The sequence below is a fragment of the Taudactylus pleione genome, unplaced genomic scaffold (assembly GCF_031769625.1).
Source record: "Taudactylus pleione unplaced genomic scaffold, aTauple2 ptg000073l, whole genome shotgun sequence".
Lineage (NCBI taxonomy): Eukaryota > Metazoa > Chordata > Amphibia > Anura > Myobatrachidae > Taudactylus > Taudactylus pleione.
In genome coordinates this window covers 7,134,166-7,255,959 of record NW_028284475.1, presented here as the reverse complement: position 1 = coordinate 7,255,959, position 121,794 = coordinate 7,134,166, and the positions used below count along the sequence as shown (strand labels likewise).

Below are 121,794 nucleotides of genomic sequence, written 5' to 3'. Positions count from 1 at the left end.
ATAGCAGGGCTGCCTGGTTATTATAGTGTGTTATAGCAGGGCTGCCTGGTTATTATAGTGTGTTATAGCAGGGCTGCCTGGTTATTATAGTGTGTTATAGCAGGGCTGCCTGGTTATTATAGTGTGTTATAGCAGGGCTGCCTGGTTATTATAGTGTGTTATAGCAGGGCTGCCTGGTTATTATAGTGTGTTATAGCAGGGCTGCCTGGTTATTATAGTGTGTTATAGCAGGGCTGCTGGTGATTATAGCGTGTTATAGCAGGGCTGCCGGTGATTATAGCGTGTTATAGCAGGGCTGCTGGTTATTATAGTGTGTTATAGCAGGGCTGCTGGTGATTATAGCGTGTTATAGCAGGGCTGCTGGTTATTATAGTGTGTTATAGCAGGGCTGCTGGTGATTATAGCGTGTTATAGCAGGGCTGCTGGTGATTATAGCGTGTTATAGCAGGGCTGCTGGTGATTATAGCGTGTTATAGCAGGGCTGCTGGTGATTATAGTGTGTTATAGCAGGGCTGCCTGGTTATTATAGTGTGTTATAGCAGGGCTGCCTGGTTATTATAGTGTGTTATAGCAGGGCTGCTGGTGATTATAGCGTGTTATAGCAGGGCTGCTGGTGATTATAGTGTGTTATAGCAGGGCGGCTGGTGATTATAGTGTGTTATAGCAGGGCTGCTGGTGATTATAGCGTGTTATAGCAGGGCTGCTGGTGATTATAGCGTGTTATAGCAGGGCTGCCTGGTTATTATAGCGTGTTATAGCAGGACTGCTGGTGATTATAGCGTGTTATAGCAGGGCTGCTGGTTATTATAGTGTGTTATAGCAGGGCTGCTGGTGATTATAGCGTGTTATAGCAGGGCTGCTGGTGATTATAGCGTGTTATAGCAGGGCTGCTGGTGATTATAGTGTGTTATAGCAGGGCTGCTGGTGATTATAGCGTGTTATAGCAGGGCTGCTGGTGATTATAGCGTGTTATAGCAGGGCTGCTGGTGATTATAGCGTGTTATAGCAGGGCTGCCGGTGATTATAGTGTGTTATAGCAGGGCTGCCGGTGATTATAGTGTGTTATAGCAGGGCTGCCGGTGATTATAGCGTGTTATAGCAGGGCTGCTGGTGATTATAGCGTGTTATAGCAGGGCTGCTGGTGATTATAGCGTGTTATAGCAGGGCTGCTGGTGATTATAGTGTGTTATAGCAGGGCTGCTGGTGATTATAGCGTGTTATAGCAGGGCTGCTGGTGATTATAGTGTGTTATAGCAGGGCTGCTGGTGATTATAGTGTGTTATAGCAGGGCTGCCGGTGATTATAGTGTGTTATAGCAGGGCTGCTGGTGATTATAGCGTGTTATAGCAGGGCTGCTGGTGATTATAGCGTGTTATAGCAGGGCTGCTGGTGATTATAGTGTGTTATAGCAGGGCTGCTGGTGATTATAGCGTGTTATAGCAGGGCGGCTGGTGATTATAGTGTGTTATAGCAGGGCTGCCGGTGATTATAGTGTGTGGGCTGCTGGTGATTATAGTGTGTTATAGCAGGGCTGCTGGTGATTATAGCGTGTTATAGCAGGGCTGCCGGTGATTATAGTGTGTTATAGCAGGGCTGCCGGTGATTATAGCGTGTTATAGCAGGGCTGCCGGTGATTATAGCGTGTTATAGCAGGGCTGCTGGTGATTATAGCGTGTTATAGCAGGGCTGCTGGTGATTATAGCGTGTTATAGCAGGGCTGCTGGTGATTATAGCGTGTTATAGCAGGGCTGCTGGTGATTATAGCGTGTTATAGCAGGGCGGCTGGTGATTATAGTGTGTTATAGCAGGGCTGCCGGTGATTATAGTGTGTTATAGTAGGACTGCTGGTGATTATAGTGTGTAATAGCAGGACTGCTGGTGATTATAGTGTGTTATAGCAGGGCTGCTGGTGATTATAGCGTGTTATAGCAGGGCTGCTGGTGATTATAGCGTGTTATAGCAGGGCTGCTGGTGATTATAGCGTGTTATAGCAGGGCTGCTGGTGATTATAGTGTGTTATAGCAGGGCGGCTGGTGATTATAGTGTGTTATAGTAGGACTGCTGGTGATTATAGTGTGTTATAGCAGGGCTGCTGGTGATTATAGTGTGTTATAGCAGGGCTGCTGGTGATTATAGTGTGTTATAGCAGGGCGGCTGGTGATTATAGTGTGTTATAGTAGGACTGCTGGTGATTATAGTGTTATAGCAGGGCTGCTGGTGATTATAGCGTGTTATAGCAGGGCGGCTGGTGATTATAGTGTTATAGCAGGGCTGTTGGTGATTATAGCGTGTTATATGGCTGCTGGTGATTATAGCGTGTAATAGCAGGGCTGCTGTTGATTATAGTTGTTATAGCAGGGCTGCCGGTGATTATAGCGTGTTATAGCAGGGCTGCCGGTGATTATAGCGTGTTATAGCAGGGCTGCTGGTGATTATAGCATGTTATAGCAGGGCTGCTGGTGACTATAGCGTGTTATAGGCTGCTGGTTATAGTACATAGCCCATCAGCTGAAGCAGAATGTCTGTGTGTGACCTATTTGTTCACCTAAATCAGGCAGCTTTATCACTCACTGTCCATTATTTTGACACTACAAGTACAGTAGTGTCTAAATCCCCTTCACCGAGAGGACCCTGACATCATCAGACAGTGTCCAGCGTCATTCCCTGCCATCCAAGTGGGCATAGAGGGGGAATATAACCATGTAGCGAGCCACCGTGCCCGAAGCGTGGCGAGCGGACAACAAACTTGTGTAAGTGGGGACAAAGTACTTCTGTAGCTGGCTGTCATGGGCAGGAACTGCACTTCCGCCCTCACGTCACTTCCAGGTCCCTAGCGCGAAGGGGAAATACAGCCAACCCTACAAGTACCAGCAAGTAAAAGCAGAGGCCCATGCATCCGGTATTCATGAGCAGTTGAGCACAACCATCAGTGATAGCAAAACATTGATAGGTAATCCAGATAAGCAATGGCCGTGTTTCATTAATAGTTCAAGTGTCTGTATCATTATATGTGTGTGAGATGCTAGTCTATATCTGATTAGGGGAACTATTGATGTATGCGGATATAGCCGTTTCCACATGTTTAAGGTCAGAATTTAGTAGGAATGTAGTCAGACATTAGGGTTAGGCTGCAGGGGGGGAGGTTGGGGTCAGGCTCGGGGGAGGTTAAGGTGGCCATACACGGCACGATATACGTGCCGATCCGACTGATCGGCACGATATAGGTGCTATATCGTGCCGTGTATGGGCACGATATCGTACCTGATATCGTGCTGCGGGGTCGTGCTTCGCATCCCCAGGTCTTCCTGCAAAACCATCTGACTTGGGATGCGATGTACGATCCCATTCAAATGGTGGAGGGGGGAGCCGGTATATTGTGCGGTCTGCGGGGGCCGCACGAATGCCGGCAGTGACAGCGCGATCCGTCTGCTGACGGATCGGCAGTCGCACTACACGGTGCATCGCCAGCATTAGGGTGGTTCTAGGTACACACTTTAAATTATATTGTCCCGATTTCTAATTTTGTGCAAATCGTGCATGTCGTTTGTGCGTTCCCGTGGACGCATGCAGTATATTCTAGTTGGCTGTGCTGCATGTACAATGCCAGGCTGCCAGATGCAGCATGGCACCCTACTTTGCACTGTTTGCCCCCTGCATAGTGCAAGTGTGTATGCAGGGTCCTATTGCCTGGTCGGATCGGCCTGTGCACATCGTTCTGATGTGTAGCTGGCTTTAGGCTACAGAAGGGGAGATTAGGGATAGGCCAGGCTGTGGGGTGGAGGTTTAAGTCAGGCTGCCGGGGGGAGGTTTGGCTGCCAGGGAAGAGGTTAGGGGGCAGGTTAGGGTTAGGCTACAGGGGGAGGGGAGGAGGTTAGGCTGCAGGGGTGAGGTTAGGGTTAGGCTGCAGTCGCTCGGAGCAGGTAAGTCACCACTGGACCACTAGGAATGATATGTCGACATTCTAGCACAATGTTGGCTAACCTTGACACTCCAGCTGTTATGGAACTACATAACCCAGCATGAACTGCTACAGTTTTGCTATTAGGGCATGCTACTGTGGCAGGGCATGCTGGGATATATAGTTCCACAACAGCTGGAGTGTCAAGGTTAGCCAACACTGTTCTAGCATGTTGACATTTCATCACTGTCTACATGATGAATGCTGAGATGGACAATGTCAACATTATGACCATGTTGACATTGCGACTGCCAACATATACCCAACCCAATTTAAAATCCTTGAAATATATCAATGTAGAAAGCTACAGTATCTCCTGTTCTCGGCTGTCAGCCCTCTCAGCAGCCGTCCCCATAGTTTTCAATGCAGATGGTATTTAACATGTGGGTGTCAGCCCATTACATTCAGCGGGGCAGCCCTGTCGGAGAGAAATCCGGCAATACATTGAACCGCCTAGGGATGGCCATTGGAGGGGTTGTAAAATGATGATTGCCATCGATGGCACATAAACCATCGATGGTGAACGATTGATGGTTTGCACCCCTCGATGGCCACCGCTACTGTTGGAAATGAGGTCATGCGGGCCAATTAAAAAAGGGTCGGGGCATAGCGGGGGCAGGGCTAAGCTCTGTTCCGTCCAGAAAATAAAAAAATTAGTGGCTGCTACTCGTACATCGATGGCAAGGAACCATTGGCTCTCTGTCATCGATGTTAAAACTATTTGACATCGGCCATAAACCATCGATGATTTTGAATCAAAGATGGTCAATGGCCATCCCTAGCACCAATTTTTCCAAACTAATTTACCTGTACGCACATGATTAGAACATACCTAAGTGCAGCGTTTGTATTTTTTTTTTCATGCTGGATGATTTTCCTTACAGGACGACTGAGGAAATACCTGGTGAATAGTGTTACTTGCTTCAGGCCACCTATATATATAAAGTCACAGAGGAAGTAGATACGTTTTCTACATAACGCTCAGGAAAGGTGAACTTGGAAGGCCATTGTGAATTGATCACCAGATCATGAAATTCAGACAATAAAAAGGTACTGTAGTCAAACTTAGTACTTTCACTATCCATGCGCCATCATCCAGCTGTGTGAATTGCCCCAAGTTCTATTTATTAAGTGGAACAGCCCTATCCCAGGCAAAAACGACCTATTCAGCAAGGTCCCACACCAGTAGTAGCTCTGATGAGGGAAAATTCATAAGAAACACCGGGTCCCACCAGTGATAGCTTCCCCATGTGCTGTGCCTATTACTACTGATGGGTATGCTACTGGCCATTACTTCTGTATAACACTGGTATATTACAATTAATAGACTTACATTATTTATAACTATTGCTAGGAGTGCTATACATGTTACTGTCATATTACTACAAGTGGGGATATATTTCTGGGCATTGCTACCAACATTGTGCATATTTTATGATTTGTTGTTACTGATGGGAATATTGCTTGGCATTATCACTATGGCTTTACTACTGTTGGATATGTTGCAGGACATATTGCTAACTTAGGACTCATTCATGTCTCTACTATTATGATCATGCAGCAGAAAAACTAGTATTACAACAAGAAGTCCAAAGTTGGTGATCAGCATACAGTGTATTTCCACTGTGACGCGTTTCGCCAGAGTTTCCGGTTTCATCAGAGGGAACCCCAGAGAAAAATGTTGTTTATTGTGGAAATATTCTGTTGCAATATCCACATTATATACTCAGCACAACTTTGGATTTTGGCGAATACATATACTAAGCTAAGGAAACTGGATGTCCCACATGCAGTTATAGATATCTATTCTGACCCTGTCGAATGCATTTAAATGACTGTGGATGAATGCTTGTGTTTGATTGTGCACTGAAGAAAGCGGGATGGCACATGAGGTCCTGGGTCGAATTGTGAGCAATACCTGTCTCGGGAAGCCGACGGAGGGAATCCCGACAGCCGGCTTCCCGACTGTCTAATCCCGGCAAGGGTTAAATGACAGGCGTTGAAATCTCAGCGCCTGTCATTTTACCTACGCATCCCGATCGAAGGTAAGCCAGGTGCGGACAGCCGCGGGGGTGGGGGTGGGAGGGCTAGGTTCAGGGCTTCCGGGGGGGACTTAGGGTTAGGCACCCCACCGAGTGGTTATGGTTAGGCTAGGGGAATGGAGGGCTACGGTTAGGCACCCCCAGGGGGAGGTTAGGGTTAGGCACCCTAATGGAGGGTTAGGGGGGTGGAATTAGGTTAGTTATACTTACCTTTATAGACGATCGGGATTCCTCCTCTGTCGGGCTGCCGCTGTCGGGATACTGATTCAACCTCTCTCCGAGTGCTAGTGCGTGTTGCAGAGACTGCACAATTAGAGTGTTAGTATTAGAGTGTTTGGGGTCCTGTGGCGGGTGGTAGCAAACAAGTATGGTATAATGCGAAGAGAGGTAGAATATGACTTGTGAGTATTATATTAGGCTCTGTGAACAAGCTCCCCGAGCGAAACGTACGTCACTTCCGTTCCGATGCCTGTCTCGTGGATCTAAGAGACGTAAGCAGCGGAGGTTTTTCTCCTCACCCGCAGCTTCCACTCGTGCAGTTAATGGACCGCTGACACACCGCGCACTAAGCTCCACTATCATTGAAGCATGGTAAAAACTATCTTATCCTAATAAGTAATTTTATCGTATGCTGACGGTAATAAGGGGGTCTCTGGAGAGTTGCAATGATAAGTATATGTACGGCATTTGTTGTTTCATTTAGAAACTGACACTACTGCACACGAATTTGCTAACCTATGTGCATTTAAAATAAAGGGATGAGAATTAGAAGGTATAAGTGTTTCACGTGCTTCGCACACATGCACAGTATTTGAGTAAAGGTGCATACACACGTAACGATTTTTTGAACGATTTGTAGTTAACGACGTCGTTATCATTAAATCGTTCAAAAAAATCGTTCAGTCTATGAGTTATAACGATAATCGTTCAAGTGCGCTCCCGTTTGTAGCTATCGTTCATCGTCCATTTCAGACTGTCCAACATGACAATTTTCATTACGGAAAGGAACATTATTCGTTCATCGTTCATTACACTTCAAAAAATCGTTCACTTTTTCAAAGGAAAGTTTGACAGAAAATCTGACAGAAAATAGTTTGTTACAAAATCGTTACGTGTGTATGCACCTTTACATTGTGAAGGAGACACGTTAATATCCTCAGTATAATAAATGGTGAATGAAGTGGTAAATGCAATGCTAATGGTGCATACACACGGTCAGATTTTCCTTCAGGTCTGTACAATAACGATTTTAAAAATCGTTCAAATCTGAAGGAAAATCTGATGCTTGTCAGATGAACGATTCCCGCTTGTCAGATAACGATACTGACATCTGATGTGTTTGCAGTCAGATATATTGGGTGTAGAATCACACAAGAGTGATTCCAAAGCAAAGAGTTTCCCTTTCAGGTGCCCTCATTATTGACAGAAAATTGTCTAAAACATAACTTTTAATAAATATTTACAAAAATGAATACATTATATGGACTCCATAATACAGACAAAGAACATACAATAATACAAAACAAAAATATTTCCACAGTCAACTTCAGACAAATATATTGCTGCAGTATTCTTCTAAATAGAGACAATCTACCGTTATTGTCTCTTCTATAATAAATAAAAATCTCTGTTTTGTGTGTATACCTGTTGGCCTTTAAGCAGTTTATATAATCTTACTTTATTGCACAGGATATAATAAAGCAAAAAAGAGTGAAATATTAATAACCAATAACCCAAATATAGAACTCGTGATCTCCCTATTATCAGGACAGGAATACATTTTTTATAGAGTACACTATCTGTCTCAATGTCACATGTTCAGCTTGGGATAGGTTGATATGCTGCATTTCATCACAACTCAATTAATTAACCCATGTTGACCTGTAGTTTAAAACAGATTGGATAATTTTCCTCTTGGTATAATCTCCACCAATTCTATTTAGAGATTCAGTAATACATATCAGTACACAGGTATATATGAAAAAGATCACAATTTTGCCAATCATACATTGTGTAGGCAGTGGGACCCTCTCAAATGGAGTATCTCTATTGCAGGTTATTCTATATCTTTTGTAGTACACACAATTAACACATATGCAGATGTGTAAATATATTAAAAACGGAAAAAGTTTATCTACCAATAATGCAATATATGCATAGTAGAACTTAAACAGGTGAATAACCTGTGTAGTTTATATTGTGCTATTATACATACACTTATAATTACCTGGCAAGAGTATAGAGATAGTATCAATGTATAACAGATTACTCTGTCCTATTGGAGGAAGACCTCTCACCCCTATATCTGTTTACCCTTGGATATTGAACAGAAATGAGGGAAAGTGAGACCCCCTGGGTACGGAGTAGAAATATAGGTGGAGAAAATAGAAAGCCGGTTTCTACTTTCCCTGCAGACTCCGGCACCCCCCTGTTGTGAGAACACAGTGCAGGGCTGTAGTACCGGTGAGAGTGGGATGACAGCGCCGGCTGAAATACCTGTCTGAGGAGTTACATCATGGGGAGAGTGTTACGTGTGTATGCACCTTTACATTGTGAAGGAGACACGTTAATATCCTCAGTATAATAAATGGTGAATGAAGTGGTAAATGCAATGCTAATGGTGCATACACACGGTCAGATTTTCCTTCAGGTCTGTACAATAACGATATTAAAAATCGTTCAAATCTGAAGGAAAATCTGATGGAAAATCTGACATGTTTGTCAGATGAACGATGAACGATTCCCGCTTGTCAGATAACGATTATCTGACATCTGATGTGTTTGCAGTCAGATTTGGACGATTCCATTCATTTTAATGCAGTCAGAAATCGTTCAAATCGTTGGGAAAATCGTTCAAATCGTTCATCTGACACATCTGACCGTGTGTATACACCATAAGAAACATGCAGTAATTGGAATGCTATATGAACCTGTGTCTGATGAATTGGTAAAAGTCACCCTTTTTTGTTAGAATGTCACTTATGGTAACTATGTTTCAGGTATGATAGACCATAACTGCAGACTGGACCTCATTCAGAGCCGCTCGCTATTTGCGGTAGTTCGTTCAAAAAATAGGGGTGGCTATTCAAATGAACCGTTTGCTCTTTGCGGTCTGTTCACGCCTCTAAGTCTGAACGAGCGAACAAAACTTGCGGTCGAAATTTTGAAAAATAGGCCCCCTTGCCACTCGCACCATACGTCATGTCCGCTATTTATTAGATTAATCGAGTACATCGAACAGAGTATGAACTGCTCGCTATTCTTGTGGTTGGTTTTTCCTACCACTATATTGCGAGCAGTTCTGACTATAAAACAACCAGGTGACGTGGTCAATGACGCTGCTGTTTTAATTATGCACACCCATAAAACGCCCGTTTTGACCTTTAAGCACGCCTGCGTTCTGAATTCCACTCCCCGTTTTCAAGCACCTTCCCCTGTTACCACCCACATACGCCTCCTCCTGTCACTCAAAGTAGCAGGCATTCGCTATATAGCGAACAAACGATTTTCGGCCGCACTGACTGGTTCGCGCATGCGTATTACGATCCGTACGCATGCGCAGATGTGCGAACATCGGTCAGAACGAACGAGCGGCCGCTTACGAGCGGCTCTGAATCAGGCCCACTGATCTGTAACAATAAGGAATAACCGTTACATGAATTGGATACTTAACCCACAATAGGCTGATAGAACCTCTGAGAGACCTATAACTTTTTTTTTTTATAACAAGTGATCTCTATTCTGAGGCTGAATAGTGGACGCAGATGTGCAGTGAATTTAGGGTAATAAGAGGATTACAACCTGGGTTATTTATTTCTGATCCAACTGGTTTATGTAATGAAATGTAAATTAATTCCACAGCTATATGAAATAGAGAAATGAATACAACATAATAATTTAGCCGTACTGTAACTCCTGATCCTAGGAATACCAAATAATAGGTTAATTGAATATGATTTAAGGGACAGGTTATAATTTTGCCTGATCACTCACAAATATATTATTAATAGTTTTTTCATAACTATCCTTAATTGGATTATAATTGTCATCTTGTTTTTTAAGTGTATGATAATAAAAGTTATATTTTAATTAAATTAAGGACCTCATTCAGAGCCGCTCGCAAAATGCGAGCGCTCGCTCTGAATGAGGGCGGCCGCTTCCTTTTTAAAATCCAGCCTCCTGGCCGCTCGCTAAGCTGTGGATGACCACCCACAGCTTTAGCGAGCGGCCAGGTTGACGGTCAAGACCATCGCGACCATCGGGGCTTGCGACGAGACCCTTGTGGTAGGGTCTTGTCTGCGGCAAGCCCCAGTCAGCTTTCGGCTCCTTCGGGAACGCCTCCGTTTGGCCAGCCACCCCCCCACCCCGCCTACAAAACGGTGCAAGCTGTCGATAACACCATCGACAGCCGCCCCTTTTGTAGTGATCCCCGAAGCGAGAAAATTTCTCTCTCGCTCCGGGGCTTGCGCACGCGGGGCCTCAACATCGACCCACTTGCGAGTGCTCACCGCTTGCGAGCGGGTCTGAATGAGGCCCAGAGTGTGCCCCAGAAAAGACAAAGGGGCCTATGTATCAAAGCTGTGAGAGTGATAAAATTGTGAGCGATAAAGCTAACCAATCAGCTCCTAAAGGTGCCCATCCACTAGACGATTAAGTTGAGCGATTAAACGATGGCCCTGAATCAGGGCCATAGATCGTTTGCAAATCGTTTGCAAAAATGTCTAAAACGACCAGGGGTGCAGGCTATTTTTTTTTTTAAGCCTGCACCACTAAACCCCAATTCTGCACTTTTTTTCGCCACCTATTGTGTGAAGAAAAGTTATCCCCGTTTTTTTACAAAGACTTTTCGCACCAGCGAAAAGTCTTTGAAATTGAATACGGGGATAATTAAAACAGGCGAAAATGATGTCATCATCATGCCATGATAACGGGTTTCCGCCTCAAATTGAATACGACCCATAGAGTCTATATTTTTGCTTCTAAGCAAAAAATTGGTTTGATTTAGAGTTTCCTGACATTATATCTGGGAGCACCACCAACCCAGTGCAATAAGTATTTTGCTTAGATTGCCAATATGTTGGTTAGAAAATATTGACAATACATAGATCTAGTGCAGATTCACACCACTTACTAAATACCTATTGGGGTCCCTGACATGCACTAATACATTTAGATGATAATATCTGTTTGTAAAATAAAACACGACAAATAAAATTGAACACAACATACACGTGATTTCACATTTTATTTCTACAACCTTAAATTATGCAGTTACATTATATTGTGACACTACTGTGAAGTAAAACAGAAAACAACTAAAATCACTTCACAGTTAAGGCATAAAAATCACTGATAATCAGGGGAATACATGTCTTTAACTTGTTACAGATTCCTGTGCTTAGTATATCCCACAAACATAATGCATTATGGGTTATTTAGTATTGCCCACATGGAGCACCTGGTTACCCTAACCTGCTCATGCAGTCCTGTTTGTGTCCACAGACAAAGCTATCTTAGTGATGAGCCTACTGCTTCGTTCTGAGGTAGTTTGCAAAGGCAAATAAACGTATGAAACTAGTCTATATACCTCTTAGTCACTTACCTGGCATGGTCGCGTGGGATGCCACTCCGGCCAGCTGGGCCTTAGCTGACATGGTTGCATCCCATGCAGAACGGGTCACCTCCTTCTACTATGGCCCCCAAGGCAGTGATGTTGTGATCTGTGACCGCTGACATCACTGCCAAAATGGTACCCCAGAATGCTGTGCGAACGGTACTCTAGGGTGCATGCGCCTAAAACTAAAAGTGCAAAGAGGGGAATGTAGTCCCCCCCCTACAAGCACAGGCTCAACTGCAGCAGGGGGTGCTGATGATCAGTCCACCCTGCCACTCTGCTTTAGGAGGGAGGGGCAATGGCAGGGGGCGGGACATTGCCAGGTGGCAGAGGGTAAAGAAGTAAAGAAGGGTGCTATTTTGGCAGGAGGTTGGGGGGTGATAGTCCCCAAAACTGCTATTTACCCTGGGGGAGTCTATTTTTACAGGTATATAGGGACACATTGGGGGGGGGTTACTAATACAGGAGGGTATATGTATATAAACACTGGTGGGGAAGGGGTGGGGGGTGTGCCACTGGATCTATCACCACTAGGAGGGGGTAATGCTACTGGGATCTGTTGTTGCTGGGGAATTTATTAATTCTGGGGGGGGGGGCTAGAGGTAATTTTATAGTGGGGGCCTATGTACACGGTAGGGGGCGCTAAGTATTTTTTTACAATAAAATATTTAAATATATTTTGAAAATTTTTCTAAACTAATGTATTTTTTCTTTAAAAAAATGACAATTTCTAGGCAGTTTCTGAAAAAGAGTAACTTCCAATGAGCCAGTGCTTTTTCTATGGTACTACTTTTACCAAGTTGCAAAACAACCTAGCAAACATGATCATCTGCCATTGCGGATTTGCATTAGGTTTGTAGTAAGCTAGGCCAGGTTAATAGATGCCTGAAAATTGCAGGTACTAAGTTTGCATTACAAAAACAGGGGTGAATGCTTTATCAGCAGTCATTAAGAAAGTCTTCAAATTCATTTCCATTAGCACAGGTCTAAAGGATGTAATATCCCTTCTGACCACAGAAAATCTTGGTGTCCTGCTACATTTGTGGGCACTTGAAGCTAATTTCATATTAGCGGGTAGGAAGCATAACTGGCTACTCCACACATATCCCCCTTGTTCCTTGCAATGCGGACATAGCCTTGGTCTCCGTAACTCTCTCCCCAACTGAAAGACAAGGAGAAAAGCAAACATGAGAACTCACAGTTTAATCATAAATTAAATATAATCCATAACAAGTTACAGTATGTACTAACGTTAGAATTGTGTGCATATAAAACACTGTATAACCATATCACCGTGTAAATGCTACTATTTTTTTTTCTTACTTTCTCCATAATATGAATCTCATTTCATACTCATACAAATTATTATTGACATATCTTATGGGCAGACCACAAGGAGAATGAGGGTGTCTATTCGGTAGCTGATTCACCCAGCTCCTTCCACCAGAGTTTGGCAAGTTTTGCACATCCTAATATCTGGGCATTCAGATTGTTGCCCTTCCTTTAAATGGTGAGCAGGACTCAAAAAGGGGATAGATGTCCAAAAGCGGACGAGAAATTTTGGTAAACAATGGCAGTAAGATATGTAACATTGTTAAATATATTCTTGTTATTAAAAATTCAGGACTAGCCTGTGGTTATCCTGATAGGCGTTTCGTTGCTTTTATCACTGTAATTCTAACCCACATATGGTGGTATTCACTATACTGTATAGTATGACAAGCTTTATTTTCCTGCACAACAAAACAATAAAAAAAGACAAAAATAAAATCATACCTGTTTTTTATGAGCCAAAAATCTTTTCCCCCAAGGTTTCCGTACCCTACAGCAAGAACCCCGTGGTTGACATCGTGAGTACAGGAAGGATCATCATACACACCTAGAGAAGACACAATGTTTAGCACAGATTGCCATATGGTGCTAAAAGCTTTAGGTATCCCTTTGCAAGGGGAAAGCTATTTACTTATACCGCCGTGATACCTGTTCTGTAGTTACCATCTCAGGATGGCCATAACAGACCAAAAGAATATAACATGTCCAATTAAACATAGGCTTTAATTTCGCCTGAGCCTGCGCAACAGCTGTCAAACAGATGCGTACGACTGTGTCCGGCAAAGTGAAACATTCTTACAGTGCCAATCTGGGCCACTATCACTGGGGCGGGGGTGTGACTCCCCGGGAGATATTCTTTTGTTAAATTAGCGCAATATCTGATTTTTGGCGATAAACTATAATGTCAATGTCCGTGACTGGGGACATTATGATCAGTGTGACCTCTCACTCCTATCCCATCCAGCCATACCCACAATCCACCAAAGCTATGCCCGCTTGCACAGTGACTAGACATGCCACTGGAGAATGTACGCCAGCAACACATACAAACTCTTCAGCCAATATACAGTAAGGGGGAGACTTACCACTTTTATACAAATAGAAGGAGGGATGTCTTGCATCAATTGCCACAGATATTGGGCCAATATTGGCTACAGCAGCTTTCAGATCCTCTTCAGAGGCGGGAACCTCTGTGTACTTTGTACAAGTAGCAGCCTTGGAAGATGGGTTATAGATGCATTGCTCGTCCTAAAAAAAAAAATACATAATTAAATATCAACTATATTATTCATATATCAAAACTTCAGCACCAGTGTGGCTTCAAATGTATTTTAAAAATCCCTTCCTTTTTTTTTTTTCAATGGTTAAACACAGAATGTCCCTAGTTAACAATGAGTTTATTAATTCTTTAACCTTTTTGTTGATTAGCCTATTTTGGTACTTTTTGGGCTGGCCATATTCCAACATCAATATCAGTAATTATTTATGCAGTACCCAGGCTTTCAATCTCTGGGAAATAGCATTAATTTGCTTATTTCGCCTCACACGGCAACGATAATCTACTCAAAATAAAATTGTAAGAACATGAGCTCAAAGCTATATTTTTTTTTCTAGTCCCCACTAAGGGTCTGATTCAGAGCCGGACGCTATTTGCGCTCGCTCGTTCAGAAAAAGGGGTGGCTATTCAAATGAACCGTTCGCTCTTTGCGGTCTGTTGATGCCTATAAGTCTGAACGAGCGAACAAAACTTGCGGTCGTAATTTTGAAAAAGACGCCCCCTGGCCGCTCGCATCATACGTCATGTCCGCTATTTAATAGATTAATCGAGTACATCGAACAGCGTATGAACTGCTCGCTATTCTTGTGGCTGGTTTTTCCTACCGCTATATTGCGAGCAGTTCTGACTATAAAACAACCAGGTGACGTGGTCAATGACGCTGCTGTATTAATTATGCACACCCTTAAAACGCCCGTTTTGACCTTTAAGCACGCCTGCGTTCTGAATTCCACTCCCCATTTTCAAGCACCTTCCCCTGTTACCACCCACATACGCCTCATTCTGTCACTCAAAATAGCAGGCATTCGCTATATAGCTAACAAACGATTTTCGGCGCACTGACTGGTTTGCGCATGCGTATTACAAACCGTACGCATGCGCAGATGTGCGAACATCGCTCGGAATGAGCGAACGGCCGCTTACGAGCGGCTCTGAATGAGACCCTAATACCCCTTTCACAAATACATGTTATTTGTGAAAAGAAACACGGGACGAAGTCCCAGGTCCACGACCCTGCTCTTTACCAGGGTCGGGCTGAGATCTGGGAATTTGCTGGGTTGATAGATATGGCAATTTCCAAGATCTTTAAGTCTGAAGGCTTAAGAAATACTGTACTTTGAGGTCCTTGCACTGGCCTTGATACACGTTTCTCTGCATAAGTTTTAATTAAAAAGAAAATCAGCACTTCAAAATGAAAATGCATTTTTTTTACTTTTTATGTGTTTTGAATTAAATGAATAAATGTGGAGGAATAATATGGTAGCTCAAAAACATATACTTTAAAAAAAAAAATAGGCAACCTACTCCATTAAATAAGGAGTCCCCTATATCTATTAATGCCAGGATGGGGGAAATCTCTGCATTAGAACCCCTCATCTCTAGTCTTCTTAATGCTTTCTGTAGTATAGAGAGTTATTGTCTGATGATCACCAAATAGTAACTACTAAGGTGGCACATTCCACCAAAAGAGTGTGCCCCCCTGTTTCACTGCTGGGATCAGGGAGATTGTACACATATAGGGTCTGATTCAGACTCGCTCGCATCCAGCGTATGCAAATTTTCCAAATTGACGTCATGAGATGCGATCGCTCGCCAAGGCATAAGTACACCCACTTTGGCTGTGCGAGCGATCGCTATGCGTATACAGACGCCCATTAGAGTATGCAGAGACGCCCACTAGCGCACGTCATCTCCAGGAAGTGTCTTTAAACATTGGTACATTGTGCACCATCGGAATCTAACGCAGAACTTGCGGTAGCCTTACCCTACCGCAATCACTGCGAGGACTTCAGTGTAAAAAACAGGAAAGTGACATGGACTATAACGCCGCCTGTTAATTATGCACGCCTTAAAAACGGCATTGGAACACTCAGGCACGCCTGCGTTCGCACCTGCACTCCCCCGTTTTTAATGCACTTACCACCCACAAATGGCCTATCCTGTCACTCTCTCTGCTGGGCTGTCTTTGCTGGGCGAGCGGGCGGTATGCGATTGCAATGAGTAGTTCGCGCACTGCTATGCATGCGCGTACGCAGACCATCGGGCCGCTTGCGAGCGCACAGCGCTTGCAACCGGGTCTGAATCAGGCCCAAAGTTCCTTTCTACCCCCATCACCAGACAAAAAACACTAAAAGGACACATAATTTAAAGGGGTGGGCTCTATCAAATTAGGATGTCTCTTAGTTTTGTTGAAGCCAGGATGGAGAGGTATTCTCCTATTGCTGGGCTTCATAAGGATTTGTACAGTTCAGTGGGTCGCCGTGGAGCACACATGATTACCAGAGATAACTTCTCAGGGGGGGGTCACATCATTTAAAACAAATGACGGTACCCTGAGTTTGTGGGTGCCAAGGTGGTGGGGAAAGAGCACATTTAAAGCTTTCTCATTTCCTGACTTCTAACTGTTACTGCAGGGTTTCGCCTGGAAAAGGTGGGACTTAATGACGTCATTGCGTCCTTGTCAGGATGGTGACCTAACCCCACCTTCTCCCTGAGTGACAGCAACTATAAGGATGGAACTTTTAGGTTAGCCCCCCCAACCCCTAATTTGAACTACTGCAGTTCTTAGAACGAGTCCCACTTGTCCATAACAGTTAAAGCAGCCACCCCCCATATAAGGTTTACTTTGTTTCTTTTTAGTTGCATGATGTGCCACTTAAGAATGCATCTGATAGTCATGTTTCTTACCAGTACTTCTACAAATTATCTCCTTTTCAAAATGTCTCTGGAGGCTGCACAAAATATGGCTACCAGTAACACACAGGCTCACAGCTCTCTGCAAGCCATGTAATGGCGGAGGGGGAGGAGTACACCGTACATAGAGCAGACACAGAGCTCAGAGGGACTTTCCAGAAGCTAACAAGCCCTTAAGGAACCTGTTCTACCTTAGCATACACCTTCCCTTACCTGTTCCACCTGTCTAGTTGCAAGCAGACACAAGTGTAGACGCATGCAACTGTTCATTTGCACAAGCCTATGCAGCTTTTTTTGTGGGCCGTGCGCAGTACAAGTGAGCATTCACCTAACTCGGCATCAGGCCTAGAGAGAGCATTCCAGTGACCGAAATGCAATACAGAAAGTAGTGTAGTAACATATTTACAGTGCACAGAGAGCATTCTAATGGCAAGTATTTACAGTGCACATGGGAGATATGTATACAGTATAGAGAACCTCAAGCTGGGTACACACTAGACTCAGATGATATGCCGAATTGGGCCGACATATCATCTATTGTGTATGCACTATGCGCGTTCCCCAAGACAACATCAGGGTCGTTCCGTCGGCTGTGCATGCACATCGATGGAGCATTCCAGTTGCCAATAATAGGAAGGTGAGTGGTGCAGGTAAATGATATATTGGGCGATTGTGTACCGCCCGCCCGATATATTGTGCCGTCGTACCATCGAGCGTTGTATTGGCGGGTCGCCTAGTGTGTACCCTGTCTTAGTGACCAGTGTACATTACAGACAACTTAAAGATAAAATACAATGCAGTCAGCACTGCAGAGACTACTGTACCAAATGCAGTCCATGCTAGTCACCATTATACGAGAACTTATTATGGAAACCTATTTAAAATGCAGACCTCCCCACTGTAATTGTACTTTGACTTGTGAATACTCAGAGTGTGAATGACCAAATCTACAGTGATAATAACTGTAGGTTCATAATGTAAAGAACTTTATTCCAAATCCAAAGTAAGCCCACGTTAAAGTTGAGTTTAAAGTGGACCTGTCACCTACACACAGTAGACGCAACTATTTTGTCTACCAGGAACAAGTGACATCAATGAGGCTTCGCCTGACTAATCATGAGGGCCTGACTTATAGTCATGAGATACTTGTTCCTAGTGAATCGATAGACTACATTCTCGGCAATATTAGTTCAGCATTCACAAGCAGTGTCTAAACTATGTGTAGGTGACAGGTTCACTTCAAACATATTATTTATAATTTATATATTCATTTATATACTGTTGACAACGTGGTTTCTACTCACCCGGGCATGGTAGGGGTAGGAAGCATCAGAATCAATGCCGTTGTTCTCGATCACATATTGAAAGGCTTCGGTCATAAAGCCCCCGTTGCAGCCATGGTTTCCGTACTTGGTAGAACAATCTACAAGATTCTGAGGACTGAGGGAAACTAGATTTCCTGATTTCAATTTCAGCTGCCCCTCCAGAGCACCAACTGCGCTGAACGCCCAGCAAGATCCACATGCACCCTGCAAAAACATAGACCTTAAGTTACTTTATTATAGATGGTGGCGCAGATTTACATGTGTTCTTTTGGTCAGTGGCATTTTTGTACATGTGAATCTCTGCCTTCACACCCCATTGTAACTTACCTAAAAACATAATTGAAAAGGTCGATCACCAAAAAATGCAGTTAATTGTTAATATAAATACTACGCAGGATTAAAGTGGATCAGTCATTTATAAGTCTATAATTCTACTTTGTAAACATGAAATAGGTACTTATATGTTTGATTGTGGGCAATAGATGGAAAACCTATTTTATGTCAGTCACTTTTTTTATTCTTAACCCCCTTAAACTACAGAGTGAGGGTCCTTCTTTCCTATCAGTAGTAATAGTGGAAAGCATTGGTTTGCGGGGAGATGACTGCCTGGTGTCCATAGATACAAGGGTGGAGGTGAGGAGGCATATAACATTATTGGGTTTACAAGTTCTATAGTCACAGGGCTTTGTAAAATGATTCATGTTTCTGGAGTGGGCATGGTGGCAGCCTGGGCCAGAACTAGAAAGGGGCTATGTATCCATTTTACCATAGCAGACAGTATTTACTGTTCAGTTTTTCTATCCCTGTTTGGTATATAATTTTCTGGTATATAATTTTTTCATATATAATGCTACATATATTGTCTGTGCTGTAATGATTTACTATTGACACACTCAGTTTGGTACATCAGCATTTTGCAGAGTACCATATACTGCATTTTTGCTCTGTTGCTGTGCTGCTTTATTTGGGGTATCAGGCACTAATGTATACTATTGGTGGCATGCTTTGTGCACCTCACTACTTTACAGTATCACTATACATGCTGCAACTACAGCTCCTAGGATTGTGCATGCAGAAATGTATGAGGAGTAGAAAGCCAGCACATTTGAAGTGTCATAATGTCTTACGCTCAAAGAAATGTACACTGCTCACACAGGGCCTGACTGAGCCGCACGCAGAATGTGGTTAAAAAATAGCTGCACACTTCCCTCTGTAAACGGTCATACGGATCTATGCTGCCACACCATCCTTATGCATCTGGTTGTCAGAGCGTACACAATGATTATGAAAGCCTTCTCACCTGGTTTTTGACATTGGTGACACATCCTTTATCCCTCCAGTCCATGGAGTCTGGCACGTTAGAGTGCTGAGTAATGTTCCATGTGTCACTGAAAAAATTCTTCCCTCCTTGACGTGAAGGTGGTATTAAACCAGTAAGCTGGGCTAGCACCTCCTCGCTGGTCTAAAGAAAACCAAAAACAGTTACTAGTATCTTGTATCTTCTACGTTTTATTACAGAAGTGGATCCCAGATCTTCCCAGCACCCATGCCTGCCATTCTTCCTTAATAGATAGTACCACCTACACTACTTTTCACCACCTACACCACTTTTCATCATAACCTTGATATTTACTACTCTGCCCAATTTTACTATATTCAAACATTCACTAAAAACACATCTCTACTGCGAAGCTCATCAAAAGCCCCAACTCATTGACTATATAGCTTGGTACCTCTTCCACCTGTATCTGCTCTGTAGTGCACTCTACTTTTGTTACTGTGCTATAATTCAGTTGTTCCCAAACTGTGTGCCGTGGCACCCTGGGGTGCCACGGGACACTTGCAGGGGTGCCTCAGGTTGGTGGTCCACTACCAAATCAAATTATTTATAGTCATTGTAATGAAAATATATGGGCAAACAGAAGTGCAAACCTGTCCACAACCACATAACTGAACCGAAGGATGACAGGTCAGTACAATTTACTTCACTTTACTACTTTACTTTATTTTTTCCCGAATTTCTCAATAACAAACTTAAACTTAGGGGTGCAGTGAAAACTATGCTGATACTCTAGGGTGCCGTGATTCAAAAAAGCTTGGGAACCACTGCTATAACTAGTTGAGACGCAAGTCAATATGTTACAGGTTTGTATATTTTTATATTGTTACTTTAATTTGTAACATTTATATCCTTCAAGCGCTCCCATTGCCTACACACCATGAAGAGCCTGTTGGTTCAGGCTGAACCAATAGTGAATGAGAATACTGACTGTGAATTCACTCGGACCTAGCGACATTGCTGAGGTTTCGCATGCCTCAGTGATATCACAAGTTCCTAATGAACATTGGTTTAGGCAAGTCCCACAGACAGGCCACCATAGCTCTTAAAAGATTTGCCCTGGCAGGTCTGGTCATGTCCAGATAGCCGGTAACATGGTTGGACACCTGAGAAATCTTACATGAAGCAGCCAAGGAGAATTCCCCCTATACGTGATGTATTTAGAGGAAATGTGGAAAGACCATGCATTTTATTACATTTTGATGTAGTTTCCATGACCTTAGGAACAAATTAATTCGATTTCAATTCATTTTTATGGGAAATCAGTTTTCATTTAGTGCTTTTTCAGTTGGCACTCCAATTTTCAAGAAGGAATTTACAGCATAAGCAGGGGGACTAGTTTAGTTATTTCATACATATGTACAAATATTGATACTAATAACAGTATTAATTTCATGGGATGCTAAGGATCATTTATGGTCAAGAACAGATATACTAGCTTAAAAATGTTACAATACTTACCATATCTGCCAGATGGTTCATTCCCACAGTGTATGAATGAATCCCCAGTTCTTGTTCCAGGTTGTGTAGTGTAACAAACTTTAAGTTCTTCTCCCAGATGATTCGCCTTGTGAGGTCCTCTCTCTATAACATATACAATACGGAATTAACTTGCTGCAAACAAAATTAACTTATGTTTTGCATAGATGATTATCTGACTTCTTAATGTGTACATATAGTGCAGGCAGCCATTTTATTGTCAATATGCATGGGAAGGGCCGCAACTAGGGTGGTGCGACATGTGTCATGGCACAGGGCACCGCTCAGGCCTGTCAGTTTTCTATTTATAATAATTCTCACCTATAGTATCCTTTTCTGTTATCCCCCGCATCTCCTGGCCGCCCCTATCTCCTCCCTGGCCGACTCGCCCTCCATCGAGCCACCTACCCAAGCATCTTCAGTCACATCATCTTTTATTTAACACACACATTTCAAAATACCGTTATACCCGGGACTCAAACCTTTCACCTCTCACATGGCAGTCAGACACTTTACACATGGAGCTATCTGCCCCACAAGTTCTGATGGCAGCTCATGAGACCACACGCCCTTTTTCGGGTTGAAGGGGCGCCAATGCTCTTTCTGGCCCAGGGTACCAAAAAGTCTAGTTGCTGCTCTGTGCACGGGAATGCGGCCTTTCAGATTACTAGGAAGCAGTGATGGCATTACAGCATGCTGACTGCGCCCTGAGCTGCGTTCTGATGAATGCTCTTTCATCACACAATATGGCTCCTTGCACTGTGTGTAGGTGATGGCTATGCTTTAAATGCAGAGAACTGTTGGTAACAATTTGAACACAATTGATTTGTCATCAAGTAAATGTTGATTGGAGGCATTGCTAGTTATTTGTGCCCTAGCACGTGTCCCAAAGATTTTCTATAGTCCCCACTAAATCTCATAACAGGGGCAGATGAGCTTCCTGTCAACTGTAACAGGATGAGTGTAGTATAACACCGACATACCCAACAACAGCGTAACTACCTGGGCACAGACAAGGCATAGCAGGAATTGGTAGGGAGCAATGGCCAGACACAGGAGGAGGGGAGACTGGACCATAAACAAAACATGGAAAGGTTATAAACACAAGATGCAGAGGAAAGAGAAGGACAAGGATAAAGTGTATAAAGGGCGTATAGGAGAATCTTGGCAATAAACGACACAGGGGAAGTTATGGAGTTTCAGGGCCTATTTATCTGTAGTTACCAGAATTGGCTTTTCAGTAAAACTTTGCAAAAAAAAAAAAAAAAATACAAATCTTAAAAATAATTTTCAAAATAATAAAGAATATTGAAACATTAAAAAAAATTGCTTTATTCAAAGATTAAAGATTTTTTTTCAATGATACCCACCTGTCCTTTCCATCCTGTAATGGCAATTACTAAAATACAAAATAGGTATTGTGGTGGTACAACTATCGAGCAAATTTTACTGTCAGAAGGAGTTAACCCGCTATGAATGATGATTGCCCCCTCTATGTATAGGGCAAAGCGATAAAAATCCCTAACTCAAACATATTTTGGGTTTGCATTTTGATAAATCTGCCCTAATAGAACAGTATCATATCGGTCATCAAGAAATGAACAACAGATAAAAAAAACTTTGTATAAATTTGGCCAATTGTTTAGAGCAGTGTTTGTTTGTTTTTTTACTCCAACCCTCAAGTACCCCCAACGGGTTATGTTTTGAGGTTTTCTGTCTGTAGAAGCAGGTGGGATATTTACTGACCCAGCAACATAGATCCGTTCACCTGTGCATGATTAAAGAAATCCACAAAACATGGCCTGTTGGTGGTACATGAAGACTGAAGGTGAGAACCATATGTGTAAGGGCCCCATACATCTAACAACAGATTTCCCGATTCTCTGATCGGTTTCGAAACTCTGGTCAGGAAATTCCGACTGGTGGCCATCGATGTTCGCCTACAATGTTACATGTTAAAAGTCACCGATTTGCAAATCAAGATCATAATTTGATTGGCAAATCGGTGAAATCTAACATGTTGCCGTGAAAAGTCTTTGCGAGTTTGTGAAAGATGTGGCAGCAAATCAGTTATATACAGTTATATACACATATCTCAGCATGGCCCATACCTCGTGTTCATATTTCTTATTATAGGTAATTTTCCATAATGTCCAATGGTTGTCCAGTGCAGGGTCAATAAAGGCATCCACAGATGCCACTACAAGGGCCGCCAGTAAACCACACACCAAGGACTTCATCCTGTACAGAAGAAATACACTTCAAGTTCCTCTCAATATACACCATGCATGTTCACAGTAACAGATCTTTATACCTACATTAATGTTTGCTTTTTGTTAAATAGCTACGAAAACACAGAATAGTCATAAATTACAGTTTCAGTAATCTTGCCAGAAATAAAGATGTCTGAGGTAGTGCAGCCCACACATCGTGGTGATTCTAATGAACTTACCAACCACTGTGCCATGTGTGCACTCGCCATATCTGACCTGATTGGATCTGAATACTTCTCACTTCTCAGGTCTGGCTGAAAGTCACAATGCATAGTGACTGCCATTGTTGTTTGGGGTTCTAACCTCTTAATATGGCAGGAACCATTGCTTGCTTTGCAGCCCAACTGTTCGGCACAGGGCCGTTTTCAATGTGCGTGAAAGCCTTTGGCCTATTTTAGGTTATTGCAGATAGAAGCAAAAGTGCTTCTCTTTTTGCTGATGATAGTCTAGATTAAGGCAGAAATTGATGACATCAGGAGAGGAGGGAGAGATCAGAGCACCCAGTGGCTAAAGCGTAGCTAAAGCAATGCCTTCCATTATGGAACGCGCAGCTGCTACCTGCCTATAGAAGCCTGGGTGGATTGTGCTAGCGGGGAAAAGCAATGTGCAGCCTTCACATCTGCTGTGATCCCTCCATAGTACATCTGGGGGATCCTTAATATTTTAGGGTACCCCATCCTGAAAAATGCCTGTTTTTGTGGCATATCTATCAATATGATCAATAGGTCCCATAGTAAGGCTGTCCAGATACGACACATCCCACTCACTGAGAAACAAGGAACTGCAGAATACCTAACTGATGCGTCCTAAGGCTTTTTCTGGTATTTCTGTATTATGCAAGTTTGTGGCTGTATTCATGCAACCCTGCCAGGGATCAGTAATTTGACTCTACATTTAGACGAGAACACGCAAATGTGACAAACAGTCCCCGAAGGGTTGTTTTATATCTGATATCTTTCTACCTGTGTTGGATTGATTAAGACTGTGGCTTTCGGCTTAAAACTGGGGACTACGGTCCAGTTTTTTTTTTTGGTTTGTTTTACTCTTTTTACCTACATTGTTTTTAGAGTACAATCAACTCTACGTGAGGTCCTTTGACTCTGATGGGGTAGCTGTTGCATTTATAATTGTTTTTTAACTATGGGCCGTATTCAATTAGACGCGAAAAGCAGAGATCCGCAGAAAAGTATCGCCGATTGCGTCTTTTCGCGTGGCGGAAACTTATCTCCGTATTCAATTCCAAACGCTTTTCACGTCCGTGGAAAGTCAATGCAATGTAATAGTAAATAGGCGAAAAAGATTTGCCTCTGAATAGCAGGAGTAAAGAAGTGCAAAATTTTTATTTTGGGGTGCAAAGGTGGGGAAACGACTCAGAACCCTTGGGACATCTCCCCAAAGGACAACTGTGTCAAAAAATCCCGGAAAAAAAAGTTAAGCACACCCCAAAAAAGTACTTTAATTTTGGGGGCAAAAAAGTATAAAGTGGGGGGACAAGCATAAAAACTAGCGAAATAGACTTTTTTGGGGGTCTGCAAGGATGGGCCAGGTGTTTTTTTGATTACAGGTGCATGCAGCAGGTGCGCTTCTCACGTTTTTTTTTTTTTTTAACTTCACGTTAGAGACTTCAAAATATGCTAGCGCCCATTTTCATGTACCCCAAATTTGACAGGACTACTTATTTTCACCCCAAAATACTACTTAATGCCATTCTTTACCACTTGTGCAAAGACGCTAATAAGAAGCTATTAAAACAACTTAAGTACTCCAAATAGCTGTATTAGGGCTATTCGGGGACATCTACATTGATCCCCAATGTTAGTGCATCTTTTTGTGGGGTTCAGACTGATTTCCCCATTTCTGACAGCACTTTCCGCCTGTTCCGATTTTGCGGCTTGCCGTTTTCGCATGGTTTGGAATTGAATAGGCCGAATAGCGGGGGCACGCACGTTCTGCTCCAAAACACGTGATGTCGGCGTAAAGTCAGGCAGGCGAAACTTTATCGCCGATGCAAAACTAATTGAATACCGCCCTATATTGTAATTGCATGGGCTTTGCAGTCTAAGAATATAAGAAACACTCCCAACATAGCCCTATTTATTAAAACTAGAATCCACCAAAAATGAATTGCCCCATAATTAAAATAAAAAGGGTTGCTTATATATGTAATACTTATCTGACATCTTGTGTCCAGATTTTTTTGGCACCAATCATTGCCGGACTGGCCATCCGGCATGTGGCAATTCTGGCAAATGCCAAAAGGGCCAATGGTCTGATGGGCTGGCTAAGCAGCTTGGCTATCACAGTGTTTTAATGCCGCAATCAGTTGGAAGTGGTTAGATTAACATTTATTACATCACAGGATCGACAATGAGTTTTTTTGGGACCCATAATGGCAGAGGGAGACAGGGCTAACCCACTGGGCCGCTCTCACGTTTCCTAACACTGAAGACCTATCGGAAGCACTCACTTAGTGCTCTTGCCACATCTCCCGGGACAGAAAATCAACTCTTATCACCTTCTACCATTTGCTGAGAGCATTCAGGGCTTTTGTCCTCCATTGAACACCATTTGGAGTTCACAGGAAAAGGAAAAACTTTTTTTTCTATACAAAATAAGTAGGGGAACAGAGAGAGGAACTGACATGTAGGAGAACCGGTCAGGCAGAGAATAACTTCAAAGCACTTTTCTTGTGACTAGCTTTACTAAAGCTTCTAAAAATGAAAAGTGAATGTGTTGTCCATAGCAACCAATCGGAATGAAGCTGTCATTTCTCTTTTGCATTGTAGAAAATCATAGACAGTACCTGATTGATTGCTATGTGCAACACCACCACTTGTCTGTTTTAGAAGCTTTAGTAAATCTACCACCTGGTGTGGCTGCTGCCCTCTGGGCCTGATTCAGCAGAGGACGCAGTTGAATGGAACACGCAGATTCACGATATTCGGGAATCTGCGCCGGACCCGTACTGCACATGCGCAGAACAGGTCTGCGGTCTCGCACACTGGCCCTCATTCAGAGCCGGTCGCTATTTGCGCTCGCTCGTCCAGAAAATAGGGGTGGCTATTCAAATGAACCGTTCGCTGTTTGCGGTCTGTTCACGCCTCTAGGTCTGAACGAGCGAACAAAACTTGCGGTCGTTTTTTGGGAAACTACGCCCCCTGGCCGCTCGCATCCTACGTCATGTCCGCTATGTATTAGATTAATCGAGTACATCGAACAAGGTATGAACTGCTCGCTATTCTTGGGGTTGGTTTTTCCTACCACAATTTTGCGAGCAGTTCTGGCTAAAAAAAAACCCCAGTGACGTGGTCAATGACGCTGCTGTATTAATTATGCACACCCATAAAACGCCCGTTTTGACCTTTAAGCACGCCTGCGTTCTGATCTCCACTCCCCGTTTTCAAGCACCTTCCCCTGTTACCACCCACATACGCCTCATCCTGTCACTCAAATTATCAGGCATTCGCTATTTTGCGAGCACATGAATTTCGGCCGCACTGACTGGTTCGCGCATGCGTATAACGATCCGTACGCATGCGCAGTTGGGCAAACATCGCTCAGAGCCACTCGTAAGTGGCAGCTCGTTCGCTGCGAACGAGCTGCCGCTTACGAGTGGCTCTGAATCAGGCCCACAGTTCGGCAGCAGACTTTCAGTGTTTGACATCGGCCGACGGAGATTTCCTGGCCTCTTTTGTGCATCTGCAGCGACTGGCTCGCATGTCCCCGTGGGTCACTTAGGGTCATGTGGGCCACTTAGCCGGCCGATGGGATCGCAGATGATCTGATGTTGCATTCTAGAACGCAACTCGGATCAGTAATGCATGCCTCCTGCTGCAATACCACAAGTTACTTTTCAGCAACATTACATTTATTAGTGTGTTTGGTTAATCGGAAGTGGGGTTTATGCTATTTATGCCCGGCATAATGGGTTGTGGGTTTCCAGCTGAGCCCCTTCAAAATGTTTCTCTGTGGCTCATTCATTTCTAGATACACCTCATTTATTTGAGGAAATAAAGAAACATTTCTAGTTAGATATACTTATGTGACACTGGTTGGGTAACAGGCAGGAAATGCCTATGCTGCCCTCAGTATTTCCTGGTTATTTGTTTTGTTCAGTGAAAGCAGAAGTAATAAATGTGATGACACGGTGACTTGTAAATAAATGACTGATACTTTTGCATGTAAACATAATAAAAAGTGGATTTCTGAAAAACTGGTTTACCTCTGCTGTTGCAAAAACTTAAAATAAATGGTGACAGCTTTCATGTTGTTCTGACCGACACCACAATATGGGGACATTGACCCCCTGAGCCCATAGAACGGGCATTGCAAGCCCGTTCTATGGGCTCAGGGGGTCACAAGTAAACAAGGACATCTGGAATCCCTACTAATGTATATGGATGCCTGTCTTTTGTGGCTAATAGACAATACAGATCCCATACCGTGGTGTTTGGTGTGTGTGGTAATCGCAGTGTAGAGCGCTTATTGCCATGTGACTAGTACTCAGATCAGAGCCCAAGGCATGGAGGCTGATATTCTATAGAGACCACTGCAAGGTGGATCATGTACATTATAAAGCCCATTTCTTGGCAGCTGAGTACAGCTCTTTTGGCCAGGTCTATGGGCCTGATTCAGACCCACTCGCGAGCGGCTGTCCGCTCGCAAGTGGGTCGATGGTGTGCACTGCGTATGCGCACGACGGAGGGAGCTCCGTCATGCGCATACGCGAGACGCGACGAGCGAAGGACTTTCCTTCGCTTGTTGTGTCTGATCAAAGGGAGCGTGCTGTCGATTTTGTTTGACAGCACGCCCCCTTTGGTGGGCGCGCCGGGGGCGTGCCTGCCAGACGGAGGCGTTCCCAAGGGAACGCCTACCGTCAGAAGCCGGCCCCACTGACATCACTAATGATGTCAGTGGGGGTGATGTTGGCTCTGATAGAGCCAAAATCACTCCGGGCCTTGCGGCTGAGAAACTCAACCGCAGGCTTCGGCTCACAGCGGCGATGGTCGCGCTGGTCAAGACCATTGCGACCATCATCCTGCACGCTCGTATAGGCTGTGGGTGGTGACCCACAGCTATACGAGCGTCCAGGAGGACGCTCCATAATTATGGAAGTGGGCCCTGATTCAGAGCGTCCGGCTCTGAATCAGGGCCAATATGCAATACAGAGCTCATTCCCTGGTGGCCCAGCAAACAGTGTCAAAATAGAGGCCATTACCTAGTGTTCAAGTGTACAAGTAAGCTGATTCCCAGTAGCCCAGTGGACAATAAAGAGCACCCACCCTGGCACGGTTGCGGCACAAATGCTCAGGCGATGGAAGTACAGACTACCTGGGCACTGCTTTGATCACACAGTAGATGTCAGCCAATTGGCTCATAGCTGCTCAGTTTGCTCTCTAGTATTGAACTTTGACAGCCAATCAGTTTCTTGCCCTACACTAAACTCCGTCAGTCCGTTATGTGATGGGAAATGGGTTTCTTACATGGTGACTGGATTCCGCCAGAGTGGCGCTCAGGAGAATCCTGTTTTCCAGACCCGGAACCTGACAGGTGGTCAGTTCACAGAGAGTGGGTGAGGGTCATACAGGAGCGCAGGATACTCTTTTACAAAGGGCCAATATGTATACTCTAGCCATGTGTAAAGAAGACAGATTCCTGTCCCTGAATAGCTGGAACCGCCCTCCATGATCAATCACTGTGACTAAATTTATGGGTCATCTGCTATAGGACCCACAACTGAGGGGAGGGGGCAACCTTCCCTCTCAATGCTCCCTGTGTATTTGTGAGGTTCCCACCACTGGCCAATACAAGGGTCCCTTACCAACTTTGCTGTGGGATTTACAGATGTCTAGTTACTACCCAGGTTCTCAAGCTAATTAACACTCATTTACAAGTCTGAGTTTGCCACATGGAGACCCTTAGGTGCACCTGGACGCTGTATCACGGTCTCCGCCTGGACTCGTGTGGGTGGACAGCCTGAGACAGCCCCTTATGCATGGGGTGAAGCTGCGTCACATGCTTCTGTGTCGGCCACACCCCGAAACCCCTGCTATAGCATTAGAAAGACAGGGGCGCTGGATGTCCGTTTACTAATTTAGAAATATGAAGCAGGTTCTTGGTATGTCAATGTGACCCTGCAAATCATAAGTCCACTGGGCCGGGAACAATGCAGCATTTAAGGCTGTTTGTGTGTCAGAGTTATAGCAGGCGTCATTACAGTAAAATCTGTGATTGCACAGTATATATTTACCACCATGCGCTATATATGCCGCCATGCACAGCATATATTTACCACATTGCCAGCATACTGTATACATGAGTTACACAAATTTCTGTAAAATTTCCTATTTTTACCAGTATAACATTTTTAATTCTATAATATAATTTCCCTATAATTGATAATTAATTAAAAGATCACATTTAGTAGTCTATCATCATTTCTACTTCAATATGAATAGGCTGTAAGGAGATTTTCAAGTCCAGTCGATTTAGCTTCACGTGTCAGTGTCTGATCAAACATTAGGCTGAACAGGCTGCAGCCTAGGGCACAGGTGCTTGGGGGTGCCGGCTGGCAGGTGCTGTTTTGCACGAGCATTTCCTCTTACCAGTTATAACATATATGCGCTGCCACCAGTCTGCCCGGCGTTTAAATGGTATGCTCCTGACATGAGCGTACGCAAGTACTGGCAAATCAGAGTTGTACACAAGTCAATCGCATTTTCACTTGTAGCTTAATGGAGGTAACTGGGTGTAGGCATTAAGGCACAGTTACGTGAGTACGTTTCAACAGAATCACGTGCTATGTGTAGTTGTGTGTTTGCGTAAATACGCCGGCTTTCAGAATGATAATAGAAAAAAACATTATGCAGGCCCTATAGCCTACGTCCTCTACGACTTTGTCATCTAAACCTCTCACAGCTGACATGAGAGCATGGTCGCTTGTGACCTGTTCCAGTAGGACAGTTTAACTAAAATACTAAATGTACTTTTTTTTTTTATTATTCTTTCAGTACTGATCATTTATGCTTTTGATTTATGCAACTTAATTTTACCTTCTATGCTTGTGTTGTACATAAATAGAATAGTCTGCACTTTATATTAGTATTACCTTTACCAGATATGAAACTAGTACTATTTTATCCTTGCCAATTCATTCTGTGCTGTCCTACCGTTATCGCTAATAGAGATTTATACAACTTTTATTATCAATAATATAGGGTCCTATTTAACAAATTTCTCAGTAATGCCCCAACCACTATCATTCCTTGTCTCCTCATATCGCAGGGATTTGGAATCTCTGCTATCTCCCGGGTTTTTTTTTTTTTTTACTTTGTTAAATAGTGAAATTTAGTTATGTCCTCGGACCTGTGGAAACAGTTGTCTCTGCTTGTTTTAAAGTTAAAATATATTTATTTATTATTATTACCAGTTATATATATATATAGCGCACACATTCCGCAGCACTTTACAGAGAATATTCGGCCATTCACATCCGTCCCTGCCCCAGTGGAGCTTACAATCTATATTCCCTACCACATGCGCGTGCACACACATACACACTAGGGGTCATTTTTTGTGTTACGAGCCAATTAACCTACCAGTATATTTTTGGTGTGGGAGGAAACCAGAGCACCCGGAGGAACCCACGCAAGCACGGGGAGAATATACAAACTCCACACAGTTAGGGCCGTAGTGGGTATCGAACCAACGACCTCAGTGCTGTGAGGCAGTAATGCTAACCATTACACCATCCGTGCTGTACACCATACACCATCTATAGGCCCTATGGTCTTATATAGTGTATGTTTGTGCTGTGCTCTGGAATTGTCTGTGATATATATGCTGTATTTGCTTGCGTTTCATGATTTGCTTCCCTGCCTTTGATCAGTATGCCATTTTATCATCTCTCAGCTGAGGTGTTTGGCAAGAAACGCGTGACTTCTGTTCCTTAATACAGTTACCATGGTCAGAGAGAGCTATTACTTCATGTTATGTGGCTTCCTGGTAGCGACACACACACAGTGCCAGGATCCTTCTATCAGATGCAAACACTCCATACACACAGGGGAGACTGAACCCGCATCTACGAGAATGCAGGCAGTCACTTATAGGACTACTTATCCTACGATACAGGAGTTATTCTATAAATGTGCTGAAAATAACACATACACATAGTGTTTTCTAAACTTGGTCCTTAAGGCACAATAACAGTCCAGGTTTTAAGGATATCCATGGCTGAGCACAGATGGTTATATCAAAATGAAAGAGGTACAAATTAAGGGCCTGATTCAGACCCACTCGCGAGCGGCTGTCCGCTCGCAAGTGGGTCGATGTTATGGACTGAGCATGCGCACGACGGAGGGAGCTCCGTCGTGCGCATGCGCCAGACGCGACGAGCGAAGGAAAGTCCTTCGCTCGTTGTGTCCGATCAAAGGGGGCGTGCTGTCAATGTTGATTGACAGCACGCCCCCTTTGGTGGGCGTGCCGGGGGCGTGCCTCCCTGACGGGGGCGTTCCCACGGGAACGCCTCCCGTCAGAAGCCGGCCCACTGACATCACTAGTGATGTCAGTGGGAGTGATTTTGGCTCTGATAGAGCCAAAATCACTCCGGAGCTTGCGGTTGAAAACCTCAACCGCAGGCTCCGGCTCGCAAATTCGATGGTCGCGATGGTCTCGACCATCGCGACCATCACAATGCACGCTCGTATAGCCTGTGGGTGGTGAACCACAGCTATACGAGCGTCCAGGAGGACGCTCCATGAAAATGGAGCCCGGCCCTCATTCAGAGCGTGCGCTCTGCTCAGAGCGTACGGCTCTGAATGAGGGCCTAAGTCGCCTGTGCTCAAGCATGGGGTATCCGTAAACCCTGAACTGTTAGGGTGCTTGAGGACTGGGTTTTAGGAACCGCTGATATACACAAATACATTTAATTGGCTTAGCAGAACTTCAGATATGTGACAAAAACAGAGACATGTTTTTATAGAGGGATAAGATTTTTTTTATTCTCCTGTGCACCGCAGACAACCTGTCAGTAATTCCACTGATGGAAACTGCAGGTAGTTTCCTGTGGTATGAAATGGCTGATAAGTTCTGTGAAAGTATACTGTAATTGTACAGAGACCAGGGAAAGTTACACTGAAAGACTCCTCAGCAGAACTATGGCCCTGATTCAGAGCCGGACGCTCTGACAGCGCTCGCTCTGAATCAGGGCGTTTTTTTTTATTTTTGGAGCGGCCTCCATAGCTATGGGTGACCACCCACAGCTATAGCAAGTCCATCGCGACCATCGGGCTTGCGACGAGACCCTTGTGGTAGGGTCTCGTTCATCGCAAGCCCCAGAGAGCTTTCGGCTCTAACAGAGCCGGAAGCTCTCCACTGACATCACTCGTGATGTCAGTGGGGCCGCCCCCAAACGGCAAGCATTCCCTCGGGAACGCCTCCGTTTGGGCAGCCACCCCCCCCCGGCCCGCCCACCAAAGGGGGCGAGCTGTCACTCAACATCGACAGCTCGCCCTCTGTGGTGCGAGACCCGGAGCGACGGATTTCCCGTCGCTAGCCAGGTCTCGCGCATGAGCACAACGGAGCGCTTGTGACCGGGTCTGAATCAGGCCCTATGTGCACTGTGTTACATTTATACAAAAACCTTTTGAAGTTGTTCAATAGAGATACTACAGACTCTGTTTTCAAACTATAGCACCCATGACCCCCACCTATTGTGTGCTTTATACTTAATAAAGGAGACACCATATAGGTTGCAAACAAAACCGGAGTCCCGTCAAAATAGAAATTGGTCTGTTGAAACCTACCTTAGCTGCCCAGCGAGCATTGAGTCCAAATGCTAGGAGAATTTGTCCTTACCTGTACTTATGCCACAACAACCCGGACTGAGAGACGGAAGTGTCTGTGAGGCAGAGCTTGAGAGCAAGTCAGGTTTATACCACGGCTGGTTAGTGACAGAGAACAGGAAGGCAGCAGACAGACTTATTTTCACTTTCGATGTATCATAAGTTTCTTTGCCAATCATAGATATTGTCCTTTTTTTTAGTTTCAACACCCACACATGTGCTCAGCAAGAAGAGGCACAGGGTTGTATTGCAGCAAAGTTGTTGAAATATAAACTAAAGAAAGTTTGCAGCGAATTCATTTAAGAGCATTTTTTTTTCATTTTAACTTTGTGATGATCTACTGTCTTTTCTTTGCTATATAAAAGTGAAATGCATAATCAGAAATGAAAATCCAAAAACTATCCTGGTAAATTTAATTAATAGCCCTTGCCTTGTGTTGCTGTGATAGGCGGGAATATTAATAATTAAAAAAAAAATGTTACGAGTCCCACTCCTCCTAAGCACTGAAAGCCGTTCCAAGGTGGAAAAATATACTTACAGTCCGTCAATGGTAGTTACTACCTGTGGAAGCTGGGGGGGGGGGGGGTTGCCTGAATGAAGTTGTCATTCTGCAACTGCGTGATGGCGTCACTGAGGGGTGTAATATAGAGGATCCACAGTGTCTAGATCAGGGGTTCCCAACCGCGGTCCTCAAGGCACACTAACAGTCCAGGTTTTAAGGATAGTCATAGTTGAGCACAGGTGACTTAATTAGTACCTTAGTTTTTTTTTATTTAACCATCTGTGCCTAAGCATGGATATCACTAAAACCAGGACTGTTAGTGTGCCTTGAGGACCGAGGTTGGGAATCACTGGTCTAGATAGATACTCAATAGATCGATAACAAATGGTTGACAGGAACAAATGGTTGACAGGAACAAAAGGTTGACAGGGACACATGGTTGACACACATATGGTTGACGCAAAAATGGTCAACGCGTTTGTTTCTTGTCATTTAAAGGTGCATACACATGTGCCGATGCCGCCGACGAACGGCAGTCTGGGGATGCTGCATGGTATCGTTAACGATATGCCAGATTGAGCTGCATGTACAGGCGACTGGGGATATCGTTAACGACCCGTGTGAGTGCGCATCATTCGTCGTTAAGCTCATACACACTGGACGATTTAAACGATATATCGTTATCGTTCATAAAAATCATCCAGTGTGTACGGAAGCCTAATCTTCACCCTAACCCTTCTTCTAGTGCCTAATCCTAAACCTCCCTCTAGTGACTAATCCTAACCCTCCCTCTAGTGCCTAATCCTAACCCTCCCTCTAGTGCCTAATCCTAACCCTCCCTCTAGTGCCTAATCCTAACCCTCTCTCTAGTGCCTAATCCTAACCCTCTCTCTAGTGCCTAATCCTAACCCTCCCTCTAGTGCCTAACCTTAACTGTCCCCTTCCGCAGCCCAACCCTAACTCTCCGGCAAGTTCCTAACCCTAACTCTACAAATGCTGAATAAACATGTCGCCCATTTTTGTGTTAACAATTTGTTCCTGTCGACCTTTTGTACCTATCGACCTTTTGTCTCTGTCAACCATCTGGTGTCAATCTATTCAGTGTCTATTTTACACTGTCGATCTTTAATCCGGATACCATCATTAAAGCTGGGTACACACTGACAGATACATTGGCCGATCAATTGATCGGCCAATGTATATGCTGCCCGTCGGGCAGTGTGTACCTGCGATATGTCGTAAACGCGGTCGTTCACCGACATATCGCATTGGCTGTGCTGCACAGCCGATGGCTAGATATGACTGCAGACATATCTGTCCATCGGCAGGTGTGCCGACTGCCCGTACACACACAACGGCAGCCGCGAGGAGGGGGATGGGACACGCCCCCTGGTCGCCGGGACCTGCGGGCAGACACGAACAACCATCATCTGCAGATATATCTGTATAGTGTGTACCTACCATAAGAGTGACAAAGCTTAGCCCACAGCGCTACAGAAAATAGTGGAATCATTTATTATGACAGGTGGATTAAAGCAAGAACCAGAAATTTTTTCTTGCTGGTGGTTAGAAAAATAAAAATCACACATTTTGCTTTTAGTTCACTTACTTGCAATTTCAATAATAATAAAAAAACATCTTGCCCATTATTGGTTAGTCTATGCTGTGTGTGGAGTTAGAATCAAATGGTATTTTTTGGATTATGGTAGTCTCCTGATCTAATTCAGCACTGCGATATCTAGCTGTCCCGGCAATGTCTTCACTTTCAGGTTTATGACTCTGCTGAGATATTGTAGCCGATAGACTGTAATGGCTAACACCATCTAAAGACGACCTTTATCGGGGCCAAGCTACGCTTTCCGGAGCTTGGTTCATTCAGCCAGATTGCAGCCCTATAGAAACCTATGAGGGACTGCTGTTCCGAGAGACCTCTACGATATCTGCTGCAGACCCTGACCATACATTTGGGGGTACCTAAAGTGTTGCAGCAAACCTCCAAAAGTCTCCCGCAAAATTAGTGTGATACATCTCACCCCTTACATATTTTATTCTGCTGAAAATTTCTTTTTGCACGTGGGCATAATAGGAGAGGCATACATGTGCCTAGCTCACCTTGCATAAAGAACACCCTGATCTTCCCACCTTAGACCAGCACATTTCTCTACTGCTGCAGATTTTTCCCTGCTAAGCCAGATGCTCAACTGCAGCCTCAATTTTGCTGCTTCGTCAATTACTTTCATTTCAAACAGGATCACTTTGTTGCCTGTTCTCATATGAGATACAGGGCAACAATCTCAGTTGTGTTTGTAGTTAAATATTTCAATGATAAACAACTTGGCTTCCTTTACCTTGGCCTTGCTGTCTAACTGAGAACTGCATCAAGCACATAAGATATGGCGGGGATGTGCTGGAATGTACATGCACACAGCACCGTGGGCCTGATTCAGAGGCCCTCGCTATTTGCGAGCGCTCGCTCTGAATCAGGAAGGATTTAAAAAAAAAAAAAATCTGCCTCCAGGCCGCTCGCATAGCTGTGGGTGACCACCTACAGCTTGTGCGGGCGGCCTGGCGATGGTCGTGATTATTGCGCACTGCCCGACCATCGACCCGCGTGCGAGCACTATGCGCTCGCGAGCGGGTCTGATTCAGGCCCCTTGTCCCCACCAACATTGTGCACTTCAGATTTGCGCCCTTTTCGGGAATTCGTAAAGTCACGATATTAGGTATGGGTTTTTAGAAAAAAAAAAGGGGCTCCAGTTGGTTGTTATTCTCAATGAAGAATTTAAAAAGTTATTTTGTTGTCATTATCAGTTCCAATGTTTGATATTTCCGCACGTAACTTCATAGGCGGCAGTTCCCTCTTTGGACCGTGTTCCACGGGTAGTGGTGCTTACTCACGTTCAACTCTCACTTAGCTCCTCACCAAATTTGGCTCAATATGGATCAGGACACCAACAATTTCCACAGTCTGGGCGTCGCATAACCCTTTGTCACCAAAAGGCGGATATACATTTCAGCCATATAATGTAACTTAACCATTTGCAGACTTTACATACTGTACCAATGTAACGTGTGTTTTGTGGGCTAAAACTCACATACGTGTAAAGCAAGAAAGCTTTTTGAGAATGAGCATACTTTGCAGCAGGGCCCCTTAACCTCTGAGTCCGGTAATACCATGTATTGTCTCATCACTGTGTTTGCTCCCAATTATAAAGTGGTATGGAGTATGCCAGCGCTATATAATAAAACATTAATAAAATAATATATACTGTACTACAAGCACACCACACATAGCTACAGATACCCTTGCATTGCTGAGTTCTTGGGGACTTTGTAAAGACAAAAGAACATAAATCTACACTACAATTCATGCTTCTACTAAAAGACTAGAAACTACCTTAAATAAAAATACATCCTGGGAGAATTTTTGTATGCACATATGATATGTACATCGTCCGCTATCTGTGTTATGTCTGGACGCCATATTCCACTCTATATGGGACAAGGATATATTTTGTTTTTTCCTCTCTGTTCCCCTTTGTTTAGAATGATCTGGAAAGCGAGACTAGCATCGCTCACAATGTGCCGAAATAGGATATTAGAAAATGATGTAAACTTATCCAAAAACATTGTTCTTTTTGCCCTAGTTAGGGGTCATCCAAACTTTTTTTTTTCCCCGGAGTGCTATATTAAGAAAATGACTTTGAACGGAGGGCCACACAATTTTGTCTCACAGCTAGCCTGTTAGCAAGTAGGTAGGGTTCTTTGCTGAGAAAATCTTATTCTATGGAACACTAAAATTTAGATTGCAATATCACTCACTGCAATGAGATGCATAATATACTGTACGAGTGTTCCCAATTCATAATATGCCACACATCTGTACCCAAATTCATAATATGCCACATATCTGTACCCAAATTCATAATATGCCACACATCTGTACCCGAATTCATAATATGCCACATAGCAGTGCCCCAATTCATAATATGCCACACACCTGTACTCCAAATTCATAATATACCACACAGCAGTGCCCCACTTTTGCCAATTTACACATTTTTACATGTCTAATTTTATTTATATTATCTTTTTAACTATAAAGCAAGGACATATTAAGCAGTGCGGTACATTGAGGGAATAATGACTTGACACAAGAATGCAGATGCACACTGAGGGACCTATTTATCAAGCCTTTCTGCCCAGTTTATCATTTGAAACCAGCAGATAGATCCCTCAGCTTCCTCTGGATCCCGCAGTGTTCATGCATCACCTAAGCATTGCTTCCTAACTTTTTTCCACCGACCTCTGGGAGTTTCAAAGAGGTGTCCCACGCTGGGTCTCCAGGATCCAGCGTTGAGCTCCTCTTCATAGACTGTTCTGAAAATAGGGAAGGTTTTCTTCTGCTGAAAATGTATTGTTTGGAATAAACATTTTACCAGACTTTTGCATGTAGAATATACCTGGCGAGGATGATGTTATGAAGCAGGGGTAGGCAACTCCAAGCACTCCAGCTGCTCTGGAACTACACATCCCAGCATGCCATGCCACAGTTTTGCTATAAATGCATGCTAAAACTGTGGCAGGGCATACTGTGATTTGTAGTTCCCCAGCAGCTTCCACTGTTACGTGGTACAAAGAAAAAAAAACCCACTGAAGATATCCGTTATTAGTTATGGGCCTCCCAGTGGTGGTGTTTTAAGGGAAATGAAACGGCCAACGTGACAGTTTCTTGCAGGAACAAAAAGTTCATACTTTGACTGGCCTCACGTGAATGATCTGGTTGTGAAATGCTGTCACTGATTGGAAATAATTTCTGCTCAGACTGTAGATCATCAGCATGACCATGTACAGTCCCTCCCATGCAATCCTTCCAGATAATCATTACTGGCTACAACCGCAATAAATACCAATGTGGGATAAACATTCTGTCATGATGCACATTGCAATGGGCAATACCTGTTTCTTAAGCAGACCTGTTGGGGGAAACTGCAGATAAACAGATGGAAATTGGAGTATTGGAATGACAATCTGGCCTTATTTCAGATTAAATTGAATAATACCCTCAGATTGTTATGTTAGAGGAATATCCCACTCATTCTACTCTACCCTTCATTTAGCACATGTTTTCTGAATACTGCAGTTTGTCTCTCTCCATTAGTAGTTTAAGAGGGGGGGGAGCCCCTGTGCAGAAAATATCCATAATATTGTCTTCCTACACATTGGTTATCTTCTGCAACAACTAATTGTTGTTGCTTGTGCTCAGATTCAGCCAGACATGTTGGTCAAGGTTTATCAGGAATGGGAAAAGAGAATAGCCTTAACACTGCAACATGGTGGACAGCACTTCCAACATAACCTATGAATTTTGTTAAAACTCGAGAACAAATAAAGATACGCTAAAACGAAGATATGTCACACGAGTTGCATCCAAGATGGCCGACAAGATGGCCGCCATACTGGTGACAACCCCTAAAAAGTTTCCCCCCACTGCCTCATCATATGTGTAGATGCTGGATTACTATTTCCTTACTCATTTCCCTTTATTAAGAGTAATTCCACACTTACGGACCACCATGTACTTTAAACCTGTGGATGGCAGTTTTCAATACTTAATGACAAACCGGTCGTATTCATTCTGATTTGGGCAGCAAGTATAAGTGATGAGATCATTTATTGTGCATGGGAAGATGGGATATATTGTGTGTGTATGTGTCTCAGGGGTATAAGTTAATATGTTACAGCACATAACCGTTTTATTATATTTGCTTAGTAAAGTGTTTCTTGTTGTTTTTTTCTTTTTTTTGCTGCTTTGTTTTGTTTTCATTGCTTTGGATCTGGCCCAGAGACCCTGGTTAGACCTGATGGGAGGCATCTGGGATTGGCATGAGATAAAGTGGCTAGGTCTATGGGGCATGAATAGGGAGGTGCTGTGCGAACATGCAGCGGTTTTGCAGAGGCTGTCCTTCTGCCTGATATGCGCTAGTATATCACGCAAGGAGACGTGATTTGGGATTGGTGCTAATGAGGGAAATAATTGGTGATATGAATGATTATCTGGGTACTGTTGGTTTATGTGAGGCAATCCTTGGTCAGAAAGTTTGGTGATATGGAAAAAGGACCTAGAAGACCAGACCCAATGTGAAGATGGTGTTTTGAGTGTTTGATTTCTTGATTAGACCTCTAGTGGCTGGGGGAGGGGGGGGGGGGGGTTATGGCCACTGATGCCCACAAATAAATGAGGCAATTTGATTGTGATGGGCAAAGTATTTGAAATGGGTAAAGTACAGTACACAATGGCTATATATAGATTATTTAGACTGAAGCATGCATATTACCATATAAGTATGTCATCCTTAGTACTTTCTCACTTTATGTAATGAATGAATGATGTGTCTGATCTTCCTCCATCTTTAGTGTGAGTATTAGTTCTTGGTGAGTTAAAGGTACGTTCAATATGTGGGTGCGGGAGGAGAGCGGAATGGATGCTGCACAGTCATGTGTGGAAAGCCTCGCCTGTGATGCCGTGTACATGTACTGCTGGTTTGGCATTGCAGTAAAGGAACATTCCACTCCCCAATATACTTTTGCAGGTGGTATATTGCCGTTTCCGTGTGTCCATGGCAACTGACTGCACCAGTCCCAGCAACTATCCAGTCGGCTATCCTTTACAGCCTTGCACAGTATCCCTCACACACAAGGCTGGAAGTGAGATGGCTGGTTGTTGTGGCCCATGTGGTTTGTGAGCCTGGATAAGAGAGCTTTATGGTCCTACTAGTTGGCGTTAGGGGGCTCTCCTGTAAAACTATATGAGAGACTATACGTGAGGCCGGAGTTGTTCTTGGCACAGAACAGGGCAGTCATCTGATCACTCCTTACAGTGACTCAGCAGTGTGATTGTTCATGGGAGTGCAGCAGTTACACAATCCTGCTGAATAAGAAAGCATTCACTCTAATGCTTGCCAAATGATATAATAAGTTATAAACACATGGCAAAAAAAATCGGACTCTTCGTCTTACGGAACTGTCTTTCTTATACTTTTTTTATGGAAAATAGAACCATGTGATTGTGATATCTGCAGATATTATTTTGAAGGAACACTGCACTGTGACATAAACCAAAGATTGAAGTGACATAACCTATAGATTGAAGATCTATACAATTAACCATCAGTATACATGTTTAAAAAAAAAATAATAATAATAAAAGATTATTAAACTGAAAGGCCTTGTCCCTGGATGCAAGCGGGCAGTGATCTGTCAACTTTAGCAATATTCACTTGCCGGGACACAGGCTCCGATAGAGCGAAGAGCTGGAAGTTGAGTGATAGCTTATGCGACTGCAGCTAGTCTAATGCGCAGCGTAGCTGTCGGGCTGAGCATGCGTCAGTCGGGGCTGACGGGGGGGGGGGGAAATGCTTTAGAGTAGCACTTGGGCTACTATGGGCTAACGCCATCTGAAGCTGGTGATAGCTACCAGGACCAAGCTCCTTGGCTAATCTATATAGAGGTCCCCACTGAAACCCTTGGGGCAGCTATTGCAATTGGAAATGGGGGAACCATCTTCTGCTGTGGTGCCCCCGACATACATCCTGGGGATGCTCACATTTTGCAGGAATCTCTCAAAAACATTTTAATGTATTTGCTTTCCTGTATGGGCGCCTTCTCCTTTGTACCGTCATCGCTAACTATACACCTGACAAACAACCGCCAATCTACATACGAGGCAGCTTTCTGATGAAATAGAGGGTTCATAACACTTCTACAACAATTATCACCTAAAAAAGAAGTTTTTGTGGGACTAAGTACTTGGGTTGTGATTGTGTATATTAGCTATATACTGTGTATATTAGTTTTATACTGTTTTGTCACACTCCTTTTTGATTTGTTTATTTCTGAGCTGCTTTCTAAGCACATATTACTCTATATTTTAAGTTCTTTAATCATATATAATTTTTGTCAGCAGAGAAATGAAAGTGCAGGCGTGATATGGAAAGCTGGTTTTCAGGAACAGAAATGTTATAGCCTGACCTATATGTACTTTCAAACTTGAACTGAATCATTTAGCTGTTTAATTTTGCTAACATGGTCAACCGCTTCTTCTAGTGGCTCACCGTCTGATCCAATATTGGTTGTACACTCGCACAGTGTGGCACGCACATACATACCATGTCTTGTGTTAGAATGCTGGTAACATAACTTAGGTGTCGCTTGCTTGATACAGCCTTATGCAGAGTTGAGTAAGAGTCGGACATAATGGCTCCCACATCGCGTGCAAAGAACAAAATGTGCATTTCACCAGTGTGCAAAGTTGCGCTGTACCCACTCCCCATCAGTACATTTGGTTTAATAGTCATCATCACCAGTCTGCATATCAATTCTTGCATCCAACTCTGTCCCAATTCCCTCAAGACCCCATTACTGACCTCTACCCCTTCAGTTACAAGTAGAGATGTTGTCGAAATGCGTACGACTCAGCATCACCTGTATTTGCGTCTACTTTGTCCCGCAGCTGGCAAAATATACAGGAGTATATTTAATAAAGAAGAGGATGCTCCTCTGAATGAGCCCCATAGTGTACACAAGGAATGTGAATAACATATTGGCATGGCTATTCACTAGGTTTCAGTGTAACATGCTATGGTGCCTTTTATTACCTTTTACCTGGTATGGCCATGTGGCTCTGGTGTCATGACCAATTACAGTACGAATTTAAATGCAAGTTCAATTAAACTCTGGTGGTATCCATGGTTTCCATATTGTTAGAACAGTCCATAAACTTATATTTAAGTCTCTCATCCCCATGCATTACTTGCTCCCACTCACGGTTACAGGACTTTCTTCGGGCTGCACCCACTCTATGGAATTCCTTACCACACACAATACGACTTTCCTCTAGTCTCCAATCCTCCAAGCGATCCCTGAAAACTCAACTCTTCAGGCAAGCTTATCAGATCCCAGAACCGCCCATATAACCTTCATAGCCTCCATATCTAATTACATCCCCTTTCACAGTCCACACACAACCTCACACATTGTCTTTCTCTCACATCCTCCTGACATTTGGCCGACATTCCGGTGTGACTGGATCATGCAGCCCACCAAGAAACTGTGCATTCTGGCTGGACCAAAATGCAATATATAGCACCTATCCTTGTGTATCAATGCCTTTTTCCCTTTAGATTGTAAGCTTGCGAGCAGGGCCTTCCTACCTATATATCTGTCTGTTATTACCCAGTTTTGTTCTATTAATGTTGACAATTGTAAAGCGCAACGGAATATGCTGCGCTATATAAGAAACTGTTAATAAATAAATAAACTTTCAGCTTCCCTGTCTTCAGTTATTACCTGATGCTCCAGGAACCCAGCGCTGCTGAACGCCCAGTGAGAACCACACAAAGCCCTGCCTGTGTGCAGTAAAAGGTGTGAACTGTCTAGAGGAGGCAATGAAAAGTTGACAGCCTACATGATCCACAAGCACCCTGCAATAACAAGTATTTGGGACAGGGACAGTTTTAGCAGCCATTAAACAGTATGCCCATGCATTGGGGGGAGACAGTGGCTCAATTAAATGAACAGTAGATCTGTGACAGGCCCAGCACAGCTGCAGAATGTTCTGTGTAAAAGGTGTGGCTAGTAGGAGGGACAGGCAATGAGGCTCTTGGCAATATGTACCCTCTAATGATGTAAACTCGGAATTCACCTGTCAAACAAGTTGGACGTATGATCTTAACAGCAACACATTTTCTTTGCCTCCGGTATTTAGAGTGCAGTCTCATCCAAATAGAAAATCCTCGTGATCTCAGGTCTGAGACAGTGAAGGATAAATAGATAGAAAACAATACAGTTCAATTATTTCCTCACATATGAGTATGTCCCACTTGTTACGTTTACCCCAGAGACATTTATAAAAGTGAAGTTGTTTTAAAATGTCCATACTGTTTGTTCTTGTATCATATAAAACAGATGTATCATTTTAAAACATTTACAAAATAATGGCAACAGTTATATGACACAAGTTATGCTGGCCATACACGCTACAATTATCGGGACGATCCGCCCGATATCGGCGGATCGCCGCGATAATTGTAGCATGTGGGGGGGCGACCGAGGGTTAAATATTGCTCGGTCGGGCATGCTGGATTGTCCAGCATGCCCGTCCGATGCGATATTTCCCGGTAAACTGTCGGCCGCATCGGGCAGTGTATGCCCAGCGCAGCCGACAGACAGACATTTCCTGTGTTTCTTCCTACGGAAGGAACAGGGAAATGTCTCCTCCCCCGGGGGCGGAGCGCAGATGTCGGGCTGATACACTCTCACAGTGTATGCCGGCGACATCTGCGGCTGGCAGGCTGCCAGATAAAATGTCTGTTGGTCTGACAGACATTTTATCTGGCAGTGTATGCCCAGCATTAGACGTATAAACTGTTTCTGAAGCCTGGTACACACTAGACAATGTGTGTGTACCCAGCGACGGCACAATCTGTTGGGCGGCTCATACACACTGCACAATCTGGTGGACGACCACCTGATATATCGTTCCCCCGCTGCATCCAGAATGCGGTGTCGGCCACCGGATCTTATGATCTGCCCGCACTGGGTACGATAATTGCCAACTTAGCAACTATATAGCGTCAGCCTGCAATATGTAACGCGCAACGGAAGCTACTGTCGAAGCCAGATAATTAGCTAAGACAGAATCTGTTTACAATCGGAATCTGCACGACGCCATCTTGCGAATGGCAAACTAGACGCCATTTTACAACTAGTCGCAAAATGCAATTTTTAGCTATAACTAAAATGAAATCCTTACATTAAACATTCAGGGTTGACAAGACGGGTTTTGTGGATTTGTCTGTGACAAGTGATTGAAGAATAAACAAAGATACAGTGAGCATTTGCTCTGCACACAGAACAGTATGCCTATGGAAATTGAACCACAATACAGACATTGATATACCCAAAGTGAATTAGGAAACCATTGTTAGGCATTTAAGCTATGGATAGCCATTGTAGGCCGTTAGTATCTGATGTGGTTTAAGCTAAATAAACTAGTGTATTTATGTCTGAGGCTTAAACGAATTAGCCTTGCCTTTGTGATTTCATTAGACATCGTTTGATCATCTGTGTAAACCCCATTGCCTGTCATTTTTGTAAATCCAGACAAATAATGTCAAAACCAAGAAATTCATAGAGATAGATAGATATATATATACAGTTGCTATTTCATACACACGAACGCATACCCGCACAGCGCTAACTAGCGTCCTCTCCTCATATTCCTAATGCTCACATATTACACAATTACATAAAAAAAGGTTCCGCAGTAATAAAGGTTATTTGCCAAAGTGTTATTTATATTTGCAATGATGTGAAGTGCATGTTATATGATATTTATGGTTTAGTACATAATAAGTAGATCATGTTTGGTGCCATTCTGATCCGCTGTGTATTTGCAGATCTCCGGTACTATCGGTGGGGAAATCGCTACAAGCATCTGTAAGTTATGAACTATAGGGAATTAGTGATAGAATGTACAATGTATGAAGTTTTCATTGCTTAGTTATACGGCAGGAAAAAGTACACAAAGAGCTACTGGGAGGCTGAACTTCTCAAGTACAAACAGACCAATGAACTATGGGCATGATTCAGAGCTGAACGCTCTGACCAGAGCGCTCGCTCTGAATCAGGGCCCTCCTCCATGAAAATGGAGCGGCCTCCTGGACGCTCGTATAGCTGTGGGTGACCACCCACAGCTATAGCGAGCGTCCATGATGATGGTCGCGATGGTCTTGACCATCGCGACCATCGGACTTGCGACGGAGACCCTGCTGTAGGGTCTCCCTGCCACAAGCCCTGGAGTGATTTTGGCTCTATCACAGCCAAAATCACTTCCACTGACATCACTAGTGATGTCAGTGGGACCGGCTTCAGACGGTAGACGTTCCCATGGGAACGCCTCCGTCTGGCAGGCACGCCCACCAAAGGGGGCATGCTGTCAATCAACATCGACAGCACGCCCCCTTTGGTGCGAGACCCGGAGCGATGGAAAGCCCGTCGCTCCCCGGGTCTCGCGCATGCGCAGTGGGGAACATCGACCCGCTTGCGAGCGTACTGCCGCTCGCGAGCGGGTCTGAATGACCCCCTATGTTGTAACAGAAGACCAAAGAAGAAGAACCAATGAAACAATACCAGCTCATGTCCATTGTATTGCCAATTCCTGAAAGTATATATGTGCGCTCTCTGGGCCTGATTCAGAGCCGGACGCTCTGAACGAGCGCCCGCTCTGAATCAGGGCGTTTTTTTTTTCCATAGTGCGTCCTTTTGGACGCTCGCATAGCTGTGGGTTACCACCCACAGCTTATGCGAGCGTCCATGATGATGGTCGCAATGGTCAAGACCATCGTGACCATCGGGCTTGCGACGAGACCCTTGCGGTAGGGTCTCGTTGGCCGTAAGCCCTGGAGTGCCTTTGGCTCTATCAGAGCCAAAAGCACTCCCACTAACATCAGCGGGATGTCAGTGGGGCCGGACCCAGACGGTAGGCGTTCCCATGGGAATGCCTCCATCTGGGCAGCCACGCCTCCGGCACGCCCACCAAAGGGGGCGTGCTGTCACTCACCATCGACAGCACGCCCCCTTTAGTGCGAGACCCGGAGCGACGGCTTAGCCGTCGCTATCCGGGTCTCGCACATGCACACGACGGAGCAGCCTCCGTCGTGCGCATGCGCACTTGCCCAACATCGACCCGCTTGCGAGCGGGTCTGAATCAGGCCCTCTGACCCCAGTCTTGAGTCTTCTTGCTGTGCTGTTGACGGAGGTTTCTAATGCTGATGCCGGTATCTGGGCCCAGAGCGCGTGCGTATATAACAACTGTACCTTGGGTCTGTATGATTTATTTGTGCTTATTATATTAGATCACAGCGTGTAACTGTACTTTCCTTGAATAATAACATTTTGTGCTTTGGAAACACATTCAAAGTCTGAAGGCATTTATTTACTGTGCGACTCATTATGCTAAATTGCGACAATTCTAGAAGGTATAGGCAGGATTTAGAAGGTATAGGCAGGATTGTACCAAGGTTTAATCATGATATAACACTACATTGTACAGAGATTTCTCCATCGTACACAAATACCCCTACTTATCACAGAGATACCTATGCTTTGCATATAGATACATTGCACAGAATTACCCCCCCCCACCACCCCCCATACACAGAAATACAGAAACATTCACCCCCAGCACTGCCTAGATATACCACCCATTGCATAATGATAAAGCTCTCAAAAACCTGTACCAGCTAGGGCTGCCACTTGGCTGTATAATATGAGTCTTGGTGCCAATATTATTAATACAGCTTAAAAATTAACAATGTTTTTTTTATGTTTAGCTCTTTGCCCTTTTTTAATCAGAAAAGGTTGTAACCTTAGTACCAGGATTCCCCTAAAAGTGATATTAGCAAGTTTTCCTATGTCTACAAATTAATCACTCTACTTTTCAAGTGCTAAAGTCGCAAACCTGGCAGTGATGTAGAGTTGGCCGCTCAGCGTTTGCAATCCAGGGAAGTGTGGCTGCCAGATTCTTCAATTGATCTATTTACATGTGAGATTATGGCTGCCATTGACTGCCACAGCACTGGAGAGTATGGCCTGCCATTGACTGCCAGGTTCCAGTGTGATTCATAACCACGAAGGGACTTGCTGGGCTAGGGATCCTAAGGCAACTGACTCAGTCTCTTTACCTTTAAAAGGTTACTCTAAAGCACATACTGCCCTCCTTGGACTGAATGCTGCTCTCTTTATCATAATTAAGGTTGCTAATTATGGTAACTGATTTCTGCTACATTGATTGGCGTTACCTGTATTGTGTAATCTGCAGACATACCATAATTCCCTTAGTAAATGAGTTTCCTGGTGTGGTGTTCTGCAGTCACTGGGTATTAGTGTTGTCAGCATAGGATCACTTCTGCTTTTTGCAATGACTCAGTAGCATATTTTGCAAATCAATAAATTAAATTTTCACGATCTAGTTTTGCAAAAATATTCCCAATCAAAAATTGCTTACAGTATGAGTCTATTAGGAGGATTTGAAGGAATAGAAAGTCGCTTACACATTACATTATATGTAAAGAGCAGATGATAATGACATGTCAGAGTGTGGAATTAAATTTGTCTTTGATTTTCATACCAAACAAAGGCAGAAAATGTCTTTGTCATCCAAACATCATACTCCTTAGCACAAAATAGCTGCTACGAACTTTAGGTACCTATCCAAAATATTTTGCTATTTACTACGGTTCTGGTGCCGGGTTTTTTTTTTTTAAATTGCGTTTATTTATAAAGTTTGTCATTTTATAACAAAAACATCAAATTACAACCCATAAAGAGAAAACTCTCCCTCCTATAAGCCCAATCCCCACAGAAATAAAATAGCTAGCCATTAAAATAATACCATTACATATTCAAAAACAGTATATAAATAAAACAGAGCACATTATCAGCACAGAAAAATATCTCAACCTTGCAGTATAAGAGAAAATTTACTACAAACATCTCAGAATAATAAAACATTATTGCACAGTCTCGCCGGTCTCCAGCCCCCCACCATCCGAAGCCTCCTCACCTCCATTAACATAATAAGTTGAAGAAATCCACGGACCCCAAATACGTTCATACTTCAGGATAGAGTTACGTTTGGTGTATATAAAACGTTCATGCCCCACTACTTCATTCATTAACCCAGACCATTCAGCAAAAGTAGGGCCCCTAGTTGCCATCCAAGTACGGGCAATACAAACCTTAGCCAAAGTCATCGCATTAATCACATATTGGGCCGTCAATCGATTAACCCACAGGTGGTGACCCGGGACCAAAACACTCGAACAGCAGAGCACTCCCAGAGGAGATGCCAAAATGAGCACTGGGAAACAACACTTAGGACACCTATCCGACACTCCAGATCCAAATCGATTCATCAACAAATGAGTAAGATACACCCTGTGTAGTAAAAAGAACTGTATCTGTTGGAATCTCACTGCAGAAGTGGCGATCACGTGACTATTCAACATTAAAGACCACTCATCATCGTCTAATGTATACCCAAATCATCCACCCATTTAAGCCTAAGTGATACTAGGGTATCATCGGAATTAGCAGTAAGGAGGTAGGAATAAAGTCTGGAAATTAATCGCCTACCACTAGTTGCTTGCAGCATAACCCTAACAGGATCAGGAGTAAATTGCGGAGGGCCTGGTGTAGAAGAGTGCAAGTTACCACAGGAGTCACGAATTTGAGCTACAACTGTAACAGGTCGGACCTCTCTAGAAAGATATGCCAGAAAAGCCCCAGATTTATCTGAGTCTGAATATTGACTATACCTAACAAATAGTAGACGTCTTCTAGATTTATCTAAAAGGAAATCAGATAAAACTTTAGTGGCCTCCATATATGCGGATCTAGCAACAATAGAACCCGAAGATAGATATCTCTGTTCCAGCAAAGTACAACGATTTTCCAGCTCAGTCTCCCTTTTCTTATGAAAAGTTTTAATATTTATCACCCTACCAATTAAAGAACCTCTCAGAACAGCCTTGAAGGCATCCCATAATATGTTATAGGAAACAGAGCCAGTATTGTCAGTAAAAAAATTAGCCCATTGGGATTCCAATTCCGAGCCCGCACCCATTAAAGTAAGCCAGAAGGGATTAAATTTCCAAAAGGAATGGCCTCGCGGAGCAGCAACATCAATAGTCAGTGCTAAGGGGGCATGATCCGATACACCCCGGGATCGGTACTCCACCTCCACAACCTGCGGGACCAGCCTCGGTGCCGGGTTTTAAAATAGGAGATGATTTGATCTTGGCAGCATATGAAAGGATGTGGCCTGACACCTGGGGCCACATTAAGGCAAACAAATGTAAACAAGAGCTGTGTATATTGGGCAACCTAAACTCTATCTTTAATACTTACCATTATCGCTCTCTTCCCATACCTTCTAACCTTTTGTAAGACCATGTCAAAAGAGGTCTATCCATGATTCAGTCAGTGGCATCTCTTGCAGACCTTCCTGTCGGGCAAAAAAAAGGTGGTGAATCATTCTGACTATACCAGGCTTCTTGGGCACCTCACCAAGAGATGACACCCTCAAACCCCAGATGGGTAGTTTGTCAAAAGGGACCTCACCAACTGTGGTCATGACCCTCTGTGGTCATAAACCTTCTGGCTGGCTCCTGGGGTGGCTGTATTTGTAGGAACTATTGCCCAGGTGGTAATGTTAGGGCCTTCTAGTATTGATCATCTGCAGTTTGTACACTGGAGGTGTAAAATTGGTGCACGTCTTACCTTCCTCACTCAGTTTCTGGTCACAACCTGTACTGCAATGTCCAGCTGCTCCAGCTATAATGCTACTGTATCTTAACTCCAAATTAATATACAAAGCTGATGGCTATTGGTATTCCGGTCTTTCACCCTTGTGTGGATTTAGGTACCACCTTTCTACCTTCTTTAGGCTCCCCTCTAGAATTCCTCACACAGTTCTTTTATAAATAACCAATATAGTATTCTGCCATATATTTCAAGTCCTTCACATATGCTGCACCTTCAGGGCCCTACAGATTGGTAGAGAAGGGCATCTGTGATGGTGGACTCGTCTCTGCGCACAACTGGTACTCCATAGCTTGTGTTATTAAAATATATTCCTTTCTGTAAGTTTTATGTAATGGGAAGGCAGTGGTTGAAGTTAAAATTTATAAGCGACGGTATGGTAAGTGTAACTGATGGGCCAAGGGTCACCTAGCCCACAAAGCTGTAGGGAATTTGATAGTTTTAAAATAATTGGACACTGAGAATAGTGTCCAATGACAGTCTGGAGAAATCTAGCTCTATCACTAATTTACCTGCCTGTGTCTTGAGCTAGATGCTGAGAATGGTGCTGAATAATTAAGAAATAAATTGTAGAACCCCTGGTTTGTTCATTCTGCTGAAGGGAAGTTACTAAGTCACTTTCAGATAAATTAAGTCTTACCTTAAGCTGGGTACACATTGGAGCGATATGGCGGTTGATGGGCTGACATTTTGTATCTGCGTTACACATCAGAACGATGTAATGAAGGACGGAACGATCCCACGTTCTGTCCTTCATTACCATGCACGACGCCACATGCGATATCGTCCGGTTGTCCGTGCAGCATTGACTATACACACTGAACGATCCGGCTGATATGTCGTTCTGATTCAGCAGGAAACGACACATCGGCCTGATAGCGCTCCAGTGTGTATCCAGCTCAACAGTCAGTGCTGTAAACAGGGCTTTGAGATGACATGATGTCGCAGGGGCGGGGCCAGTCAGCGTCCAGAAGCGTAATGGCCAATTATTGTGTTCATGGATTATGTTAAGAAACTCAATAAATAGATAAAAAGTCACATAAAAAATAAGATATGACTGACCCTTCTGTAACCTGCCTCTACAGTAGATAAATCTCGACTAAATGCGAGTTATATAATGTTATATGATACCAATACCTGTATTTGTTCTGTGATGCAAATATTAACATATTCTAAAATAAAAAAAAGCATAATTAATTAATTAAAGTGATAATCACATTATACAAAAATAAATATATTGCCTTATATTCTTAACAGATTCGGGACTCAAAATATAAAAATTAAGTGCATAATAATTGAATGACCTCTTGACCTTGAAAATTAAATAAGTTAAGACGCAAAGCGTAATAAGTAAGTTATGTAGTAAGAGAAGCTGAATAATAATTATTGTGTAATCCATGTTCTAGCACTGTACCCGCCAGGAATATTAATCTATGTTCCTTACTGACCAGTGCCTGAATAAACTAAACACTGCTTATTCCGTGATTACTCGGTCCTAAACCCTTCAGCTCTTCATGGATTTTGTAGGAAATGTCTGAATTAGGGTTTACCTGATTTAGAATTCCTAATATTTCGGCCTGTCTCTTGCTTGACCATAGCCACATAAATTGTTTCTAATCAATTTTTATATCATCACCTCAGCATTCAGAAGGAAACTGTGTTGTATATTATAAAGAATAATCCATTCCTACCGTAAATTATAAATATTAGTCGTCTCGGTTTTCTGTGACCTGAATAAAAAGCATCCAGCCGTTGGCCCTGTGACTGTATATTGTCGTGGAACTCTAATCTCCCATATACCATATGTCATTAAAACTACAGGTTGAGTCTCCCATATCCAAAATGCTTGGGACCAGGGGTATTTTGGATAACGGAATATTCCGTATTTTGGAATAATTGCATACAATAATGAAATATCTTGGGAATAGGAACCAAATATACACACAGAATGCTTTTATGTTCTATATACACATTATACACACAGCCTGCAGGTCATTTTATACAATATTTTCAATAATTTTGTGGCTCAAACAAAGTTTGTGTACAGAAATGGAATTAATGTATGTTTCATATACACCTTATACACACAGCCTGAAGGTAATTTTATACAATATTATTAATAATTTGTGCCTTAGAAAAAGTTTGTGTACATTGAAAGTTTTTGAAACATCAAAAATCAAAGGTTTCATTATCTCAGTCATGCGCAAAAAATTCCGTATTTTGGAATATTCCGTATTTTGGAATATTTGGATATGGGAGACTCAACCTGTATTTGCTCTAATTAAGAAATAATATGTCTGCACTGGGCAATGACCATGTCATGTTTGCAGGCTAATAAATGTATTTAAAATAATATAATAAACAGAAATCACATTCGGGTTTTTCTTTTTTTTTATTAAACACACATTAATCACAAGGCAAATACAAATCAAATTGCAGAAACATTCATCCTCAACATTAAAGATAAAAAAGGGATAAAAAAATCCAAGAGTACCAGACTCTTCTCTTAAATTATGAAGAACATATAGATGGCTAACTAAATGATCACTTTCGTGGTATTTAGGGCCTCATGTATCAACGAGTTTTATCATCCACAACGAGCGATAAAACTTGTTGCATATGATAATGGTGCTCCAGCCAATCAGCTCCCAACTGTCTTCTGTCAGAAAAATGTCTTCTGTCAAAAAAAGCTGATTGGCTGGACCACCATTTATCATAAGGAACAAGTTTTATCGCTTGTTGTGGATGATAAAACTCGTTAATAAATGAGGCCCTCAGTGCCTTAATTCTGAGTCACGTCTGATTGTGCGAGAAGTCGTGGGAAGCTGCATTCCAATTATTATACATACCCATATTGTTGCTCTCTGCTCTGGTGCTTCTAGCACACTCAACTGATGCAACAAACTGCTGAAGTACAGACCAGAGTGTGCTAGAAGCGCCAGAGCAGTGAGCGACACCCCAGACAGGAAAGAGGAACTGCATGGGTGCTTGAATGAAGACTATATATACATAAATTGTTGATGTACGGATTGGGTGTATTGACCCAGGAACTTGAGAGACACATTCAAGCACTTTCTACTTAATTTGTTTCCATTATGTTCAGTCAAATAGCATATACTGAATTCTTACCATAGATAAGGGTCCCACAAGCTCGACAATGTCAGGCCAACCAAATTCTACTCTTGTGTTAGCAACATAGGGGGAGGAGAGAAGTACCAACCAATCGGCTACTAACTGTCATTTTTCAAACACAACATGTAAAATGGCAGTTAGATGCTGATTGGTTGGTACCTTATCTCTCTCCAAGATTTAGTACACCTACCCCTTAGTGTAATAACAATTAAGAAACCCCATTTCCTGGCCTCTGAGAGTAAATGATTATCACAGATTTTTTTTATTTGCTATCACAGGACTTAAATTTGAAAACCCAAAGAGAATTTGAAAGTATTGAAAAGTTTTGCTATAGGGAGAAATGTTTCCTCGTCGGGAGTGTGGGAGCAGCATATGAGTCTGGCAAAAAACATTTGTGATTTTTGCGTAAACTTCTATTTTGTGTGACTCCGGTATCGCGGAGAATGAACCTGTAACGCGGCCAAAGTAAACAAAACAGGTGACATAAGTGGACGGGTCATGTCCTTCCCCGTGCAGATCACATTAGAGGGTAGCTGGCTAGGTTTGCGATTCCACAGGCATTCCCTTTATCTCTGGCCATTAGGATGTAGCCTTTATTCCCCCAGTCCTCACCCCAGCTGTAGAGACAAGGCAGAAATGGTTATACTAAGGAACACCCAACAATTATGCTTACTACGTGACGTTGCTATGTGATAACAAATATCATAGTGCACATTGACAGTGGATTCATACTTCTGTTTAACTGCGGAGACTGCCGTAAAGGGGGCAATCCATCAGGGTTTTGGACGGCAGAAAACGATGGGTTTCACCATCGAAACAAAATACACGCCTTAGTATATTCTTGCTTTTGACCTTCTGTACTGCCAGCGATATGATTTTGAATTCTAACATGATTCTTACTAAGAATCCTCCGATGTGCCGGGAAGTATTTCAAAGGGACTTTGCTTGATCGAAAATGATGTCCCTGTAGAAATTGTTAGTACACAGCGAGGATAATCATGCATAAAGACAAAAAAAAATTTCTGCTGCGATGTAGACAATGGTGTATCCATAATGGGTGCAGGATGCGTGGTGCACTCGGCCCCCTGGTACCATGTTGGCACTGCAGCAGCAAGAAATAGTTGCGGTGGCCATTTTCCCGGAGATTTGTGCATGTGCAGTAGAGAAGTCAGCGGGAACAAGGCGTGGGTGCCATGTTCCTGTAAAACTGCACATGCACAGTAGGCTTTGGCATAGTGCACTGAGGGCCTGATTCAGAGCCGAACGCTCTGACCAGAGCGCTCGCTCTGAATCAGGGCCCTCCTACCTAAACTTGGAGCGGCCTCTTGGACGCTCGCATAGCTGTGGGTTACCACCCACAGCTTATGCGAGCGTCCATGATGATGGTCGCGATGGTAAAGACCATCGCGACCATTGGGCTTGCGATGAGACCCTGCTGTAGGGTCTCGGTGACCGCAAGCCCTGGAGTGATTTTGGCTCTATCAGAGCCAAAATCACTCCCACTGACATCACTAGTGATGTCAGTTGGGCCGGACCCAGACGGTAGGCATTCCATGGGAACGCCTCCGTCTGGCAGCCATGCCCACGGCACGCCCACCAAAGGGGGCGTGCTGTCAATTAACATCCCCTTTGGTGCGAGACCTGGAGCGACGGCTTCCCCGTTGTTCCCCGGGTCTCGCGCATGCGCACGACGGAGCTCCCTCCGTCGTGCGCATGCGCACTAGGGCACCATCGACCCGCTTGCGAGCGCTCAGCATTCGCGAGCGGGTCTGAATCAGGCCCTGAGTCTGCATACGGGTCCCCTCCTCTCACGGGCCCCTGAATGTAGATTGAAAAAATATCACGGCACTTCCACGATATTTAATACATATGCCCCTTGGAGAGCTGATTGCTGCTCTGTACAGCACAGAAGTGGTGAACGGAAGATGCTGCGGCAACAGTGAATGATTGGAGGGGAAATGACCATCCTGACGCTTCAAACAATATGTGCCACGCCACCAAAGCAATGTGGCCATGCCCCCTGTACCAATCCTCGTTAGAAGGTATGGAGATGAGTGACATTTTCAAAATTGTTCCATAGACTATTGCCTAATTCCTTATTTGCATAGAACTGTGGACGTGCACTGTTGAAATGTGGCTTTAATTGTTCCGCATGGAATTTCCTCTATTTTGTGTTCGACCCAGAGACAAAAGAACTGACACTGTCTCTGACACAGCTTTTTTGGGTGAGATGTATCAAGTACATTTATGATAGAGACTCTTTAGAAGGCTTGATACATCTCTCCCTTTAAAGGCTATACATTCTGCAAAGTGCAGAACATGGGATGCAGTGCAATCGGCACCACGGACTGGCACAGCAAAGGCTGAACTTAAAGATTATATAGCTGGAACGTCACCCCTCTGTGAACTGGTCTGTCAGTGTGTGATACACAATTTGTGATCAGCTTCACTGTGACTGCCAGCATCTCATCTGTACATACAGCATTATACATTATATATACACACTCTTTATATAGACTCTTCAATACCTGTTCTTAATAATCCAGAACTTGGATTTCTTTTGTACTCCATAACCCACAGCAAGGACTGCGTGGTTTATAAATTCGGCATTACAGTCTTGGTCATAGTATATACCTAAAAAAAGAAAGAGATACGTGAATGTAACCAGACAAGGTTATAAGAGAATAATATAGCAGGCAGGGGGTAACCAGGAATAGGGGTAACAAATGATCATGTGTCAATGTAGGCTATTTAGGCCAAAACATAAGAAATACGGCTTTTGCATTGTACAAGTCATTTAAAGGATCTTCAAATTCCACGTTTAACTGTGACATAAGTCTTTTACATTTTTCACATTTTGCAGCTTTAGTTTTCTTTATGTACCACTATGTGGCACCAAAGCAGTAGGGCTAAACAATAATTTTATCTGTCATATTTACTCCAGATCAGACAGTTGTAGGACGTGATTCAGAATAATACACTACGCCCAGTGTTTGCACAGGTGATCAGTTATCGGCTGTCTGCGCAATGCATCAAAGTCCATTACTATAGTGGAAAGCAGCAACTTTTTATTTTGCAGAGAGAGTGACAGCTAAGGGCCGTTTGGGGGGAGGTAACGGGCTGTGCCGCCAAAAACACAGGTGTGTCGTGACCATTTTCGGGGCATGTCGCTTCCTGTGTCTGTGATCCCATACAAAACATGGTTCGGACGGCCATTCTGTGCGACCACAGAGTCACTCGTGAGGGCGATTATGGAAGGATCTGCATATGTGGCGGTGTATCAGTATGGAATTGCTTGGGTTCGTGATGACGCCTGTGGGCGTCTCAATACAAATCTCAGTGTCTGCGGTATTAGCATATTCTCGCATATCCTCTGTGTACACATACGCAGAAGCAGCAGCATTAGTATACTCTGAATCGGGCTCATAGTAAGTCATTACATTGGGAAAGGTCTGGGTTACGCATCTGGGTGGCTCAGAGTGCTGCAGGTATGTACGAACAGGAGATTTTATTTTTTGATGGTCGCGATGGTGACCTGATGCTCAGTGGTGTCACTATAGTGAGTTAATACACGTGCGCTTTCCAAAGGGGGCATAATCCTCTTGCAACGCCTCCCCCTCGATGTGTGCTGTTATGGGGGCACGACTGAGTGCCACTCTGGGGCCTTGCCCAGCACTCCGGGAGTTGCTGGGCAGCCCCCTCCCTCTCCGGACACAGGGGGGTTTTGATGACTCACTCATGCTCGCGTCATACATCACCACTTCTGCAGCGCTGCGTGGTGACACCAAAATAGCAGAGCTGCTCTGCTGTTTTGGTGTCACCTCCCCGAATGGTGTCACCCAGTGCAGCCAGCACCCCTCTAGTGACGCCACTGTCGATACTTCATCTTCGGACGCAGCACTCGGATCATAGATGGTGGCGTCTTTTCCCTACAGATGCCACCTGCTGCATTACCATATGTTAGCATCACTGCTGCGTCTAAATATGCAGCACCGATGCTAACTGTGTCCATCTCTGAATCAGGCCCAAAATGCAGACTGCTCTGCAGGAAGCCGACATTAAACATGGCAGACTCCACCTGAGGTGTCCTGCAGTGGAGCTGTACGGATACCTGCTTCCCCTTCTGACATGAGCTGTTCATACATTGCTGCGGTGTACACCTAGGATACCTCACTGAGACCCTGCATAAGGGAAGAGATGAGGCCGGAACGTACTGTATTTGTAGGGAAGGCAGTGTATGCCTAAATACATCTCTATTTGCACAGTGATAGAGATGATAGCCATGAAGCCAAGCACGCTGATAGGGGGTGCGGTCACGTAGATATGTACAGCTCGGCGTACGGGTGATTATCTGCATTTAGTTCTGTATGCGCATTGTGATTGCAACTGCAGCCAACCCTGCCCCATTGGGTTACTAATACTCTCCCTTTAACAACCTTGATGATGTTTTTGGGTTGCAGATACACTGTACAGCCTCAGTGGGACTATACAATTTCCCTAGCATGCAAATGCTCTGACAGAATACCTGTGGTTAGTTGGGCAGTATATAGGCATACCTTTGCTATAAAATTGGAAGGAGGAGAGGCTGGCATCAATGCCCACTGACACAGGCCCGACGGTCCCCACTGCTTTCTTCAATGCCTTCTCGCTGCCTTTTTGCACCTCCTTATAAGTCTTGCATTTGGCTGCTCTGCCAGCTGTAGTGTAGTTGCAGGTCTGATCCTATTACAGAGCGCAGGCAGAATGTTTAAATTAATCGCAGTTCAAGGAGCTACTATGTGTGAGAGACAATCATATAAACAGTGCTAATCCATGGCCAAAACTATCACTTGAAAGGTGTATAATACAAACGTTGCCCTTAATTAATGCCCAGAGCTCTAGTTCAACTAATGTCACTTTTAATCTCTGGATACCATTCCAAAGTAGAACAATAGCCAATAATGCAGCAGACCAATGACATGTCTATCTTTCTCATAGACTCAAGTCTCTGTGATACTCATTGGAAGCTCCTTAAGCTAGTACATATGGTGGTTCCAGGTGTCCATCATGGGTTGGGTATGGGATGCCGAAAAGTCGGGATCCCGGCGATTACATTTCCCATTCATCAGAAAAGAGAAGACCATAGAGAGGCTTTGGCTACAGCAGTAGGGAGGATCTCCTGATTGGACCATTAGACACAACTGAGGCCTGAAACTTTGTATTTTATTTTAGTTCTTATTGGAGATGTGCGGGTACGGTTTTACTCCGGTTCTTTTCGACAAAATGATCGCAAGTTCGGATTAGTTCGGATTTATTTCGTTTGGCAATCAAAAACACGTGATAGCCGATAGCCAATAAGATCCGAACATATCCGAGTAAAACCGAACCGCACATCTCTAGTTCTTATACTACTTAGCCTGCTTGTGTAAGAGTATTAGATGAGTGAAAGTGGACTATTTGCTGTAATATTGGCTCTTACAACGCCATACAATGAATTTCAGTGTGTAGAGGATCTTAAACAGCAAACACTAAGCATTTCTCATTTCCACTCATCAGGCTCTCGCCCACGTTGTCTTATAGGTATTCTGGGCCTTCAATAAAGGATTTAGGGCTCTATTCAGCAAGCAAATTTCTACTTAAATCATACAGAAAATGAGCGTTTCCACAGAATTTAAGTATTCCTCGTATTTAGCAAACGGTTAAAAGAGAGAGAATGCAAATATCTTCTCTGTTAATACCCCACACCTACAATATCGCACTGTATAGAGCAAGCAATTGGTCTCTACAGCACTTTAATGTTTTCTGCTATTCAGGGAGCAGGGAAAGAAGGCGTAAAAGCTTCCTTTATATAATGCCATCTCAGAATGGTGGTATATGAGGAAAAATTCTTATGTCAGCCGAAAACTGTAGGGACTGACAGATCTCGTCCAATCAGTCCCTGCAGCTGGCTGAAATCCCACCTACTCTACGCCCCTGACTTGATAATTACACTGGTAGTGCTCCCGGCAGTGTAATTAGAATAATAAAAATGCTTCTTTATATACACACCGGACACACGGCATTAAGGGTCACCGCAGGGATGTTTTGCTACGGTGCCCTCCTTAGGAGGCAAATACCTCCACATGTAGCGTACTGTGATAGGGCGGGACACACAGAGACTTCTTCAAAGCAAATTTGTGGTTTATTTTCTTCATCTACTTTTTGGGATACGAATCCCCGTCATCAGGATACAAAAATCCTGATGACGGGTATTCGTACCCCAAAACGTAAATTAAGAAAATAAACCACTAATTTGCTTTGAAGAAGTCTCTGCGTACCGCCCTATTACAGTACGTGTGTGTGTGTGTATATATATATATATATATATAATATATATATGCTGTACATGTATGGGGCATGCGCAGGCAAACAAAAACTGCTTGCGGGGGACTTCGCAGGGACAGTGGGTAACCTAACCGATGTCTCAGACGATTTTTCCTGAATGGCAGGGAATTGTGAAATAAATATTTTTTCGATGTTGTCTGAAAATGTTCTGGAATATATCGCCACTGTTGCTGAATAGAGCCATTAGTGTCCTGGATCAGGCAATTACCCATATGTACACAATATGCCTTTTAAAACCACAATGCTTGTCTCATAAGTACTGACCTCTCCAACATAAGGATAAGCTGCCTCCGAGTCAATGCCTTTATTATCCCGCACATACTCAAAAGCATTGGTCATGTAGCCTCCTCCACATCCGTCATTCTTCTTCACACAGTCTACCAGGTTCTGAGGGCTAAGGACAGCTAGTTTTCCGGTTTTCTTCTTGAGCTGTCCCTCCAGAGCCCCCACAGAGCTGAATGCCCAACAAGACCCACAGGAACCCTGGACCGGGAGATTAGGAAAGAAAACTATTACAGCTGGGTCATTTTACCTGTGGAAAACCATACTGTGCTGCGGAGGGATTTTAAGTGTGTGGGCATATCCTTGCTCCACACAGTATTTGTGCTTTACATTTACAAGTGGGCAATATTTTCCTGGCAAAAAAAATGATTTACATTTGCACCCCTTGCATGGTTTATCCAACTGTAAATGTAGAGGGTGAAACGTACATTTGAGAGAGCCACTGGTTCATTATCTGCATTCTCAATACTAGTGGAATTATTGCAAAAGGCCAGTTAGAACAACAAATGTAATACAGGATCATTTTAAGCAAACTATTTTCCTGTTAGGCTCATCTACAACATAAAGATCATGGGGATGTGTGGTTGCTGGCGTTTGTACGTAGCTGTGCATGCCTGCAGCTCTACATCTGCAAGCAACAAGACAGCTTCTAATATGAGCAAAGAGGCTCCCCGTTTGTACCTGCCACCTCCCACTCTTGGGGTCCCTGCCTACATGTGCCCATTTAGTCGCACTCCAGCAATCCCCTACTGTTGGTTCCAGCAATGCACTACAAGCGATGCCAGCCAAGATATAAAGGAGCTGCCAGCACTGGCAGGAAAAGCGAGGGCCACATTCACACTCTCGCTCAATATGTGTATAATAAATACAGCTCAAGATTAAATAGACGCTACTGACCATTCAAAAGAGGCCGTCACTCTACACCTCTCCTCCAAGCACAGGTAGGACAAATTGCGGTCACCAGAGGCTTATAGCTAGTCTAATTTTTTTTAGCCAGCTGTCAAAATATGCTAATGCCAGGAGAGGCACTGCATCTTAAGGCAAAGATGCCCACAGCTGGCATTGCAGTTCCAAGTGCTGAGTCTGAAGACGCAGCATTGGGCAGCCATTGCCCGAGTGAGCCCAAGCTTACTTTGGTACCATTGGTGGATGACATCGATGCTATGAAAACATCAGTTGTGAACAATCGAAGGTTTCATCCACAGATGGTCACCCCTGTTTTAATACTGGCAGGACAGCGAGCCAATCAGAGTGGGAGCGGGGCTTTGTGGGATGTGCCGGAACGCCTCTGCCGGAGGTAGGACATCTGTGTTGGAAGACGCAGATCTTGGCATGCCTACAAACTGTGGCGGCTGCGATCATGCTGCAGCTTAGGGGGCACTGCGACTGCAGACAGAGTTCAGCACATTCGCAGTACAGATCCTGCGCATGCGCCAATCGGGGAAATATCAGAGTTGTGTGTAAATCATCAGGTTTTGCCTGGTACTTGGCTTGTGACTTCAAAACTAGTACAAAGGGTGAAAATAATCTGATTAAAGTCAGCGAGATCAGTATTAGGCATTTGAATAAATGCAGTTAGTAGGTGACCGCAGTCACCGTCTCATTGACCATATAGGTCCCTGTGTTAGTCGCAAGTGATAAGGAAACTCAACCCAGGGATCTCAACCAGTTTTGCCAACCATATGCTCAGCAAGATCAGCCCATATGGGGTCAGCATATCTCAAGATCATGATCCTTGTACTTTAAATTTCTGCTCTTACAAGTCTCCAAATCCAGGGGTCGTGGCACAGCAAAACACACATAAATATGGTTTAATAATATATACTATCGTGCTTATATTACCTGGTTCCTGACTGGTGTGACATAGCCTTTTTTCCTATAGTCAATAGAGTCAGGGAGCATTACCAGTCCCTCATCATCGTCAGACGTGACATTCATGGCTCTGTTTTGTGTTGGAACTTTGAGTCCTGTCATTGTTTCCACAACCTCTTCACTGGTCTGGAAAGAAGAAACTGGCAATAAAGCTCAGTTACCCTACATTACAGCCTTTATATCCATAGCTATGCATTGATTAGTATCAACAACCTCTTTGACATTTATACTCTGATGCAAATGGGATTAGGATCCCACCCCGTGATGAATAATAGGCCCCTAAAAGTGATATGTTACTCTCTTGAATATTTATGTGCAGCATATATAATACAAGTATAAATAAATAAATTAATATAAAAAAAAAATACAATGAAACAGTACAAGTCACTTTTTATGGAATGGGTTTTGAAATCCAGATTTAAAGTGAGCACAGGTCATTTTGAGATGGAGAAAGCTTTTAATAAATTCTGCTGCTAGCTTGCTGATTAAGCAAATAAAACAGTATGACCTTAAATATGCATGTTCTAGCTTGCTTTTGTTTTCAGTGATTAGCTACTCATGTGTTTCACTTTAGTTCATGGTTCAAATTAATGTGTTACTATTTATATCAGAATAAAATCCTATTCTGCTTATATAACATTCTAAATTGACTTTCTGTTAGACCATAACACTACCGCGGGAATATTCAGTGTCACAGGCAACTATGTATCGTTACCCTCTTTTCTCATGCTGGACCCCACTGTCAAGGGCACTAGCGTGTGCAACCACAGCAATATAGATATCATAAAGTGTTGCTCACCTGTCTTGCAATATTTGGCCACAAATGATTATTATCAAAACAATACAAGATTGGTACACAGCTTTAGCGGAAAACAGCAGACAGGGGTTATGTAAAGCAAGAGAAAATGATCTGGTGCTATGGAAGTCAATTACAGCACACAGGGTTGAGACAAAAACGTGATCCAGAGACAAGCCAATATATGATACACAGCAGACAAGGGTAGTAGCAAAGCAGGGTAAGTTAACAAGCCAAGTCGGTACACAGCAATCCAATAATAGGGGAGCAGTCAAGAAGCAAGCCAGAGGTCTGAAGCCAATGTTTGCAGGTTCAAAAAACAATCACCTAGCATTGGCTGCTAGATGAGGTCTCATTATAAGTGTTAGGGGTCATGGTTCTAAACACAGACAGCTTAAATGATAGCGCATGTGCAAACACTTTTCTACAACGCCATGGCCTGAATACCCATCTCAGGCCCTGATTCAGAGCCGGACTCTATTTGCGCTCGCTCGTTCAGAAAATAGGGGTGGCTATTCAAATGAACCGTTCGCTCTTTGCAGTCTGTTCACGCCTCTATGTCTGAACGAGCGAACAAAACTTGCGGTCGTAATTTTGAAAAATATGCCCCCTGGCCGCTCGCACCATACGTCATGTCCGCTATTTATTAGATTAATCGAGTACATCGAACAGCGTATGAACTGCTCGCTATTCTTGTGGTTGGTTTTTCCTACCGCTATCTTGCGAGCAGTTCTGACTATAAAACAACCCAGTGACGTGGTCAATGACGCTGCTGTATTAATTATGCACACCCTTAAAACGCCCGTTTTGACCTTTAAGCACGCCTGCGTTCTGATCTCTACTCCCCGTTTTCAAGCACCTTCCCCTGTTACCACCCACATACGCCTCCTTCTGTCACTCAAAATAGCAGGCATTCGCTATTTAGCGAACAAACGATTTTCGGCCGCACTGACTGGTTCGCGCATGCGTATTAAATTCCATACGCATGCGCAGATATGCGAACATCGCTCATAACGAACGAGCGGCCGCTTACGAGCGGCTCTGAATGAGGGCCTCAGTCCAGGGGCGATAGCTCAGCACGCCGTAGAGCCATATCACCAAGCTAAATTGCTGAATTGAGCAGCACAAACTTTAAATAACTGCTTAGGTAGAGCAACACGCATTGTTGACTGTGACATTCAGAGAAGACTGACCTCAATCATTTGCATTAATTTATAGGAATATCCGTACAATTATATGTGACACCCCCTGCCCTTGCCTTCCATCATGACCGTTACCATGTCTCCTTGGCGATTCATAGCCAATTCATAGGTGTGCATCCCTTGGGAATACTCCTGATTATGGCTGGATATTAATTTGTAGTTTTTCTCCCAGATCAGACGTCTCAGTAGCTCGTCAAACTGTAACAGAGGAGATAACAATGTAGATCAGATTAGCAGGTGAAATGTTTACTACTGTCTGTGAAATGCCTGACAAAATTGTTTTTCTGTGTTTTAAAGGCCATTTATAGCTCTGTTGTTCTTTTTATGGGGCTGTGTTGCAGAGTGAAAACCTGTTTGCGTTGCATATCTTGCCCAGAAAGCGGACGCAAACACCTTGTGTGAATCTGGCACTTACACCCGCCTGTGCTGGCTGTGTCCCTCCATTACTTAAGTAACCAAACCAGAACTTGTTCAGAGAAAACTGTAGTGGGGCTGGGTGATTATTCATGTCCATGGCTTTGTCAGTAGCTGATTGGCTGGGAGTCACTGGCAGTAAGACTTCATAAGAGTCCTAACTACTTTATTGGCTAGTCTAACTTTTTTGCACACGTGACAATTGTTTCTTCTGTATAAGAGGCATGTTTTTTTAAATTAAGTTGTTTTTTTTTATTAAATTTTTTGAGACATACCCAAAAACATTATACAAAAAATTAAAGAATGATAATAATATCAGTAGACATAGAGTGTAGATCACAGAGTAATAAGCAATTAGGTGTTACATGTATAGCAATCATAATCCACGGTAAATAGCAAACGTATATATATACCTAACTCAAACCATACGGATAGTATAGGGCGGACTCATAGGCGCCATCTGAGCCCACCTAATCTATGGCTATATAAGATATGTCTTATAAACATTCATATTATCTAGGTAGTATGTATTATACCGCATAACAGGAGTAATACTGAGGAGAAAAATTTTAAAAACAAAGAAAAAACAGTCTCATGTCTACTGATGTAAAAATATAACATAATTGAAATAATATATATGAACCCCCCCCAGAAACTCAAACCTCCCCGTAGCCCCCCACCCTGTATGACCTAACCCCAACCCAGGCACACTTGGATCCCCTAATTCCCAACCCGCCACTAACTACTCTAACAGCCCTAACCCCCCCCCCAACCCAGCCCAATTAAAGGATTATAATTAAATAAATGACAGGGGCAATAAACTAATGGCCCTAAACTAGGCCAGACTAGCCCCAGCCCTCCCGCAACATTAGAAATTTTAATACATTCCACCGGACAGATAGCAATAGATTACAAACCGAAATATACCCATATTACAAAGGGGAAAAATTGAATGAAGCATTCAACAGGATATATAAAATTACCAACAGATAAACATAATAATATATTGCAAAATACTAGTATTAGTCCGGTCACATCTCCTAAGCTGGGCAAAACTCAACTCTCCTATACTATACATAACTGGAACAATTCCCATATGAATCAGCATATACGTCACAGATATACAGATGTTGCGGCGCACATAAAATAAAAAAAAATTAAAGACTAAGGCCCTCATTCAGAGCCGCTCGTTAGCGGCAGTACGCTCGTTCCGAGCGATGTTTGCACATCTGCGCATGCGTACGCTTTTTAGTACGCATGCGCAAACCAGTCAGTGCGGCCGAAAATCCTTTGTACGCTATATAGCGAGTGCCTGCTATTTTGAGTGACAGAATGAGGCGTATGTGGGTGGTAACAGGGGAAGGTGCTTGAAAATGGGGAGTGGAGATCCGAACGCAGGCGTGCTTAAAGGTCAAAACGGGCGTTTTATGGGTGTGTATATTTAAAACAGCAGCGTCATTGTTCACGTCACTGGGTTATTTTATAGCCAGAACTGCTCGCAAATTTGTGGTAGCAAACACCAACCACAAGAATAGCGAGCAGTTCATACGCTGGTCGATGTACTCGATTAATCTAATAAATAGCGGACATGACGTAGGATGCGTGCGGCCAGGGGGCGTTTTTAACAAATAAACGAGCGTATGTTTTGCTCGTTCGTTCAGACTTAGAGGTGTGAACAGACTGCAATGTGCGTACGGATCATTTGAATAGCCACCCCTTGTTTTTAAACGAACGACCGCAAATAGCGAACGGCTCTGAATCAGGGCCTAAAACAGGATATACCATTCCATTGGAGAAGTGGCATTACAGATCTTAAATAAAACCAGGAGAAAAGTTGAATTAAACATACAACACCAGGATATATAGAATTTCCAGCAACTAAACATAGTAACATGCTTCAAAATAGTAGTATTAGTCCGGCCACAACTCTATCCCTTGAAAAGGTGAATTTGAAGTGACAGTCCCATCTCGGCACATATGAAGGGGAACAGAAGAGGCATATTGGGGTGGTAAACCCTGGTATCTCGGCACACACAATAGAGATAAAGGACAATCATCTGGGGTACAACAGCAACCATCAGAACACCCAAAAATAGGATAGCAATTAGACTCAGATTTAATCACATCCATTGGAAGGAATACATTTTGGATGAAGTCAGTTGTAAAAGCTGTGATGACTGCAACTTCAGACATTGGTTGTGTAGGTTGCTCATCCACATCACAGCATCTCTCAGGAGTAACACATAAAGGAAGGGTGTCCGCCTGTATATTGTCGAGCTGTGTAAGAAGCTTTTGAGTAGAGGCCCTGACAGCCTGAAGGATTTGTTGCACAGAGAGAGCCATATTTAGGGAGAAATGTCACAGCAGGAATTCCTTTACAGCAGGAAAAACAGGATGTGTACTGCAGAAATGAACACTCAGCGGCAAGGCGGTGGAGGGATAGTACGCCACCAGAGCTCAAGACCAAGAGACGTACCCGGATAGGAGAGCTCAAAATGGCCGATATCACCAGCACTTCGTAAACTTCACCGCTAGGTGCCTCAGATGATAGATGGCCGCCAGCCCGTATAAGGGGCATGTTTATTAATCTATGTGGCCAGACCCCCAGTAATAAGGATTCCTTATTATCCTAAATGTATTATTACTCTGTCACCAGGACAGGGGCTTCAATAGGAGCCCTTCCCGGCCATCAGTGGAAGTAAAGTGATCGCATCCGAGATCACTTTATTTTCTATTTCGGCCAGCTTCTGCGCTACTGCACACGCTATAACTTCGGTCGGCTGCATATAAATTTTGTCCATAAGCAAAATGGGTAAAAGATGGCAGTGGCAGCCAGGGACAAGCTCCGGGCGTTCCTTAATATCCCGAAAATGCGGATATCCCAGAAATATTATATGACCAATAGGCCCCTTAATGGATTTTTTTTAATGTTTTATTAATGCCTAACAGCAGTTGTGTTATTTGTAAGCAAAAGGTTAAAAATAATTATGTTAGTGGTTTGTGACTAATGCCTGGTGCAAAATGGGTGCATATGCTGCTGGTGCCGACCTGCAGGTATATTGTGGTGCCTACTTCTCAGCATATGGGAATAAATAGGCTATTTTTGCATGCCTTTTCTTATTATAACTTATGCCCAACACGGCAACTGGTCCTATTTGTCTGCTACACCTGATCCTGACCCTTACATACAGCTAATTATATTCCCCTTGTCCTGACCCTGCCATTATCTGATCTGCCCGGAACACACTGATGAGATATTTGGTCTTGATTCAGAGGTGCTCTCAATTGCAGCTGCAACTGCGGGCCAGGGGTTGGCACTGGGCAGCATTCATGAAAACAGACAAGTCGTCCCCATTTTCTGGGAGTACCGAGGCTAGTGTCTGTAGCGTTCCCGCTAGGCTGTTTTAGCGGGGCGCGGCGCCCTGCCCTCCTTCTGGAGGGCAAAAAGCGCCCTGCCCTCACAGCCTGCGGGTGCCGTCTTTCACCCGCGGGACGCAGTGTCCCGTGGGTGGAGAAATGTGAAGTGACCCGGTCACCGCCGGAGAATAGACGCCGGGCGCATGCGCCCGGCATCTATTCTCCCTTTCTTTAGCGCTTGGGGGCTGCCCGGCGTGTCCGTAAGTGCCGGGCACGCCCCCAAGAATTACGAAAAGGGAACGAGTCTTATAGACACGCCCCCTTTTCATGGCCACGCCCCCTTTTCGGGCGCGCGCGCCGAAGGCTAGAGTGAACACTATGTCTGCATCTTCCGATGTGAGACAGCCACTCTGAGATGGCTGATGTTCTCCCAAGTGATCCTATGGCTGCATCCTCGGACGCAGGAGCGGATCACACAAGCATGCAGGAGACATCTATTAAAACAAAACACCTCCTGCAGCATATTTACACACAGCAGCTGTGTCCATAGATGCAGCTGCTGTATGTAATGCGTACAACTCTCAATCAGGCCCATGGTTTCCACCACAAAACCTCTCAACGAAGGCAGTCTATACTTTGCTAAATCTACCCTCCTGGCCTCTTTGATCACTCCAGTAATGTGACATGTCAGCGAGTTGCGCCTCTCTTTCTTGAGTTATATTGAAATAGGAAATAGCCCTATCTTGTATGAGCACCTGCTTAGTTTCCATATATGTAGAGGTGAAGGGTCTGTGATATTACAGCAGCCAAAACTGACATGCACTGTTCTGCATTTTCCTCTTTTTGTCCTTTCTCATATCTACTTATGTCCACAATGTTCTACGTAAATTTTTGTGCGACCTTAGCTGTCTGTAATAGAGGGGATTCATTGTTCCACCTTACTTTGTCTTTTTTTTTTTTTTAGATATAAAAATTGCAGTGAAATGTCAGGGAAAGACTAAATAGCGAATTTACCTTCGACTGAATACTAAACTGTTATTAGATGTGGCTATTATCAATTTGGTTGCGGTCAAATCTTTAAAGTGTAACTTATTTTTTGCAGTTGCAAAATGGCATTAGATTATCACTAATAATGTCCTGATGAATGATAAATTAGTTAATATGGGTCGTAATCTTTCTATGATTGAGAGGGAGAAATGGCTTCTACTAAATAAGTCATTACCTTCCCATTGTATTGCTTCTGATAAGTTCTCTTCCATTGTTCCCACTCAGAATCCAGTGTATCGTCCCAATAATGATCAGCTGTCACCAGTGGAAGAGCAAGGAGCAGGATGTAGAAAAGCATTATGCTGCAGAAACATAAGAATAATGAGCATTTCAGGATAATTGTAAGTGTATCTACCACCTACTGATACTACAAGAACAAAATTGTCATTCCTCAGTGATGTCACTAGGTCTATAGCTGCGTTCCCGTGAATATTGGTAAACAAAATGACACGAGTACAAGGTAAGGGCCTCATTAAGCAAATGTGATTGCAATAGCGATTACGCACTCAGTTTAACTGCGATGATATGCTAATCCTCTGCGATCGCTATGCCGTCGCAGCACACCATAAGGACACCCACTTTACCTTACACACATCCGTAATACTTAGACTGCGAAACAATCGGTAACAGTGAGTACCATCACAGCCTCAGGCACACTTGCACAAGTCGTGACCTTACTCAGGAATTGCTAACCTCGTCGCACGCTGTGAGTACACAGGCTGCATATGGCACTGGCACGCCTGCGTTTCGCCCACCCCCAGTTGCGACCCTTGCTAAATCAGGCCCTAAGTTTGCTCTCATAGGCTCGGATGTACTCTTCTCTTTACTAAAGAGGCTACACCTTTACTTTTCGTAAGACAGACATAATTATCAAATAAAAAGGGTAGCACTGAGGGCCTGATTCAGAGCTGCTCATAAGCGGCCGCTCGTTCGCTCCAAGCGATGTTCGCACAACTGCGCTTGCGTATGGATCGTAATGCGCATGCACCAACCAGTCCTTGCGGTCAGAAATCGTGCGCTCGTAATTAGGGGTGAGCGGGTTCGGTTCTACTCGGTTCCGTTCGGTTCTTTTTACCGAATCTTATTGGGTTTCAGGTGTCACGAGTTTTGGATAGCCAATAAGATTCGGTAAAAAGAACCGAACGGAACCGAGTAGAACCGAGCCTGCACATCCCTACTCGTAATACAGCGAGGGGCTGCTAATTTGAGTGACATAATGAGGTGTTTGTGGGTGGTAACAGGGGAAGGTGCTTGAAAACGGGGGAGTGGAGATCCGAACGCAGGCGTGCCAAACGTTCAAAACGGCGTTTAATGGGCGTGCATAATTAGTAAAGGAGCGTCATCGACCACGTCACTTGGTTGTCTTTTAGCCTGTTGTCTTTTAGCCTAAACTGCTCGCAGTGATTGCGGGAAGTAAATCCTACCACAAGCACTGCGAGAAGTTCAGACGCCTTTCGATGTTCCCGATTAATCTAATAGCGGAGATGACGTATGATGCGAACGGCAAAGGGGTGTCTTTAGAAAATAGCGAGCGCATTTTTCGGACACTCGCTCAGACATAGAGGCGTCAACAGACCGCAGAGAGGGAGCGCTCAATTTAAATATCCGGCCCCCTTTTAAGAACGAGCGTCCGCAAATAGCGTCCGGGTCTGAATCAGGCCCAGAGCACACAAGAATGTAGGTGAGAGTTGTTAAGGTGATTCGAGGTCCTGAAACCACAAACCCAGTTCGCAAAATTCAAGTACAGTTACAAATAATAATTATTTTTTTCTTTCCTTTATGGCAACTTCCACTTAATTGCAAATGTTTACATTGTGATAGCAATACACAGATGCAGCAGTCTTTACTGTAACATTGGACGTACTTGACTTACAAACCATCACCGATTACAACAATACATATATTTGTAGCAGAGTTTTATTTTGAAGTGAACGGTGGCTAGCTGGGACGTGCACTCTAAAAAAAGTAAATGAAATCTGCTCCATCTGCAGATATAGTAAACTGACATTCCCTCTTATTTGTGTTTCTTGTAACTTTTTACTGAGTGAGACCAATTTCGGAATGGAGGAACTGGTAATGTGGCTAGCTCGGTTCTTTGGCCATGGGTCATTGGTTATTTGAGATTCTATCAATGCCATTGGAAAACTGTCAGTCACAGTCAAGTTTCTGATGCCTCATGTTAGGGAAAAGAGAGTTTGGAAAACACAAACCGCACGTACTGTGCAGTCAGTTCATACATTTGGAACTAATTATCTGTGCATTCCTTTTAAACCTCATACATGTAGCTTTTGTAATTTAAAATGTACAGTGGATGCAATCATAGCTTTTTAAGTGTAACAGTATATGATAATTAACTGAGAGCATACCTTCAGCCTGCCCTCTCTTTCACTTTGCCAGAGATTGCCCTCTCCCTGGGTTCCGCCTGTAGAGCAGTGTCGTTTTCTGAAGTGTATGTGTGTATTTAGGTTTCAAAGTCTGTCTGTTTAGAATGTTATAGAATTGAAACTCATTCCTGACCGTCACATTGGAATTAGACTTTCTAGGGTACAAGTAATAACTTGTAGAATAAAAAAATCTTCACTTCTCATCTTTATCTTCCACTTTCAGATGAATCCATTGCATTGGCTTGCGCAGGCCCCAATGCAACTTTTACTACATTGATTCATTTGATTATCATTTTCAACCATTTATTCTACTGTATACCGACCTTCAGACAGGGCTGCCTATTATTTTACCCTGTAATAAAACACAGCTGTGCTATGTCCATTGGGTACAACTGTATGTATAATGTATGCAGAGGGCAGGCTTGTGTTGTGTCATGAATCTGTAAATAACAGCTCTGTCTCTAGGTGTAATGCCATAACGGAAAAGCAAATAAAGACTAAACATAAAACGTATTTAGTAATATTTGAGAGAGGGCATAAACAAGCATAGTAATGGAAGTGGAAAGTGCGCCGGCGACCACACGGGGAGTCGATGGCTGCCTAGGGGGTGTCCAACAAGCCCGTGCCCAATTAATTAATACCCCCCCCCCCTGTTAGTGCTGCTGTGAATGACCTGGGGCGTCTAGTCCCCAAAGCTTTTAGGATTTTAAAAAATGTAAATGTATTTTATTCCTTACTTTAACATAATGTAAAGGCCTATTAATTTATAGTGCTTAATATGTCTTTTAATTATACTAAATAGTATTAAAAATCATGTAAATTAGGAGCTGGATTAAAAATTCAGGAAGCCTAGGGCTCTTAAAATTGCACCCCCATCCCTGCACCTCCCTTAGAGAAATACAGTGATTTGCTGGTATTAATTAAGGAGAACATAGGAAGTAATATATTTTGCCAGTTTCCAAGACTTTAATTTCCCCGGAAAAAAATAAAATAAACCAATATCAATTGTTTTCTATATTTAGATAACTAATTAAGAAGTGAATACATCCAGATGAAAAAGCCAAAGGATACTACTGACATGTACTTAACACAGAAGTCTATTATTTATTATTATTATTATTATTATTATTATTATTATTATTATTATCTACTTTATTTAGGGATATGAGGTTATACATAATTAAACTTTGTTTTGAAAGTCATATTCCTCTACATATATGCATTATATATTATATACTAGAAAAACACGATCACGAGTTAAGGCTTACCCAGTTAGTTAGGTGTGAAATGAAGATCATCAACAGCCGACAAAGAGAATGTGAGTGCCAGGAGGCCCTGCGAGGGATAAGAGAGACAGCAGAGTGATCACCTGGGGAATGAGAAAACCGTTTCCTCTTCTGGCAGTATCGCCCCTCTAGCTAAGCCTACATCAGCTACAGCCGTGTTATACTAAACTTTGTGGGCTGAACCTTTCCAGGAAGTTCTGCTGGGGAATTCTGGGCGGCTGAAGAAAAGAGAAATAGTTATAAAGTCATGCAGCAATAAATAGAAAAGACAAAGAGCAGATGTTGTATGGTGCACGTGAGGGAGTAAAAACATAAATGAATAAATATTGCACTTTGGAGGCAATTAATCAGTTTCAATTTCTGTTCTAGGCTGCAGGAGTAAGAGAAAAGTAAACGTAAAGGAAAGTAGTGTTATTTAGAATTATAATGTGGCAATGGATCTTATATCAGCATGTTCTCAGTGATACTCCATGCAATGCAAACATCAGTGCAGCAAATGGAAGGGCATCGGGTCCTTTTTCTTAGTCGGGCGAAGGTCCAAAACCAGACGCATCCCACGAATATTTGCAGACTACGCTTGTATCACAAACGCAATTTCAGACTGCACAGTCGCCGCACCATGCATTAGTAGCACCTTCATGAAGGATACTAGAGTGGCCTGTTCGCTATGTACGTAGCGAAGGGAGCATTTCTGGCCAGCCACTTTGTGAACACTCTGCACCCGAAACGACCTATTTCATTGATGGAGTCACATAGTGAGTGTTCAAGTCCCATTGTACTCGTTTCAAAAGCCGACGGGAGCTGGTGTCCTAAGGCGAGCTCAGGGAGGACAGGAACCTACCGTGGGGCAGAAGGGCAAAAGCTCACTTGATCTTGATTTTTCAGTATGATTACAGACCTTGAAAGCGGGGCCCCACACTCCTTCTGACTTTTTGGGTTTTAAGCAGGAGGTGTCAGAAAAGTTACCTTTTGCTTCTGCAATGATTTCCATAAATTGAATAGTGTAAGTTTGATGCCTACCCAATGCCTTGTGTGGATGAACTTATTGAAAAGCTGGGAACGGCATGGTACTTAACCAGGCTAGACTTTACCAAAGAGTACCATTAAGTGTTGCTGACAGACAAGGCAAAAGAAAAGACAGATTTTTGTGCACTGGAGGGTTTGTTCCAATGTAAGATGTAGCCATTTGGGTTACATAGAGTACCGGCCACCTTTCAGAGAATGATGGATACAATTCTAAGGCTCCATAGATGGTATGCTGCTGCTTCTCTCGATGATGTAGTTATTTATAGTCCTTATTGGCACTCTCACTTACCCAGGGTAAAAATTGTGTCACAAAACCAAAACTTAGTCACTCTTACCCTGTCCTGCAGTGCTTTATCAAGGTGGGTCACTCTGTCTGTGTGCTGTAAATCCATTCACTTAGGTTCATGGGCACAGCCATGTTGTTTCTAAACAGGTGAGCACCAGTATCCAGTCTCTACCTGTCTCCTGCGCTCACATGGCCACCTCATCCTATCCCTGACAAGAGTGCCCTATTTAAGCCTGCACCTGACACTAGCACCTTCTCGGAACAATGTGGTTCTTTATCTTCCAGTGCAGCAAGCTGCAGCCTCTGAGTCTGCTTCATCCATTCTACAGCAACGCGTTGTATGCTACTTCCAGCCTGCACCTACCAGACTGTGTTCAAGCACGGGTCCCTGTTTGGTTCAGCTACTGTTACTCTCACCGGTCTGAGTCCCACTCCAGTTCAAGCCTGTGGTTCCACTCCAGCTGGCTGCTACTCTAACCGGTCCCATTCCAGTCCAAACCTGCGGTTCCACTTTGGCTGGCTACTATCACCAGCTCCACCCCGGCCCAAGTCTCTGGTTCCACTCTGGCTGCACTGCTGTTACCTCTTGTCCCAATCCGGTTCAAGTCTCTGGTTCCATTCGGCTACTCTGCTGTAAGCTCCGGTTCCATTCCGGTACCACGTCTGCAATCTCCGGTTCTTATCCGGTTCATCTATCGTCCAAGTCTGTGAGTTATTCAGTCCAGCCTTCTTATATTCTGAAGTCTCCTGGGCATTACAAAGACTTTCCTAGTGCTTCCAGTGCCAAGTCTTCTGCCACAGTGACCTCATCTACTAGTAATTCCCCTGAGTACATTTCTTCTGTTCATTGCAGGTTCAAGTGTACTTTATCCTCACTGTACTTCAGTTTACTTCTGTCCTACATTATATTACTTATACTCAACATTGCAGCTCCTGATCTACTTAACCATCGATACCTCTATAGATGGTGGTGGTTGCTCTGTGGGTCCTCTCCTAGAGTGTTGGGGTTCATGTTGAGTTTCTGCTACAGCGTTCATTTTGGTTGTTAGGGACTAGGCGTTGGACCTAGGCTCCTCCTTGAGGATTTAGGCTCCAGTGACCCAGCTCTGATAAGCACTCTGCAGCATCTGTTAGCAGGTTCCAGACGGCTTACCGATTACATGAATTACGCGCTGCTCTGTGCGTGTGAGTTCTCAAATACTGGTTCTGGACCCATATCCCTACATTCAGCGTAAGGGATTGTGTTCCACTCCATTGGTTCCAAGGGCAGACTGGGAGCTTTGCAGGTATCAAAAAAGATGTGAAGTATCTTGGCAGAGGCTTGATAAAGCCCCAACTTAATAAAATTTGAGACGATACAAATTTGGCCACAACCCTTGAATAAGAAGCTGGTGATATTTTTCTTAGGAATTGCAAGGTATTCTAGAAGGTTCATACCCAATTTTGCCACTATTGCTGTCCCGTTGACTGACCTTACCAAGGGCAAACAGTCAGTTATGGTTAAATGGAATCCTTAGGCAGAAAAGGCTTTTCAGGTGTCTATGGCAGCGTTGTGCTCCCAACCAGTCTTGATGGCACCTGACTTTACATGTGAATTTGTGGTGCAAATAGATGCATCGGATGTAAGGATAGGTACGCTTCTGGCTCAGAACAAAGAGGGTGAAGACCATCCTCTTTGTTTTTCTTTAATTTTCAACTAAAATATGCCATTATTGAAAAAGAAGCATTGGAAATTAAGTGGGCATTAGACACACTCAGATACTATCTTCTGGAGTTAAAATTCATGTTGATTACCACCAATCATGCTCTCTTGAAATTGAGAGCAATGGGAGAATAACAATATATTTTTTTTTAGTTGCATATTTTTAAATTCTCCATAGACCATAGGCTAGGAAGTCCACTGGTCAATGAAGATGGTTTGTCCTGCATTTTTTGTTTGGGAACCAAATGTGTTCCGCCCCACATGTTGAAATAGGAGGGGGATATGTGATAAAAGCACTGCAAAAGTTGTATATGGCAGCTATGTGCGTCCTAGATTCCTGGGGTCTGTCTGGTGGACAGAAGCTAATTGGCAACATTGAATGTCAGAGCACCTGTGAGAGGCTAATATTAGGAGTGTCAGTTGCTAGTCTCAGTCTCTCACTACCTGGGGAACAGGCAGCAGGCCTGCTGAGAAACACTGTGATTCCTGGCTGTAAGTACTCTGCTAATACTGTTGTTTTTGTGAGAGGGATGTTAGGTTCATCCACGTTAGTTCGAGCTGGACAGTTAGGCTTTTCTTTTATATTTTATTTATCTTAATGCTGCAAAATAAAACTAGCTGTGGATACTTGTACCAATACCTTTGACTGGTGTGCTACTAATTGGCTGCTGTGTGTGAAAGTGCACCCTTACCCCGATCTTGCACACACACATATATGTATATATATATATATATATATATATATATATATATATATATATATATAAAACAGTGTGTATAGCTTAGAAGAAAAGCCATAAGCAATTATTCTTTTTGCAAATTTTTGTGTCTGATGACCACACAGGGGACAGTCTCCGTGGCACCTCCCAAATGCGTTTCATCGTTAGACTGACAAAGTCCAATGATGAAACGCGTTTGAGGGGTGCCATGGAGATCCTGCCGTAGACGCACGCCATGCATTTGAAAATGTGAAAACTACTGAATGATACACATGAAGTGTCACCTGCTTTTTAATTGGAGAAATAATTGAAAGTTCAAACATTAATTACATGACTGGGAAATATTTATTGATATTACATAAACAGACATCCAGTTCCGGCCCACCTGCACCCACAAGATACCACACTTTTTATAATATATATTCTCTATCACATGAACCCATATAAACACTAGGGTTCTTTTTCTGTCAGATGTTAGTTAACCTACCAGTATGTGTTTAAGAGGATACTGGAGCCCCTGAAGGAAACCCACGCAAACATAGGAGGTACATACAAATTCCACACATAAAGGCCCTCATTCAGAGGCGCTCGCAAGAAGCGAGCGCTCTCTCTAAATGAGGGCGGCCGCTTCAAGTTTCAAATGCGGCCTCCTGGTCGCTAGCTAAACTGTGGGTTACCACCCACAGCTTTAGCGACTGACCAGGTTGATGGTCGCGATGGTCAAGACCATCGCGACCATCGGGGCTTGCGACGAGACCCTAATGTTGGGTCTCGGCAACCGCAAGCCCCAGGGAGCTTCCTGCTCTGATCAGGAAGCTCCCCACTGACATCACTACTGATGTCAGTGCGGCCGCCCACAAAACGGCAGGAACGCCTCCGTTTGTGTAGCCACCCCCCCGCCTACAAAATGGGGCGAGCTGTCCATCAACATCGACAGCCGCCCCTTTTGTAGTGAGCTCCGTAGCGAGAGAGTTTTCCTCTCGCTCCGGGGCTTGCGCACTCGCAGTGTGGCCGCTGCGCGTGCGCAGGGCCTTAACATCGACCCGGTTGCAAGCGCTCAGCGCTTGCGACCGGGTCTGAATGAGACCCAAAGTGCCTTGGTCAAGAATTGAAACCATGACCAGAGGGCTGTGAGGCAGTAATGCTAACCACTAAACCAACCATACTGAACATGAACCCCATGGTTGCTAAGAAAGAGCTAACCTTACTTGCACAATAATGTAAAAAGTAACAATTTATTTAAAGTAACTTATTGCTGCATATTTCAGTGATTAGGACTGAGGCTATTTATCATAGTAGTCATCTGATAAGCAGCTGTACAGCAAAGGCAAAACTTTCTTCTTTTGCTGAGGACTGTGGCAGAGAAAGTAAACACTGTCCTGTCCCGGCCGTGTTCCCGAGCGAGCATGTGCTGCACACACAAGTCTGGAAAGGGAGCTGAGGCATCTGAATGCATCCCTCCTCGCTCTCCCGATAGCTGTATCCATTGGGAAGAGCCTGCGAACCCAATCTGAAAATACATTATCTTTATGTTTTCGGAGTTTGGAAGAAATCGTCTGGAAACTGCTGGTTTTGCATTATTTAAGGGTCCGATAAGATTCCTATATAGGCTCCTGTATGAAATATTATAAAGTTATTTGAAACCTGTTTAAGGTGAAAACTATAATTTACGAACAGGTTTGCAGACTAATTTTTTTGGGAAATGTTTTCTTTGTACACACTTTTCTTTTTTAAATAAGTAATTTTAATCAATCTTAATCAGATGTTACATTCTCTCTCTCTCTCTGAGCCTGAATCAGACCTGGATGCAAGTAATGAATCAGTCGCATGTGCCCAATGCCTGCTCAGTGGTGCTCACAACGAAGGATTAGAGCCGCAGCTGGTGGGAGTCTCAATAGACAGCCCGTCGGCTGCAGCATTACCATAAATTTGCAGTAGGTGCTGCGAAAAAAGTCGCAGCTACTACTGCTTTGCATCCACCTCTAATCACCCCTCCCCCCCTCTCACTCCAAATCACATCAGGTCAGGTGATTGTGATAATAATTCACCAATGTGAATGTGTGAAAAGTCATTGTGCAATTTATTACTTTAATAATGAAAGGATGCATTTATTATCATCACAGCAGGTTTAGCAGAGTTGAGTGAAATTGGGAAGAGGTAACTTCCTCTTCAGTAAATACATTAATCCCATCCCAGGCAAATATCACATGCTGAAAGAACAAGTAGAACTAAAGCCCAAAAATAAAAAATGTATTGATAACTTGGATATATTCATACCCATGTGAGCCAGTGATGAAACTGGATTTTCCCACACAATTCCCTACCCCTTTTCTTCCTGGGAAAGGCGATGATGATGATGAATGTCCATTTGGATGATATTGAGCCTTTAGCACTGAAGGCGAAGAAAATTCCACCGCTTTAAAAAAAAATAAAATCTTTAAACGTGTCAGGAAAGTTGATTGAAAAAAAAAATCTGCTGGTGTTCACTGCTGCTGATCCAAGTCAGCGACTGTTTGTGGGACAGACTTCACAGAAATATGGTGAAATGTAGTGGCCAACTTCTATTCTGATATACAGAATTTTAACCCCTATTTCGCTGTCCACTGTCCCAAGGAAAGGGACATTTTTAGAGTATACCTAATAAATGATAAGTTTTTATTAAAAATTAAATAATTTTTGTGCACCTCCTTGAGAGACAAAACTTTCTGCTTCTTGCAATATTGGGCTAATATACAGAACTAAAAATGAATGTCATGCCAAGGGATCAGGGTATCGCTATTGCATCTCTGCCCCCCTTGGTCCAGCCTTTCCTAATCTGGGCATGTATGTAATCCTCCGCCATCCTTCCCATAACTTCTATGTATGTGCTGATCATATAGTCAGTGGAGGAGGAAGTGCACAGTGATCACCTTCAGTGATCATAAGGAGCATACTGGTGTCTGACAGAGGAGAACAGGGATTGTACCGTGAGAGATATTTATCCCCCTAGTGCCTCCTCTTCTCTTTCCTTCTACTGAAAAGCACAGGACTGAGGGTTTTGAAGAGGAACAAGATAGGTGATTGGTGAACTTAGTGTTTCATCCCCACCACCCCTATAACTCCCCACCTCATGACAGGAGCAGTCTTTCTTTTGTTATACCGGTTATATACTCGTATAGTATAGATCCTCCCGCTTTCATAGTGATCCCCAGCCAGGGCAGCAAGTTCTCTACAATATATGGTATTGTATAACAATACATATTAAGCTTAAAATTTTTTATTTTAACTATATTTATAAACAGGGAGTACCGATGTCATTGCTTCCAAACGGTGTGTTCTGATTCATTATGAAAGTTGTATACTATAAGGAATAATGCACCATCTAGAGTACGGTACAGGATGACTGACCTCTCGCTTTTATATAGTTACAGAACTCTATGGCGACTTGTAATACCACAACACAATTTGCAGAAAGGAGTGCTTTATGCCGTATACAGCTAGGTATGCACTGAGGGAGGGGGGGGTTTCAAATTGCCCAGAACACCCAACAACCTAACCTCAGACTCGCTGCGAGTCGTTGCTAAAGTGGGTTAATGATACACATTATTATTGACACTACAAGGAACTTTTTATCAGAGCCCATTGCTCTATCGGTTACTATACATAGTGCAAGATGTGAACTGGAATCTTCATTTGGAAATAATTTTGATCTATAAAAAGTATTCCACAAGGAAAGAAGGCAAGCAGTCCAATTGTATAGCCATTGTTGGGAACTAGATGCTGGAAGAGTGTGTCAGTGCACTCCACTTACCAAATAAGAAGCAGGGATTAACCCCATAACATGGATCTATGTGGTTGATTGTCTTCTATGTTGAAATAGCACAGATTGCACAGTAAATGTAGCCATGTGATAGAGCCATAACACGCAAAGCATAGTGGCGCAGTACTCTCTCTGTATCAGGACCCTGGTCTGTTGTTATGCAGTAGTGGGAGACGAGCATAGTCCTTTTATAATGATGTCCACTCTGAAGACAGTTTTACGTCTGAATGAGGTTCTCATTTATTTACAGAACAATCGTGATTGCCATAACTGTTTCAGGGGCAACATTTTAGACTCAGACGGAAATAAGTTAAGAAGACCAATTGTTACAGGTGAAAACAAGTTACAGTAACTTATATAAGTTATTACTGCAAATATCACACCAGTCCTTGTGTCGTGGAAACGAAGAGGGGCAGGACCGCATCACAGGAAACGCTGTAGGAAGGATGTTGCCCTAATGTGGGTCAGCTGTTTACATCACTGGGAAACTGGCAAGGTTGGCGATGCCACAGGCATTTTTCTTGTCCCTGGCCAGGAGGACGTAGCCTTTCCTGCCCCATTCCTGTCCCCAGCTGCAAAAAGGCAACAAAGGTGGTCTGTACAGCTTCAAATTGGCAGATATTTAAACAGTTTAAACATTATATAAACAGTTACAACATCAGGCAGATAAAGTGTAATTTGGTTGCATTTAAAGAACATCAGCTTGAAGCACTTTTCCTATAAAATTATCTCTACCTAACTAAGCAGTGTAGAACTGTTGCCCCATCGCCTCATTAGACCCAAGGGTCTGTAAGTAAAATCCCATTGTAACGTTACACATGGAGCTGACTGGACAAACCACGTGAACTTAGAACTGTGTATTAAGTGTCATGGGATAATCCATTTACTATGGAATCTCAATGACTGGAAGTTAATATTCTTTCATATATAAGAGCTTAGGGCAGAGGTTCCCAAACGCGGTCCTCAAGGCACCCCAACAGCTCATGTTTTAGAGAGATCCCTGGTTGAGCACAGGTGGTTAAACCAATTTGTCTGAGGTACTAATTAAGTCACCTGTGGTCAAGCATGGATATCCTTTATACCTGGACTGTTAGGACTGCGTTTGGGAACCTCTGGCTTAGGGATAAGAAAAGCACCATCTACCTGTTCTTGAGGATCCAATGCTTTGTCCCCTTTATATTTCCATAGCCGACAGCCAGGACAGCATGATTGATGCCTTCAGGGTCACAGTTTTTATCATAATAGACACCTGAAGAGAAAACACACACATGGTAGAAAGGATCTAATGGTCACATCAACCGATCATCCATAGTCACTGATAAGTTCCTCCCATATAGAAGCACGGTAGAGTGTAACTTTGCTGATTTGTGCAAAAAGTTGAATGAGTCTGCAATGTAACTGCTCTTTTTTGTGATATCACCAGCTTGTGTTTACAGTGAAGGGCTTGGGGTTGCAGGTCAACCTGTCAGTGTCTCCACCAGTGCAAACGTGTGCACAGCACCGTCTGCTGGGGTCTCATTGCCCTGCGGAGCGTGTCATCATCTCAAGATCTTTTATATATTTTTTTTGCACAGATGCCAAGCAGGAAGAAAGAAAAGGGTCACCCACTAGGATTTAAATGAGAAATAAAAGTGGTGAACAAGGGCGTGCTGCCTCTTATTTGCCATACTTGTGTCTTTATTATTGTTTGCTGTTATTATGTCACTTATTATGTTAGTTGTGAAATACCTCCACGGCTAGGGGTCTAATCCATTGTGACAAGACCAGAACTGACTTGGATGTAGGGCAGAGGTAAAAAACGTCATGACATAGAGAGGGTTTATCTTAAACCACCAAAGAACCCCAAAGATAAAATAAATATTAACCCTGAAGGTAAAACATTGCTCTGATGCACGGTTGACATGACGCCTGTTTGCAGCGCATATGTTGCGTATCGCACTGCGCATGGTCTGAAAATGGGCGCATTCAAGTGCGGTCTTACACACTGTGATCACACCTAGACTTATGACTTCAGAGACAGAACTTGGGGGGGGATGGGGGGGTTAAGGGGCGTTCTCACTTAGGTAAACTTCAGGAAGGGCGCTTCCTGCAAATACTGTTTACGGAGACCAGCACATCAGCAAATGTACACCTGTGTGGAGTTGTACGCTTTGCACATGTTAATAATGACTTGTAGCAAGCCAGGGCCGGATTCAGAGATTTACGGTACAGGCACAGCCGCTGCATCTTTGCACGCAGCAGCTGTGCTAACATGTGCAAAAGCTGCAGGAAGCATCTTAGGTAAAAAGACCCCCACTGCCGGCTTCTCTGATCTGGTGCTGCCAGGGCCAATGACGCTGCATCCAAGGACACTGGCTTCGGCACGCCCAGAAAACGGGGCTGGCATGCCCTGGTTTTTTTTAACACTCCCCGTCGTCGCCCCTGCCCCCCAAATGCCAGTAGCATGTCTATCATGCTGCAGTGTTTGGGCCACTGTGACCGACGTCACAGGACCAGATCTGCACATGTACAGGGCGGCTCCTGCATATGCGCAGATCAATAAACATTGGAGAGTTATATCAGGCCCTCAGTTGAGATGGGTATGTGCAAAAATAGGCACATTTCCATACACTTTTCTTTTGAGCACTGTTACATATTCCCTCACACAGTGTATCTGCCCACACATAGTCTACATGCCCATCCATAACCAATATTCTTTCACACAGCCAATATGTCCTCACTTAGTCAATGTGCTCTCATGGAGCCTAGGTGCCCTCACACAGCCTAGGTGCTCTAACCTAGATAATGTGCCCTCACACAGCCTAGGTGCCCTAACATAGACAATGTGCCCTCACACAGCCTAGGTGCTCTAACCTAGATAATGTGCCCTCACACAGCCTAGGTACTCTAACCTAGACAATGTGCCCTCACACAGCCTAGGTGCCCTAACATAGACAATGTGCCCTCACACAGCCTAGGTGCCCTAACATAGACAATGTGCCCTCACACAGCCTAGGTGCTCTAACCTAGATAATGTGCCCTCACACAGCCTAGGTGCCCTAACATAGACAATGTGCCCTCACACAGCCTAGGTGCCCTAACATAGACAATGTGCCCTCACACAGCCTAGGTGCCCTAACATAGCCAATGTGTCCTCACACAGCCTAGGTGCCCTAACATAGACAATGTGCCCTAACATAGACAATGTGCCCTCACACAGCCTAGGTGCCCTAACATAGACAATGTGCCGTCACATAGCCAATGTACTCTCACACAGCCAATATTTTCTCACTTAGCCAATGTGTTCTCATGGAGCCTAGGTGCCCTAACATAGACAATGTGCCCACACACAGCCTAGTTGCCCTCTCATAGACCATATGCCTACACATATTAGTCCTAACTGCATGCATTGTATGAGAAGTGTGGTGAGCTCCGTTAGTGTCAGGAAAGCAGGAGATATCTGAGGCGTCATAAAGTTTTTATACTTAAATTACTGGTAATCCTGCAGAAGCTGCTTTGGTAAATAGGCCCCTAAAAACATAATTTATTTGCCTGCTCTACACCCACTTCCTAACTACAACCAATCCCCTGTAACCTAGGGGTTTATAAGGCTGAAAAACAAAATTACCAGTGCCTGATTATGGAGTTTAGCTGTACCTGTAACATGGCTTGTTGTTTAACTTCCTGAACTTTGACCCTTGGCTTTGCCTAACTTCCACTCTGGCTCTGATTCCCCTGGCTTTCTTCCTGTCCATGCGCTGGGGTCCTCCCATGGTTGCCAGCAACAGATTCCTGCCTATCTGTGTACAGAAGTTTTGGCTGTATCTCTGATTCTGGCTCCGTTACCAGATATTAGGATCCATCTCTTTATTTACATAGTATCACTCTCTGAGGTGTGGTACTATATGTGACAGAAGTATGTGTGTGGTTTTTTTTTCTCCTGTTCATTTTTCATAGTTCATTTATTTATTTTTAACTAAAATATGGAACTGAGAGCCGACGTGGTGGTTCTTTTGTTCCATTGTGAATGTGCATAATTACCAGGCCTGGCCCAGAGAAGTAGGTGATTAACCCTTAACACTTCAGGCCTGTATCGCTGGAACTGCTGAATAACCGCCCTGATGTTTAGTGTAATAATAAATAGGCTCCTCAGAATTAATGTTTCATTGCTCTTTCTTCATAATGATTGTGTATGTAAACATCTCGTTATGCTATAATCTACATAAAAAAAGCAACAAAGTTTTTTATTTAAAAAAAACAAAACACTAGAACATCAAGCACCTGTTTCATTTGGATGGGTACGGACTGTCGGCGGTCAGAATCCTGACTCCGGCATCCCAACAGGGTTAGGATACCGACATACGTCAGTCGGTATCCTAACCTTCCCCCTCTCCTTACCCCTAACCCTCCCTGCCCACTGCCTAAACCTAACATCCCTCCCTAGTGCCTAGCCCCTAACCCTCCCCCCGCAGCCTAAACGTAACTCTCCCCCTAGTGCCTAGCCCCTAACCCTCCCCCCGCAGCCTAAACGTAAACCTCCCCCTAGTGCCTAGCCCCTAACCCTCCCCCCGCAGCCTAAACGTAACCCTCCCCCCGCAGCCTAAACGTAGTGTCTAGCCCCTAACCCTCCCCCCAGCCCCAATACTTACCTACGAGATACCGGCGCCAGTATTCTGTCTAGTGTCGAGATTCCGACAGCATTCTGACCGCCGGGATATTGACCGCATCCCGTTTCATGTATGTTATTAAAAAATATAGGGAGGATTCCTCCACGACAAACTGAAATCCATTCTGGAGTGCAGGGGTGTATTAACGCCAGTGCAGGGGTCCATGTGTAGCGTTTCCCCTCCTTTGTGTAGCATCACTCTGTACCTTCTTCACCCAACGCTATCTTCCTAATGATATTTAGGGAGATGACGCATGTGCAGAACCTATTAAAGGCTATGGTACTGTGCCAGAGTCCTGGCTTTCACTGCCATCCTCCTAAAGACATCGCTGGGAAAGATGGCGCTGCTGCTGTACACTTAATAGGGGGGGGGGGGGGGGAGCCGCTTGCCGTAACATGGGTGACCCTGTTGTGCGGGGCCCATGTGCACTGCACACCCTGCACCCATTATAAGTACGCCTCTGATGGCTTGGTGACCCCTTACTGTCAGAGGGACATCTGTTTATGGTCTCTCCTGACACCGAATAGGAGACTTCATTTATGCTAATATAATAGGAACCATGTGTCTGTTTGTTCCAAGTTGGTGTTTATACTACAAACCCAATTTTCATGAAAGTCATCATTGTGCACTGGAGACTCCTAGAAATAACCGGCACTTTGATTCATCTTGATCCGTCACGTTACAGCTGAGCAATAGCAAAATACAAAATGTGTTGACATCATTAATGCAAGTGATAGGTGTGGGCACCACGCGCGTGGCTGGTAAGAGAGACAAAGGACGGGAGACTTTCCTCACCTTTACTGTAGAAGTGGAAGGAGGCAAGACTGGCATCAATGCTGACGGACACGGGACCAACCTGGGCCACCGCTCTCTTCAGCGCCTTCTCATCTCCTCTGGGTATCTCTTTGAAGCCCTTGCAGCCGGCAGCTCTTCCGGATGAGTTATAGAGACAGCCCTCGTCCTGATAACATTAACATCAAAACACAGACATCTTCACCTGGCCTGAAACAACTCTACAAATGCAGGAGAGGAGAAGTCTGGCATGCTGACAGAGAATGCCTGCCTGCTCTGGATTAGATAAGTGCCAGGACCGTCCAGTTAGTAACTTGTTTTATTTAACGTGTCAGTGACTCCGTCACCTGTCTGTTTCCTGCACGATTCCGCATAAACAGTGTATAGAACTTCATAAATATCGATCCTCTATCGGAGGAACTACTGTACTAGATGGGAAGGATAACAACTATTCAAAAACCCTATTAACCAGGGATGGACTGAGGCATTCATTTGGCCCCTGCATTTCAGGGTGTGGCCAAGTCTTGCTGGGGGTGTGGCCACAATTCATGGTCTAAGTATGCTGGCCAAATATTATTTTATGATGTGGGTGCCATTTATAGTGGTATTAAATAAGAAGATAATTATTGATTGTCTTTTGTCGGGATCAGTAGGATTTACTAAGTATAAACTAACCTATTCTACCCCCTAACCCTTCCTTAGGGGTGCCTAACCCTAACCTCCCCCTCAAGTGCCTAACCCTAATCCCCCCTCTAAGTGCCTAAACCTAACCCCCCCTTCCCCGCCGCCTAAACCTAAGTCCCTCGGGGGGGTGCCTAACCCTAACCTCCCCCCGGGGGTGCCTAACCCCCCCTTCTCCTAGCCTGACCCTAACCTCCTGGGGGGTGCCTAACCCTAAGTCCCCCCCGGGAGCCGTAAACCGCACCCTCCCCCCTGCGGCTGTCCGCACCCAGCATCCCTTCATCGGGATGCCAGGTGCCGGTCTCCCGGCGTAGGTAAAATGATAGGCGTCAAGATTTCGATGTCTGTCATTTAACCCTTTCCGGGATTTAACAGTCGGGAAGCCGGCGGTCGGCATTGCGTCCGCCAGCTTCCCGACTGTTTTCCCTTTTGTCCTCTTATTCAAAACCTAACGATATCACTAGTTATAAATGTATTGAGCCTCCTCATCTCCTGGTTGACCAGATAGTTTTCCTGCCTTGCACAGCAAGCAGCTGTTATTTTCAATGATGTTTTTGCACGCTAGGGTGTAAATGTAATAGCCTGCGAATTGCAGGTATCGGTGACTTCCCAGCAAGTCTGGACGGTGTTTTAAAGTAGCAATAATTTAAAAGGCAAAGCAAACCTAGTTTAGCCCTTTAAATAATTGCCCCTTTAAAACATCAGCCAGACTCACAGGAAAGTCGCCAATACCTGCAATTCACACTATTACATTTACCCCTAGGAATGACCATTGGAAACTGATGGAAATGCTTTTGCCATTTAATGCCAGGATTGCGATGGTTGCCAACATAAACTACTTCTTGATGTGTGTTCTGATATGTGGTGCTGAAAGGGCGAAGCACTGGCCAATCTGCAGTGTTTCGTGGTGAATACACAAACTAACTCTGCCATCCATATTGCATGCTGCCTAGCTTTTCTCTTTCTGCCATTTGACTCCTACCGGTAGATTTACTAAAGCTTCTAAAAGAGACAAGTGTTGGCCCATGGCAACCAATCAGCTTGTAGTTATCATTTCTCTAATGCATTCTAGGAAATAATAGACACATTCTGATTGGATGCTACGGGTAACACCACCACTTGTCTGTTTTAGAAGGTTTAATAAATCTACCCCCTGTTTCTCATTGTGTGCTGACACACATAATAAACACTATTATCTGACATTTCTTGTTGTGTTATTCCTAGCACAAGTCATTCTCCACAGATGCCTCTCTGAATAGTTGCATTGAACTTGTGGAAACTGATATAGCATTTGACCCTCCTTTAATAGAACAGTGCCCCCCTAATCAATAAGAAGATCAAATAAATCATGCGAAAATATTAAGTATAGGAAGATTAAAGGAAAACTCAGCTTTGCCCAAAAGTACGTAAGTAGGTAATCAGTTTTGTGTTTCACACAAACTAACGGGATGTAGTCAGCATGTCCACATTCAACATGTTGACAATGACAAAATGTTGACATGTTCAAAATGTCAATACGTGAAATTACAGTTAGGCTAAGACTTATGGTTAGGCTGCACCTTGGGTTAGGGAGAGGCTGTGGTTAGGGTTAGACTGCAATTAGGGTTAGGGATAGGCTACAATTAGGGATAGGCTGCAGTTAAGTGTAGGCTGCAGTTTGGGTCAGGCTACAGTTAGGGTTAGGCATTTGCTACAGTTGGGGTTAGGCTAAATTTAGGCTTAAGGCCCATACACACCTAAAGATATATCTGTCCAATCTGTCTGGTGGGAAGGAAAATCTGGTTCATTTTCCAGTGTTTGGGAGCAAATTTCTATTGTTTTTTGCTGCCATACATTACCAGATTTTTCTTCCCACCAGACAGATTGGACAGATATATCTTTAGATGTGTATGGGCCATTAGGCTTAAGATGCAATTAGGGTTAGGCTGCAATTAGGGTTAGGGATAGGCTGCAGTTGGGGTTAGGCTATAATTAGTGTTAAACTGCAATTAGGGTCAGGCTACAGTTAGGGATAGGCTGCAATTAGGGTTAAGCATATGCTACAGTTGGGGTTAGTCTAAAATTAGGTTTAGGGTTAAGATGCAATTAGGGTTATGGATAGCCTGCAGTTTGGATTATGCTGCAATTAGGGTTAGGAATAGGCTGCAGTTGGGGTTAGGTTATAATTAATGTTACACTGCAATTAGGGTTGGGTCAGGCTACAGTTAGGGATAGGCTGCAGTTAGGATTAGGCATATGCTACAGTTAGGGTTAGGCTAAAATTAGGTTTAGCGTTAAAATGCAATTAGGGTTAAAATGCAATTAGGGTTAGGGATATGCTGCAGTTGGGGTTAGGCTGCAGATAGGGTTATGGATAGGCTGCAATTAGGGTTAGGGATATGCTGCAGTTGGGGTTAGGCTGCAGATAGGGTTATGGATAGGCTGCAATTAGGGTTAGGGATATGTTGCAGTTGGGGTTAGGCTGCAATTAGGGTTAAGCTGCAGTTAGGGATAGGTTGCAGCTAGGGTTAGGGACAGCATACAATTAGGGTTAGTCTGCAGTTAGAGACAGGCAGCAAATAGGGTTAATAATGTTGACATATTGAACAGGCTGACATTTTGTCAGTGTTGACATTGTGAATGTTGACATGTTAAATGTCAATATTCCTAACATGTTGACATTCTGAACGTCTACATTAGGAGCATGTTGACATAATGAATGTAGACATTACATCCCGAACCCAAATTGGCACTGCATCCTATGCAAACTCAAATACAACAGGACAAACATTACAAAACACTGGGTGGGAGAATATAATTAGATTTGACTCGGAGTATACACACCATGAACAAGTTGATTACTCCATATATTCCTCTATACATTGGCTAATGTGCAGTCTCAGTAGACCACACCTGCTGAAGCTCACCTGTCCAATATATGGATAAAATGCATCTGAGTCTATGCCGTTATTATCCCTCACGTAGCCAAATGCGTTGGTCATGTATCCTCCCTGGCATCCGTAGTTGTCCAGATCACAGTCCACCAGGTTTTGTGGACTCAGGGAGATCAGGGTTCCCATCTTCTTCATGAGCTGACCCTCCAGGGCACCTACTGAACTAAAAGCCCAACATGATCCACAGGTGCCCTGATAGGATGAGAGTGCTTGTTTTAAAACTATTACTGAAATAAATATTGTGGAATATATACGTTTGTGACATAAACATTAAGGGCTTGATTTTGAGTTGGACAAAAGACTAAATGCAGACGGATCCTGCAGATATCTGCACAAAGCAATTGGAGACTGAGCATGCACCACAGGGGCAGGCAAACACAGGATTTCAAGGGTGTGGCGGTATATATATATATATATATATATATATATATATATTATGCAAACAGAAACAGAAGATGTTCTTCCACTAAAGATACAATAAATTGCTATTAGGTCCTTACCTGGTCGGTGGGATCTTAGCAACACTCGCTCTGAACCGGCCGCTTACAGTCCTTGGCCAGGTGTGTGTGGGCGCATGCGTGTCCTCAATCCTTCATGAAATGTTTCCTCAGTTGGCACTATACACTTTTTTTGTTAGGCCTGGCATATCTGAGATGCCCGGTGTACAGTAGATTCTGTTTTCTGATGTGGAAGCTGATGATTATCTAAATATACTATGGTTGAGATTTGCTTTGTTGTTTGATCAATGGGCTTTGCTATCTGCTTTGAACCTTTGTCTGTTTATTGACTTCTTCCCCCGCCTGCTGACCAAGTTCTCTATTGGCTGATAGGTTCACCCAACTTTCCTGACTACTCTTAACCCTTGCTTTGTACATTCTGGCACAGTTGCATATATAGGGCCTTGGTGGAAACGCGTGCTGGTGAACGTGTCAAGTTAAAAAAGAAAGGGGTTCGCTAAAGTCTATTAAACTGGTCATTGTTGCTGACCTATGCTCAATTGAGTCTAATTATACATAGAGACAGCTCTAGGGCCTTATAGAGTAACAAAGGACCATTAGCCTCATGATCACTGGACAAGTATTTGGGCTGGCTCTAATGTATTTAGTTTACCTGCACAGATCTGCTATGCTCTGTTCCTTCCTGTAGAATCTGATTGGATGCATTGGTGCTCAGTTTCATTTACCTGATTTTGGACTGGGGTGACATAACCCTTCTTCCTGTAGTCAATATACTTTGGGATTCGGGCCGTCCAATCAGGCTGGTAAGTGTTGTTAGGCAGGTGATTGGATGGCACCTTTAATCCAGTCATCGTGTGAACAATTTCCTCACTGGTCTGTCATTGGAACAAAATAACATATAGGCCATGTGAAAATTGGCAATACAGTACTGAATGTGCCTATGTGCATTTAAAGAAATAAAAAAATCTTATATATTGTAAGTCTTGTGTAAAACGTATGAAGGAATGTGTATTTTTTTTTTTTTTCATTTGATGAGGTGTAGACAAGAGTATAATTATGAATGTTTAAGAATATGATTCTTAGAGTATCTGAGTAAGAAGTGAAAGTTAATTCAGTTACAGGACCAAGGTGGCTATTTACTAACAATACTACAGGGTTGTAGTCTCTATTTGTCAGTCTGTATCATCAGTCATAGAAAATATATTTAGTACCTATTTATCAATATCTGATAGTCGGGACAACTCTTTAGAAGACGGCTCTACTAGGTGAAGATATATCATGCTGTATGATGTGGATCGCATTTATCTCCACTGCAACAAATGAATGTGTGATGGCCTTCGAGAAGATCAGAAGATCCAGATCTGCCCGGGCTTCACTAATAGTGAACATGGCGTTCTTATTTCAAGGCGTTAACGTATTTAAAGGCCGAGTTGCATGGCAGATACTTAAGTACCGGAGCAATTTATTATTGATAAGCAGCTGCCCTGTAATCAGTAACACTACTTCAGAAGTACTACAGAAGTAACCGTTTTAATTTCCCCTCCTGAGAGGTTTAACCTGACCTGTGTGACCCATAGGAAGGAGCAGGGTGTCAGGAATCAGCACCATCTGAAGGTGGCGTTGATTATTGGAAGGATACTGTGAATAAAAGGCGACCCTATTGGGCCGCTAATAGTCAATGGGCTTGTTACATTAACATACGTAAACTAGCATTTCTGCATGTGTGAAGGGCCCATTGCGGGTGACGATGAATAGGCCCCTTAAAAACATTTGGGTACTTTCTCACTTAATTTTGTATCTCATCAGACTTTACTGTATCACACATGCCCCATAAATACTCCTCAGACCCCATGTGCCACTTGTATGCTATCAGGTCCCTCTAGATGCCCCTTATATGTCATTAAATTCCCCTAGATGCCCCTGACATGCCATCAGTCCCCTGCAGATGCCAAGTGCTCTCTCTCACCCATGGCACTGAAATCAGTAGTTACAGCTCTGACAGTGACTGACCATATCTCTTAAAGCAAAAGCTGGAAAATAGAACAAAACTACCTAATGAAATATAAGCAATAAACACATTTTACATTGGACTTTTGAAAGAACCATTATCCCCCCTCCCTTTTTCATATATAAACCATGAAGATTACATTGTTCACTGTTATTCAGATATTCCTTCTCTGTGAAACAGTAAACTATTTCCTCCCTAATGCCTTATAAAGCTGAATCTTCTCCCACATCATTAGGACAGTGTCCGTATAGAGTCTGATACAGGTCAAAAAGCCGACAGCGCCGTTATTTAAGCCACTGTGACACCACTGGCTCTGTATCCCTGTATAAATCAACCAATCTGCACAGTAAACTTCTGCAAAACAAGTCTGTCAGGATGACAGTCACTCTGTGTCTGCTCTGTTAAACCCTCCCTCTCAGCACGGCATCCTATTGCAGGGGAGTGAAAGAATACATGGTGGACTTAGCTAGTTGCATATAAATGCTTCATATATATTATCAAATAGTGATTTGAAAACATGCCAGGGATAAATATTTAATCACTTAAGGCCCACATACACGGTGCGATATGCACCTTGCCACGCGACGGGGGATCCGACGGACGACATGTCGGGCGGTCGCCACACATGGTGCGATTGGGTGGCCGACCGCCCGATATGCCAGCACCCCCCACCCCCACCTGCATAGCGCTGCATGGGTGTGTACATCGCATCCCCAGATCAAATGAACCTGCAGAAAGATCTGGAGGTGCCATGTACAACCCCACGTGAGCGCACTCTGTCCGATATCATGCCCATACACGGAACGATATAGCAGCGAAATCGTACCAATCTGTCAGATCAGCTGCTTTATCGCACCGCGTATGGAGGCCTTTACACTATCCCTAAAAATGAATGACAGTTGGCAACAAATTGTATTTACAGTATAAACCATATAGTTTTAATTCTGATGATCGTAAAGGGTGAATAAAACTTCACAAGAAATGTATCTTCTTGGCGAGTGAAATTGAGGAACCGTGTACATTTTCGCACTGACATCTTATATCTTTGTTTCAACAAAGTAAGAACACGAGTCATTCTGCAGTCCTTAGTGATACAAGGGGATTACATGAAGCACATATGGTATCTATTAACTTACCATGTCTCCCAGATGGTTCATAGCCAGATCATACGTATGTTTCCCCTCAGCGTACTCTGTGTTGTGGTTGAGGATCATCTTCAGATTTTTTTTCCAGATCTGATTTCTTTTGACCTCATCTAACTGAGGAGAGGAATTAACCGAAAGCAAAGTTAACCCCAGGGGAGGGTGAATGCAGTGCAGGGCTCAGCGACATATCAAAACCTACATTCAGGGTGAGATTAACAACAGGGCGAATGGGACTACAGCTCCAGGCCTCCACGTAAATATAGGCCCATCATCATGACAACAAAAGTATCATAAGTATTAAAATTGTATTTCCAATTTGCTCACAAAATTATTATATTTCTCTACTTCTACATATTCAAGGAGATATTGGGGCTGATAGTGTAAGGGGTGTACTCGCCCACCCAGCACTGACCACGCCTGCCCAGCACTGGCTCCATCCACCCAGCACTGACCACGCCTGCCCAGCACTGGCTCCATCCAACCAGCACTGGTCACGCCTCCGCTTCTCACACTAGACAATTGATCATTTTATCCCCAGGTCCATGGGGCAATTAATCTAGCCCTGCCTACAGTGACCCCAGGGTCTCATTCAACATACACCCACAAAGTCCTTTAATAATCATTCTGGACCACTTTTGAAATATATTTTATTATTATATACATACATCAATATACACAAAAAGCCCCTCAACAGTATTGTATTAATATACACAGCAGACACCTTACTCTGAAGCCCCTCAGTCCAAGTATCAAACAGCCAAAAAATAGTTTAGATTCTTGAAAATAAAAATTATATCCAAATTTAATCAGAAATCAATATGTAAAATTTGACCTCCTACAGAAAAAACAGCTGCTGCAGGGTCTAATCCCAACAGATGGTTATATTTAAAAAGAAGACCAGTACTAAGATGTGGTATCAATAGTAATATGAATTTTAATACAATTAAAGTCATATATAAGAACAGTGTGAGTTATGGTGCATACACACTATATCGTTTATCGATAGATCATTTATTATGTCCATTTTTTAGCCCCTTCCAACCCCCAAACGACGGACGATGCGCGGGCACAGATGGTCGATAACAATAACGACCGTCACCCGTGCATGCAGTCCAACCTGGTCGATCTCGACCAGGTTACTATAGGGAACCGCGATCGTGGGTCGTTTAGTCGTTTGGGGGATGGTGCTGTGCTGGATGTCCGATAACGTTCATCCAGCACATGCAGGACGATCAGACAACGATATCTTTATCGTTGTCTGATGTGACCGTGTGTATGCACCATTACATTAAAACCAAATCATATATAATAACATTAACATGAAATAGTATAATGCTACAATTTTGAGTAGTTAATGATGATGTATGGGTTAATCATGCTGGGGTTTGAGTTGATTGGGGGAAGTGAGTTAATTTTAACTATTTGGAGGTGGATTGGGGATTGAGGAGAGGTGCAATAGATTGAAGAAGGGTTTAAATTGAGAAATTTGGTGTTGGCAGAAGGAAGGAGTTGGTGAATTGAGGGAGAGATGTTTTGGTGGAGGAGAAAATTGGTTTTGGATGATTGGGAGAGAGATGGTGTTGGTGGAGGGAGACAGTTGGTGTTAGTGGATTAGGAGAGAGATATTGGCATAATGACTAAGATGCAGCTTTGAAAGGTTCTGGACGTGGGATTTAAAAGGGCAATAATATAGAATGCAAAACAAGAAGTCTTTTGCATTTAAAATTATTCACCTTGGATGGTGTTGGTGGAGCAATGGTGTTAGTGGATTGTGAGAGAGATGGTGTTGGTGGAGGGATGTAAGTGGTGGATTGGGAGAGAGATGGTGTTGGTGGATTGAGAAAGAGAGATTGTGTTGGTGGAGGGATGGAGTTGGTGGATTGGGAGAGACATGGAGTTGGTGGAGGGATGGAGTTGATGGATTGGGAGAGAGATTGTGTTGGTGGAGGGATGGAGTTGGTGAATTGGGAGAGAGATGGAGTTGGTGGATTGGGAGAGAGATGGTATTGGTGGAGGGATGGAGTTGGTGGATTGGGAGATAGATGGTGTTGGTGGAGGGATGGAGTTGGTGGATTGGGAGAGAGATGGTATTGGTGGAGGGATGGAGTTGGTGGATTGGGAGATAGATGGTGTTGGTGGAGGGATGGAGTTTGTGGATTGTGAGAGAGATGGTGTTGGTGGAGGGGTGGAGTTGGTGGATTGGGAGAGAGATGGTGTTGGTGGAGGGATGGAGTTGGTGGATTGGGAGAGAGATTGTGTTGGTGGAGGGATGATGGAGTTGATGGATTGGGAGAGAGATGGTGTTGGTGGAGGGATGGAGTTGGTGGATTGGGAGAGATATGGTGTTGGTGGATTGGGAGAGAGATGGTATTGGTGGAGGGATGGAGTTGGTGGATTGGGAGAGAGATGGTGTTGGAGGGATGGAGTTGGTGGATTGGGAGAGAGATGGTGTTGGTGGATTGGGAGAGAGATGGTGTTGGTGGAGGGATGGAGTTGGTGGATTGGGAGAGAGATGGTGTTGGTGGAGAGACGGAGTTGGTGGGTTGGGAGAGAGATGGTGTTGGTGGAGGGATGGAGTTGGTGGATTGGGAGAGAGATGGTGTTGGTGGAGGGATGGAGTTGGTGGATTGGGAGAGAGATGGTGTTGGTGGAGGGATGGAGTTGGTGGATTGGGAGAGAGATTGTGTTGGTGGAGGGATGGTGTTGGTGGATTGGGAGAGAGATGGTGTTGGTGGAGAGATGGTGTTGGTGGATTGGGGGAGAGATTGTGTTGGTGGATTGGGAGAGAGATGGTGTTGGTGGATTGGGAGAGAGATGGTGTTTGTGGAGGGATGGAGTTGGTGGATTGGGAGAGAGATGGTGTTGGTGGATTGGGAGAGAGATGGTGTTGGTGGAGGGATGGAGTTGGTGGATTGGGAGAGAGATGGAGTTGGTGGATTGGGAGAGAGATGGTGTTGGTGGAGGGATGGGGTTGGTGGATTGGGATAGAGATTGTGTTGGTGGAGGGATGGAGTTGGTGGATTGGGAGAGAGTTGGTGGAGAGATGGAGTTGGTGGAGGGATAGAGTTGATGGATTGGGAGAGAGATGGTGTTGGTGGAGGGATAGAGTTGATGGATTGGGAGAGAGATTGTGTTGGTGGAGGAATGGAATTGGTGGATTTGAAGAGAGATGGTGTTGGTGAAGGGATGGAGTTGGTGGATTGGGAGAAAGATGGTGTTGGTGGAGGAATATAGCTGGTGTTGGTAGATCGGAAGAGAAGTAGTATTGAGGGAGAGAGAAGGAAAAGTGGATCCAATAGAAGAGAGTGAGAGGAAAAGGAGCCCATGGAGATGAGGATGAAACATAGAGGCGCCAATAGAATGGGAGGATGGGCATGTGAAGAGGAAGGAGTGGCAGAGGAAAGGGATGGCAAGGCAAAGAAGCAAAGTGCATTGGAATTCCCCAAACTAACTTTGTTACTTGCTTTTATATACTCCATTGAGTATGATTCAAGGAACTTTGAGCTCCTTTAGGGACAATGACAACTGCCAGTAATATCTTTCTAATCTATTCAGACAAGAAAAAGGGACTATTTAATGTTCAAGTTCAGTAATAGATGGAGGAGACAATGGGACAATATTTACACTATTTATCAGGCCTGAAAGACCTGCAGTATCACATAACAGTGAGGGAAATGCTTACTTTACTATTATACTGCTTGCCATGCGTCTTCTTCCACAGTGTCCATTCAGAATCCAGCATGTCATCCTGGTACAGGGTGGTCCTCACCAATGGAAGCAGAGCAGTCAGGAGGCAAAGCCGCAACATTGTACTGGAGATAAACCATATATCATAGCATAAAGAGTTACAGTACGCATGGAATATATGGTATAATGCACTCCCTAGTGTAAGTATAGGATTATAAGAAGTCACAGAGGAGTCCTGTGACTATATAAAAGTACAAAAGCTTTACCGATATAAGGAAGATATTTCACAGTTTAACAGCAGATCCCTAAACAGTAGCGCCATGGGTGGGAACCAAACTATACTATATAGAAGATACAGACCTGACAAGAATAACATTTGCTGATGAGTAACTCACACTTTGAAATATCTATAGCTCTTTCTTGCTAGATGACTTCTATCCAGGTTTGTATTGCTGACCTGTATGTGGCCTCGATCCAACCTTTTATATTGTCCTGTATGGGGAAGTTTTAATGGAAAACTTTTATACATGAGATCTCGAGATTACTGACTCACGATAGGAATGAGAAGCTGTCTCTTCCATTAGTGCTAATATTATTATTAACTTCATTATCACTCTATTTATGGGAAAATATATAGAATTGTATTTCCTTTCTCATTTTTAAATATTGAGGGTTTTTCTTGTGGGGGGGGGGAGCCCCCAAAATCCCCCGCTTTAGTGGGTTTAGTGGCTTCATGCCTATCATGGAACTACAAACATAGCTACTCACATTGACATGCCTTCTTTCCTCTGCCGTTTTCTTTTATCTGTAGGTTTTGCTTCATGCAGAGCTTCCAAATTATGAAATGGCCAAATAGAGACGTAAGATTTGTTATAAAAATACATTTTTGTATAATGTGTAGGGGGAGATTACAGGTGACTGGAATCCATACTTACCATAGCTATGACAGGGTCACAACGGGTGGTTGTGGGGGGAGGGGGGCAGCATGTGCCCTAGGTGCCCGGTTTTGAGGGGGAAACAGGCAGTTGGAAACAAAAAGTAGGTAACCCGTGATGGGTCGAAAGCATGTTGTGGTGGGGATAGGCTTCAGAGAGTAGGCCAGGGCCGGATTGCAGGTTACAGGTGGCGAGTACCCGCCAGGTCCCCATCTTTCAGGAGGGTCCCTGGCCAGAGCTCCCCCATCCCATCTTTAGCTGATGTCCAGTCCGGTGAGTGTGACCAGGCTCCATGTCTGCGCTGCTGGACTAATCAGCAGGGCGCTGGCATAGAGGGTCCCAGGATCACCCAGCACAATAACTTTTTTTCTTTCCCCATCTGCGCTGCGTGCTGAAGAACAGTATGTGAGGAGCCTGCCCACGTGGCTACATTAAGGAGCAGCAAAGAGAAGATTCAGGTAATTGGTGGTGGGGGGAGGGGTAACACAAACAGGCTGCTGCTGCAGAGAAATTGGGGAGGGGGAGACACAGGCTGCTGCAGTGCTATGGGGAGGTGCGGTGGGGGTTCTGAAATATAATAATAATCATGGCGTGGTGTTTGGCAACGACAAATTACTGTCTTGTTCCGATTGACAAAAATCCTACTCTCGGCCCTGGTTATGAAGAGAGACTATTGCACACCCTCTTTCCAGTACTTCCTTTCATCAGCGCAGTGCGATTTGTAGAGATTTTATGGCCAACGTGTGCACGAGTACAGTTTTGCAGGTGAGGTGAGCAAAATTGTCATAAATTGTTCCTTTATGTAGTTGCCTCTTTCTACATCTAGCTGTTAAATTCCACATGGGCTCAGTACTTTCCCCAACCACACCGAATACCTATCCTCCAACATGACCCGTTCTATTAGGTACAAAACACTATGCTCCTGGACTTCCCACCCAATGTATGATTGCAGTCACCTAGGTAATAGATGAGACTGGTGTTTCAGCACAGGTGTCTGCAATCATAAATTAAGAGGGTCTGCGAATAGCCGAGTGAATTGAACGTTATCGTCCCGGCTGTTTTCATAGGCTATCAATTTTTGTGAAATTAAAACTCGGAAATACGGTGTGCAACTCAATTTCTTCAAAACATTACAGCAACTTTGTTCATGTGTAGTGGTGTGGTTGCTGGTTGGGGTAAGACTGGGAGCACTTAAGGCCAAAATTCCGCCGGCAACACGTGCAAACTTTTTGAGCCAACTACGGTGAATCCAGTAAATATTTTGTGGAACAGTTTGGAAAATGTTGCTCATCTCTAGTGATTTGCATTCTCTTCTGTAGCAGGATCACCACTATTTGCTCTATTTGTAGTATGTTTACCATGTCCATGTGGTAAGCATCATTATGTATTGCAGCAATATCTAATATGCCTGTGCTACTTAATGTTCTTGTCTCCTCGGCAAGGGCCTTCTCCTGGTAACCGGCAGCCTAACTTTCCCGGCAAAGGCTTACAGTAATATCTGCATGTGGTCCGTAGCTTGACCAGGGACCCTCCCTGACTTTACTGGTCCCCCATTGTCAGGAATAGCTGACGCCAAACTTTTCACTGCTTGTTAAATACAGGTTGTTGCCCTCATAGAGGACAGTAAGTAACGCAAAATATGTTAGGAGAGATTTCTCTAGTATAAACCTTTTGCTAATTTAAGAGAAGCCTTTTCTCCAGTGAAAAAACTTCAGAACAACAAAAAATTGAATAAATACATATATATATATATATATATATATATATACTGTATATAAATTTATGTGAAATAAGTGACCAAAAGCTGGTCTCAGGAGATAGTCCTAGTAATGTGATAAGTTTTGTACAAATCTGGTAAAACAGTCCTTTATTGGTATTAGGGTGATTGCAGTCTGCTATAAAGCCCCGATCCGTAATTCAGGAATGGGATGTGTGAGAAAATAAGGAAGACAGCGCCATCTAGTGTAGCATTTTCAGTAGTCAGTGCTCTACACACACACACACACACAGGACATTTATTCAGAGCTGGAAATAAATGTGATTTGCAGCTTTTTTTTGGCCACCACTTGCACGTTTTATTGTGCACCTGCGCTTCTTTATACACTCTTCATCTGCTTTCCGCTGCAAACGTGACTTGCAATTGTGTACAGCGTAAGGGTATGTGGATGCGGGTAGTGAGTGTGCAGATCATGTGACCAAAGAGCGGTGAGCGTGGGTGTGTAATATGGCCACAGAACAGAAACAATGACCTGGAGGGTTTGACTTGGGGGTGCTATAACCCCTGGTGTAAGCTGCACGTGGATGATGACGGAAGACTGCGTCTGATTGGACGAAAATGTCTCACGCACACCCATTGATGCAAATACATTAAAACGGCTACAAAACTCTGTAAGAAGTAAGAATACAAAGATTTACCCAAATAAAGTACATTGCATACCCTGTTGGCTTTATACATGTTTATAAGTCTTGTAGTAAAACATACATTGACACCCATGGGAATAGCGAATGCCATCTTGAGAAGGTTTTTGTCACTTGTTACATAGATTCAGGCAACTGACCCCATAGAGGTCAATGGGGAGCAGCCTGCAAAATAAGTTATCACCGAAGAAATAACCTTTTGATAAATTGAGAGAAGCTAAGATAAGCCATGTCTCCGGCAAATATAGATCCCTGTATGTTGTCTTTATAGAAAATGTATCATATCATTTTTATGGGGAGGTGGGAAATGGCACCTGAGAAAACCCTGCGACAAGCCCTGATGTGAGTGCTGCCCCCTGTAAGATATCTAGACAGTCTGGACTCACCCTTATCACATCCTTCCGAATTTAAAACCGGAACATTTGATCCAACCAAACCACACCTGCTCTCCTTCTTAGCCTTGGCCACTGGAGAGTAATTATAGCCATAGCTTTCATGGAGGCTGCTACAGGAACTGGTTACATTGAAGGCTGTTTGGGATGTGGGCTGCAAGGGAGGGGGGTGTGTGTGTTATGTTTAGGGGTAGGGTTATTGTTAGTATACTTACTTGCGGGTGTCTGGCATGTAACCCAATCGGGATGTCAGCACCGGGATCCTGAACGTCGGCACCCCGTACCCAACCCGGCTGTCCATAGATAGTCACTCTGTTCTCAAGAGCAACTACTGTGGCATACTTCTACAGTCAGTGGCCTCTAGTAGGGGGAATGAGGTGCTCTGTGTATGATTTTGTCATAAGGTGCATACACACTAGACGATATGCTCCCTGAGCGATATCGTCTAGTGTGTCCCCGGCAGGCTGTGCTCAATGTCGTTCATGACATTGAGCACAGCCGCTGAACGATATCATTAGCGATATCGTTCAGCGCCGGGCTCTCTCACCCATTCCCTGACATGCAGCAACCTGACGAGGTCGTCAGGTTGGCCTGCATGTCAGCCCGATGAACGAGGATGACGAACGACCCGCGGGAACGCGCGTCGTCGTCATCGTTCATCTTTTTTGTGTTAAAAATGGACGATAAAGTGGACGACTGAACGATAACGATATCGTTATCGTTCAGTCGTCCACTTTAATCGCCCAGTGTGTACGCACCATTAGTGCTGCACCATAAGCCAGAAAGAGAAGACGTTAAAAAGTTGTTTGTTTTTAGATTTTGAAAATAAAAGTGTGGAGAAAAGTTGTTTTTAATAATAACAATAATAATAATAATATTATCATCATCGTGTCCTTCTCGTGCAGTTTTACCGTTGGAACAATTTTAGAAAAAGTACAAAGTTCTTCTTGTGTACCTACAGGATCGTTTTGAGACCACTACTTGACTGTCAAATGGGAAACATTGGGACCCTGTCAACATTCGGAATGTCATCATGCATACCACTTTGACATTCTTGTGTTGGCATACTGAACCGGTGAATACGTATACCACACCCGGTTACTACACGAAGCACACCTTGGGAACTATTTATGAATGTGAATTTTTTACAATTCCCCCTGTAATTGGTGATTACATATACTGCCACAACGATGCTTGTTACATAGGCTTACCCGTGTTTTGGAAGGGGACACTATCTGCAGCGAAACCAGACAAATGAATGCCAGTCGCTGTTACCGCTAGTACTAACATGCAATCTACGCAGCACTCCTGTAACGTATAGGGTAACACCCTATTGCTGGAGAAAACACTCATTTTCACAGACCATAAGGGGTATATTTACTAAAGTGTGGGTTTATAGAAGCAGAAGTGTTGCCCATAGCAACCACTCAGATTGTACTTATTTATTTCGCACCTTCTAAAAGATAATAGCTAGAATCTGATTGGTTGCTATGGGCAACATCTCCACTTCTATAAACCCACACTTTAGTAATTATACAACTAAGAATTGTAACCAGTTGATAAATATGTGCATGTTCTGTGTAAATAAAACATAGTATACACTGATGCATTCCATATACAATAATTTGGAGATGGGAAGGTATCAGGATACAGGATCACAGTAGAAGGGACAGAGGACCTCATTCAGACCCGGCCGCAAGCGTTGCGCGCTCGCAACCGGGTTGATGTTTTGGTCTTGTGCATGCGCAGCGGCCGCACTGCGTGTGCACAAGCCCCGGAGCGAGAGAGAAACTCCCTCGCTCCGGAGCTCACTACAAAAGGGCCAGCTGTCAATGTTGATCGACAGCTCGGCCCGTTTTGTAGGGGGGGCAGGGGGGGGGGTGGTTTCACAAACGGAGGCGGTCCTTAAGGAACGCCTACCGTTTTGTGGGCGGTCGCACTGACGTCAGTGGGGAGCTTCCTGCTCGATCAGAGCAGGAAGCTCCCTGGGGCATGCGGTTGCCGAGACCCAACCTTAGAGTCTCGTCGCAAGCCCCGATGGTCTTGACCATCGCGGCCATCAACCCGGTCGGTTGCTAAGCTGTGGGTGGTAACCCACAGCTTAAGCTAGCGACCAGGAGGCCGCACTAGAAAAAGCAAGCGGCCACCCTCATTCAGAGCGAGCTGTCGCTTCTTGCGACCGCCTCTGAATGAGGGCCAGACTGCCTGAGGAGAGGAAGGGTGTCAGGGAGAGGGATCCCAGGCATGGGATAGGGGGCCAGATGAGAGCGAATGGGTGACAGGGTTCTGAATGCCAGGGGATGGCACAAGGTGCCAGGTGAGAGGTGTACTGTAGAGTAACAGGGTTCTGAATGCCAGAGCACAGGGTGCCAGGTGAGAGATGGAAGGATGTCAGAGAAAACAATCCCAGTGGATGGGACAGGCTGCCGGGTGATGGAGGAAGGGTGTCAAGGTTGTGGGTGCCAGGGTAGAGGGTTTGGAGTCATCTTGCTGAGGCTGAGGTTTTATTACATATACTGTATACTTAATTTATTATATATGTGCATCCTGTGCCATGCTTGTGCGTAGGTCTTAAACCCTGCCAGGTGTGGTCTCTCATACTCTGCAATTGTTAACCATCCATAGGCAGCGGGCACACTACCAGGCGGCCTCTGGTCTCAACAGACAATCTGGATCAGTCTACACATGGTGGCTCCCGTGAGGCCAGGGCTGGGGGGGAACCCATAGCTAGCCCATATAAAAGAACCCTTATTAGATTCAGGGAGGGAATAAAAGTGTAGGAGCAGCGTTGTTGTTGGCGCAGAAGTGGAGATTGCCAATGCGGTGTAATGACTGCGGTTGGGATAGGGACAGGGTGGTGAGAATTGGCCGGAAGGGATCCGATAAACCTCCACAAACGTTGCTACTTTGTGCACCTGCGAACGGCAGCTTAGTCCCAATTGTATAAATGGTTACTATGTGCCTGTGTGGGGACAGTAGTGTGTTTAGGCTGCATTGCGGTGAACCCAATGGGAACTGTTATATTGTATGTGTTGCATCTTTTTAGACAAGAGGACGGTGCGACACTCGCTCACTGCTCGCCTAGGTGTTTTATTGATCTACGTCAAGCATTACTATTGCACAACCTTAAATGATGTTCAACACAAAGAGAGACAACAATAAAAAAAAAGTTTATTAAGAAATGATCGAACAACAAAGCGTGTTTTTCTCTTTTCCTAAGGTGCAAAACCAATTGTTGGCCGAGATACGTACAGAACATAGCAGAAATCTCTCGTCTCGCGTTCATTTTTACGGGAGCTGACTGCATAAATCATGTGACTGGAAGATCCGCAATCATGTGACCAGAATGTGTACTCTGTAACTTGTCTTTAGACCTTAAGCAACATCTGTTTTCCATTGTAGAAATAATCACATGATTTCCTGTCAGCAGACAGCAGCCTGGATAGAGCAGTGAATAACTAGGACACATTTTACTATGAACAGCAAAAAAAACACCCACAAATTAAGTAAACATGTTATCCTTTCTATTTAAGGATTTTCAAAGAGACTTTTTCCAGGTTCTGCTGTGTACATTATACTGTATGGAGCAGAATCACAAAAAATTGGTCGGAAAGGTTCCACAATCAAAATGTGGACAGTGAGAACGGGGGCAGTGAGGTGGAACCCGTAATGCATACCTAATAATAACGCAGTTTAAAGCATTTTTACAACGTTGTCTTTATAACTTCAAACTTGATCCTTTTACCAGGTATGCTGGGAGTTGTAGTTTTGCTATGGCTGGAGATGCACAGGTTATTCAAGCAGTGTACTTGTAGCTTTACTAAATCTCAGATAAAAGTCTTACCTGCTTTTTATGTGTTGATTGTATGCCGGGAGCGTATCTTGTGTGTTTTTCACTGCACATACCCCGCAACTGAGAGCACAACTAAAGGTGACCCACAGTGGTATGGATTGTAAATGCATCACTACATGCGACCGAAGAGGCATAACTGGTTTCACAAGTATCTTTTGCACCAAGTGTAGGCTGGTGCGAGTGTGCACTGATGAGGGTGGCTAGTAGCAAATTAAGGCCCTGATTCAGAGCCGGACACTCTGACAGAGCGCTCGCTCTGAATCAGGGCCGTCCCTGCTCCTTTTTGGAGCGGCCTCCTGGCCACTCGTATAGCTGTGGGTGACCAGCCACAGCTATAGCGAGCAGCCAAAATGATGGTCACGATGGTCAAGACCATCGCGACCATCGGGCATGCGACGAGACCCTGCGGTAGGGTCTCGCTGCCGCAAGTCCTGGAGTGCTTTTGGCTCTATCAGAGCCGAAAGCACTCCCACTGACTTCACTAGTGAGGTCAGTGGGGCCGGCCCCAGACGGTAAACGCCTCCGTCTGGGCAGCAACACCCACCAAAGGGGGCGTGCTGTCACTCACCATCGACAGCACGCCCCCTTTGGAGCGAGACCCATACCGACGGCTTGGCCGTCGTTATTCGGGTCTCGCGCATGCGCACGACGGAGCCGGGTCCGTCGTGCACTTGGGCAACATCGACCCACTTGCGAGCGCTGAGTGCTCGCGAGCGGGTCTGAATCAGGCCCTAAGTGTGCAGGTAGGGGGTGGAGCAGAGTAAGAGAAGTCCAACTCTGTATCAGGAACTTTTCCCATTGTCTTGGTTGCAGCAGAACATGGTTGTGTTGTATTGGTTACTGCACACATTGGGCCTGAGACTGAAGCAGATGCAGCTCCTTATACAGCCACAATTAGTGACTTTTAGCAAGCGAATTTGCGCATTTTTGTGCATCTCCTGTAGATGCTGACAGATCTCGGCCTGATCTCTGTTGGCATGAAACATCTGCCTCCCCTCTCCTATAAGTCCTACACTGGCTCCCCTTCCCTTTCAGAGCCCAATTCAAGTTATTCGCACTCACTAATACCCCTTTTATACCAAAGTCCCGGGTCTGACTCGGGATTTGGGACAGGTCCCTTTTACACCACGGCACGGTACAGTTCACACCGTAGCCGGGTCAGCACTGACCCGGCTATTCCAGCGCAGGTGAGCAGCGCTCCTTCCTCTCCCCGACCCTCTTATCTCACTCCGCAGCGGTCCAGATGCAAAGAGGGTGGATGGGCTGCAGTGCTCCATGCTGGTCTTCCCGGCCCTGGTTGCAGTGGAAGCTTTAAGATGATGTCATCTCCAAGTGCCACTGAAACAGGCCAATCAGGCAGCATGTGGCACGATCCGGGTCATCGTGACCCGGACCGCGCCGTTTGCACTGCAGAGTGACGTGGGGACGACCCGTGGTCAACCCTGCAAACTACCAGAGTTGGATCCCCGGGTCCCTGGACCTGGGTGTATCCATTTACACAGACAAAAATCCCGGGTTGATGCGTGTTCACGTGCATCAACCTGAGACTTTCAGGTCGGTGTAAAAGGGGTTTTACAAAGCCCTCACCCAATCCTCTCCCATTTACATCTCTGACCTCATCTCTCTTCACACTCCTACTCGCTTCATTCCACAAATGCACGAAGCCTCTTCTGCCCACTGATTACTTCCACTCCCACCTCCCAGATTTTGCCTGTGATGCTCCCTACCTTAGGAATTTTCTCCTCTCCACCTCTCTACTAAACTTCAAAAGGGCTCTCAAAACTCACCTCTTTAGCAAAGCCTTCCAGCAATCACCCTAACCCACTGCCCCATGCTCCTTCCTCACTGTCTATCCCATCTGCGTCTGTCCTTCTCCTTTAGGGGGTCCATTGATCATCACTTAATTTCTACAAAAGCAGCGAAAATTTAAATATCCACCTACGTTTGTAGTAATTAGGGATCTGGGCTATTCATTACAAAGGTAACGCAGGAGATATCACGGATATCTCCTGCTTACCTTTTAGCCTGATCTGTCCCTAAACACTAGTATGGGGACCTAAATTCATCAAGCTCCGAAAATAGAATATTTTGACGGCAAGAGTATTCACCACCTTCAAAAGGCGTTTGTTCCCACACTCCCGCTGGTTGCAAAGAGGGATCCTTTCGGATGGGGCATGTGCAGAGCAGATAAATGAAAAGACTGCCTGTGGGGACTAGTCAGGGACACCGTGTTAACGCAACCGCTGCCCCTGAATGGATCTTTCCTGAACAGCAGGGAAAAATTAAGTTAAAAAATGGTAATAATCGGGACAATAATGACAGAAAATATTTGAGCCAGTATCATGTTTATTGCTGAATAGACCAGAATATACTTTAGTTATGAAACGTAGATACCCTTTAAGAATGCCTTCAAAAAGATCTAATACATGAATCAGCTAAAGGAATGCATCTGTAATGCAATATTGTGCATAACGCCAAATGTACTGTATTAACGTGAGGTCACCATGAATGGGAGAGTCACATCTGTTTGCATTTTCAAAATAGTGGCAACCATACCCATATAGAGTATATTTTGTGAATAAAGACCACCCTGTATATTGAATGTTGATGAAGCCGTGCAGCAATGAAAATCAGACACTAAATGGCGCTATAACTTAGCAGAAAGACAAAGCACAGTTCACCCTTCTCTGCAGTACACAGTATAATTGAACAGTTTCTGTTTAGTCCTAGTTTAATGCCAGCATTCCACCTCAGACAGCGGGTAACACAAGTACACATGAAGACTATTATCTACCAGTCCTTACTGGCCAAATTCTCTCTATAATAAAAGCAGCTAGAAATGACATTTAAAACCAAGAGCCCCTTACCCCTACAGAGCGCTGAGTATCTGTTGTTCAGATAAAACCTTCTTCTATAAACCCGCATTTAAGTAAATATACCCTTAGAGCTGAACCCAGTGATCGCTTGTCCAATTGGGATCATAGGGATCTACAGACTTTCATATTTAAAAAGTAAAAAAAAGTGGAGAGATGTCAAATCTAATTATTCGTTATACTTGGGTGACTGCAGACATCTCCCATTGCCCCTGAATCAGTTATGTAGGAATAACTCACAGCAATTCTGGTTGAGCCACCAGCATTTGCCACAAGATGACACCCCCTAAAATTGGGAATGTATACAAGGAACAAACCAATAAATCTATTTAAAAACATAGAAGCCACATAACAGGAATCAGAGATTACTTCATACTTCATACAGGCTAGATAAAGCAGGAAATGAATTTGTGTGTACTAGTCAGAAAAGAACAACGTGAGTAGTCAGTGACTTTTATTATCCATGTCATTGACAGTACTGTGTGCAGAATCAATATTATATCATTTGCCAGAAAACCTTAGAACAGCTGTTGCAGGGTTAGGGACAGATGCCTTTAAATCACTGGATAGGAGGCAAAGTTTGCAATTCCGCAGTGGTTATAGTGGTTTCTGGCCATCTTAATGTAACCTTGTTCGCCAAAGGATGGTCCCCAGCTGTAATAAAATATAAATGGCATTATTATATCCTCCTAGGTCAATTGTACATGGTCAACCTCTTATACCGCTCTCAGAAACATAACTGGGCCGCAAGTTGTTATAGTAAAGGGCATCACTGCTGCCATCTGCTGTTGTACTAGTCACTACCACGCCCAGCGCACCCATTCTAGGCACCCTCTAAGTTACATGCAGGTGCCATGGGGCAGCAACGCTGCCACCCACAGGACCCTGTGCTTTGTGTGGCGGCACCACTCGCACACTCCTAGTTACGGTCCTGGTTCTACCTGATCTAATAAATCTAAGAACTGATTAAGCTGTACCACATGTGGACTAACCACCAGAGCCGTAACTAGGGTTGTATGTCTGCACACAGCGCAGGGTTCTGTGGGCGGCCCCGTCACTGCCCCACGGCCCTTGCTTCTGGCTAGCAGGGTGCTTGGAACAGCACCCTGCAGCCAGCATCGCTGTGGCAGTGCCGCCTAGAGCGTCCTTTGATCACTAGAGGCAGGCACCCTGCCGTAATTTCAGCTGTCTGTAGTGTCTTCAAGACGTTCTGGGCACTGCACAAAGGGGCTGGGGGCGATTACCATGGTCGGGGCCTCTGGTGTGTGTGGAATTCCAGGGTGTTATGGGGGAAGGGGATCTGGGATTGCAGCAGGTGGTCTATGCTTCAAAAGTTCAGTGCTTTATTATTAGATATCAGTGTTACTAGTATAGCTGTACAAATGACTACTGGCATATTGCTGTGCATTCTACCTACAGTACTACTACTTGGCATAGATCAGGGCCTATTAGTACAGCTGGAGGAAGTGTATTCTGTCAGTCTCTATTACAGCTGTTGCATCAGACTTGTCCCATGGAACATATGTACACTTCCTGCAAATGATGCTGGGCTGGTGTAAATAATACAGCGGGTCTGTCTTCTTTAAACATGTGACCTCTGGCTGTGAAATCTGTCAGATCACATGTACAGGAACTGTGATGTCATGGTTACTGTACAACACTGAAACTCATTTACAAAGTGCATGGACCCCCCCCACCCCTACCATTTAAATTTTCATGTTCTGCAAATTTAACTCTCGTTTTTGAATTGCTCTGCAAAATTGAGTGTCCCTTTTCCATACTAAGTTGCAGGCAGCTCCGTATGTGGCTGCATCCAGCGAATATTATCAAACTGCGCATGGACTAGTTGTGTTTTCGGGGGTTTCACGGGCATGTGACCAGAGTTGCGTCGCAGCATAGGGTAAGACCCGATACTAGCAATGATGAAGTGCGACTGCGGACGTAAAAACATAAGATTACCATTAGCACAATATCTCCATTCCGTATGCGAATGTATATGGAGCTGTGTACGACTCAGAATGAGGCCCTATGTGAGGAACACTACATGTCACCCTTTGCCAGGCGCACATTTACGCTCCTTCATAAACACCCCCATTTTGCTATGCAAGCTCTTGTGCAAACTGAGGGGCACAGCACCACCAAAGAGTATTCTGTGCTACATCTTGGCCTTTTGTGTGTCCTCAATGAGGCTCATAACAATCTAGAGCACCACGAGCAAAGAGCAGGCACTATGAGCTGCAGCTTCTGTCTGGTTCATAAACTGTCCAGTGGTGGCTTACAGAGACCGCAAGCCACCAGCACCAAAGGAGAAATTCTGAATCCGCTATTTAATAAAAAAAAAAATTAGCCTTTTTTTAAAAAAAAAAAAAAAAAACTTGTGATGCGCCACCCTTCAAAGGCGTCAGTGACTGCATGTTAGGCCCCTGAAATCTAGCAGGTTGCCCACCACTGACTAATTTCCTTTCAGCGAGTTGTATATTGCAGTGTTGTCCAAACTCGGTACTCAAGACACCCTAACAGTCCAGGTATTAACTATATTGATACTTAAACACAGGTAACTTAATGAGTCTCTCAGTGAGTCCAAATTAACCATCTGCGCTCAACCATGGACATCCTTAAAACATGGACTGTTAGGGTGCATTGAGGACCAAGTTTGGGAAACCCTGGTATACTGTTTTTAGGGGTCTACTAATAAAGCTGGCTTTTTGGCCACATACTCAGCACTTCCTCCTGTTTAGCAAAAGGGATACTGCAGCGGAATCACTAATTTCTCTTGCGGCCCCTGTATTGTCACAGATTACTGCGTCCCCCAAGACGGCACTTGCCGCACGACACATCGGCTGGGTACACATTGTTAAGTGTGTACCCAGCATAAGAGCCGATAGAGCCTTCTAACGTAAATACAAACATTAAAAATTCTGCACTTCACCTGTTTTTAACAAGCCAATACTCTATTCCATCTTCAGCACCGTAGCCAATTACTAGAGCAGCGTGGTTAGTTTGGGCACTGGAGCACAGCGGATCATAGTATACACCTGTAATCAGAAATAAATAATGTTATTATTGGTACTTATTTCAAATGTAACAAATTAATTGTCACTTCAATGGAATATACTGCACAGAATGTTTTTAAATGGACATTGTATAGAAAAGGATTATTGGTAAAACGTGTATACATAGGCGGGATCTCCTCACACAAGATTTATACAGCGCTTTACACACGCCGGACAGAGGCAGGGAACAACATGAAATCAAGTACTGGTACCTCCTGCGAGACTGGGGCTTATCATGATGGTTCATTATAAAATACCTGTCACAATAAGCCCCGTCCCATTAAGTCTGTGTATTACTTTGATATTACAGTGACTACCACCTATGGAAAAAAAAAATTACTAATGCAGTTTTTCCTGCCGCAACAGAATACCAGGAAGGGGTGTTGTGTGAGTGGGAGGAGCAATAATAAGCCACAATCTATAGAATGCCAGGAAGGGGTGTTGTGTGAGTGGGAGGAGCAATAATAAGCCACAATCTATAGAATACAAGGAAGGGGTGTTGTGTGAGTGGGAGGAGCAATAATAAGCCACAATCTATAGAATACCAGGAAGGGGTGTTGTGTGAGTGGGAGGAGCAATAATAAGCCACAATCTATAGAATACCAGGAAGGGGTGTTGTGTGAGTGGGAGGAGCAATAATAAGCCACAATCTATAGAATACCAGGAAGGGGTGTTGTGTGAGTGGGAGGAGCAATAATAAGCCACAATCTATAGAATACCAGGAAGGGGTGTTGTGTGAGTGGGAGGAGCAATAATAAGCCACAATCTATAGGATACCAGGAAGGGGTGTTGTGTGAGTGGGAGGAGCTATAATAAGCCACAATCTATAGAATACCAGGAAGGGGTGTTGTGTGAGTGGGAGGAGCAATAATAAGCCACAATCTATAGAATACCAGGAAGGGGTGTTGTGTGAGTGGGAGGAGCGATAATAAGCCACAATCAACAGAATACCAGGAAGGGGTGTTGTGTGAGTGGGAGGAGCAATAATAAGCCACAATCAACAGAATACCAGGAAGGGGTGTTGTGTGAGTGGGAGGAGCAATAATAAGCCACAATCTATAGAATACCAGGAAGGGGTGTTGTGTGAGTGGGAGGAGCAATAATAAGACACAATCTATAGAATACCAGGAAGGGGTGTTGTGTGAGTGGGAAGAGCAATAATAAGACACAATCTATAGAATACCAGGAAGGGGTGTTGTGTGAGTGGGAGGAGCAATAATAAGCCACAATCTATAGAATACCAGGAAGGGGTGTTGTGTGAGTGGGAGGAGCAATAATAAGCCACAATCTATAGAATACCAGGAAGGGGTGTTGTGTGAGTGGGAGGAGCAATAATAAGCCACAATCTATAGAATACCAGGAAGGGGTGTTGTGTGAGTGGGAGGAGCAATAATAAGCCACAATCTATAGAATACCAGGAAGGGGTGTTGTGTGAGTGGGAGGAGCAATAATAAGACACAATCTATAGACCCAGGAAGGGGTGTTGTGTGAGTGGGAGGAGCAATAATAAGCCACAATCTATAGAATACCAGGAGGGGTGTTGTGTGAGTGGGAGGAGCAATAATAAGCCACAATCTACAGTATACCAGGAAGGGGTGTTGTGTGAGTGGGAGGAGCAATAATAAGCCACAATCTACAGAAGCAGAATAACAGCTGCCTGAGTGCGGGATAATCTGTTATTCATGTGACTGCTTCAGCTTATCAATTCGCAAGGGACCTGGTTCAGAGCCGCATGCTCCAGCGTCTATTGGTGGTCGCCTGTCTGCGAGTTTATGCAAATGACCTACAAACTCTTTCCCTTGTCCAAATGTGCAAGGACTGAGACACCCACATTTAGCGCCCGCTGTAATACAGAATGGTGCGTCCTTATATTCCACCATTGGTCGCAGCATCGAAACTTGCACCCACCCCGTGGCAGGTGCAGTGTCTCTGTCTGACCATCACCTCCTATGCTTGCATCTGAGAACGCAGCCATTTGCATCGAAACGCCCGCGACACTCCCATAATACGGACCATATTTGCGTACACTAGTTGTCAGCGCCCAGGAACGCCAATAACTTTTCTAACACATTTCTGATACCCTCTCAGTCGATCACACCATGCGCTTTAGGTGTCAGAAATTTCTGCACATGCGCAAAAAAAAAAATGCTTATCTACATGATCATTGGCTCTGAGACAGGTCTAAGAGGTAACAGGTGTGCTCTACTGACTACACCTAGCTGAGAGATAAAAAAAAGTGTTGGTGCAGAATTACTTGCTTCCATACGTATGCTAATTATATTTATAGAAAACAAAAAGCAAAAGTATATTCATAATTGCCTACTCTCCGAGCAAGGTGCGGGAGGCTCCTGATTTTTCACGGAGCGGAGATAAAAAAAAAAAAGTAGTGAAGTATGTTCCTTTGAATAATGAACAAACTAATATTTTATCTTTAACAAGATGTTGTCCTCGGTGTTGCATAATGACATTGTGAATATCGATAAGCATAACATTGTCATCTCATGTTAGGCTGCTGTTAGGGTTAAGGTTAGGCTGCGTTGAGGGTTAGAGTTACATTCACAATGTTGACATTCAGTCAATGTCGATATAACGTCCATGTTGACATTCTGATGTCGACAGTTTGTACCACACCTCCCTATTCCACTCCTGTCCCTCAGTCTCTCTCTCTCCTGCCCCTGAGTCTGTCTCTCTTTCCCTCTGTCTTTCACTCTCCTCATCCCTTTCTATTTATCTATTTATTATTACTCTTGAACATTCCCTTCTCCTCTATGAGCCTGTGCCTTCATTTCCCAGTTGCTGCACCATCACCAAAGTGTCATTGGGGGAGTGCACATGGGTGACCAGTGCGTCTGTCGTGCATGGCTTGCAGAGGTGTGCATGTGTGCGCCTTTTGTGGTTTTTCACTACAGTAGGAGTTTGAAGGTGGCGATGAAGCACCATATATGTATTTGCGGTGCGGGTGGGCAGGATGAGCGAGTCATTTTTATTTTATTGAATCTCGGTGGCATGTGCGCACCCCAGACGTGATGCCATCATTTTTAACAGAACTTAATTTTATTATAGATTTTTAAAGTCAGATATTGGTCACTGCCATATTCCAGTGAGAGTCTGTCCCAAATCCCAAGTCACTGACTTGGATAAATAAACCACTCCAGCTAGTAGCCAAGTGTACACACTCCATCAGATAACAAGTACTCAATCTATGATGTGAATAGATGCTTCTCATATAGGGGGGGAACGTATCAAACCTTAAAGAGTGGAGAAGTTGCCCATAGCAGCCGATCAGCTGATTGGTTGCTATGGACAAATTCTACACTTGTCCACTTTCCACTGTATAGAAGGCTTGATACATTTCCCATATAATTTATCTCTATATGTGCACAGAGCAATGCTAGTAGAAATATAGAGAGAGAGATCCCTGTCAGTGAATGGGATGATAGAGGCGCGTCACGTTCTACTTACCTTTCTTGTACAAGTAGAATGATTTGCGGCTGGCATCAATGGCCACACACACTGGGCCCACCCTCCCCACAACTTGCTTCATCTCATGCTCATCTCCATATGGGACCCGTTTGTAGCCGGTAATGCGGACAGCCTTATTAGTGTGATTGAAGTGGCACGTTCCATCCTAGTAACAAGATAATCCCATAGGCTGTTACTATATTGTCCACTTCCTACTTGCTCCCCTGATGAAGATGCTTAATATGACACACCCACAATGTCCCATATACATGTCCTCCCCATCACTGTTGTCTGTGCTTACCTTTCCTTCATATGGGTAGCTGCTGTCAAGTTCTATGCTGTTCTGGATGATATATCTGTACGCAGCCACAATGAATCCCCCTTCACATCCATTGTTTCCATAGGAGCGGGAACAGTCCACCAGGTTCTGAGCACTGTAAGACTCCAGCTTGCCTTTCCTGAGTTTCACCTGGCACTCCAGCGCCCCCACGCTGCTGAACGCCCAACTGCAACTGCAGTGTCCCTGGAAGAGATCATTCCATGCCAGGATGCCATCACCACACAGAAAATGACTGGACATGAGCTCCAGGAGCAATGACACCAATCACACACAGGTCTACCTGGTATCTCTGTACCGAATACCCAGGTAAGTAAAAAAAATGTTTGCCCCACCCAGAGGTGGATTTAAGATTAGGAACAGGATCAGCCGAACATGAAAGGTGGCTTTTTCTGTGCAATGCATTATACATGTTTGACATACATCTTACAGATAGGACACATATAAATAGAAGAAATAGCAGAAAATTCAGTGTAAGATAGGACATTGGGGTTGTACAGGGTCAAACTTTTTATAAAAAAAAAAAAAGAACAGAAAAATGGACTGAGGTAATGAGAAAAGACAACTGATGTTGATTTATTTGAAGAGACACCACTGTATTCTGCTCGGTGTTATTAGAACGTTCTGTATAAATTAGGGACGGTCATCAAACCATTAACGGTTAGTTTACCATCGATGGCCTGACGCAGATGGCAAATAGTTTTAGTTTTACAGTGGGAGTCCGATGCCGGCCGCAGTCTGCTCATGCATAATCAGAGGGTTGATGGTCGAATAATCGATGGTTTCCTCCTGATGGTACAAAAGCATTGACCCTCATTCTTTAACCTCCCGATGTCTATCCCTGGTATAAAAAATGAGTTGCGTCAAGGGACGAGGATTTTGAGTGCCGAATCTGCTGTATTAAATGTATTTCTTTTATTTATTTTAGAGATGCCTAATAGCAATTGTGTATTTTGCAAGCAAAACAATGGCTAAAAGAAAACAGGGGCATAACTGAGCGCATAAGCTGCCGAACCGGGGCTGCGTACAGATCTGCACACAGGCGGAAATATGTTGTGTGCGTTTTCTTTTTGTGCATAAATTACGCCTAATACACTATAAACTCTGGGTCTCATTCAGACCCGCTCGCGAGCGCAGGACGCTCGCAAGCGGGTCGATGGTACCCAAATGCGCATGCGCACGACGGAGGGAGCTCCGTTGTGTGCATCCGCGAGACTCGGCAAGCGACGGGTTAGCCGTTGCTCGGGGTCTCGCACCAAAGGGGGCGTGCTGTCGATGGGGAGTGACAGCACGCCCCCTTTGGTGGGCGTGCCGGGGGCGTGGCTGCCAGACGTAGGCGTTCCCATGGGAACGCCTACCGTCTGGGTCCGGCCCCACTGACATCACTAGTGATGTCAGTGGGAGTGATTTTGGCTCTGATAGAGCCAAAATCACTCCAGGGCTTGCGGCAGCGAGACCCTACCGCAGGGTCTCGTCGCAAGCCCGATGGTCGCGATGGTCTTGACCATCGCGACCATCATCATGGACGCTCGCATAAGCTGTGGGTGGTAACCCACAGCTATGCGAGCGTCCAAGAGGCCGCTCCAAGTTTAGGTAGGAGGGCCCTGATTCAGAGCGAGCGCTCTGGTCAGAGCGTCCGGCTCTGAATCAGGCCCTCTGCCATAGGCTGGTGCAAGTGTGGATGGTGCAGGCGACGGTGCGCCAGTGGTGGATTGCTCAGTACCGCCGGCGGTGTTGCAGCGTGCACGGGCATTGAAAGTGGGCATCTCAGGGCACGATAGTAAACAAGGAGTGGGCTGAAACTAGCATATGCATATTATCGCCACCACGGCAAATAAAAAACACTACTGCATGCATCTCTGAATCAGACCGTATATTGCATATATGTTTAGCTAGTATTCCCTCTAGTTAATAGAAGTCACTTACTTTATACTTTTTAAGGTTAGTCAATAATAAAATATAGGGAAAAAGATTTTTAGAAATCAAAAAGTGACAAATTTCTTATAAAAAATAAAATAATAGTTGTCAACTATGATTTGAGTATTATGTATAAATCTTTAAAAATCAATTTGGGATGTGTCTGGCTAAATTCCAGCTTCCAAAACTACATGAATTGTGCCAGCGTTACAATATGTTAGAACATTACATTTACATGGTCGTTCTGGTTTATTGATCATTAAATTATTATTTGTTAGTGCTATAAGGTAACATATAGTTTTATTATTTGTGTATTAAGTACTTGTAAATTCACATGAAACTAATTTTACATAAACATCAGATACACAGCTATACAATCCAGAAGAATATACTAGTGGGAAGTCAGGGAAGAATGGAGGAGGAGGAAGAGAAGGATCGGGGCTAAGAGGGGCCACTCTAGGTATGGCGATGTCCATCATGGGTCAGTCACCTCAGCCCTAACTCGCACCTACCTGATCTTTCACATCCGTCACGCAGTTTTGATCTCTCCAGTCTATTGACTCTGTTACCTTGGACTTTAACACATCTTCTGGCAAACCCGTAGCATTGGCCAAGGACGGGTCCATGTGTTGGGAGCCCGCCATTGCTGAGGACACTTCCTCACCTGTCTGAAGGACAAAGAGATCTTGAGCCAACACATAAAAGGCTTATTTACAACTCCTGAGCAAAATGTGATTCTGCCAATCACAACCGATCAATTATTTATTAATTGATATGTATTTAGTTATATAGGGCCGACATATTATGTAGCGCTGTACAGAGAATATATAAAATTACCGAAAACTGTTGCTGCCTTTTGGGGCACACAGCCTAAATTTGCCAGCTCATAAATTCACATTGTGGGAGGAAACCGAACCCCTCGGAGGAACCCACAAACACGAGGAAAACATACAAATGGCCCCGGTATTGTAAGTCTGCAATGCTAATCTCCTAACCCCATGCCCAATATCTGTATAGGGCACATTAGCCTAATGAAAACAATATGACTATAAAATATAATTATTCTATATTGAAATTGCTTATTTGCTACAAGAAATCAGCAGAAAAATTCTTGCCTAAGAATAGCCGTATAAAAAAAAAAAGAAAAGTTTTACATATTTGAATAGTGAAATCTTTATGCTGCTGGTTTATTATTTGGTTTGTAAGTGAAACCATAGTATACTTTATCCTTCAGTTATGCTCACCTATGAAAATCTAATTTTTACTGGTCCATATGTACATTCAACAATAGGGTTCCCTAATATGTTCCACCACAAATAGCGTGTTCTCACCAGATCTCCCAGGTGGTTCATCCCAACTTCATAGGACTGGAGACCCAACGAGTACTCCAGGTTGTGGACCATGATAAACTTTAAATTATCCTCCCATATCACACGTCGGGTTAGTTCATCTTCCTGTAAAATCAAGGGACAGCCAGTATTGACATAACATCTGCTACTTCAGGTGGCAAAGGAGAATATATTTATATATGCACTAATATTCAGTTTTAGGTCACACAAACCTTGTTGTTATATATTTTCTGGTGAGTTTTAGCCCACAGCTGCCAGTGGTTGTCTAAACTGGCATCAGGACTGCAGTAAGCAGACATCACAGCAGCCAGAAGACCCGCAAGATAGATACCAAGAGCGCCCATTGTCTACACAAATATACAAATTATTCTACTACCTGGAAGAATAGATTCTGTACGGTACACACACGTCAGTAAAGACTCAGGCAAAAAAAAAAAAACATAAAACAACGCAACGTGCATAGCATAAAAAATAAACAATGTTTAAATAATCTTGCAGTTTTATCCATCGTGTGTTGTAATTATGACCTGGACAAACACTTTTGGCAACCAGTGAAATGTATCAAAAATAATCTATGTAACACGTCTGGAGACAGGATAATTAAATAAGAAAGACGGACAGTGGCGGAGAGCGATGGTTTTGGCCAGACACTTGCAAAGGAATCGGCCAGGAGCTTAGTACAGAAAGAAAAAGTTAATGTATGAATTATCGACTAACGCAAAGACAAATCGACTCGTAAGGAAACATACTACCAGACCAGTAGAGGGTGAATTTCCGCCGACAGGAGATTTTGGATTCCTCTAAGGGGGCTAATGGCACCACCATCACTATTAAATGAGATTTAGAGGGTGGAGCTTTCACAGACTTCCCACCAACCTATTATGAAGATCTGGGTACACGCCAAATGCAACTCGCAATGTTGTATGTTTCACATGCCAAAAATCTTTTCTAAGGAGACCCATTGCTCGTCACGCCTGGCAGCTATTCCATTAACAAAACACTTAAGATATTTGACATTTTAGTTTCTTCTTATCAAAGTTAAGAGTTGGAAAAAATTGGGAGGAGAGCAATGGCCCAATGCTGCTCCTGTTGCCAACAATGAGGATGGTACTGAGACATATAGTTCTTCTTGTGGTCCTGCAGATTATGAAAGTACCGGTGCTTAGGCCGATCATAGAGCAACTCTGCGGCAATTTGCAGAGGAAACACGCAGCAATTTTCACCACTTGACCACTAGAGAAAAGAAAGTAGTAAACCACTTTATCCATTAGGGCTTGATAAATTAGGGGAGATGGTAATGTTTTGACTCAGGGGAAAAAAAAAAATTAAATTACATTGCTTTGGTGCTAAATCGCCACCTACATAGGCGGCTCCCTATACATGATGTTAGGCTTCTCCGGCATGGTAGTCATTGTTATGACTAGATATGTCAAATACATCTTGACCTAGGGCTGAGGTGATCAGAGTACCACCCCTGTACTTGTTACAGACAATTTACTATATTGATGGAAGTGGGAATTGGACACATGGAGACCTTTATCAGAGGTGTATAGTGTGAGAAAGAAAAAGTGTCCTAGGGGGACAAATATGTAAATTCAGCCCCCAATCTATCCAGACTCCAGTCCCTTCATTAGTGAAAGAAACCTTTCTACTGCAGGATCCATAGGGTATCCACAGGGATACCTTATGGTATAGGTGATGGCTCTGCCGTTGGGCACCACATAGTTAAACTTTCGGTCCCATGATGCACCGGGGCCTCCTCTCCTATACCCCGCCCCCAGGCCAAGGCATCCTCAGTTTCGTGGGTGCCCGGCGGCCGGAGATCGGGTCACCACACGGGGGCTGCTCTGACAGCCCCTGAAGAACTTCAAGAGTGGCTACACGGACAGTCCAGTGGACGTCCGTGATACCACTCCGACACCCCGCCGGCGCCAACCACCGGTACTGATCCGGGGAACTCGGCGGGCCCATGGGGGGTCCAGCTAGCAGGGAACCCCCAGGGGGCCTGGGACTGTGGCCGGACTGCCACTGAACCTCTTGGATAGGGGGCTGGAGTGGCGCGGAATCGCGCTCCAGCATCCTAGAGGTTAAATGCATGCCAGGGGAGCGCGCTTCCCTGTTCAGCACAGGCGGTGCCTTCCCCGCTGCACACAAACCGCTTTTCTCATTGAGTTCAGCGGGCTGTCCCAGCATTACTCTCCTGGGCCCGCCCACTCTCCGGCGGCCATTTTTTGTGTGCAATACGCTGGTCTCTACACGCGGTGCGGTGCCTGGGCCCCCCTGCATACCTCTCCTCCATAGGTCAGTGTATGCTGCGCTTTTTCCTTGTAGACATAGATCTATTGGTTGATAATAGCGCTATCGTGCAGGCTGTTTTCTGCTTTGTGTGTGACTTATGCTAGCGCTTTGTGTCGGATTTCTACGCTCAGACATTTTACTAATCTTCCTCCCTTTAACCCTCTCAGTACCAGTACTGTCAGGGAGGGAATTACCTCACAGTCAGCAGGATTTACAGTGCGGTGGGTCACACTGTTTATGACGATTCCCCACAATTTGGCACCCCTCCCCCAATCGCATACACTAAATGTAATGTAGATATGGGTGAGAGTGTTGTGTTTCAGGAGGTCTTAGGTACATCTTGCTATGCCCTTTCCTGTACTCCAACTATGCCAGTGGTATCACTCCCAGGGGCTCAGGACCCGTGGGCTTCCCTGGCCCAGGCGTTAAATAATTTGGTGGATCGGTTGTTAGCCCCTCCGGTGTTCCCACCAATGGGGTTCCAGCAACAGGCGGTCATCCCGTCCCCTGTTATGGGGGTTTCGGGACTCAGATCCCCCTGCGGAACCTGTCTAGGTGAATTCGCTGTCCGCTACGGTGCAGAACCTGACGGACACGTTACATGATCCTTCGTCTAGGCCTGCTAAGAGACTGTTTTTGTCACATCTCATCACACAGTATAATGATGCTGTTGACATATCTTCTGATGTAGGTGACTCGGACATAGTTTCCACTTCCTTGGGAGTGGACTCAGACAAGTCTGCAATATTTATTCCAGGTCTAATTCGGGGCCATGCTAAATCATGGACGACGGCCTGCCTGCAGTTACACCTTTGTATGCTTATTTTAAGCAAGTTAAAGGTAAGGTTGCTATTTTTCCCCTATCTGGCCAGTTGGTGGATCATTTAGAGGAAGCGTGACAGTCTCATGGGAAAAGATTTCAATCTCCAAAACGGCTGGCTTATGCATACCCTTTTGCAGATAATTATTTGACTAAATGGGAGTCTCCCCCCACCCAGGTGGATTCTCATGTGACTCGTTTAGTGAAGAGTGCAACTCTGCCTACGCCGTCCATGTCATCTCTGACTGATGCCACGGACCGTAGGGTGGAGGTGTGTCTCAAGTCCATTTGCTCCATTGCCCAAGGTGCCTCCTGACTGGCCATGGCCGTCTGCTGGGTGGCCCGGGCCATGGAGAGTTGGGCGGATGCTCTGGAGGCGTTTTTTCCTCCAGAGGCTTCCAGTGCAGATCGTACTGGTGGGCAACCTCCGAGATTTAGCTGTGTACATTAACAAAGCAGCTTTGGATATTGGCCTACTTACATCAAGGATTTCCGCAGCATCAGTTTCTGCTCGTCGCTCCTTGTGGTTGCGGTCTGGGAGAGCGGATGCTGAATCCAAGAAGGGATTAGCATGCTTACCTTATAATGGTAAGGTTCTGTTTGGCCCTGATTTGGACGGCAGCCATATCTGCTTGTCTTCCGTCTTCTCCAGCCCCATCTGGGCCAGGGACCCCGTCCTTTTGGCCTTCTCGTCCCAAGGGTAAGCCTAGGGTCAGTCCTTTCTGAGGCCCTCCGGGACCAAAAAAGTTGCTTAACCCAGGAAACAGGGTTGGAGCACTAGGCGTCCAGCCTCCAAGCTGGACGGCAAACCCTCAGCCTGACGGAACAGGCCTCCCCTAGGGGGACCCCAGGGTGGGAGGCCGAGTTCTACAATATGCCCAGTGCTGGTGTCTGACCATAGCAGACACTTGAGTAAGGGAAGTGGTCTCTCGGGGGTACGCCCTCTCCTGCTGTAGCAGGCCTCCCCAGCAATTCTTCACTAAGGGTTTCCCCTCAGACACGCTCTATGTTCCAATCAGGGGTCATAGTTCGGTCCCGTTTCCTCAAAGGGGGACGGGTATTATTCCAACCTCTTTCTGGTACAGAAACCAAACTGTTCCTACCGTGCTATTCTCAACCTAAAGTCCCTAAACAAGTTTCTCAGGGTACCCCGAGTCATGGAAACCCTACGTTCCATTATTTTGGCCATGGAACCTGGGGAATTTGTGGTGTTGCTGGATTTTCAGGATGCTTACCTCCATATCCCAATTGCAGCAACTCATCAACGGTGTCTCCAATTTGCTGTGTTGGATCACCATTACCGGTTTCAAGCTCTACCGTTTGGCCTCCCTACGGCACCGCGGGTGTTTACCGAGGTAATGGTGACCCACCGGCGCTTACAGTGGGTTCGCCTACTACCTTACCTGGACGACCTTCTCCTATTGGCTGGGTCTCCAGAGGTGTTTTGCTGCCATCTGCAACTGAAGATATCTGTGTTGCAGGCTCACGGCTTGCTGATCAATTGGAAGAAGTCCTCCCTCATCCCATCCGAGAGAGGGCTATGTCTGGGTGCGCTGTTGGACTCTCTTCAACAGAGGATCTTCCTGACGGAAGAGACGATCTCTGTGTTACAGACAAGGATTCGCACTTGTCTCCAGTGTCGCCGAGTGTCCATTCACTCGGCGATGAGATTACTGGGCTCCATGGTGTCGACATTCGACATGGTGGAATATGCCCAGTTCCACTCCAGGCCCCTGCAGAGGTTGCTTCTCTCCAGGGGGACAGATTGCCCGGTCGAATAAGGACCAGAGGTGCGCCCGTCTCTGACCTGGTGGTTACAGACAGAGCATCTAAACAAGGGACGGCCATTTTGGATTCCGAACTAGGTCCTACTGACGACGGACGCCTGTCTCCGGGGTTGGGGCACAGTGACTGGTCCACACGTGCTTCAGAGACAGTGGACCGTAGAATCGAACCTTCCAATCAACATACTGGAACTTTGGGCGGTGTTCTGAGCCCCACAACA

At 44.2% G+C, this 121,794-nt stretch overlaps 4 protein-coding genes across 4 annotated transcripts; all 4 read right to left on the bottom strand.

The window, feature by feature from the left end:
* Positions 1 to 11,230: 11,230 nt before the first annotated feature.
* CTSS (cathepsin S) lies at positions 11,231 to 33,280 on the bottom strand. The gene is made up of 8 exons (XM_088467733.1): positions 33,191 to 33,280; positions 23,171 to 23,300; positions 21,042 to 21,164; positions 19,542 to 19,703; positions 18,221 to 18,445; positions 14,032 to 14,194; positions 13,391 to 13,493; positions 11,231 to 12,776 (listed from the first exon to the last, which is right to left on the bottom strand). The coding sequence occupies exons 2-8, from the start codon at positions 23,297 to 23,299 to the stop codon at positions 12,677 to 12,679; spliced, it is 1,005 nt and encodes a 334-aa protein (XP_088323859.1). The 5' UTR covers position 23,300; positions 33,191 to 33,280; the 3' UTR covers positions 11,231 to 12,676.
* A 19,165-nt stretch (positions 33,281 to 52,445) lies between these two features.
* LOC148532604 (cathepsin K-like) lies at positions 52,446 to 72,362 on the bottom strand. Its single transcript, XM_088467654.1, has 8 exons — positions 72,183 to 72,362; positions 68,706 to 68,832; positions 63,788 to 63,910; positions 61,685 to 61,840; positions 59,825 to 60,043; positions 57,754 to 57,919; positions 55,726 to 55,831; positions 52,446 to 53,814 (listed from the first exon to the last, which is right to left on the bottom strand). Exons 2-8 carry the CDS (start codon positions 68,826 to 68,828, stop codon positions 53,715 to 53,717), a joined length of 993 nt encoding a protein of 330 aa, XP_088323780.1. The 5' UTR covers positions 68,829 to 68,832; positions 72,183 to 72,362; the 3' UTR covers positions 52,446 to 53,714.
* A 7,842-nt stretch (positions 72,363 to 80,204) lies between these two features.
* On the bottom strand, positions 80,205 to 96,203 carry LOC148532603 (cathepsin K-like). The gene is made up of 7 exons (XM_088467732.1): positions 96,078 to 96,203; positions 92,387 to 92,509; positions 89,968 to 90,117; positions 88,758 to 88,976; positions 85,174 to 85,339; positions 80,876 to 80,981; positions 80,205 to 80,304 (listed from the first exon to the last, which is right to left on the bottom strand). The coding sequence occupies exons 1-7, from the start codon at positions 96,201 to 96,203 to the stop codon at positions 80,205 to 80,207; spliced, it is 990 nt and encodes a 329-aa protein (XP_088323858.1).
* Positions 96,204 to 107,107: 10,904 nt separating this feature from the next.
* On the bottom strand, positions 107,108 to 117,015 carry LOC148532602 (cathepsin S-like). Its single transcript, XM_088467731.1, has 7 exons — positions 116,884 to 117,015; positions 116,654 to 116,776; positions 115,835 to 115,990; positions 113,370 to 113,591; positions 113,069 to 113,234; positions 109,483 to 109,588; positions 107,108 to 107,207 (listed from the first exon to the last, which is right to left on the bottom strand). The coding sequence occupies exons 1-7, from the start codon at positions 117,013 to 117,015 to the stop codon at positions 107,108 to 107,110; spliced, it is 1,005 nt and encodes a 334-aa protein (XP_088323857.1).
* Positions 117,016 to 121,794: the final 4,779 nt, after the last annotated feature.

Bases quoted from the DNA above. Each gene is read 5' to 3' on its own strand.
- CTSS (XM_088467733.1), bottom strand. From the start codon at position 23,299: ATGAAGTCCTTGGTGTGTGGTTTACTGGCGGCCCTTGTAGTGGCATCT. The intron at 21,165-23,170 runs GTATGGGCCATG...TATATGTTATAG, and splicing joins ATAAGAAATATGAACACGAG to AGAGAGGACCTCACAAGGCG. The intron at 12,777-13,390 runs GTATGATTTTAT...CTTGTCTTTCAG, and splicing joins TTTTGGCTCATAAAAAACAG to TTGGGGAGAGAGTTACGGAG.
- LOC148532604 (XM_088467654.1), bottom strand. From the start codon at position 68,828: ATGCTTTTCTACATCCTGCTCCTTGCTCTTCCACTGGTGACAGCTGAT. The intron at 63,911-68,705 runs GTAATGACTTAT...CCTCTGTTACAG, and splicing joins AGAAGCAATACAATGGGAAG to TTTGACGAGCTACTGAGACG. The intron at 61,841-63,787 runs GTAACGGTCATG...TCTTCTTTCCAG, and splicing joins TGAATCGCCAAGGAGACATG to ACCAGTGAAGAGGTTGTGGA.
- LOC148532603 (XM_088467732.1), bottom strand. From the start codon at position 96,203: ATGTTGCGGCTTTGCCTCCTGACTGCTCTGCTTCCATTGGTGAGGACC. The intron at 88,977-89,967 runs GTAAATGAAACT...TCATCCTATCAG, and splicing joins TCACCCCAGTCCAAAATCAG to GGCACCTGTGGATCATGTTG. The intron at 80,982-85,173 runs GTGAGGAAAGTC...TTTTCTCTTCAG, and splicing joins CTTCCACTTCTACAGTAAAG to GTGTCTATTATGATAAAAAC.
- LOC148532602 (XM_088467731.1), bottom strand. From the start codon at position 117,015: ATGGGCGCTCTTGGTATCTATCTTGCGGGTCTTCTGGCTGCTGTGATG. The intron at 113,235-113,369 runs GTAAGCACAGAC...TCTTGTTACTAG, and splicing joins GCTACCCATATGAAGGAAAG to GATGGAACGTGCCACTTCAA. The intron at 107,208-109,482 runs GTGAAGTGCAGA...ATTTTATTACAG, and splicing joins TATTGGCTTGTTAAAAACAG to CTGGGGACCATCCTTTGGCG.